Source organism: Mauremys mutica, unplaced genomic scaffold (assembly GCF_020497125.1).
Source record: "Mauremys mutica isolate MM-2020 ecotype Southern unplaced genomic scaffold, ASM2049712v1 Super-Scaffold_100095, whole genome shotgun sequence".
Classification (NCBI taxonomy): domain Eukaryota; kingdom Metazoa; phylum Chordata; order Testudines; family Geoemydidae; genus Mauremys; species Mauremys mutica.
In genome coordinates this window covers 1461922-1602461 of record NW_025423264.1, presented here as the reverse complement: position 1 = coordinate 1602461, position 140540 = coordinate 1461922, and the positions used below count along the sequence as shown (strand labels likewise).

At 51.4% G+C, this 140540-nt stretch overlaps 2 protein-coding genes and 13 non-coding genes across 22 annotated transcripts; 4 read left to right on the top strand and 11 right to left on the bottom strand.

Moving 5' to 3' along the window:
• Nucleotides 1-90: 90 nt before the first annotated feature.
• On the top strand, nt 91-273 carry LOC123358698. The gene has a single exon (XR_006575768.1). It is a non-coding gene; the product is annotated as a U2 spliceosomal RNA (small nuclear RNA).
• Nucleotides 274-10156: 9883 nt separating this feature from the next.
• Nucleotides 10157-10345, bottom strand: LOC123358695. The gene has a single exon (XR_006575767.1). It is a non-coding gene; the product is annotated as a U2 spliceosomal RNA (small nuclear RNA).
• Nucleotides 10346-16575: 6230 nt separating this feature from the next.
• Nucleotides 16576-16647, bottom strand: TRNAE-UUC. Its single transcript has one exon. It is a non-coding gene; the product is annotated as a tRNA-Glu (tRNA).
• An 884-nt stretch (nt 16648-17531) lies between these two features.
• TRNAL-CAA lies at nt 17532-17640 on the bottom strand. Its single transcript has 2 exons — nt 17603-17640; nt 17532-17577 (listed from the first exon to the last, which is right to left on the bottom strand). It is a non-coding gene; the product is annotated as a tRNA-Leu (tRNA).
• Nucleotides 17641-32656: 15016 nt separating this feature from the next.
• Nucleotides 32657-32738, bottom strand: TRNAS-CGA. Its single transcript has one exon. It is a non-coding gene; the product is annotated as a tRNA-Ser (tRNA).
• A 2999-nt stretch (nt 32739-35737) lies between these two features.
• Nucleotides 35738-35819, bottom strand: TRNAS-ACU. Its single transcript has one exon. It is a non-coding gene; the product is annotated as a tRNA-Ser (tRNA).
• Nucleotides 35820-39270: 3451 nt separating this feature from the next.
• Nucleotides 39271-39343, bottom strand: TRNAK-UUU. Its single transcript has one exon. It is a non-coding gene; the product is annotated as a tRNA-Lys (tRNA).
• A 3403-nt stretch (nt 39344-42746) lies between these two features.
• Nucleotides 42747-42818, bottom strand: TRNAE-UUC. Its single transcript has one exon. It is a non-coding gene; the product is annotated as a tRNA-Glu (tRNA).
• Nucleotides 42819-47613: 4795 nt separating this feature from the next.
• Nucleotides 47614-47687, bottom strand: TRNAI-AAU. Its single transcript has one exon. It is a non-coding gene; the product is annotated as a tRNA-Ile (tRNA).
• Nucleotides 47688-56959: 9272 nt separating this feature from the next.
• On the top strand, nt 56960-57041 carry TRNAS-AGA. The gene has a single exon. It is a non-coding gene; the product is annotated as a tRNA-Ser (tRNA).
• A 5023-nt stretch (nt 57042-62064) lies between these two features.
• On the bottom strand, nt 62065-62136 carry TRNAQ-CUG. The gene has a single exon. It is a non-coding gene; the product is annotated as a tRNA-Gln (tRNA).
• A 3698-nt stretch (nt 62137-65834) lies between these two features.
• LOC123358686 lies at nt 65835-72162 on the top strand. The gene is made up of 3 exons (XM_045000993.1): nt 65835-65851; nt 67714-67756; nt 70408-72162. Exon 3 carries the CDS (start codon nt 70590-70592, stop codon nt 72069-72071), a length of 1482 nt encoding a protein of 493 aa, XP_044856928.1. The 5' UTR covers nt 65835-65851; nt 67714-67756; nt 70408-70589; the 3' UTR covers nt 72072-72162.
• A 3613-nt stretch (nt 72163-75775) lies between these two features.
• Nucleotides 75776-75857, bottom strand: TRNAS-UGA. The gene has a single exon. It is a non-coding gene; the product is annotated as a tRNA-Ser (tRNA).
• Nucleotides 75858-85565: 9708 nt separating this feature from the next.
• On the bottom strand, nt 85566-134369 carry LOC123358685 (butyrophilin subfamily 1 member A1-like). Of its 8 annotated transcripts, none has more exons than XM_045000987.1 (19): nt 134171-134369; nt 127163-127279; nt 125288-125635; nt 122231-122512; nt 120588-120695; nt 117847-117879; nt 117525-117557; nt 117382-117414; nt 115193-115213; nt 110480-110500; nt 109293-109313; nt 107262-107267; nt 106944-106970; nt 100889-100921; nt 100761-100793; nt 97136-97156; nt 91184-91204; nt 91053-91079; nt 85566-86592 (listed from the first exon to the last, which is right to left on the bottom strand). In XM_045000987.1, exons 2-19 carry the CDS (start codon nt 127269-127271, stop codon nt 86027-86029), a joined length of 1743 nt encoding a protein of 580 aa, XP_044856922.1. In that variant the 5' UTR covers nt 127272-127279; nt 134171-134369; the 3' UTR covers nt 85566-86026. The 8 variants fall into 8 exon arrangements, with proteins under 8 accessions (XP_044856922.1, XP_044856919.1, XP_044856924.1 ...); XM_045000984.1 differs by lacking the exon at nt 134171-134369 and adding an exon at nt 133237-133378; XM_045000989.1 differs by lacking the exon at nt 134171-134369 and adding an exon at nt 127492-127617.
• A 4288-nt stretch (nt 134370-138657) lies between these two features.
• Nucleotides 138658-138729, top strand: TRNAQ-CUG. The gene has a single exon. It is a non-coding gene; the product is annotated as a tRNA-Gln (tRNA).
• The last annotated feature ends 1811 nt before the right edge of the window (nt 138730-140540 follow it).

Sequence of the window (140540 nt, the reverse complement as noted above, 5' to 3'; positions counted from 1 at the left end):
TGCCGTCCAATACCAAAAGGCTAATATCCCCCTACAACCTGTATGTTACCCCCAATGACACAATAACTGATGCTTCAAACACTTTGTATCATTTATTTTCAAATATTCTCTAATAAACTTTAATTCTGATCAGTTTAATCTCTGATATGTCCTTGATGTGAGGACCGTATATTAGTTTGATTTTTGAAGCGGGGGGGTTAGAACAGAAGCTTGCTTTGTCTGCCCCATGCATCGACCTGGTATTGCAGTGCTTCCAGGAACAGTGTATCTCCTTTAGGGGAGAACCTTCTGGTTAGAAAAGCAGAAAAGTGTTGAACTGTGACACTTTCTTTAAAGCAGATGTTTCTTGAAGTAGCATTAAAATCTGGGTGTTTCTTCCTTTACTGTTTCTTGGAAAAGCAGCAAAGAATCCTGTGGCACCTTATAGACTAACAGACGTTTTGCAGCATGAGCTTTCGTGGGTGAATACCCACTTCTTCGGATGCAAGTAGTGGAAATTTCCAGGGGCAAGTATATATATGCAAGCAAGAAGCAAGCTAGAGATAACAAGGTTAGTTCAATCAGGGAGGATGAGGCCCTGTTCTAGCAGTACAGGTGTGAAAACCAAGGGAGGAGAAACTGGTTCTGTAGTTGGCAAGCCATTCACAGTCTTTGTTTAATCCTGAGCTGATGGTGTCAAATTTGCAGATGAACTGAAGCTCAGCAGTTTCTCTCTGAAGTCTGATCCTGAAGTTTTTTTGCTGTAAGATGGCCACCTTAAGATCTGCTATTGTGTGGCCAGGGAGGTTGAAGTGTTCTCCTACAGGTTTTTGTATATTGCCATTCCTAATATCTGATTTGTGTCCATTTATCCTTTTCCTTAGAGACTGTCCAGTTTGGCCGATGTACATAGCAGAGGGGCATTGCTGGCATATGATGGCATATATTACATTGGTGGATGTGCAGGTGAATGAACCGGTGATGGTGTGGCTGATCTGGTTAGGAAGTGTTTCTTGGAAGTGTTTTGTGAGTCTATAGATGTGAGAGGTTCTTCTTTGTCTTGCTAGAGAATTATTTAAGAAGCTGGACTCCTTCTTTCTGCTGTGAGTCTTTTCAACAGTATGAGGGACAAATGCTTTCCAGATTCTGGGTCTGTTGGGGAGATGGGGTTTTTTTTGTTTGTTTTTTTTTTGTTTTTTTTGGGGGGGTGGGGCTGTTGGTAATATTTGAGGTCACGTGTATATCCACAACTGCATGAGTTACATAGACTTCTCCCCACCCGGCCTACATTCTATGTATCTTGGTTCGTAAGATCAAGACAATCTAGTTGAAGCAGGGTCAGTATGAAGTCTACCCTGCCATCTGTTGGTGATCTGTCGTCAAGGCCTTTTGGGGCTGATGTCATTTGCATGGTTACACCCACCCCGGATTGCATGATGGGAGTGCTTGTCCAAATGGCCATTTCAGCTGCTGTGGGATGCCCAGTCTCTTTGTTATTGGGGCAGGAGTAATCCAGTGTATTTTCCTGTTGATTTTGGATGAAGGACAGTGTAACTGTACCTGGCTTTTGAGGCCTGAGAGCGTCACCCTCGCCTTGAAAGTTTTCACCATTAAGGGGTTTGGGTTCCAAAGCCTAAAACGTGGGGTAGATAGGAATGGGTGTTTGTTTGGCTGGGTGCCTTTTTTGGGGGGCTGTTCCCGGTGTGTTAAGACAGAGACTTTTTTGATTTTCTTCAAATTGTTGTTAGTGCTGCAGTTGCTTGCCCCAAGCTTATGCCGTTAAATCTTTTTTGGTGTGTTTTGTTCCTGAGATGTAAAAGGCTGCTCTGTGTGTGGTGTTATGGAGCGAGGTAGCAAATGTTAGTTGCAGAGTGGGTGTATGTGCCACAAAAGTCATGCCTCTCCCAAGCTTCAGTCTGAGAGTCCAATCAACAAAATTTCCTTGCAGTCTGAGTGGAAAAGAGCATTTTACCCAACAATTAAGTTGCTGCAGTTTAGTGCATTATTAAATTTCATTCAACACTATATTTTTACAAACTTCACTATTTAAGTGAAATCAGAGGCTACTAGCCAGAGTATACATATAAATTTTACTTAAACATTAATGATTTTTGATGTTTATCATGAAAAAATATTTGTAAGGAAGTCATAAATAGCTCTGTTTTTAAACTGAAAAGAGAAAAAACCTATAATATCTGTAATTAAAAACTTCAAAAGAATCCCATAGCAATAAAAGAAAATATTCATTTTCACTCTCTCTTAATTCACTATGTTTTGGAACCCATGTCCCTTGTCTAATGAGATTTATAGAGGTTCGGGTGAGTCCCGAAATCATGAACTGCTAAGTACCGTTCTACTGTCCTTGGTTCATATCACCAGGATTACTACACTTTATTACTCCTGCCCTAATACGAAAGAGATTGGGGATTCCACAGCAGACGAAATGACCATTTGGACAAGCACCCCCATCATGCAATGCGGGGTGGGTGTGACCATGCACATCAGCAACAAAAAGCCTTTACAACACATCACCAACAGATGTCAGGGTAGAGTTCATTCTGACCCTGCTTACATCCTCCCCCCAGCCAAGAATTGGTGGTCCTGATAAATCACACTCCCTGTTATACCAACTCATCGGTATTGAATGCTGAAGTTATGGCTAGCAAAAGTAGCCACCCATCTCTGCCCTATAGCATCCAGCTTAGCTCTTGTTAACACATAAGTCAGTGGATTGTTCTCTGTCCATACCTGAAACTGAGCACCAGACAAGTAGTCTCGAAATTTCTCAGTGATGGCCCATTTCAAGGCCAAGAACTGCAGCTGGTGGATGGGATAGCGAGTTTCGCTATCTGACAGTCCTCAGCTGGCAAAGGCTAAAGATTTACATTTACCTTCCACTTCCTGGTATGAGAGTGCTCATAGACCCTCCAAACTGGCATCAGCATGCAGGATAAATGGTTTGTTTGGGTCAGCAAGGACTAGGACTGGCACATGAATCAGGCAAATAATGATTTCCTATAAAGCCCTGTCACATCTCTCATCCCGCCATGTCCCAAATAGAGAGGAGAGGAGAGGAGAGGGGTGCCTCCCCTGTCCCAGGCCAGGCACACTGAATGGGTTAGAGTAAGGGTATGTCTACACTACGGGATTATTCCGAATTTATATAAACCGGTTTAGCAAAACAGATTGTATAAAATCGAGTGTGCGCGGCCACACTAAACACATTAAATCGGTGGTGTGCGTCCACGGTCCGAGGCTAGCGTCGATTTCTGGAGCATTGCACTGTGGGTAGCTATTCTGTAGCTATCCCATAGTTCCTGCAGCCTCCCCCGCCCCTTGGAATTTCCGGGTTGAGATCCCAGTGCCTGATGGGGCAAAAATCATTGTCGCGGGTGGTTCTGGGTAAATGTCGTCAGTCACTCCTTCCGCTGGGAAAGCAACGGCAGACAAGCATTTCGTGCCTTTTTTCCCTGGATTGCCCTGGCAGATGCCATAGCATGGCAATCATGGAGCCTGTTTTGCCTTTTGTGACTGTCACTGTATGTGTACTAGATGCCGCTCACAGAGGCGATTCAGCAGCGCTACACAGCAGCATGCTTTTGCATGACAGCAGAGATGGTTACCAGCCATATTGCACTATCTACCATACCATAAATTGGTAATAAGATGATCATGGTTCTCAGTCCTTTTGCACTGCACCATTTGCTGCTGTCATAAGTGTCCCTGGCTGCTCTTAGCCAAGGGCACAAAAGCCAAAATTGGGAATGACTCCCTGAGTCAATTCCTTCTTTTTGGTATCTAAAAATAGAATCAGTCCTGCCTAGAATATGGGCAAGTGTACTAGAGAACCACTGTATCAGACAACCAGAGAGTACAACTGTTCTGTGTCAGATCCTGCATAGTTTATGAGCTGAATGCTATTCACAGGGGGTGCTCCTGCAACAACCCCATCTGTTCATTTCATTCTTCCCCAGCCTTCCTGGGCTACCATAACATTGTCCCCCCACTTGTGTGATGAAGTAATAAAGAATGCAGGAATAAGACACAATGACTTGTTAGTGAGAAATGAGTGGAAGGCAGCCTCCAGTTGTTATGATAGTCCACATAGGACATTAAGGAGTGTGGAGGAGAGGAGCCCAGCATCCTGCGGCTAGTCCAGGGGCAATTGAATCTTTTCTTTACACATGAAAGGTGGGGGCTGATGAAGCTCAGCCCCCTGTTGCTATGATGACAATGGTTATCAGACATATTATACCATCTACCAGGAAAAATTAGGATCAGGTGCCCTTGATTGACCTTACTGATGCTAGTCAGCATGGTTACCAGTCCTTTTGCACTGCCCCATGTGCCAATAGGCTGATGATGACGATGGGTATCAGTCTTATTGTACCATCAGCCACCCGTGGGGGGGGTGGGAGTAAGGATGTTAGTGTTGAGTGCTGCACCATCGCGTCTATCTGCAGCATTCAGTAAAGATAGGGTGACATGTAAAAGAGTCAAGAGAGGATTGTTTTCCCTTTCACTTCTGGGGGTGGGTGGGGGGCTGTGTAAATTGCCTAGCTATGCCCTGACCCAACGCGGACACTGTTTTTGACCCTAGAAGCATTTGGAGCTCAGCCAAGAATGCAAATACTTTTCGGAGACAGCAGGAACTGTGGGATACCTTGCATCCTCAGTCCCCCCTCCCTCCATGAGCGTCCATTTGATTCTTTGGCTTTCCGTTACGCTCGTCATGCAGCAGCGTGCTGAGTCTCTGCTATGCCGTCTGTCCGGAGATTTTTTAAAAATACTTTGGACCAGGCGTAACATTACAGTAATTCCCCTAATTAGATGCAGGAGTCTCCGAGCGAGATCACCCTGAGGACGGTCACTGAAGGAGATAGAGAGCGCATGCTGCGTGAAAGCCAGCACAAACCAGGGCCCTACGCAGCCGTGCTCGGGGAGGTAATGCTCCCTGAGTACCTCATGAAAGCCTCGCGCGGAAAAGTGTGCTACCACGGAGCACCCAATAAGGCAGCTCTCCCCAGGAACCTCCTGCGGAGGCTTTTAGATTACCTCCAGGAGAGCTTCGTGGAGATCTCCCAGGAGGATTTCTGTTCTATCCCCATATATAGAGAGACCTCCTTTTCACATACTTCAGATTCCTGTTATATTAAGAATAAAAGTTTCCATGGTTAAAGCACTTACTGAGTGATCCTTCCCCTGATTCAGGGTCCGGGTTAACGGCTGGGGAGGGTTGGTAGGGGATCTCCGTGACGGTGATGAAGCGATCCTGGCTGTCAGGGAAACCAGCGTTGTAAGCGCTGTCGCCTGCCTCGTCCTCCACAAACCCTTCCTCATCTTCCCCGTCCGCGAACATCGCCGAGGAACTGGCCGTCGACACTGTCCCATCGTCAGAGTCCATGGTCACTGGTGGGGCAGTGGTGGCAGGCTCCGTAGCGTCCGTTTGCCGCTTTGATTTTTTGGCAGCCTTGTCTGGGGTCCTTGATTTTCATGCGGCGCTGCGTTGCATCCCGCCTGTATCCTCTGTCTCTCATGGCTTTGGAGACCTTCTCGTAGGTTTTGGCATTCCGTTTTTTGGAGCGCAGCTTGGAAAGCACAGACTCCTCGCCCCACACACCGATCAGATCCAAGAGTTTCCGGTCAGTCTATGCTGGGTCCCTCTTTCTATTCAGAGATTACATGAACTCCTCTGCTGGAGAGCTCTGCATCGCTGCCGGTGCTGCTGAGCTCGCCCTGATGTCCAACCACGAAATGAGATTCTAACTGTCCAGACAGGAAAAGGAATTCAAATTTTCCCGGGACTTTTCCTGTGTGGCTGGTCAGAGCATCCAAGCTCGGACTGCTGTCCAGAGCGTCAACAGAGTGGTGCAGTGTGGGATAGCTCCCGGAGCTAGTAAGTTCGATTTGCATCCACACCTAGCCTTATTCAACATAGCCATGTCGAATTTAGCGCTACTCCCCTCGTCGGGGTGGAGTACCGAATTCGAACTAAAGAGCCCTCTAGGTCGAATTAAATGGCTTCCTGGTGTGGACGGGTGCACGGTTAATTCGAATTAACGCTGCTAAATTCGAATTAAAGTCCTAGTGTGGACCAGGCCTAAGAGGAGCTGACTGCCTGCTCTGCTTCTTTGCCTGCTTGTAGTTTCTTGCCCGGCCCTCCTTCTCAGGCTCTTCCGCCTTTGACGGGAGGACGGCCTGTCCAAAACGCCTGTCCCACCTGGTCCCCTCGTCCAACAGGCAGCCTCGCCCTCTGCCCTGGGGCCGCTTTGGCTTTCGCTGTCTGTTCCTGTCGCTTGGTGGCCACCCTGTCTGTGCTACGGAGACTAGGTTGTCACAACCCCGTGCTGGAGGAGGGCTTTCCGTCGCTTTAGGCCCACCCACCGCCTCCCCGAATGCCCTTAGCTATGCTGGGGGTTAGGGTAGGCGTGGCCGCGTCGCCCAGGAGCGGGTTTTCCCTTTTGCACACCTCTGACGGACGGAGCTGTTTTGACTTAACTGTTCAGCACGCACCGACCCTCGGGCCTGGTCTGCATGGGGAACGTAAATCGGAGCGGCTACGTCAGTCCACGCCTTGGTCGGAAGAATTCTTCCGTCAACCTAGCTCCCGCCTTTTGGGGAGGTGGATGGCCGGCACCAACGAGGAAAACCCTCTCCAGGACCCTTCTCCGGGAACAGTGCCCTTCCGTTTGGGGAGATTATGCTGCTTTAAAAAAGAGAAATTGTTTAACTGCCTTTCTCTGAGACAAGGTAGACTTTGTATTGCTTCCCTCGTGGCTCCTTGTAGCAGTTGTGTTCTGAAATCTTTAGGGTTTGACTTCATTTATGATGAAATCTTGCTGTAACTTTATTCTAATTTTCAATGAGTAACTAGACCTGAGCTGTTTGGTGTGTTAGTGGAGGATTGTTTAAAAACCTGGGATTCCACTTTCTGCAGCCTTTCCATTACATTTCCTCTGAAAGCCCACCGAAAGCCTCCACTTCCTACATAACTCTCTCAAACCTGCAGTCATCAGGCATACAGAAGATGCTTACAGTTTCACTCCATACGAGTCCAGTTCCTTGCTGTTTCCTGTCTAACCACTGCACACATATGGTATCCCCTCCCTACCCGGAGCTGCTTCCTGGCTTTTGCGCTCAGGACAGGAAAACGAGAATGGAGAGGTAAGCTGTGCAGGGAACTCTTCCTCAGCTCGCACTCCACCCCCCAAGGCCTTTCGAGGTCTTCTACGGACTTCAGGTTTCATTTGATTTCCAAGGTTTATGGGCTCATTAATTAGCCATCTCTCCTAATGCAGGGATCCTACGGGTCAGACCAAAGATCGATGGCCCAAAAGAGCTAAGAAACAGAAATAAAGGTGAGCGCTAGGCGTTACATTCAGATGAGCATCCAGAATCTGACTGTGCCCTGGCATGTTCAACGCTGCCGAAAAGAAGGAGCTCGTCAGGTCCCTCTGCTAGCACCCAAATCTGGTGGCTAGTCGGTCTGCTGGGAAATAAGGAAAAGGAAATGAATTAAAGGAGTCAGGCAATAACAAGGAAATGAAGAGGTTTGTCGAACGGGTTCTGTCTGATTTACCAAGACCTAGCCCAGTATCCTGTCTGCTGACAGCGTCCAATGCCAGGTGCCCCAGAGGGAATGAACAGAACAGGGAATCATCAAGTGCTCCATACCCTGTCGCCCATGCCCCGCTTCTGGCAAACAGGGATACCTAGCTAGGGATACCGCTGGCAAAGCGCCATAGATGGACTTATCCTCCATGAATTTATCTAGTGCTTTTTTGAACCCTGTTATAGTCTTGGCCTTCACGACATCCTCTGGCAAAGAGTTCCACAGGTTGACTGTGTGGTGCGTGAAGAAAGACTTCCTTTTGTTTGTTTTAAAGCTGCTGCCTATTAATTTGATTTGGTGACCCCTAGTTCGTGTGTTATGAGAAGGAGTAAATAACTCTTCCTTATTTACTTGCTCCACACCGGTCATAGTTTTATAGACCTCCCTCGTATCCCCCTTTAGTCGTCTCTTTTCCAAGATGAAAAGTCCCAATCTTATGAATCTCTTCTTAGATGGAAGCTGGTCCATATCCCCTCATCATCTTTGTTGTCCGTTTCTGAATCTTTCCCATTCCCATATATCTTTTTTGAGATTGGGGCGACCGCATCAGCATGCAGTATTCAAGATGTGGGCGTACCATGGATTGATATTGAGGCGATATGATAGTTTCTGTCTTATTACCTGTCCCTTTCTTAATGATTCCCAATGCTCCGCTGCACATTGAGTGGATGTTTTCAGAGAACTATCCACGACGACTCCCAGATCTCTTTCTCGAGTGGTAACAGCTAATTTAGACCCCATCATTTTACAGGGATAGTTGGGATTATGTTTGCCAATGTGCATTACTTTGCACTTATGAGCACCGACGTTCATCTGCCATTCGGTTGTCCCGTCACCCAGTTTTGTGAGATCTCTTTGTGGCTCTTGGCGGTCTGCCTGGGACTTAACTCTCTTGAGCAATTTTGTATCATCTGCAAATTTTGCCACCTCCCTGTTTAGCCCTTTCCCCAGATCATTTATGAATAAGTTGAACAGTACTGCTCCCAGTACAGACACCTGGGGATAAGAGAGGGCAGATCCTCTTCGGACACTGGCAGACCAGATGCCAGCTCATGCCAAGGCCCCTTGGCCTTACTGAAAAGTGACAAACGCATGGCTGGAAACTAGTCTTGCTCACCTGTTTGTTAGTGTTGTTAAAACAGGCATTAGCTTTATAAAAACGTGTTTAGAGTTTATGACAAGCTCGTGAGTTGCTGCATGCATTATTCTCACCTATAATAGCCGTAGCCCATGTTGTAAGGTGATATATAAGCGTTGGCACTAAAGCTGTAAACCCCCTTGCCGCCGCCTCGCCACCAGTCAGGAGAGAAGCATTACCAAGTGTGAAATGCCAGTTTACCAGAAGAGGCGTCATCTCCTTTCCAACAAGAGAAGGCCCTGACTGAGACATCAGACAAGCCACTGTGGATCATCCATGGACAAAAGACTTGGTTGATTGCTCCGCCTCACACACCTCCGAGGAGGCAGAGCCCTGCACAAACACTTTTCCCCATCAGCTTGAGCTCTGGGGGAATGGAATAAAAATCCCTGTCAGGAAGAAACTGTTGTTCCCCCCGCCCCGATGCTGCTTGGACTTAAGGGAGACGGCACACCTTCTAAGCATCAGCAAGGGATCCCAGCTGTTTGGCTAGGGATAGCCCTAAAGGACATACAGAGCTTGCATGTTACAGCAGCTTCTACTACACCTGGGTGGCAAGATAGAGTCAGGGTGCCCAAGGGGTCTGTCTGTGACTTCATGTTAAGGCTGTTCTAGTGTCTGAGTTCACACTTGATACTTGGTGGGTGAAATCAAAGTATGGAACACACAACCGTGAGGAGCCCCGCTGCCTGCCAGCCCCAGGCGCCGGGGGCTCCTGTTCTCTGGGGCTCTGGCCATACTAGAAAGATAAGTTTATAGCTTGCCTGGTTCACAAAACCAGAAGGGAAAGAAAGAGAACCCACATTACATTTTTTTAAAAAAGAATCCTCCTGATTTGTAAGCCACTGTCGTGATTTTGGGGATTTTCCAATAGTGAGGGTGGCAACAATAAGAAGCTAAGGGTTATTATTGAGCATTTAGATTACAGTAGGCTTGGGGGGAAAAAAATCAGGATTGGGGCCCCTGTGTGCCGGGCGCAGCACGACACCTAGTGCCTTGTCTTGATCTTACGAACCAAGATACATAGAACGTAGGCCGGGTGGGGAGAAGTCTATGTAACTCATGCAGTTGTGGATATACACGTGACCTCAAATATTTCCAACCGCCCCACCCCAAACCACCCCCCAAAAAACAAACAAAAACAAACCAAAAAACCCCATCTCCCCAACAGACCCAGAATCTGGAAAGCATTTGTCCCTCATACTGTTGAAAAGACTCACAGCAGAAAGGAGTCCAGCTTCTTAAATAATTCTCTAGCAAGACAAAGAAGAACCTCTTACATCTATAGTCTCACAAAACACTTCCAAGAAACTGTAAAGAAAGAAAAACACCCAGATTTTTCTGCTACTTCAAAAAAAATCTGCTTTAAAGAAAGTGTCACAGTTCAACTTTTTTTCTGCTTTTCTAACCAGAAGGTTCTCCCCTAAAGGAGATACACCATTCCTGGAAGCACTGCAATACCAGGTCGATGCATGGGGCAGACAAAGCAAGCTTCTGTTCTAATCCCCCCTGCTTCAAAAATTAAGCTAATATACAGCCCTCACATCAAGGACATATCAGAGATTAAACTGATAAGAACAGATTTAAAGTTTATTAGAGAATATTTGAAAATTTATTAGAGAATATTTAAAAATAAACAATACATAGTGTTTGAAGCATCAGTTATTGTGTCATTGTGGGTAACATACAGGTTGTAGGGGAATATTAGCATTTGGGTATTGGACGGCATATACATATACATAGTCTGTCATGTCCCCAATGCGGGCTATACCATGGGTGAGTTCAAGGTACAGGCAGCAAACAGTGAGGGTACATCATTCATACAAACAGGTTATAGGTAATCGTGGGCACGAATAAATGAGCGGACTGGGTAATGGCGATAAAGTGACCCTCCACTACACTTTGATCTGAGCACCAAGGAGCCAAAAAAACAATGCTCACACTCTGCCACGCATGCACACCCCTGCGCCCACCCATTTCGACCTCACCAGGACGAGCTCCCAGACACGCAACAAACACCACAACTTGGGAACTCTACCTGAGAATCACTTCCCCGAAATGACTCCAGTGGAAGACTTCGAAGCAAGAACTCTTAACACACAATTCTGTTCAAAGACAGACAAGTCTTGCAGATGCCTTCCTCTCCCTAGTTTCCCCTCTATACTCCTAATTTCCATAAACCCACCCACTGACCTGGACTACCAATCTCTCACGGTTAACTCTTACAGCAAAACAGGGCAAAGAAAGCCTATGCAGGCGCTATTCCGCAGCCCCGAGGCTCTTTTCTGCTCCTTCCCACAGAACTAGCTCAAACAGACAGTCAATTGCATCAAAGCAATTCCTCGCCATTTGGGGCATTGGTGCCCCTTAGTCCCTCTGAGGTGATCGGCTGGTTCCTTCTGGCCTGAAACGCCAGGAATCTGACTCAAAGGGCCACAACCTTCCTCTTCTTCTGCTCCTATGAACTAGCCCTCATCTGGGCAAAACGTTGACCGTTTCCTAAGTTAAAACACTGGTGTTTTCCCAACAGGAAAGGGATGGACAATTTCTCTTCTGTGGGAAGACGAGGGAAACCATGCAATCACCTTCTGGGAGGTATATTAAGGAGGGCGGTGGAAGAACCCTCACGGACTAGACTAAGAAAGCAGCTCTTGAACTGACCTTCCAACAATGACAAACTAAAATCTGCAAGAGCAGCTTTTCAACTCAGGGGCCCAATAAGAAGCCGTTACCAATAACTAACCGAAGAGTTACAAATGACTCCAAACCATACACTTTTAGGAAAAACCAAACGTTAACACAAACAACAACGCATTTCTTTGCTGCTCTTCAACCGTGATACTCTCCTCCACCGTTCCTCCCAAAAACATACAAAACCAAAGAGCCAGTAGAATGCACATCACAAAACAGTCCCCTGCTAGCTAGGAAACCATCTCACTAACATGAGAATCTTAAAGAAAAAAAACCATTTTCAGAGCTCTGAGCTTTTTTCATATACTATAGAAAAGCTTCAGCCAGTGACACCAGTTCAGGTAGCCCCCTTCTGTTTTTCTCACAGCAGGCAACAGCCTTGCCAAAGCAAAGCCTTAAAAAATTGGGTACAAACTCATAAACATTCCTCTCCACGGAAAAATGCAAAGGGAAATAGGCTGGCCAGGGGCATGAGGACAATGGCCCAGACAAATGGGGAGGGACTTGGTCCAGGGGTGGAGGAAGACAGAAAAAGGGACAGGCATGGGATTGGTTTCCTGTCTTTTTTCCTTTGCTCAGCATTTTACCTGTGACTGTAATGGGGAGACATGAGAAATACCTGTGATGCCGGCGAGGTAGGTGGCTGCCCCGAGAGCACAGAGCTGAGCATTTTCAACTGGGTTGCTGCCTACGCCCCCAGCACCTGGCCATGATCGTATAGTGATAAGTACTCTGCGCTCTAGCCGCAGCAGCCTCGGTTCGAATCTGGGTCATGGCATTGCTTTTTGGTGGGGAGGGGCTATCCTGCAGCACGCCTCGTGGCGCAGTCTGATGGCGTCCATTTGCAAAGAGAGCCATCAGCCGGTCCTTAGTTTCTGCTTGGTAAAGGCAAGTCAGTGGGGTCCATCGGTCAGAAAAAGAGTACCAGGACTTCTTGCTGGACATCAGGGTCCAAAAGCAGCGCATTCCCTCCTGGAAAGGGCTGTGTTTCGAATGTCCGTCCAGTGCGCGTTGAAGGGAAGGATCTGCGTGCCTGGGAAGCTGCGTCCCTCCAGAGGCGCTTGAGAAGCCAAAGGGGCCGTGGGTGAGTTTGTGATGAGGTGAGTCTGAAGTGTAGAAGGGGGAGGGTGTCAAGAGGAGATTTTGAGAGGAAAAAAGGTGCTGCTGAGCTGGTAGGTGAGGGCAAGGTCCCAGGCGGGTGTTGTGTGAGGAGCTGTGTAGGCCCAAAAAGGCGTCCTGCTGGGCAAGGGCAGGTGAGGAGGGCCAGGGCTTTTCCCAGGGCTGTTGCTGCGGCCAAAGCCTTTGGGAAGCAGAATAGGGCCATCTCGCTTTCAACACCTACATCACATCTGGTTTTTAGACACCATCACCCTCATCTAAAGTTTCAGGTTTCCTACAAACCTGTGCCTTCTGAGGTGTTCTAATCTCCCCCCTCACTTATTAGATGGACACTAGGACAGAGGCAGAATAGAGACACTTAGCTTAATGAGAACCTCAATCTCCTGCACGGTGGGCCACAGAGTCAAGCAGCCAGCACTCACAATCGGTACCAGCCTTGTTTGGGTTTTTTTCCCAAACTAGCTCAGCACTCAGGGTGTTGAGCCCTTCTGGAAATCTTGCAAAAGAGTTTGGAGCCTGAATGGGTGTTGAGTTCTTAAGAAAACCATGTTTTTGTTTTGTTTCCCCAAGAAAATTGGGGACAAAAGATTAATCTAGGGTGAACCTGGATGTTTATTGCTGTTTTCGTTCAGCTCCACTAGGCTGTTTCGAAAGCTGGTCCGTTCCCCATTACAGAGGGTCCAAGCAGAGAGAGTGAAGGAACCCCTGTGCTCAGCATCACAACCTGAGCCCGAGGAAAAGCACTGAAACACGCTCAAATGACGCTTTAGGTTCATCCATCAGAATCACAAGAGCAAGACAAAGACATCTCAAGAGGAAGAGTCCTCGGCTTTCATTTACCCAATCCAACCCTCTTCACTTCTTCTTCTGCCTACCTAGAGGCTCGTCCAGGAAAATCACTCAACTGATTATAATTTGGGCAGAGAAACCCAGGGAGGGCTTGTGCTCCCCCTCAATGTGAGCGGATAGCACTCTGACTTCGTCTACGGGGTCTCTCAGCTTTGGCTTCCCCAGTTTGTCAACTCGGTGCAGGCAGGAAGCAGGCTCTCCTCGGCTTTGGCAAGCCACTTTCTGTCCAAATTGGGAAACCGGTCCAGTCTCCATTCCCCTGTGAGAACAAGAGCAGAGAGTTCACCAGCTGAACCCAATCCGAGGCATTGAAAAAAATGGAATTATGCTTCCCGTTCCTCCGTCAGGATCACCAGGGAAACACACCAAAATCCCAAGAGGAACAACTCGTCTCTGTTTTATTTACCCCCAACGCAATCCTCTCCGCTTCTTCTGCCTCCCTCGAGGCTCTTCCAGGGACAAAACTCATTGAGCTGATAGGATTTGGGGGATGGAAACGGAGAGAGGGGGTTTGACACCTCCTGAGAGGATGTGGACGCGATAGAACAGCTCTCTCGGTTTTAGAAGCCTCCTAGCCTGGCTCTTTTGTTGTCAATTCTGTGCCATCAGGAAGCAGCGAAAGCAGGGTAGGTAGGGCACCCGGTGACGTTGCACTCCATACGTTTTATCAAAAGATGCTTATAAGTGTGAGTATGATGTAAGTGGAATATGCTTGATGCAAAAGGTCTCTTGTAAGGTATCATAAGAAAGGTTCTAACCTACTGAATATATGCCTCCTATTTGTATGCATGTCTCATTCTTGTCTCTGAAGCTGGAAATATGAAGTCTAACTCTGAGGTCCTATTGTAATTGTGCAAAGCGTGGGCCACTAATGGCGGTTTAAAACCTTGACGGCTCCCATTGACAATTGGTTGTAAATGGTTTATTGACCTGCAAACCTTCCTGTGTACGTGTGGGCCAACCCAGGAAGAATGGAAACTAGGGGTCTTACAGAGACCACGATAGTGGAATCCATCTTAAATCTGGTATTTTTCCGTTTAGAAGGAAGGGTGAGGACCCGGAGAGACAAAAGATTCCCGCCTTATGCCAAAGCTATAAAAGGGGGTGAAGCAGGACAAAGGGGCTGCCAGTCATGAGAAAACCTAAGATGTCTGCTGGAAGTAACAAAGACCGAAGCAGGGGAAAGGATTGGGCCCAGACTAGGCAGGAGTCTAGTCTGTGAAAGAAGCTGATTGGAACACCTCTGAGGGTGAGCTATTCCCTGGAATCAGTTTCTTAATGTATTAGGCTTAGGCTTGCGTGTTTTGTTTTAGTTTGCTTGGTGACTTCCTTTGTTCTGTCTGTTATTACTTGAAATCACTTAACTCCTACTTTTTAACCTTAATAAAAATGACTTTTGTTTATTAATAAACCCAGAGGAAGTGATTAATCCCTGGGGGAGCAAACAGCTGTGCATCTCTCTCTATCAGTGATCTAGAGGGTGAAGAATTTAGGAATTTACCCTGTTTAAGCTTTATAGAGAGTACAAGGGATTTATTTGGGGTTTTGGATCCCACTGGGAGCTGGGTGCTGGAGACAGGCGCTGAGCTGTTTTGAGTTAAAGTCTGCAGCTTTGGGGGTGTGGCCCAGAGCCTGGGTCTGTGTTGCAGCAGGCTAGGGTGTCTGGCTCAACAAGGCAGGGTTCTGGAGTCCCAAGCTGGCAGGGAAAACGGGCTCGGAAGTAATTTCAGTCCCAAGGGGATCTCTGTGACCGAACCCATCACAGTGGCGTAGTCGAGCAGGATATGTGCACAGCTGATTGCTTTGAGACACTGGTAGTGATTTTTAAGCGTGTTGCCCGGAGGACAGACAAAGTGCTTATTCGGGAAAGGGAAGATGACAACTTTGGTTGCCAAATTGGCTGGGAAAGCTCTGGATATATTCAGTAAGATGCCTATTGCTGATGCTTCAAACTATGATCTATTTAAGGAATTGGTTTTGAAACAGTTTCAGATTAGGCCCGAAACCTAGAGGGTTACATTCACAACTCTTTCAACTCCCAGAGCCCTTCTACAGCACAGATGATTTGTATACACCTTCACCGTGAGCCAAATTGGCAGGTTTCCGGGAGCCCTGTGAGTCTGATGTTGTTTTAGTCTCCCTGCTGATTTATTAGGAGAATAAAAGATGGACACCAGAACTGAGGCAGACTACGGACACCGCATTCTGAGAAAACAATGGTGAACCTCCAACTCCAGCAGTGTGGGCCACATAGACAAGTAACCAGCACCCACAATCTTTACAAGCTTTTTTCCAAAATAACTCATCTTTTGGAAAAATAGGTTGAGCCTTTTTGACAATCTGGCTAAAGATTTTAGTGCCTAACTGGGAGCCTAGTTCTTCTGCAAATCTGGCCCTAGCGGTGGGTGTGAGACCTTCTGAAAATTCTGGCCAATGTGTCTGGAAGCTCCAAGAAGCATCGCAACTTTGAGCATTTACTAGAACAGGATGAACAAAACCTTCCTTCCTTGACCTACAATCACCTTGATTCCAGGTTGAGGTTTCAAGAGAATTGATTTGATTCTTAGATGCAATGCGAAACAAACACCCTCCTGTAGACATTGGAAGAGGGAGGCTGAAATGGATCTGCCACTAAACCACGTTGCCTTTCATCAGTAACCACCTGAGCAAGAGAATAACCACTGGCCTAGAGGTGAAAGGCCCATAGCCCATGCTCAGAAGCCTTCAGCGGCTAGATCTTAGGAATGGAAAAGCTTAATGATCTTTCTCCGGGGTGTTACTTCCAAAGACTTGTATATAGCGCTGGGTGAAAGGTTTTTGGATGAATATTATATTTAGTGAAATATTTTGGTGGACCCAAAATGATTGTTTGGTTTGGTTTGGTTTCACCAAGAAAAGTGAAAAGAAAAGAAAAAGATCTTGGGTCAAAGTGCAATGTTGTTCTAATTTAGGTTAGGCTTGGTAAGAAGGAAAAACTAAATTGTTTGCACAAGTAAGCGTATTTGTGTAAAAGGGTGCAGAGGCTGGGCTTTAAGGGGCAGATAGCCATATTGTAGTAGTTGGAAGCTTTGCTTTCCCCATGGCCTCCAAAGAGTTTCCAAGCATTCTGAAGGAGGCCAGGAAGTTGCATTCTTCCGCTTGAATTCCAAGCGAGGAAGGCAAGGTAGATTTTTGTTGAAAAGGGTAACTCCCTGACCGGGAATCGAACCCGGGCCGTGGCGGTGAAAGCGCCAAATTCTAACCACTAGACCACCAGGGAGATGACATTTGGGGGGTTGGGCATAACTTTCTAGGCCTACTTTCTGTCCAACTGAGGCCATTCGTTCATCTTCAAAGGAGGTTAACACAAGCTCTGAGCTCTTCGTTTCCTTACGGTTCCCTTCCTATTTTTAGCACTGATATGAAAAAGAAACAGAAAACATATTAAAACAATTTCCAGTATTGTTATACATTGAGGCCACGTCTTTTTTTAAAAAAAAACAGTTTTATTGCTATCTTGTTTTACTCTCCATGGGCTTACAGAAATGTACGAGGGATGAATAAGATGTGGTGGAATCGTCAGCCTTAAGCAATCTCCATCCCAATGAAGAGGGCTGGTGGAGGATTTGAGAAAGAAGCAGTTATCTCAACTACTGAGCGCTGGGGAAGATATAGAAATAAGTAGAGAAGCTCTAGATGGCTGCTCAGGGGGTGGGGAGCAATCAGCTTCTGAAAGGTTATTTTTTCCCTCTCTTGCCTGGGCTAGAAGAGACTCAACTCTCTTAGGACCATGGAATTGTCAATGTGTCTTGTCTTCATGATGTACTAAAGGTCCGAGACCGCCTCAGCTGGTTGAGAGGACAAAGAGTGGATTCTGTTATGCTCTGAGACTCTAAGGGAGAGAGTGATGTCGAAGAGTGCAAGATCAAACGCCCAACGTGACATCCATACCTGCCCAAGATCAAGCAATGCCAACTTTCTGGTGGGGAATAAACTGGAATTTACCCAACTAGGTGCCTTGAGCGCATGGATTCCGAAGGTATTTACGATTCCCTCTAACTTCTCTTGCTGCTACTCTAAGAAAGCTCCTAAACAAGGGCTCTTCCAATATGTTACAAGGGCAATTGAAACCAGGCCACCTCTTGAGGTGGAATCAAGAGGTTGTGTCAGGAGTGGGATTTGAACCCACGCCTCCTGCAGGAGACCAGAAGCCCCTGTTGTGGGAAAGACAGAGCCTTGAGTCTGGCACCTTAGACCTCTCGGCCATCCTGATGCTGGGACAAAAGCAGCTCTCTCAACCCTCCTTTTCTTCAATATTGTATGAGCCGCTCAAGGAGGCCAAGACAGCATCTCCCGTTCAACACCTACATCACATCTGGTTTTTAGACACCATCACCCTCATCTAAAGTTTCAGGTTTCCTACAACCCTGTGCCTTCTGAGGTGTTCTAATCTCCCCCCTCACTTATTAGATGGACACTAGGACAGAGGCAGAATAGAGACACTTAGCTTAATGAGAACCTCAAACTCCCGCACGGTGGGCCACAGAGTCAAGCAGCCAGCACTCACAATTGTTACCGGCCTTGTTTGGTTTTTTTTCCCAAACTAGCTCAGCACTCAGGGTGTTGAGTCCTTCTGGAAATCTTGCAAAAGAGTTTGGAGCCTGAATGGGTGTTGAGTTCTTAAGAAAACCATGTTTTTGTTTTGTTTCCCCAAGAAAATTGGGGACAAAAGATTAATCTAGGGTGAACCTGGATGTTTATTGCTGTTTTCGTTCAGCTCCACTAGGCTCTTTCGAAAGCTGGTCCGTTCCCCATGTGGAAGCCAATTAATAATTAACAAGGATTTGAAGAGATCTTAATGAATGTTAGTTAGTTAGCATGAGTTAGGCTAGCTGTGATCCTAATGATGTGAGATTTGTAGAAGCAAGATAATGAGAGACAGAGTGAACTGTGTGAAAAGTCATTACGACCTTGCAATATGCAGTCTTGCTTTTTTTCTAGTAGTGAGACAAATAAGATAGCAAAGAAGCTTATGTATAAACAAATGCAAATGTTTTCTTTTTACTGTCTCCAGGATTGCTAGCTATTGTCTGTAACAAAGGTATAAATGCTTGCTGTGATTGTTTACTAATTGAGAGAGACCTGTCCGGGGCAAGGGGCAACCCTGTTTCCTAGGACACTCTCTCCCTCTATTGTAATTACTAGAGAAAGAATAAAGTATTTGATTTTGCTGCACCCAAACAGAAAGCGAGAACTGAGTTTTTCTTCGACAATTTGGGGGCTCGTCCGGGATGGCAACGCCCACGGACACACAGACGGCTGCTACGGATCGTTCCCCTTCGAACCCCATGGTGCCACAATAGAGGTAAGAGACCTTTTGAAATCTCTATTGGGGTGTCGGAGGAGGACTGTCTGTGGGGACGTCTGTCTCTGTTGGGCTCACGCCATCTGAACTTATTGACTGTGCAGCAGGATCAAATGCAGAGTGGTATTAGGGAGAGGCCCCAATAAGGTTAGTTTATAGCAGTACTGGGAACTGCTGAGTTGGCCAACAAGGAAATGCATAAGGTAATGCATAAGGTAATGCATAGGTAAATGCATTAGAATGCACCGGTGCTGAGGGGTTTTTACCGCCTCAAGAGGGGTTGTCATACCGCCTCATGGTATTGGTCCGGACCAGGTAAAGATGCATCGTGGTTAAAAAAAAAAAAAATTTTTAAAGGTTAAAAAAGGGTTAAAAAGAGAAAAAGAGGCCTTGTGTGTGTGTGTGTGTACACCAGTGTGAGTGATCGTTATCGGAAGACGCCCAGAGTACCCTGTGAAGCGGAAGCTAATGATCAGGACTGCTCTAACGCAAGCCCGGTAACTAGTGGATCTTTAGGAGATCTGACCCACGGTGGGCTGACTCAGCCTGGCATAGTCCGGCGAGGAAGCTGCCTGGGTCTAGGAGTGTGTGAACCCATCTTCCCTTCCCTTTCCCTTCTGTGTGGGCTACTGACAATCTGTTCGTCTCACTGGATGCAATTAGAGTAAGCGGCGCCGTCTCCCAGAGACTAGCCGACGCTCTTTGCTGAAGGGAGGTGTAAGAGAGTCGTAGTCTTCCTTGTGAGTCTCTCCTGTGTGAGTACCCTGTAGGGAGAGATCCTTATATTCTGATCCGCTAGCGCGGACAGGGCACCCCCTCAGTTGGTGTGACTGGAAAATGGGGGAGGGACAGTCTAAACTTTCCACCTTACCCCCTAAGGGTACCCCAGCATATTACATGTACGTACATTATGGTCCTAAAACCTGCAGGTATTTAAATGATTGGAATCTGTACACGCGTGAAAATTCATTTAAACAATGCCCATTAGAAGGTACCTTTGAATTAGATAAACTTACATACCTCTGATGCGCAGTGGGAGCAGTTTATGTATTGGTGGGAGGAAGCAACAAAGAGACTCCATGAGTCTCGGGTGCGGAGTCTGAAGGACTCCCAGGAAAAATTAAAAACTGAAGTACAGGATTTGAAACTTAAATGTAAGACATCCAAATGTCTTCCTGCTCGGGCACAGCCCTCTGCTTCTCTTTATCCCCAATTAGTTAAGGCTGAAAGTGAGGAGGAGACTGCTGAGGACATAGTGGATTTTTTTAGCAGCATTCCACAGCCGCAGCCAGTTCCTCCCACTGCTCCCCCTTCTCGGAATATGCAGGCAGTGGTAATATCGCCGCCGCAGATAGCAACTGCACAAGTTGTTCATTCTCCTTCTTCGGAAGAATTCTCTTCTTCACTACTGAATGATTCCAGTAGCCCAATTAACCCTGCTTCTACTGATAACAATGCCGGCTACTTTCTTAAAAGCACGGCACAGGCACTCCAGGCTCCTTTAAGAGACTTGCCTGGAGCTGGAGTTGTAGGGGGGTTAGTTAAGGTACATGCCCCTTGGACACCTGGAGATCTTAGAAACTTGGTGAAAGAATTTCCTAAAATCAGGAAGGAGCCAGTAAAGTTTAGAGAAGAGCTTCAGACAGTGATTCAGTGCTATAATCCATCTTGGGCAGATATTAATCAACTTTTACGAGCGTTACTGCCAGCTGAAGTTCAGCAGCGGCTTATCAAGGATGTGCGGCTCCAGGAATGTCAGAGAAGGGAAGTACTGTTTGCTTTAGGAGGTGGGTGCGGGAACCTGCAGGTCCTTAGGTCCTTCCAGCGTCCGATGAAAGCATTTGGGGGGAAGGGGCCGGGATAGACAAAGACAGGAAAGACGGGCTTGCAGCTCCTGTGCAAACACCATGTTGCCAGCGGTCCAAGAGAAGCGGGTGGGGGTTCGAGCATTTTGGCTGCTTCCTGAGGGCACGGAACTCACAACCTGGCAATGCTCAGAGCCCCGTTCCTCGGGAGTTTTCTTTGTGTTGGTCTTGTGATGCTGAGGGAGGAAGCTGAAGCATCATTTGAGTTTGTTTCAGTGCCTTCGGTTGGGCTAAGGTTGTGACCCATTCATATATATAGTATGAACTATATACACTAACTATACTACAAATGAATAAAGTTAACTACAACTATATAAATCTGAACTATATATACAAGAATTAACGAGAGAAACTACGAGTAGCTAGGGAAGTGGAGGTCAGCTAAGCCGCGCTCCACTGTTCCAACGACCGACACGGGCAGTAAGAAGGAACTGAGGGGCGGGTGGGTCAGCAGGGGTATATATCTGGCACTATAGCGGCGCCATTCCAGGGGGTGCCCAGCCGACCCACCGAGTGTTGCTAGGGTAAAAATCTTCCGACGAACGTGCACATGGCGTGCGCACACCTAACTGGAATGCATATGAGCAATCACTCGAAGAAGAACTCCTTCTTTCTTCTATATTGCAAAGAAACCTGGTGTTATTTTTCACCAAGGAAGCTGGGAGATGTTTGAACACAAAGTATTGCAGCTTGGGAACATTCCCCCAGAAATGGCATCTTCCACTCCACAAATCAGTAGCAAACAGTTAATATTAGTGTTTGTCTGACAATAGAGTGAAGGTGAGTGTTTACTCTGACACCTCAGTGAGTGAAACAGACAGAAAGAGCAAGGTTGTTCTGAAAGAAAACGGATCTGTCTGGAGGCAAACAGACCTTGAGAATGAGCAAGAGTGTGAAAAGAGGTTCAAATGTGGGTTAGGTGTTAGTTAGGTTGGTCTGACAAATTCCAAGAAAATACCAATGCTCGTAGACTGATGCAGACACGGCCTGACAACTCCCCCACTGCCAGCTCCCGATCGGTGTCAGAAGCTCTCCCTTTCCTGCTCCCCAGCCCTCAGCCCCAGGAACCACTGTCCTCTGCTTCCCCCTCTGGCCCCACCAACTTTTCCTCCCATTTCTGGGTTCCTCGACCCAGGGGCCAGACACGGGGTCCTACTCACCGCAATGCTCTCCATGAGGGCTGCTTTGGAGACCTGGGGCTCCAGAGTGTCCAGCCCCTGCTGCTGTGCCAAGAAGCACAGACGTGGGACAGCATGGAGGAAGCCGAGCTGTTGGGCCTTGTCCTCCACCAACTAGGAGTGGGGGAGAGAGAGAGAGAGATGGTTAGGTGAGGACCTCCACATGGGCGCCAACTTGTATGGGCTCCTGGGGCTTTAGCCCCAGGAATATTCACAGTCAGGGGCTCTGCTCCAACAATATTTGGAGCTAGGTTTCTCCCCTGCTTGGAGCGCCCCGCCCCCGCCTCTCACCACCCCCCCGCCGCCGCCGCCAGGGCTGGAGCTTTCCCCCCTCCACCCCGGAGCTTCCCTGCCTGAACATAAAGAGTGCACAGCGCGCGTCTCTCTCCCTTGCTGCTGCTGCTGCCGCCGCCGCCTAAGGGCTACAGCATAAGAGCAGTGCTAGCTGCTGTAGCACCTCAGGAGGGGAGGGGACCCTGCCGTTTTTGGCAGCCCTCCCCTCCCGCTACCTGGAGGAGACACGAAGGGGACTTCCGGCCAGGAGACGGACATCACTCACCTTAGCAGCTGCTGGGGCTTCTGTGAGTGTTTGCCCTGCAGACAGTCTGCTCCGAGGGAGAGGAGGCTCCCCAAAGTCCTGCCTGGCTTGGTGGGGAGCAGTTCCAGAGCAGCGCCCAGGGACTCCGTGACACCCGGTACCCACCACAGGGGAGGCGAGTGGGCTTTCTGGACCTGAGAGAGTCCCTAGGAGCATGTGCAGTGACTGTGGTGCAGAGTGAGTGTGCTGCGGGGAGCGGGGGGAGGAGGGGTCCCTCCCCTGGAGCTTGTGGCTGCCGGTAACGGGGGCGGGGCGGGAGTCCTCTCTGGCCATAGCCCTGGGGCAGCCTGTCTGCATCCCAAGTTCCTTATCCCCAGCCCTGCCCCACCCCAGTCCCTGCACCCCCAGCACCCCAGCCCTGAGCACCCTCCTGCACTGTGAACCCCACATCCACAGCCCAACCCCAGAGCCCTCACCTGAGGGGAAAAACGTGCAACTTAAATTTGGTGGTCAGTTTGGAGTATCATTTTGTTTAGCATGATACTTGACTATTTTACACCCCTTTAAAGTATATAACTAGTCGTATACAGGTGTTACAAAGTGGGAATGTTCTTCTCTGAATACTGTGTGGGTGCCTCAGTTTCCCCTGTGCATTTCTCAAGGATCTAGATGGTGGGATAAGGGGGTGTGATTGTTGCAGAGCCATAGAGGGACAGTGTGAGCTGTCTGCACAGAGAATGGCTGCAACCCTGACTCCTGGTAACTGATGGCCTGGGCCACTCTCCTGCAAGGTGCCAACTGAAGGTGTTGGAGAACAAAGAGATCAGGTGGCCTCCTAATGCCTGGAAAAGAGACAAAGGCCAGAGGAGGGAGTGTCAGTGCCTGTGTGGACTTCTGGGAAGTGCATGGGGTGGAAGGGGATGCTGGGATGCTTTGGAACAACTCCATACAAAGCCAGTCAGGACTCTGGGGGAGCCTCCTCTCTCGGAGCATACTGTCTCCAGGGCAAGAAGCTTACACCTTCCTCGGTCTGACCTCGGAGCATTCAGCCCTTCCACACCGTGCGCTTTCCACAGTGAGTCTGCCCAGGCAGGTCCTGGGGCAGCCAGAGGTCCCTGCACCCCAACTCTGCAGTCAGATGTGACTCTCAGCCAGACAGTAAAACAGAAGGTTTATTAGATGATGGGAACACAGTTTAAACAGAGCTTGTTGGTACAGAAAACAGAACCCCTCTGTCAGGTCCATCTTGGGGGGTGGGGAGCCCAGAACCAAGTTCTGGGTCTCTCCCCATTTCCCCAGCCAGCTCCAAAATGACACTCCCTTCTCTGGCCTCTGTGTCTCTTCCGGACAAGGAGGCCACCTGATCTCTTTGTCTCCAACACCTTCAGTTGGCATCTTACAGGGGAAACTGAGGCACCCACACAGTATTCAGAGAAAATATTAAGAACATTCCCACTTCATCACAACAGGTGCAACAAAATATAATACTGTATATTGAAGTAGGCAAGTGCTGCTTCTGACTTTCCACATTTAATTGACCCTTGTAATCTTGTGGCACTGACGCGTTGTAGCTTCATTTTATATCAGCGTACAGGGCGGGAGCGGGGGGCACCACCATTTTGGGCCCCACCAAAAATTATACAAACCTGCCGCCTATGGCAGGGATGGTGCCTGTAGCCTCTGTTTGCCAGAAGCTGGGAATGGGCGGCAGGGGATGGATCACTTGATGATTCCCTGCTTTGTTCATTCCCTCTGGGGCACCTGGCACTGGCCGCTGTCAGAAGACAGGAGGATACTGGGCTAGATGGACTTTGCGTCTGAGCCAGTCTGGCCGTTCTTATGTCTCCCTTGGCGCAGCAGTGACACCCAGTGGCCAATCAGGGTAACACACAGAACATGTTTCCCTTGGAGCAGCAGTGACACCTCGTGGTCATTCAGGGTAATGCACAGAAGGTGTTTCCCTTGGTACAGCAGTGACACCCAGTGGCCAGGTGGCGTAATGCACAGGGTGTGTCTGCCTTCTAGGAGCAGAGACTCCCACGGACCAGTCACGGTAAGGCACAGAGTGTGTTTCCCACCAATCTGGGTAATGCAAACAGCATATTTCCCATGGAGCACCAGTGACACCCGGTGACCACCAGGGGTGGCATCAGACTCTTCTCGTTTGGTGGGGGACTGAGGTGGGCTAGACAAAAAAAATTGGAGGGGCTGTGCCCCCCATCACCTGGCCCCACCCTTCAGGGGGGCCATGCCTCCCATGCCTCTGCTCCTTATCACTTAAAGGCCAGGCTCATCTCCTCTCCCCCCGGCCAGGGGTTAGAGCAATACAACCTTTATTAAAATAAAATAGTAAATAGGGTTTGCTGTCCAAATTTTAGTATTAAATCCAAAGTTCTTAAAGATCCCATCAATAACCAAAGCCAAAATAAAAAATTGAAACCAAAAACAATGTTTAATTTAAAACCCAAACACTAACAAAAACTTTGTTTTTAAAAATAAAAACTAACAAATACCATAAATTAATAATTTCAACATTTTATCAAAAAGGTGTGCTACAGCAGGATGATAAAATAACATAAAATAAATAAGCCTGACCACGAAAACCTCCTATAAAGGAATCGAATCCTTGAATACTGGCCAAATCTGTATAAAATATGCAGAACAATGTCAAAACTGGTGTTGTAGGTCAGCCATTCGAATCCAGCAAATGTCAATTAAATCTCCATTCCAACTTAAAAAAACAAAACAACCCAATAAACCAAAACAGTCACAGCCTGAAACAAACCTACACAGAAGCAAAATTAAACCTGTGCCAACATTGGAACAAATGATGTAAATTTCTAATTCTAACTTCTTGTTTCTCCCAGGAGGAAAGTGTTTTGCACCCCAGTAACCAGGCTGTCACTGCAGCTTTCCTTTCACTAAGTAAGATTTTTAACCAAATATAAATTGCCCTCAGATTTCTCTATGAGAAACTGAAATTGTATCTTTGTACTAATATCCCAAGTGTGCAAGTCCATCCCCTCAGAGCAGCCCCACCCTGAGCCCAGGGGAGACTCCCAACTGGTTTGTGCATTTGTAACCCTGGAGCCTGAAGCTGATGAAAGAAAGGGAAGTGAGCCATCTTGGAGCTTTCCGAAACCACCTGCTGGGAGCAGAGGGAATTGCCTGAGCGACGTCCTGACTAATTTTCACCTTGTTCTCTGCCAGCAGGCTCAAGAGTGATTTGACCATGGCAGCACCCTATGTACATTTTGGAGCCATTGGGGTGAAATATGAGTACTTTTGGGGTTGGGACCCACATGAGAAGGGATGTGGACAAACTGGAGAGAGTCCAGCAGAGGGCAATAAAAATGATTAGGGGGCTGGGGCACATGACTTAAGAGGACCTACAGGCCATATCCTGTATGTTAAGCTAAGGCAAAGTGAGCATATCTATATTGTGACCTTTTACTCAGAAAGGAAAATTGACCTTTATCTTGTTACTCAAATAGAGAAGTACCCACGCCTGTCTAAGACCTTTACCTAGACCAATCGACAATGGAGAATGGCATAAGGGGTCTTTCAGTGTTGTACCCACAGAATTAACAGGTACACCACAAGGGAACTTATGTGCATATGTACATGTCAGCAACACGCACAAACATACTAGCCTATGAAGTAAGCATACCCTAATGTTTTGTTGGTAAGGAATGAAATTTGGGCATAGCAGGAAGGATTTCCGGCGCTTGTGCCCTATAAAAGAGGTAACCCACCTCGCTCGAGCACGTCGCTCTATCATTCTGACTTACTTCCTCCACTCTCTCTCTATCTACTATCAGTAGGCTATACTTGTTCTTAAACTTTAAGTTTCAAGGGAACTAGGCTAAGCTTGGTTTCCCTAAGTTTTTATTCTTTGTTTATTAGGTTTTGATTTTAAGTTTAACATAGTCAAGTGAACCCTAAGTAAGACTAGCTTTTTCTAAACGCTGCATCTTTCACTCAAGAATTGAGAAACCTGAACTGCAAAGCTGGTCTTGTGTCTCTTACCACCAGGTTATCAAGGAAGGGTGTGAGTACATTAACCAAAACTTTGTTGCGTATAATGCCATATGTATCTTTTGAATAGCAGTAATGCAACTGTAACTTTATAACTCAATTAAATTAAATAAAATCTAAGCTAATAAATTAAATTTTCATCATATTTTCCAAATTAATATTATTAGTACACCCTAAATCAGACTGCATGGGACAGAGAGTTGGAGTGCAGGGGGATGAGAGCACTGGCTCTGGGGGTGCAGGCTTTGGGGTGGGGTTGGAATGAGAGGTTCAGGGTGCAGTAGAGGGCTCAACATTAGGGCAGAGAATTGGGCTGTGAGGGCTCTGGAACAAGGCCAGGAAAAAGAGAATTGAGCGGGGTTCCCTGCTGCAGCTCCACAGACTGGAGCCTGCCCCTCCTGTGCAGGGCCAGCTCCAGCTTTTCTGCCACCCCAAGCAGGAGCAAAAAAACAACAACAAAAAAAGACAAGCTGTGGCTCTTCGGCGGCAGCTCAACCACACTGCTGCTTCTGCGGCAGTTCAGCAGCGAGTCCTCCCCCCTTCCTCTTTGGCAGCAATTCGGCAGCAGCTCAAAGACTAAGACAGGGAATGAGGGACTGTAAACGGGCTACGCACCGCCGCGGCGCCTCCTGCTGGTTTTTCTGGGGAATTCGCTCTCTTTCAGCCCGGAGCGCCCTCTGCAGGCCGGTGATCCCCCCTTTTTCCTATCGGCCCCGGTGCCCCTTTCACTATAATTGGGTCTCCCCCTCCCAGGGGAACCCCCACACTACTATCCCCACTTTGCCTCAGTAGTGGCCACTGACAGTCATGGTCTAGCCCCACACCCTGGGGCAGACTGCAGTATCATCACAGGCAAAAGGGGTTTGGACCTGCTGCTTTGTCCTACCCCTGGGCTGCCCTCTGCAACCCCCAGTACCTTTGGCCCTTTGCTAGGCCGCAGCCTGGGGCTTTCCAGGCTGGAGCTTCCCTAGCTCCTCAGCCTGTTCCCAGCCCTGCTTCACCCAGGTACTTTACCTCTGCTCATAAGCAGCCAGACCCGTCCCTCTCTGAAGCCAGAGAGAGACTGTATGGGCTCTGGCTTCCCTGCCCTCTTATAAGCCCCAGGGCTTCAGTTTGGGGCGTGGCCCCAGCTGTGGCCACTTTGCAGAGCCACGCCTCTCAAGCCCTGGCAGGCAGCATTTCAAGCCCCTCCGGGCAGGAGCCGGGTCCACCCTGCTACAGGGACCCGCCGCCGAATTTCCGCCAAAGACCCAGACGTGCTGCCCCGATACCGGACGGGCCGCCCCTTTGAATTGGCCGCTCCAAGCACCTGCTTGCTACACTGGTGCCTGGAGCCAGCCCTGCTCCTGGGACAAGCAGGGGCTGGTGCAGAGCGTGGCAGGGCAGGGAGATGACATCTCCCCTAAGGGCGGGGCCTTTTCACAGCAAGGGCAGCACCTCCCCGCAGGAGCACAGACCCCACCTACTCCTCCTGCTTTCTCCTGACAGCAGCACCACCCTTCACAGCACCGCCTCATGGCAGCATCTGCTGCCGGACTCGCACCAGAAATGGGAAGTCTGGGCCGGGCCTGGCAGCGGCTGTCAGGAAATGGAAGCAGGAGACACGACCACTCCCATGTTGCTGTGGGGCCTGTCCTGGCTGAGGGGAGATGGAGGCAGTGGACACTACCACTCCCATGGTGCCGTAGGGTTTTCAGGTGGGGTGCCCCCCCCCCGGGTTGGGCTCCAGGGGAGGTTTGGCATCTTAAGGGACTGGGGGGGGGGTTGCTTGGAGGAGGTTTGAGGACCAACAGCGAAGGGGAAGTTGGACACTGGCCAGAATACCAGGGAGACAAGGCAGGTGAGGTGATACCAGTTACTGGACCAGCTTTGGAGCCACACAGGGTCTTCTTCATGCAGAGGAAAGGTGCTCAGAGCATCACAGTTCAATAGAAGGTGGAACGCTCTGTCCCAAACACCAGACATTCCCCTACTTCCTGGAACGGGTGGGGGGGGGCTGTCCCCATTGTCCTGTAAACAGCCCCACCATGTAACCCAGAGGTGGCTGCATCTTAGCACCAAGACACCAGTGGTCACTGCTCCAGAGGAGATGGTACATACAGGCCACTGCCCTGCGTGGCCCCCAGACGTCACAGACTGTTCACTGTCTTAGCTGGCCCCACACGTTACTGCCTCAAGAGGTGAGGTACACACAGGCTACTAGTCAAACTGGGCCCCTGGGGTCACTGCAGCAATGGTTGGGGGAGATACATGCAGGGCACTGCCGCACATGGCCACCAGGGGGCACTGCTACAATGGTGGCGGGGGGGGGTGATAAACAGGCCACTGCCTGAAATGGCCACTACCACAATAGTGTGGGGAGAGGAGGAGGGAGATACCAATAGGGCACTGCCACACCAGGGCACCACGGGGAGGTCACTGCTCCAATTAGTAGAGATACACATCGGGTAGTGCCCCACCTGGGGGCCCTACCCCAGAGAGAGGGGGCTGGGGAGAGAAGAGGAAATCAAAGGCCACTGCCTCACTTAGCCACCAGGGGTCACTACCTAAATAGGGGACACACACACACAGGGCACTGCCCCACCTGACCAGCAGGGGTCACTGCCCCAATTGGGGAATATTCAGAGGGTATTGCCCCACGGGGATGCCAGGGATCAGTGCCTGCCATACCTGGCACAGGGGTAGAGGGGATAGGGTGACCAGATGTCCCGATTTTATAGGGACAGTCCCGATATTCGGGGCTTTTTCTTATGTAGGTGCCTATTACCCTCCACCCCGTCCCGATTCTTCACACTTTCTATCTAGTCACCCTGGGTGGGGGGAAGGAGGGGGCTACACACACTGCCCCACTTGGCCACCAGTGCACATCCCTAGTGGGGGAGTGACACACACCAGGAGCAGGGCTCACTGCCACAGAGGGGTTGGAAGATACCCAGGGCACTGCCTGACACGGCCACCCAGGCACCCTGCCACCTTGGGGGAGGTGAAGAACACACCTCAGGCACTGACTCCTCTGGCTACCAGTGGTCACTGGCCCAATGCAGGGGTTGGGGGGAGAAAATACACACAGGGTACTGCCCCACCTGGGCAACACGAGTCACCGAGATGAGAGTGGGATACGCAGAGGTCACTGCCCCAATGGCTGATATACATACAGGGCCCTGCCTCACCCACCCACCAGCGCTCACAGGCACAATGGCAGTGGTGGGGTCACATAGGGAACTGCCCTCAGTGGCCACCAGGGGTCGCTGCAGCAATGCTAGGGGGATACATGCCAGGCATTGCTGCCCCTCGCCACCAGGAGTCACTGCTCCTACGAGAAGGCACCTACAGGACACTCCCGTGCCTGGCCAGCAGGGGTCACTATCACTGGGGAGGGGCTATGGGGAAGCAGAGAAAGAGCAACTAACTGCAGTGGGGAAAATCGTCATCTACCAGGGAGAAAGAACGGACTCCGCTAGGACATCGCACCAACTCCGGCCAGGCTGGAGACCAGCAATTCGGGGCTGGAGCAGCTCCAGCTAGAGGCTGGGTGGAGGCAGGTGACCTCGGTCTCTGTGCTGAGCAGGCTGCTTTGACAGCGAGGAGTGACAGGGAAGCCCCCCGGCCAGGGTCTTGCTGCCCAAGGAGGGGGAGATCTGTGGCAGGCTTTGGAGTAGCTGGTTCAGCAGCCGTGAGCCGCATGCTTGTCCCTGCCTGAGCTCTCCAGGAGCACATAACACACAGGTGCGCACTGCATGTAGGCACCTGTGTAACGACAGGGCCAGACTCTGCTGATTGCTGCCTGTGAGAGACAGGGGCAGAGTCAGACGGGCAGATGGGGGCAGGAGATGACAGGGCCAGCAGCCATGAGCTTAACCCATCACAAGTCCAGCCTGTGACGTCACCATCCGTCCCTGCAGCTCTCCATCTGTCCCACTGTCCGTCAACTCTCAACCCCCCATCTGTCCCCAGTGTATGCCACACACCCCCTCACCCATCTGCCTCACACACTCATCTATTTCCTCATGCATCCTGCTGTCCCTCTGATTGTCCCTGCAGTGCCCAGCACAAGGAGGCATAGTGGACCCTGAGCGAGGCTTTTGGGTGATGCAGTAATGGAGCTAGCGGGTGATAAGGGGGGTTCTGGGCATCTCTAATCCTGTGCCCAAAGCCATGACTGCGAGCCCACCCCTCTCAGTCTCAGCCCCCACAGCCCCAAAGACATGACTGGCCACTCACGCTGTGACCCAGTGACAGCAATGAGGTCTCCCCGAAGATAGGGGGTGGGAGGAGCAACCCCCTTATCCTGGCAGGCAGGACACATCCTTCCCAGTTTGGCAGAGACCTTGCCCGTGGGCAGATAGACCCAGCTGAGCCCTTAGGAGACTGGGGGAGGGGGAGCAGAGGAAGAGGACGCAGGCAACTGAACATGAGAGGTGTCCATGAAAGGAGAGAGAGAGAGTTTGAGTGTAAGTTGGCCAACACAGAGAGAGAAACCTCGGAGAAAGAAAGAAACTCAGAACAGGGAGTCACTCTCATGGATCCAACCTTCTGCTAGGGAGCACACACCACGCCTGGCCAGAGAGACGATCAGCCCCCACAAATGGCAATATCATCTCCCTTGAAGCCACAGCTAGTCCAGAAACCCACACCCAGGTAACAGGAAGTCCCTGCCTGGAGCCAGGAGGGCTGTGACCAGAGCCCTTCCCAAACCAGACACTTCTCTCACCGACAGAGACAGCTACTCTCATCCCAGCTGGGCAGGTCTTGCCTGGCATCAACAGGATTCACCCTGTCACTGCTCTCACTCACTTTCCATCTCACCTCGGGGCTGGACTCCGTCCCCGCAACTTCTTTTCCCTTGGTATGAAACACAACACAAGAGGAAAAGAATAAGCAATGGTGGCGAGGCTCCTCTTCTCGCTACTCCCGCACCCCAGGGCTCCGGCTTCAACCCTCCTCCCATTCTGCCATCACAGCTACAATTAGAAATCTGCAGCCTGGGCTCACACCTGGTTGTCTCCCCAATCCTTGGCCCTGTCCAGCATGTCTCCCTCCACAGAAGTCACCTGGCCTCGTCTTAGACTCCATCTTCATATTGCTCTTCTCCTTCCCAGAGCTCCTGCTCTGCTCCTCAGACCTGTCTGTGCTCAGCTCTGCAGGCAGAGGGGAAGGGGCATGATGGGAACACACATGCCCCATTGCAGACACCACATAGCATCCACAGGGCTACCAAACCACGTCACCTTTGGCCAAAACCACCCCCCACCCCGAGGGAGCAAAAACCCTTTGTGAGCTCAGCACACACAAGCCAGGAAAAGATTAACACCCACACCCAGCCCAGCCAAAGTGGGAGCTTCCCCACCTTCCCGGCCACAGGTCCACGGGGCTCATGGATGGAGGAGTTTGGGGGGCTGTGGGGGCCCCTGAAGGACTAGCTCAGCGTGTGAATGAGTGACTGGGATGTATGTGGGGGCCGGACTGTGGGTTGGGGTGTCCAGGGGACCCAAGGGAAGGGACTAGGGGGATTAGGGATAGAGGAGGGTGGGGTTACCAAGGTGCATTGTGGGAATGTGGGATTTAGAGAGCCCAGAGTGGATGGGGGTGGGCGGGTTGGAGGACCCCACAGTGGCTGAAAAGGGGAACCTGGCAGGTTGGGGGTAGCAGAGATTGGAGATGAGGAACCTCACACCCTGGGGATGGACTGGGGAAGTGGGACCCAGCCGTGGGGAAATGGGATGGAGGCAATTAGGGGCTGGGGGAAGAGGGGGGCAAAGGGAAAGGCTGGGCAGAGTGTACAGGGTGGGGGAGGGGATGCCGGGGGCTGAGAGCTCCAGGGCTTTACCACAAGCCAACACAAGGTCCCACTGAGATTTGAACTCAGATTGCAGGATTCAGAGTCCTGAGGGCTGCCTATTACACCATAGGGCCAGCTCATGCTGCTGTCTCTGTGTATCGGTGACCCTCACTGGGCCGGCTCGATTAAGGGACTGTTAACCCCTTACTAAAACTTAGTGGGGGTTTGGTTGGCTAGTTCCCAGTCCCAATAGAAGGGGGGAAGGGCCAATGGGAAATCAGGCCCCTGAGACTGACAGTCCCCAGGGGCAATGGGGGAGGCCAAGCTCCAAGTTAGCCGCACTGACAGGCCAGGTAGTGTAACGAGGGAGTCAACAGGCCAGGAGGTCCCATCCTCCATGGGAACTGGAACTGCCTGGGCCAGAGTGGGGCACAGGATTTACTTGGGGCAGGGAGAGAATTGAGAGTGTCTCAGGGGGTTGTACAGAGGTGTTGCCCCGGTGAGAGACTGGCTAAAATACAGGCCTCGCTGTGAGCAGGATTCGAACCTGCGCAGGGGAACCCTATTGGATTTCGACTCCAACACTTTAACCACTTGGCCATCACAGCTGTGAGCACAAAACTTCCCCAATGCCAGAGAAACTGGTAAAGAATCACAATGCCCAGACGTGAAGTCATCTGAACTACAGAATTCCCACAGCAAACCTGGCTCCCAAAGCACAGGGGGGATTGGGGGTTTGTTCTCTTTGCTTAGCCATGTGCACAGAGAGCGCATTTAACAGTCTCCCCTCCACAGAGCGGGAAGGGGAAATGATTCTCAACTTGAAGCCTGGTGTGAATGAGGATGTCTGGACCAAGGGGCCAGGGACTGCCTTTGCTAGAGAAACCTCTGTCAAGTTTTAGCCAATTAGGACAACTCAGCAAATAAGAACAACCTCAGGTCTCAGTAACTGCTGCAGGTAGCAAAGTCCTACAGGGAGCAGTTTCTGGCACTACACCTGCGCAGCTCTGCTCCCCGGCTCTTCTCGGGCTCCTGCTCTCTCCTTAGCTCTCTCCCAAAGGCACCCCTGGGAGTTGAACCCAGGATCTCCTGTTTACAAAACACAGGTTTTAACCAGCTAAGCCATGGTGCCTGCCGTTACTTAAAGCATCGTGTCTGCCCACACCTGACTCTCTGCCAATCCCCACTGGGCCCTGACAAGCTTTGCTCGTGTTTGGATTCTGTAAAGCAGAGGAGCAGAGGAAGTTTTACTCCCGCGGTGCGTGAGTGATTCTTTGCACAGGTCTACTCTACAAAATTAGGTCGGTGTAATTACATTACTTAGGGGTTTAAAAAATTTACATCCCCCCACCCAAGCAATGCAGTTATATCAACTCAGCCCCAGTGCAGACAGCAGCTCAGCTGTCAGAACTTTCTGGAGCTATGAAAGGGGAGGGACCCAGCCTCTCTAGCAGGAATGCAGGGCAGGTGAGTTCACGGCAGGCATTGTGGGATACTGGTGGAGGCCAGTTATGGTGATGTAATGACCAGCAGCATTTACACTGACAATTTGTCACTTTAAGTTTGCTGCAAAAAGCTCTAGGCCTCTTATCGAGGTGGTTTTATTTTGTCACCAAAACAGGGCAGTTTTGTCGCCAGACGTGGCATTGCAGTGTGTGCACCAGCTACAAGCTGCCGACCGAGGGAGCGTTGTGTGTTTTTCACATACCTGAGCAATATAATGATGCTGAAATAACTTTGTAGTGCAGACCTGGCCAAATATTCACACACACACACAGAGCTTGCAAGGAAAACCTCACCTGCTCCTCTGCTTTGCAGAATCCAAACACAAGCAAAGCTTGTCAGGCCCCAGTGGGGATGGCAGGGAGTCAGGTGTGGGCAGATATGACATCTTAGTCATAGGTAGGCACCATGGCTTAGCTGGCTAAAGCACTTGTCTTGTTGGGGCACCTGGTATTGGCTACTGTCAGAGGACAAAATATGGAGCTAGATGGACCTTTGGTCTAGCCCAGGGTGGCTGTTTTTATGGTTTAAATTACACTCACAGGCACTGATAATAGAGTTACTGAAAGTTTGGGAGTTAAGAGCTGATAGGTCAGTGGCCCAGTCCCCTCAATGCGGTTTCACCATTTCCACTCGCTAAACTCCCTCCCACCCTTCTGGGCTCCTAAAGCAGGGGACTGAGCCTGAGCCCAGACACGGACACTGCAACTTTACAGCCGAAGCCACATGACCTTGGTTAATATGACATGGGCCAGCCGTGGGTGTTTCATTCCACTGTAGTCGTATCCTAACATTAAGTTTACACTGTGATTAACACACCCAGGGCACCTGTCTCAAAGCCCGGGTCAGCTGACTCAGGCTTATGGGGCTTGGGCTGCAAGACTATAAAATTGCAATGCAGACAAACGGGCTTGAGCCCAACCTCTGAGACCCCACGAGGGGTGAGGGTTTCTGAACCCAGGCTTCAGTGTGAACACAAATATCTGCACCACAGATTTTAGCCCCTCAGCTTTACGTCCAGGAGCCCAAGTCAGATGCCCCAGGCCAGCCCTGCTGCCATCTTTATCCCAGGAGAGATGGACTCTAAGGGTACGTCTCCACTGCAATGTCAACCCAGGTGTGGCACGCTGTGCTCAAAGCAGCACCCTGGAAGCCCCATATTCACCACTCTCATATAATGATGACATGGTTTGTACAAAGTCTGCTTGGTGAGGTATCATTTCAAAAGTCTTGATCTGTTGAACATTAATATCATGTTGGATTGTGTGTGCTTGCATTGGTTGGGAAGTTATGAAGTTTTGCTCTGTGTGCGTTACTGAGATATGTTATGAGATTGGGAAATGCCCCCCACCAGCCTTTCAGGTGCGACAAGGGAGGAGCCAGACTCACTGCTGGCCCATTGAAGGGATCCACACTCCCAAGGACTAGACCAGGAACCGTGTACAATGCAGGCTTCTCTGAGATAGCACAGAGACAATGGACACTGCTTGACTCACATCATAGCAAAGGAGCTTCCTAGCAAGTTGGAAGAAACTATGAAAGAGGGAAAGAGACATCATGACTTGGCCTCTCTCCCCCACAATTCAGCAGCTGGAAACACACCTGGAGGACAAAGACTGAACTGATTCAGAAATCAGAAGAGAATAATAACAATACATTCATATCACAGTCTCCAACCAGACTAGTATTGGTGTTTCAGCAGAAAATTTTCAGTTTGGGGAATTTTGTTTTCTCAGTCAGACCTTGCCAAGGGAAGCAGGGAGAAAATGTTTGAGTTGCCTCCTTCAGAACAGCTTGTTCTAGACACTAGCTGTGGTTCACTGCTCTGGCCTTGCTCAGGTTGAGGGTATTTTAATAATTTGGGCAGGTCCCAGGGTGTTTGGGGGAGATGATGAGGATGTTCCCTTTTGAGATAAAAACTAAGAAATACAGCACTAGAGAATTTTTTTTTAAGAAATTTGGGATTTAGACATTTTATTCAAAGCAAGGGAGTTCTAAGTTTCTGAGAAGGTTTTTGTTTGCAAGAAGCAATGCTGTTTGTTCTGTCATTGTACCAAAGGGGGACATGGTTGTCTACAAAGGAGATGTGAACACTAAATGCATCTAATGAGGATGGGATTCAAACCCATGCATGGAGAGAACAATGGATTAGTAGTCCATCACCTTAACCACTCAGCCACCTCATCACAGGTGTTAGAAAAGAGACAAGAGGAGAAATCTAGGGCCAGCAGAGATAGGGACAATAAGGAGTTTCTAAACACTAAGCGGAAGCAGGGGCTGAATGAGCTCCCCCCTCACATCTAGTGAGGAGCTGGGGGAAAGACTTCAGGAACAGACCGTGTTTGCATGGACACACCTACTCTGCCTAGCTATGCAGCATGATGGAGCCGCTTCCCCAAAATGACCAGTTTCGGCTGGTGGTGGGTTACAAATCACTTTAGGAGTGAATAGAATGAAATGTTATTATCCTTCCTGCATGAGTGAAGGGCAGCAGAACATACCTAGTCCGTCCTGATGGAGGGGTGGGTGGGTGAGGAATAGTTTTTATTGGACTTCGTAGAAGTGATTGAGGATGTCATCCTAAACCAGGGGTCCCCAAACATTTCACACTGTGCCCTCTTAGCCATGGCTGTGGCCCCTTGGAAGCCGCAGTCAAGAACTGAGGCTGGGAGTGGGGCCGTTGCTTGCTGGGAAGAGGGGTGCAGACAGGGTCAAGGGGGTCGAGTCCAAGCTGGGAGCCAGAGGCCCAGGCTCAGGGTGGGGTTGGGGAAGAGCTGGGGCAGAGTGGGGCTGAGTGCTGCTCCCTCCATGGGGGCTGGCTCAGGCCCTGAGGTGCCCCCATGAATGTTCCTCTGTGTCCCCCTAGGAGTCATGCCCCACATTTTGGGAACCACTGAACCCTACTCGTTAATCAGGGGCTAGTGATGCCAAAGCCCAGGGAAAGGGAGAACAAGTGCGGGGCCCCCAGCACTGGAGCCATGAGAAGGGGCTGCAGGAGAGGGGCAATGGCTGGTGGCCCAGGGAGTTAAGGGCAAAGGGGGCACAGGAGGGGCAGGAGTTAGGGGTGAAGGAGGTGCAAGGGTTGGGAGTGCAGGAGCTAGCGGTTAAGGGGGAGTGGGGATCGTCCAGGGGCAATGGGGAAGTGCCAAAGTACAAGCTTTGCCCAGGGCACCATTTTCCCTAATGCTGGTCTGAGCAAACAATTGGAAATGACCCTTCAGTGAGACCAGAACCATCGTGTAGAAAAGCCCCTTTGTTAAGTGGATGGGTTAGAAAGCAACAGGCGTCTTTCTGTGGAGGTTTGATTCTTGCCTGCTAGTCAAGGCTGGTGTATGGTGTCTCCATGGCTGTACTTTCAGTGTCTGATCTGCCATAGTGCCACAGGCAGCCAATTCTAGACATATTCAGAGGCTCTATTGCCAGGGTTTCTCAAACTTCCTTTCACTGTAACCCCCTTCTGCCAAAAACTACTGGCTTGCTTCCTAGAACGAACGCTCCTTGAGTGGGGTGATCCACAGGGAGTAGCTCAAACCTCCAAAGTGCCTGGCCAGGGGCAGGACATTAGCACAGCAAGGGAGGGGTGTGGCAGTGACATCACAAAGGCCTTTTGCAGAACCTCAGACTATTGGTCAAAGGTGGCGGGGAGGTGGTGACCTCACAGAGAGATGCTGACATCAGCCAGGCAGGACAGGGGCGAGGGGCCAGGGAAATCTCAGAGACCCCTGTGGCTTTGCTTCAGCAAGTCTCCTTCTCCAGGTCTCTCTTTGAGAACTGAGAGAGTATTTGCGTTGGAGCTCAGTGGTTTGAGTATGGACCTATTACATTCACATGGGTTGTGAGTTCAATCCTTGAGGGGGTCAATTAGGAATCTGGGGCAAAAATTGGTCCTGCTAGTGAAGATATGGGGCTGGACTTGATGACCTTTTGAGGTCCCTTCCAGTGCTAGGAGATTGGTATATCTCCAATTATTACCTTTTTTTTATTACCTCCTAATCAGCAGGTAAGTATGCCCAGTGGTCTGTGATGGGATGTTAGATGGGTTGGGATCTGAGTTACTATAGAGAATTCTTTAATGGGTGCTGGCTGGTGAGTCTTGCCCACATGCTCAGGGTTTAACTAATCGCCATATTTGGGGTCGGGAAGGAATTTTTCTCCGGGGCAGATTGGCAGAGGCCCTGGAGGTTTTTTGCCTTCCTCTGCAGCATGGGACACAGGTCACTTGCTGGAAGATTCTCTGCAGCTTGAGGTCTTCAAACCACAATCTGAGGACTTCAATAACTCAGACATAGGTTAGGGGTTTGTTATAGAAGTGGGTGGGTGATATTCTGTGGCCTGCGTTGTGCAGGAGGTCAGACTAGATGATCATAATGGTCCCTTCTGACCTTAAAGTCTATGAGTCTATAAGTCTACTCCTCCTGCTTCTGCCACCATCAGCCATCCCATACCCGGTGCTGCATCCGGTGGGGTCAAAAAAAATACGGCCATATCGGAAGAGTCAGTTGGGTTCTTTGTGGTTGCCCCACCATTCCCCTCGGGCCTGACCTGCCTTCCAGCTCAGCCACCACTGAAAATTGAAACACAAAAAAGTAGAGCTGTGCAAAGCTTCAAAGCCCACCAGACCAAACCCCCCTTCTAATACGGCAGAAAAGCCACACTTCTCCTGACTAGGTAGGGATGTCCTATTGCCCCACAAGAAGTAGAAGTCCATCGTGTTCAGTCTCAGCAGCACTCATGGAGCAGGGGGAAATACATGGCTGAGGAAATTCCCCACAGATGGGTCTTGAGCATGAGAACCTTGTAGGTAATGACAAGGTCCACTTACGCCACCGGCTGAGCCATTCCTCACAGGCCAGCAACCATTTCTCCCAGTTCGCGTTCCCCACCTCGTCCCCAACAGAATTCTAGAAGGCCCAGCCATCAACCTGCCCACTCTTGCAGCCCTCCTCTTCCGCCCTGACTGATAGGGGGGAGTATTGATCCTCCCTCCCTTAGGCCCTTCAGCATCCCTGGGGAACACCAACGCCGCCCAAGTGACTTTGGGCCAGTAGGTCAACCAATAGGGCTGCCTGCTAGGCCAGGCTGCAGCCCAGCTTCAGGACTGAGAGGAAATGGAGCTCCCATCCCTACCTACAGGACTCCAGGCACGGCCAGGCTTCTGGATCAAACGTTCCCTCTTGTGCTCAAGTCACAACAGCTAGCGGGCGAAAGACAGGCATTCATGGCATTGGAGAGAGCAAGATCGAGCCTTGGAAGACCCAGCAGGGTTTGTGGCACAGGAATTGTCCTCAGTTCCCATCGAGACTTCAGCTCAGATTGCAGGATTCAAAGTCCCGAGTGTTGGCCCTTACACCATGGGACCAATAGGGAACCCCCAGACCTCTGCTGAGCTCTGGTGTGGATGACCCCGTGGGGGAAGCCCTGCATTTGCTCACCAAGTTGTCATGCAGCAGTTTGCTGCAGCTCCCAGAGGCCTTTCTTAATCCAGCCTGAGAGGCCAGTGGGCATGTGAGGAAGTTGCCCCTTCAGTCCCAGGCAGTACATGGCCCTTCCAAGGAAAGGCCAAGTCCTGGGGAAAAAAGGTCAAATAACACCCTGGAGAGATGCTTTCTTTCATTTTGAGGGGAAAGGTTCTTTAGTCACCTGACCAGGGATTTGAACCCTGGACCCTCAGATTAAAAGTCTGATGCTCTACCAACTGAGCTAGCCAGACTCACATGTGAAAGAAACAAATTTAGTGCAGAAGAGAAACTAGTCATGAAAATGAGGGCAGGAAACAATACAGAAAACCTGCTACTCTTGCTCTCTTAGCAGTCCTAGCCCCAGCCTGCTCCTCCATCTGGTGCCTTGAGGCCTTATTCTTTTTTTCGTTAAATATTAAATCCAGGAGAAAACACAGTTGTACAAAACAAAACGAAATCACAAACAGAAATGTCATTGGAAATACAGAAATAAAAAAGAAAAATGCAGTTCCCATCACTTTATCGTGTCTGGGCCATTCCTGTATCGAGAGCACCCGCGAAGGTCCCTGTGTGCTTACGAGAAACCTGGAGGAATTCATACCACAGCCTGAACATGAAACTCAACTGCTCCCAGGTGCCGCAGGAAAACCCTTTCCCTGCTGTGACGTTGCACTCCATAGGATTTTATGAAAATATGCTAATGAGTGTGAATATAAAGTGACTGGACTATGCTTCATGCAAAAGGTCTCTTGTAAGGTATCATTACAAAGCTTATAATCTACTGTGTGTGTTCATCCTATTTGTATGAACCGATCATTCTTGGATCTGAAATTAGAAATATGAACTATAACTCTGAGGTCCTGTTGTAATGATGCAAAGTGTGGTCCATTAATAGAGGTTTGGACTCTTGCTGGCTCCCATTGACCAGGACAATAGACTATAGATGGCTCTGTCCTGCACCATTTAATTTGGTCTTATTAAAATGTAACTAGCATGTTACACTTGTGTTTTTAAAGGTGGCTTCCCCAAGCAATCCCAAGTTGTTCTTCCCACAGCTGCACACTCTCCTCCACCCCAACCCCCTGAGTGAGCCCAGACCCTGCACCCAAACTCTCTCCCAGAGCCCAGCCCCTCTCCCTCCCTCAGCAAACTCCACCCCAGAGCCTTAGGCAGGTGTGTGTGGGGTGTGGGGCAGGACTTGGTCCCATTCTGGGCACCACCAAAAATTATACAAACCTGCCTCCCCTGTCCAGCCCAACCTTCTGCTGATGCACCTCAGCCCACACCCCTGCAGGGTTTGAAGCTTTCGTTGCTTAAACTCCAGAACACTGGGGGATTTCAGCTCCCCTTTGCCCAGAGGGAACCTTCACCCCACTCCCAGCCAGGTTCTTGTCCATGGGATCACTGTAGGGGGGCTGGGTCCCGCTGGGTCTTTTCTCTCTCTGCGACAGGCCAGGGTGCAATAACTGGGGCATCTGAGCACCCAGGACCTTCTGTGGGGCTGCCATTCCCCTTCCCCTTCTGTGGTCTCATCAGTCATTGACTCCAGCCTTTTTTCTATCCATCGTCAGCACCATCCCAAGCAAGCTGCACTCGCCTCAAAAAGACAGAGTCCTGTGGCACCTTACAGACTAACAGACGTATTGGAGCATAAGCTTTCGTGGGTGAATCCCCACTTCGTCAGATGAATGTAGTGGAAATTTCCAGGGGCAGGTATAAATATGCAGGTAAGAATCAGTCTAGAGATAAGGAGGTTAGTTCAATCAGGGAGGATGAGGCCCTCTTCTAGCAGTTGAGGTGCGAACACCAAGGGAGGAGAAACTGCTTTTGTAGTTGGCTAGCCAGGCACAGAATTCCCACTCCATTCATCTGACAAAGTGGGGATTCACCCACGAAAGCTTATGCTCCTGTACGTCTGTTAGTCTATAAGGTGCCATAGGAATCTTTGTTGCTTTTTACAGATCCAGACTAACACAGCTGCCCCTGTGATACTCAAAAAGACAGTGTCCCCTGGTGGGTGTAAATCACTGACCTCTCTCCTCTCTGAGCACTGACTGCCCCTCTGTTTCCTTGCCTCTCAGTCTGTGCAGATGGGACCTTTCCCTCCAGTGCTGGAGGATTCGCCCTTCTCATCTACCCTTGTCCCAAGCAGCACAGCGGGTGGGAATCTTACATGTACTGAGGTGACTTAGGAGCAGAAACCCCCCCCTACGTTCCATGCAATTGGCACTTGCCCCTCACTGAGCAGGATTAAAACTCCTGCAGGGAGACTGCTGGGCCACATCCCCTCTGGGCATGAGCAAAGCAGCAGGGTGAAAAAAGGAACCTGGAGATTCCAGGGATTGAACCCAGAACCTCTCACATGCAAAGCATGTGCTCTACCACTGAGCTACATCCCTAAATGGGTTATAGATTATTCTCAGAGCTGTCCTATTCCCAGAGCATCCAGTGGCCTAACAGCAGAATGGGGGACACATTTCCTGCTCTGAGGGCCAAATCTGCTGTCCTGGAGGCTGCTGGTTCTTAGGGGTCACTTTGCAGCAGGGCCAGATTCGATGTGTGGGTCAGAGAGAGTGGGTGCCCTGGACTCAGGGTGCAGCGATACACTCAGCCCTCTCCCCTGCATTGTGTGGGGGGTGCTGCCACCCCCAGCTGGAAGGTAATGGGAGGGGAGGGGCTGCTGGTGGCAGCAGTGCTGTGGGAAGCTCCAGGTATTTCTAGGATCTGCTATTGCCACCTGCCTGTGAAGTCCAGCTTTCCCCAGCACATTCACTGCGCTGCAATTGGGTCACTGTTTCCATGGCTGAGCAGCAAAGAATCACTTCCAGTTTCCCTTCTATCTGCAGCAGGATTAGCCTGTGTCAGTGGTTAATGAGGTGGATCTAGTTGTAGATTGTTATTCATTCCCCACCTTGACAATTCACACCGTCCCTTTCCCATGCAGATTCCCAGCACCTTCGTGATCCTGGTAGCAGGGGTTGGGTCCTGAGATTTTCAGGGTCCTTTTTCCCCTCCACCTGGAGTGAACTCAGCTTTTCCCCCATCCCAGACAATCCATGAAATAACAACAGGGGCATAAAGAAAGAGGGGAGGGAACATCTCACGGCCAGGGCTGGATGTGCCCAGGGCCCCCTGCTTGTCCATTGTTTCCATGGAATTTGGCCCCCTGCTTTGCACAAGGGACAGAGAAAGATGTTGCTGTTCCTGTGTCTCTGCAAGGAAAATTGTGCGTCTGTATGAAAGAGAGGCGGGAAATGGCCCCATGATGAGACAATAGCCTCAGGATTAAGACCTAAGGACTCAGGCTGAGAACTGATAGAACTGCACTCATCTGGGATTTAACAAATTGTCTTTCATGGAGCAGGGCCAGTTCCAGTGTTTTTGCCACCCCAAGCGGAAAAAAAATAAAATAAAAAAACTGCAATCAATGGCAGCTCTACCTCTGGTGGCAAGTTCCTTTCCTCTGAGAGGGCCGAATTGCCGCTGAAGCCTCCCCTTTCCATTGGCCGCCCCAGGGACCTGCTTGCTGTGCTGGTGCCTGGAGCCGGACCTGCCATAGAGACACTGGGAAGATGGGGAAATCAGGAAAATACCATGGGTTTATTTACATTGCAAGTGAAGAATAACTGAAGCTTTTTTGGTTTAAAGTCACTTTTCCCCGACTGGGAATTGAACCCAGGCCTTGGCAGTGAAAGTGCCAAATCCTAACCACTAGACCACCAGGGAGGTGATGATAGTGTTTTTCTCACTTATACTACACTTTCTTAGGCTACTTTCTATCCACTTTCTGAAACCCCTCCATTGTCATAAGAGAGGCCGTACCGGGTCAGACCAAAGGTCCATCTAGCCCAGTATCTGTCTACCGACAGTGGCCAATGCCAGGTGCCCCAGAGGGAGTGAATCTAACAGGGAATGATCAAGTGATCTCTCTCCTGCCATCCATCTCCATCCTCTGACGAACAGAGGCTAGGGACACCATTCTTACCCATTCTGGCTAATAGCCATTTATGGACTTAGCCACCATGAATTTATCCAGTCCCCTTTTAAACATTGTTATAGTCCTAGCCTTCACAACCTCCTCAGGTAAGGAGTTCCACAAGTTGACTGTGCGCTGCGTGAAGAACTTCCTTTTATTTGTTTTAAACCTGCTGCCTATTAATTTCATTTGGTGACCCCTAGTTCTTGTATTATGGGAATAAGTAAATAACTTTTCCTTATCCACTTTCTCAACATCACTCATGATTTTAGCCTGAGGGGCTAAAAGCAGAGAGTGCAGGAACCCCTGTGCTCAGGGTCACAACCTCAGCCCAACCCAAGTCACTGAAACAAACTCAAATCATGCTTCCTCCAGCAGGACCACAGAGACACACAAAAAAAAAACCCATGAGGAACAATCCTCCTCTGCCTTCATTTACCCCATCGCAACCCTCTCAGCAGCCCGCTCTTGCGGGAAGGACACTGAGCTGATAGGAGCTCTGGCACAGAGACCAAGGCAGGGGTGTTGCTCTCCCTGGGTGTGAGCTGATCACATTCTGACTCCGTGTAATGGGGCTCTGAGCTTTGCCACCTTGTGAGTTCTGTGTCCTGAACAAGCAACCACAGTGCTGACCCCTTTCCTTGTCTTCCTCAGATTCCTCGGCCCTTCTCCACAAATGGTTCTATCAGGCGCTGGAGGGATCTAAGGACCTGCAGGTTTCCCTCACCCACCTCTTAAGGCAAACAGTGATTCCCTTCTCTGACACTCCTGGGCCTGGGCTTCTTTTGAGTTTTTCCCCAGGGGGCCTGATTCCCTGTGAAAATGTATGTGTGGCGTGTGGGGAACTCAGACTCAGACTCTCCCCCACTAGATGAGTCCAACAGCACCTCCCCTTGGTGGGAGATTCCTAAATTCCACCCTCCCACCCTGGTTACTCTGACCAGCTGATGGCGGCAGCATGTAAATCAACCCCAACTCTCTGGGCTAGAAAGCAGCATTTAACCAGCCTTGTGGTTTGCTCACTGGAGACATAACAAACCAGGAAAGAAGGCAAATGTCAGACGGGGAACCTCAGCTCACAAATAAACAGCCTCAGGCTCCTTCTACACTGCGACTGGGCAGTTGACTGACTTTAAATCTAGCTAGCTCAGTTGGTAGAGCATGATGCTCTTAATCCCACCATCATAAATCCAAGCCCCATGGTGGGTGGTAGCGACAGCCCTTAGGTATCACTCTTCTGCTAATAGTCACAGACCAAAATGAAACAAACTCTCTATGCTTTTCGGCAGGTCATGTTTCTTCCTCTCTCTGAGCTTCAGTAAAACATGAAGAGAGACCAAACTGACATTTGCATCCTCTGTTAAGAGAGGAATTTCTCCTGTTCCATTCTACCCCAGGCAAGAAGAGGGGATAATAACCATTTAACAGATGTCTGCAAAGAGAAAAGTTTGGTCATTATAAATAGGACGATGATCAATTGGTCTCCATGTCCACATAGGGTATGGCTACACTTACAGTTTGCAGCACTGGTAGTTTGCAGCGCTGGTCATCCAGCTGTGTAGGAGCAGCGCTGGTAGTTTGCAGCGCTGGTCGTTCAGCTGTGTAGGGAAAGCGCTGGTGTGTGGCCACACTCACAGCTACCAGCGCTGGTGTGTGGCCACATTTGCAGCATTAGCAGCGCTGTTGGGAATGATGCATTATGGACAGCTATCCCAGCATTCAAGTGGCCACAACGTGCTTTTCAAAAGAGGGGGGTGGGGTGGGGCGTAGTGTGACAGGGAGCGGGGGGAGAGAGAGAGAGGGGATTTTTGGAGCCAACACTGTGTGTTTAGCTTCCTGCCTTGAAAAATCAGAACATGTTTCCAACCCCTTAGTCTTAACTCAATTGCAAACAGCCTGCAGCCAACACGACTCCCCGCTGTTTCATTCACTCCCTGCCTGCAATCTCATTTGATTGTTTACAGCCAGGTACAGATGATTACAGCAAACAGGAGCTCTGCTTGTTTTTTAGATAAGCAGCAGCGGCAACGGCAACGGAGCTCCGTGCGGAGCTCGTTCACAACAAAACAAAGAGAGGCTGCATAACAAAACAAAGAGAGTAATTTAGTTAAAAGCATTCTGGGATACATCCTTATACCCTGGAGGCCAATCACAGCGCTGGTGTGTGGCCACACTTGATGACCAGCGCTGCAGCAGCAGTGCTGGAATCCTTATTCCCCATGCCGAGTGAGGTGTACGGCCAGCGCTGCAGCCAGGGAGTTGCAGCGCTGGAAGTGCCCTGCAGGTGTGGCCACTTACTAATTGCAGCGCTGGTGGAGGCTTTCCAGCGCTGCAACTCGCCAGTGTAGCCATACCCTGACAGTAGGACAAGAAGTAATGGGCTTAATCTGCAGCCAGGGAGCTTCACGTTAGATGTTGGGAACAGCTTTCTAACTCTGAGTGTAGTTAAGCTCTGGAATAGGCTCCCAAAGGCGTCTGTGGAGTCTGTCCTTGGAAGTTTTTAAGAACAGGTTGAACAAACCTCTGTCAAGGATACTCTAAAGGTAAAGGTAATAATTGGAGATATACCACTCTCCTAGAACTGGAAGAGACCTTGAAAGGTCATCTAGTCCAGCCCCCTGCCTTCACTAGCAGGACCAATTTTTGCCTCAGATCCCTAAGTGGCCCTTGCAAGGATTAAACTCCAAACTGGGGATTTAGTAGGCCAAGGCTCAAACCACTGAGCTATCCCTTCCCCCAAACCATTTTTGTATTTCAGTGTGTGTGTTTTCCCATTTGGAGGCATTTGGAAATTTGGAAGGGGAGCCGAAAGAGGAGTCTTTTTCACAAGAATGGCAGCCACTGTTGTTAGTACTTGAACCTGCATGGAGACACCCGAGTGGGTGTCAAGTCCATTACCTTAACGAGGGGTAGTTGATTATTTTATAAAGATCCAAATTTCTTGGTCAAGGTCTAGTCAATGTCTAGATGCCAGAGAAAATAATACACTGATGATAATAAGAAGTATATAGAAAGATTTTGCAGTCACTATGGGCATAACTATGACGATTGTTTCATGTTTCACTCCTTATATCTGGCACCACCTTCTTTCCCTTTAGTCTTGTAGTTTACCAAGGGTAAAACTAGACATCACTTCAGATACAAGGGAGTGTTCATTCCAGTGAGCTACACAGGGGTTTGATGTTGCTGTTTCAAGCCTCCGGCTCTGCCGGGATAAGTAACATTTCAGGCTCTCACTGAACTGAGGAAGGGAGATCATTTTTTGACAGATGACGCCTCCTCTTAAAAGTGTTTGTGTGGCTGGAAGCCCTGGTTCCCAGGTCTCTCCTGAGGAAAGTAAGTTTCTGTGAAAAATACTAAAACTTTCATCAGAGAGGAGGAAAGGCAATGGCCACATGATGGGGCCAGTATGTATGACAACATGATTCTTTTATGGAGGGATACGTAATAATTGGAGGTATGCCAATCTCCTAGAGCTGGAAGGGACCTTGAAAAGTCATTGAGTCCAGCCCCCTGCCTTCACTAGCAGGACCAATTTCTGCCCCAGATCCCTAAGTGACCCCTGCAAGGATTGAACTCCCAACTGTGGATTTAGCAGGCCAAGGCTCAAACCACTGAGCTATCCCTTCACCCAAAGCATTTTGGTGTTTCAGTGTGTGTGTTTTTCCATTTGGAGGCATTTGGCAGTTTGGAAGGGGAGCCGAAAGAGGAGTCTTTTTCACAAGCAAGTTGGCTTTCTGCACAGGTAGGGCCCTTGGCCGTAAAGCTTAGCTCCGTCAGTGCGTCTGCATGGGGTTCCTCCAGTGCCTCAAGAGCCCGTGCTAAACTCTCGGTGTGGGCGTTTGGCTTGCGCCAGTCAGAGTGCGGTGCCTGCGTCTTCCCAGGGCCGTCTCCCGTGAGGCGCGCATAACTTGGGAGGAAAGGGGTAGAAGAGGAAGCAAGTTAAGCTGACTTCGAGTGGTGGTGCCCCTGGGCGGAGTGGTCCTCCTGCTCCTTCCTGTCGGAGGGGTGGGCTTGGGGGGTCTGGCTGTGGGCGGTGGGAGGATGGTGTCCAGGGAAGTCCCAAAGGTCACCCTGCGCCGGCGGAGTGTGAAGCCTCTCCCCTAGGTTGGGGTGCCGAGGATTAAGCCTTCCTCTGTGGCTTGGGCTGGGGAGCGTGATCCGGCGTTGGGTCCATTTGGGTGGAGCTGGCGGCCGGCAAGAATTCGGGCCATCAGGTCAACCCTCTGTGGACAATGGGGGCGAGCCGGCAGGCCTGCGATTTTGGCTTTGCGGGCGGGCAGCTCAAGCCTGGCCTCCTATGAGCCTGGAAGGCAGCCGGCCGGGCTCACCCGTCTCCTCCCCGGGCCCAAGTTCCTTTCAGGCAGCAGGTAGAGCGAGGAGCCCAGGGAGGGGAGCCCAAGGAGGTGTCCGGAGCCTAGTCCTGCCCGGCGCCTGCGCCCAGCAGGGCTCTTGCCCACTCCCGGCACACCTGGTTTTGGCCTCTGCCCCCCCTAGCAGTCAGCCAAAAGAGCAGAAGCCGCCCTCTCCCACCTGCACCCGGAGTGGCCAGCATGGGGCTTGAACCCATGACCTTGGCGTTATTAGCACCATGCTCTAACCACCTGAGCTAGCCGGCCTACGGGGTGCCTTCTCTTGCCTGACCCTTTTGGAAGGAGTCACTGGCTGGCGCGGGGAATGATGTGGCCTCCGTTATCGAATGAATGGATCAAGACGCCACCTGCCAAAGTAGGAGAATTAGCTCAAGTGGTAGAGCGCTCGCTTCGCATGCGAGAGGCAGCGGGATCAATGCCCGCGTTCTCCAGCGGCAAGGCAGCTGCGGGACCTTCTCTTGCCCTTCTTTTAGAAGCCATGGACAGTCAGCCGGCTCAGCTCCTCCAGTGGCCTCCATCCCTCTCCCCGCTTGGCCTCCCAAAAAGCCAGCCCTTGCGGAGCACAAAGCTCTTCCACCCCGGCCCTTCTCCCCCTTGCGCTGACTGGGAGGCTGGAGACAGCTGGGGGAAGTTAGCTCAAATGGAAGAGCATGGGAGAAGTAGTCAGACCCAGACACACATTCTCCAGCCTGCTCTGCTCTGCTTTGCTCTGCTGGGCTGGGCTCTAGTCGGGGACCTGCACCTTTCTTTCTGAGCTCTCACTGGAGCACAATCCCTTTCCTCCTCCCTCCCTGCTAGTCTACGCCAAGCTCATTGGCCGGGAGGGAGAGCCACTCAAATACAGAATTACTCACATCCCAGGGGGCCATGAAGGGAATGAGGAGATGGGCGGGGTGGCATGCGATACCAGCTCAGCTGAGACCGTGAGACCTCGCAGCCTCCTGATCTCAGGCAGCATGGCAGCCATGGAGCAGAGCAGAGCACGCAGACAGCTTGGAGACAGCCAAAGCGGGGAAGGGCTGCGTTGGTCTGGAAGAGGGAGTTGGTGGCTGTCTATCCTGGCGGAGGCAGGGTCGTTTTGCTGTATGCTGGGCCAGGGGCCAGGGAGTCTGCTAGAGTTGCTGAGCTGGGCCTGCTTCTGGCTTTGCTTGGGTTAGAGGAAAGTGGTGAAGATAAGAACGGCCCTCCTGGGTGAGACCGATGGTCCATCTAGGCCACTATCACGTCTTCTGACAGTAACCGATGCCAGGCGCTTCAGAGGCAATGGCCAGAGCAGGCAATCGTCAAGTGATCTATCCCTGCGTTGTCTTCTGAAGCTTGGTGCTTGTTTCAGGGGCTAACTCTCAGCCCAGACACACTCCAGGGAGGGAACGTTGGTGTTTGTGCCGAGGAGCGTGGCTGGGACTCAGACCCCCTTCCCCAGCTCTGGGTAGCGCCCCCCTCCCCATTTCAGGCTGTGTTCTGCTTAAGGCCACAGAGCCCTTGCCTTTTTTTGCCCGGTGCCTGAGAGTCAGGCCAGCTGCGGGGAATTAGCTCAAGCGGCAGAGCGCTCGCTTTGCATGCGAGAGGTAGTGGGGGGCGATGCCCGCATTCTCCGAGCCGGTCAACTAAGGGCGCCTGGTGGACGGGAGAGCCGGCCATCTGACTTTTGGCCTGGCTGCCCATAGCGGTCAGGCCGAAAAATCAAAAGCCATCCTCCCCAGGCCCACAGCCACCCAGGGGCTCCTCTGCACCATCTTGCCTGAGCCGGTGGAAGTGGAGCCTTGAACTTACATTTTGCGCTGAGGGTTATTTGCACTGCACGCTTCACACAGAGGTAAAAACACGGGGCACAGATCTTTGAGCACAACCCTTGTCCTGAGGAATGGGTGAGTGGGGGGGGGGCTGCATAAAGAGAGACCGGCTCTCCCTGGCGGGGCTGCAGTGGCTCTTCACAGGGGCAGTCCCACTGTCTATTGGTACCAGAGTTTTGCCGGCCTCCTTTCGTGGGCTGACCTGGCTCCTCTCTCTTTAGGGAGACTGGTGACCCCAAACTTCCCAGGAACCATCATAGCGAGGCCAACCTAAGCACAGACACCTGCTCAGCACCCCGGGGTGCAGCCCTGAACTCCGGCAATCAGCTACGCTCAGCTGCCCACCCACCAAGCGTTACACGCAGGAGCCTTCGTGCCCCGCATGTTCAGCAACCTCCTAGCGCCAGCTTCAAACTCCGCTGCTCAGTTCTAAGCTTTGGCTGCACGGGGGCAGCCTGGAGCTCAGCCAACGCCTCCCGTTGCTGGTTGCGTTTCCCGCTCCTCGTGGCAGGTTCACACCCCGCAGGCAGATCTCTGAATCGGAGCCGAACAGTTCCCCAAATCCAGCGCTTTAGCAGCAGCTTTGCTAGGAAAGCGCTGACGTCCCCAAGTAAAGTAAGAGCCAGAGCGCTGTGTCCAGGATCTTCTATTGGGCCCCTCACCGTGGTGTCTGTCAGGCACAAGGGGAAACCAGGGAAATGTTTTCATGGTGTTTTAGGGCAGAAGGGGCCATTAGCTCAGCTAGTCTGACCCCCGAATAACACAGAATTACACCATGACACATATTGATCCCACAGACCTTAGATAGATCAAAGCGTTTCAGCCCTCAGGACGGAGGCTAAACTGGGTGCCAGAGGCAGCGAACAAGGGGCCCCCAAGGCAATGGCAGGGAGCTGACGAGGTGAAATATGCCCAGATGATCCCAGCAGGCGACCCACCCCCATGCTGCAGAGGTGGGAGTCCCTGTTCCTCCTGCCCTTAAGAATCTCTGTTGGTAAGTGGGTCTCCCCAGTTCCCCAGATAAGAATCCTCCATGTGGTTTCCCTGGCTTCAACTCCAAATAAGAACATTGTGTGGAGGGATTGGGAGGAAGGTTGTCTGGCATATATGTAAAGGGGGACTGTGTCTCCCTTTCTGGCCCAGGCTCCTTGGAGGAAGTGATCTCAGTGTGTCTGGCTGTCTCCATTCCTCCCACCCATAAGAATCCCTGGTGTGTGGGTGCACCCTAGACCATTAAGGATCTCTGGTGGGTGGGTGTCTCTCTCCCCCTAGTCAGGATCTCTGGGGCATGGCTGTATAAAAAGAGACTTTGAGTCACCCAGGCTGGGCTGCCATCAGGGAACAGACCAGGTCCTTCTGTGGAGGGTTTGCGTTCCTCCAAGGACGTTATCTCAGTGTGTGTGGGTGTCCCTGTCCCTTCAACCCTTAACAATCCCTGGTGCGTGGGTGCGCTGGGCCCCATTACAATCCCCTCTGTCTCACCCCCCATGAGGGATCTGGTGGATGTGGGTGTTCTCCACGCTACTGGGGGTGTCTGGTGCCCCTGTCCCTCCTGGTTAATAGTGGAGTGTGTGGGTGTCCCCCCGCCCGTTAAGGATCCGTGTTGTACGGATGCCCCCGTTCTTCTCATTAAGAATGGTGCAATGGAGCATATGGGTGTGTTCCCCAGCCCATGAACTAGCTCCCATGTGTGGTTCCCCTGCCCCCATCCAGGCTCTGTGGTGTGTGGGTGTCGCTGTTCCCCTTTTCAAGATCCATGTCGCAGGGGGGCATCCCTCCCCCCAAGTCAGAATCCCCAGCTTGTGGGTGCTCCCATCCCCCCATCCAGGCTCTATGGGGGGTGTCTAAAAAGAGACTGTGTCTCACTGAGGCTATTCACAGGCGCAATCCCACTACTGATCAGCACAGGAGTTTTGACCTGCTCCGTTCCCGACCTGGGCCGGTTCACCCCTCCTTAGGCAACCTGGGGAGCCCAAGCTTCCCCGTGATCACCATATTGATGCTGAGCTTAGTGCGGACACCCGATCGGCACAACCCGCCATGGCTGGGAGCTCTGGGATCCACCCACAGTAGCTGAGGGTTGTGGGGTCCATCCGTGGTGGCGTGGTCCTGTGGGAGCCCCTTCTGACACTGGTGGCTGATAGCTGTGCGGCCCCCACCGGCCGACAGCTCCAGTCTTGCTGCCCCAGGGCTGCGGTGGAAAATGTCACTGAGATCTCTGAAAGTCACAGATTCTGTGACCCCCCTTTATATAATCTTAGCCTTAATAGTTGTTGACTGTCTCTCTCAATCTAGTGGTCTGCTCTAGCGCAGGTGGGACAGGGAAGACAGAAGCTCACTCCCCAGCACAGGTTTGGGCAGAAATGGCTCTTGGGCTATTTGCTGAGCATGCAGAGGACTTGTCCAGGCCGGTGGAGCAGCTCAGCCAGATGAGGAGCTGGAAGAAGGAGACTGGAGCAGCCTGGACATCCCACTTTTTCTCCACAGCCACTGCCTGTCAGCAGGATTCCTCCTCCTCCTCAGTGAGACCAAATCTAAGCACCTAGATAGCTGGTCTGTCCGCTGCACCCCAATCCCTCATGCCAGAGCCTCCCTGCCAAAGTCCTGCACCTGGCTCCAGAGAATTGTCTCACATCTCGCTGGGAACTCGACTTCTTGTGCCCAGAGAGTCTCGGCCCCACTCAGTAGAGGACCTGAGAAACACTGTGTCTGCCTTTTCCAAATAACTGCTTGGAAAGCTTTTGCTCCTGTGACCACGTGGCCTAATGGATAAGGCGTCTGACTTCGGATCAGGCATTTGAGGGTTCGAGTCCCTTCGTGCTTGTGCAATTTTACCTTTGTCCTAAAAGTCCTGCTCCCTTCAGGGCTGGAACCTCTTCTTGGCCGCTCAGGCCAATGCTCTGGCTTCAGCTAGAGCCCCGGGAAGGAGGTGGGGGTTGGGTGTCACAAAGGCTGGGGCATGAGCCCCAGGTGCTTCCAGTCTCGCCTTTGCCGTTCCTGACTTGCCAAAGAAAATGGGTGGCTGCCCGGGCTAGCGTGTGGAGCAGTTTCCCTCTTGCAAGTGTGCGCCTGTCCCTGTGCTGGAGGGTACTTGCTAAATAGCACCTTGGGAGCCTGGGTGTTTCTCTGCTTCTCGCCAGCTGGGGAAAAGCCTCTTGGGGTAAAATCTCCTGCCCCACTGCCAAAGTGAGCACGGAGAGTGGGAACGGTAAGAGGCGCCACTAGGGGGGCCTGGCCCTGTTTTCCTACCATCTTCTGATGTTGGCCACAAAGCATCAGCAGCTGGCTGTGGGTGGTTTTCAGTGCGTGTTCGGCATGCCAGGGAGCAGCCTGTCTGGGTGTCTCTGTGGCTGTCTGCTGGCCACGCATAGGCATGGTTCTCCCCTCCTGTTGCCCTGCCCTTGGTTGCTCTGTGGCTTTTAAGCCTTCCCTTGGAGCTGTCAGCACCAGCCACCTCTGTCCTAGGTGCCCAGAGGAGGAGAGGTGTGTTGGGCTCCAGCCTGGGACTCTTCCTCCCTCCTGCCTTTCCCTGACTATGAAACCTGACCCTGACACCCCTTTCTTCAAGCGCCATGTGGGCAAGAGGAAAAGTGTGGTAGAAAGCACAAGGGCCAAACTTGTGGGCATCAGAAATCCCAAACACCCAGTCAAACCATAGCCACTTCTAGACCCCATTCCAACCAAAGACCTGGCTCCAGTGGGGATGAGTCACTCAGCAAAAGGTAAACAACTCATTCTTATACAGCTGGAGATAGGAAAGCACTTGGATCTCCAGGGATTTATCATAAGGTCCCACTGAGATTTGAACTCAGATTCCAGCATGCCAACCATTACACCATGGGACCAGCTTGTGCTAGTTTCTCTGACCATTGGTGACCCTATCATAGAATACCAGGGTTGGAAGGGACCTCAGGAGGTATCTAGTCCAACCCCCTGCTCAAAGCAGGGACAATCCACAGACAGATTTTTATCCTAGATCCCTAAATGGCCCTCTCAAGGACTGAGCTCACACACCTGGGTTTAGCAGGCCAATACTCAAACCACTGAGCTCTCTCTCCCTCACAGGCCCAGGTTGTGGAAGGGACTGTTGGCCCTTTACTAAAACTGAGTGGGGTTTTTTGGTTGGCTAGTTCCCAGTCCCAATAGAAGGGGGAAGGGCCAATGGGAAATCAGGACCCTGAGACTGACAGGCCCCTGGGGCAATGGTCACCAACTGGTAGGGAACAAGTGAGAATTTGTTAATGAGTAAAATTCCTGGTGAAAATTGGCAAAGCTGTGGAGAGTTTGAAAAGTTCCAGTGAATTTACACATGAAGATACAAACAGAGAGAAAGAGAACATCACAGACTGCACAGGCCCACACAGACATAAACAAAAACCAAACCCACACAGCACACAGAGCCATATACACATAAGGGAAAGCCACACAAAACATAGAACAAATCCACACCAAAAGGTACAGCAAAAGCCCACAACAGGAAAGCACAAAAACCACATACCAAAAGAATACTTAACAAAAAACAATCTGCATGCAAAAGTCATACACACACACACACACACACACACACACACACACACACAACTATGCATGGCATCCACAAAAAATTACACAGGACCCACATGCACATCAACACGACAGACAACAAAAAACCCAACATACAGAAAGCCAGGCAGGGTTTGAGTCTCACAGCGAAGAGGGTGAGCCCAAAGGTGGTTTGGGGAGCAAAGACTGAGGGGGAGTCGGGGGCAGTGCTCTGGGCTCTGCCTGACCCCTCCTGACACAGGCGGCTGGTGGAGAGTAGAGCCTGGTAGATCTGTGGAATCTGCCCTGCTCTCTGTAAAGCAAGGGGACCTCGGTGTCTTCTGAGCTGCAATTGTATTTTCTGCAGGGCAAAATGATTGGCAGAAGCCATTTGCTTAAAGGAAACTAGTGCTGTAGGTGAGGTTTGAACTCACAACCTCAGCATGACTCCTCTCAGCACTGCTCTGTAAGTACTGGGCGCTTACCCATTGCACCCCTGGACCCTGCTTTCAGGAGCTTGCCTCTATGTTTCATGGATGGATTAGCGGAGTGGGGGGGTTGCATTAGCTAAAACAAATCCATATTAAAGGCTGCAGGATGGCAGCAGCAGAGGTGGGGTGTCTCCTTCCATGTGATAGAGCTGGTTCCCCCTTCCGTTGCTGAGGGGAAGGTTGGTGCTTTGAGCCCACCCAGTGCTGGAACGTCCCATGGGTGAGATTAATGGGACTCTTGGGAAGGGAAGGGAAGTATTTTCTATCCCTGCCTAGCTCCATTGGTCTCCTGTGGCCCTTTCGGCTCTCTGCTCCCCTGTTGGGGAGATGCAGAGACAAGCCCCCATCTGGGTGAGTCACCGAGAGGCTGTGTCCCATGGCGTGTGGGGGGGAGAGGGGGAGGGGGGGATGGGGCTCAAGGGGAGAAGGTTGTGTGTGACAGTGGGGGGGGGGGGGAGGGGGAGGGTTTGTTCCTTAGGATAGAAATGATGGAAAACACAGGGGAGGTGACAGTGAAGCCCCGTGTCTGAGTGTTATGACCCTGTGTGGTGCTGCCGTTCACCTTCCCCTCCTATGGTCTCAGCTTTCATTGAATCCAGCATTTTTTCACCTGTCCTCACCACAGAGGTGTCCCACACGCCTCAGCTACCGAGTGTCCCTCTTAGAGAGGCCGAGAACTGGAACTGATTTCAGCTGCTGGACAGCTCTGCTAGGTCTTTATTCATTTGCACAGGAAAATGCTGAGTGTTTAAATTCATTTCAAACCCCTGCCCCCCTGCTGGGGATTGGGGTGCAGGAGGGGTGCAGGCTCTGGGGGGAGTTTGGGTGCAGAAGGGGCGAGAGGCTGGTCTCTGGAAGGGAGTTTGGGTGGGGGGAGGAGGTCTGGGGTGCAGGCCCTGGGCTGGGGATTGTGGTGCAGGAGGGGTGTAGGCTCTGGGGGGAGTTTGGGTGCAGAAGGGGTGAGAGGCTGGTCTCTGGGAGGGAGTTTGGGTGGGGGAGGGGTTCTGGGGTGCAGGCTCTGGGATGGAGTTTGCAGCACCGTAACAAGGGCGAGGCGATTGAGGCACTTGCCTCGGGTGCACAGAGTGGAGGGGCGCAGCTCTACCACGATCAGCGGCGCTTCAGCGGCAGCTCTACCGCTGCTGCTTCTTTGGCAGCAATTCGGCCGCAGGTCCTTCCCTCCGACAGGGACTCAGGGACCTGCCGCCAAAGATCCTGGAGCCGGCCCTTGCCTCGGGCACAAAAATTCCTTGTTATGGCTCTGGGAGTTTGGGTGCTGGGTGCAGGCTCTGGGCTGGGCAGGGGCAGGGGGAACAGGAGGAGGGGTGGGGGTGCAGGCTCTGGGAGGGAGTTTGGGGGGTGGGTAAGGAGGGCGTGCAGACTCTGGGAGGGGCCGGCAGCCACTGGAGCGAGCAGGCAGACGCTGCTCAGCTCCGCTGCACTGCCGGGGCCCCGGGGGGGGGGGAGCGCCTGGGGGTGGCCGGTGGGGCCAAGGGAGTGACCCGGTCCCAAAACTGCTGGAGCCACACGGGCGAGACCTGGGGACCAGGACTGCCAGCCAGACAAACACCTTTAAGAGGAGGCATCCCTCTCCCTGTCAAAAACTGATCTTCCTCCTTCAGTTCAGTGACAGCCTGAATTGTTCCTTATCCCGGCAGAGCCAGAGGACTGAAAGCAGCAACATCAAACCCCTGTGTAGCTCGCAGGAATGGACATAAACACTCCCTGGTATCTGAAGAGATGTTCAGCTTTGCCCTTGGTCAACTACAAGGCTAAAGGGAAAGGAGGTGGTGCCAGGTATAAAGAGTGAAACACGACACATCATAGTTATGCCCATGGTGGCTGCAAAATTTTTTGACGTACTTCTTCCTATCAGCAATGTATTGTTTTCTCTGGAGCCTAGGCCTTGACCAAGAAATTTGTACTTTGCTAAAATAATCGACTGCCCCTGGTGAAGGCAATGGACTTGACACCCACTGGGGTATCCCAACACAGGTACAAGTACTAACAACAGTGTCTGCCTTTTAGCCATAGATTTTAATCAGGGCAATAAATTGAAACAAACCCCTGTTAAATCATTTCTCAGCCCGAGTCCTTCACCCACATTCCCTAGAGCATTGGGCCACCATGTGGACGTTTTATTTCTGACCTCAGTTTCACACAGAGACAAAATTTCCTTTGCACAGTTCCATAAACAGCAAAACCTCCCTGTGTCTCTGGTCTGAGCCAGGGCATTTGATGCCAGTGAACCTTTTTCTCCTGCAATGGCGACGGTCAGACAGAGGGGACGTGGCACCTGCATCCCTGCCAGGGAGATATTGGCTCGGCTCTTTCTTTCTGTTGCTGTTGTTAGTCCAGGAAACATCAAGGGTGGAATGCAAGGCTGAGTTCATGCACCAGCCCTCAGTGCCCCAGAGAAATCCTGCCCCCTGCTATTGGAACGATGTGCTGGAGATTTGACTAGGAAAGGGACTGTCTGAATTGTCAGAGTGCGGAATGAACAACAATCAACAGCAATGCCATTCACACAAACACACTCTCATCCTGCTCCAGCCAGAAGGGAAATGGGCAGGAATTCTCGCTGTTCAGCCCAGAACACACTTACACTGATGTGCAGCCGTGAGTGTGCTGGGGAAGCTGGTCTGAGCAAACAATTTGAAGTGACAATTCAGTGAGAACAAAATCATCATGCAGTATAATAGCTGCATGTCAAGTAGTTGTGGCTGAGTGGTTAAGGCAATGGACTAGAAATCCATTGGGGTCTCCCTGTGCAGGTTTGAATCCTGCCAACTACGCAAGCACTGCACTGTTGTTATTATTGTAGTCTTAGTACCTGAGCATCCACAGTGTGAAGTGGAGATAAATCTAGTTTCACTCTGTCTACACTTAAAATGCTGCTGTGGCACTGCTATACCACTTTGGAGTAGACAGTGACTGGAGGGATTTTCCCATCCCTGTAATAGCTGCATGGACAGAACAATTCTTCTTTTTCTTTAGCACTATCTAACCTAGGCTTAGGTCACCTTAACTCTGTGGGTTTGTGGGGGGGTCACACCCTGGGAGACATCGCTTTGCCAGTTCAGTGCCCAGCGTACACCAGCCCTTAGATCCCTCTGTGTATTTCAATGCAGGCACTGACCTGTGAGAGGAAAACATCAGCTCACAAACACAGAGACTGAATTTCCCACATTTAATCTCGCTGCACTTTCCAGAAAGTCACAAAATTCAATTCATTCTTGCTAGGACAGAGAAAAAATAAGTGATACTAAGTTTTTGGCTTGATTAAATAAAATTAAGTGTTTAATCAATATAGTAAAAATCTGTACTGATTCCTCTAACTAACACCACAGCGTGAAATAGGAACAGAGACAAATCTTGTCAGTGACGACTAATTTCACAAATGATCTTCCCATTATTAATTTCCACACTGCCCCCATTGGAGGTCTGGGCATCTCCAGTGTCATTGCTCTGTGTTCACCTTCCCCTAGAATTGTTCTCGGACATTTGACTTCCTCTGCAGCATGGGGCTCGGGTCACTTGCTGGAGGATTCCCTGAACCTTGAGGTCTTTAAGCCACAATTTGAGGACTTCAATAACTCAGACATAGGTTAGGGGTTTGTTACAGGAGTGGGTGGGTGAGATTCTGCGGCCTGTGTTGTGCAGGAGGTCAGACTAGATGATCATAATGGTCCCTTCTGACCTTAAGTCTATGAATCTATGAATCTAGTCCCAAATTTGGAAAACTGTGCAGTTCAGAATAAGAATAGTGACCCCGTCTCCTTCCTGCACCTGCTCCACAGCAGCTTCTCTGTGTGCAGTGCAGCCCAGGGTTCAGCAAGGACAGTGGGTACAGCTAACAGCCCAGTGTGCCTGGCCCTGAGGCAGCTGTAAAAAAGCAACCCACTCCCCCAGAAGTACAGAGACTGAATTCCCCAACTTTAACATCATGACCCCCAGTAGAAAGCCACACGTGTCAGTTGTATTTTCACAGGGAGATGCAAAAATCAAGTGACCAATTTTTAAGTTGAGTAAATAAAGTTGAGGAGATAGTTATTAACCTCACAAAAATATACTAAAGATCCCTCAACATAACACCTGAAGGTGAAATATGAACAGAGACAAACCTTGTCAGCAAAGGCTCATTTCCCAAACGATCCTCAAACTGTTACTAATTCCCACCAATTTCCTGGTGCAAGTGCTGGAGGAACCAACTAGGGGAAAAGCTCTTCTTGACCTGCTGCTCACAAACAGGGAAGAAATAGTAGAGGAAGCAATAGTGGATGGGAACCTGGGGGGCAGTGACCATGAGATGGTCGAGTTCAGGATCCTGACACAAGGAAAAAGGGAAAACAGTAGAACAGAGACCCTGGACTTCAGAAAAGCAGACTTTGACTCCCTCAGGGAACTGATGGGCAAGGTCCCTTGGGAGAATAACATGATGGGGAAAGGAGTCGAGGGAAGCTGGCTGTATTTCAAAGAAACCTTATTGAGGTTGCAGGAACAAACCATCCCGATGTGTAGGAAGAGAAGTAAATATGGCAGGCGACCAGCTTGGCTTAACAGTGAAATCCTTGCTCGTCTTAAACACAAAAGAACAGCTTACAAGAAGTGGAAGATTGGACAAATAACCAGGGAGGAGTATAAAAGTATTGTTCAGGCATGCAGGTGTGAAATCAGGAAGGCCAAATCACACTTGGAGTTGCAGCTAGCCAGAGATGTTAGGAGTAACAAGAAGGGTTTCTTTAGGTATGTTAGCAACAGGAAGAAAGTCAAGGAAAGTGTGGGCCCCTTGCTGAATGAGGGAGGGAACCTAGTGACAGAGGATGTGGAGAAAGCTAGTGTACTCAATGCTTTTTTTGCCTCTGTCTTCACAGACAAGGTCAGCTCCCAGACAGCTGCACTCTGCAGCACGGTATGGGGAGGAGGTGACCAGCTCTCTGTGGAGAAAGAAGTAGTTCGGGGCTATTTAGGAAAGCTAGACGAGCACAAGTCCATGGGGCCGGATGCGCTGCATCCGAGGGTGCTAAAGGAGTTGGCCGATGAGATTGCAGAGCCATTGGCCATTATCTTTGAAAAATCATGGCGATCGGGGTTGGTCCCGGATGACTGGAAAAAAGCTAATGTAGTGCCCATCTTTAAAAAAGGGAAGAAGGAAGATCCAGGGAACTACAGGCCAGTCAGTCTCACCTCAGTCCCTGGAAAAATCATGGAACAGGTCCTCAAGGAATCAATTCTGAACCACTTAAAGGAGGGGAAAGTGATCAGGAACAGTCAGCATGGATTCACCAAGGGCAAGTCATGCCTGACTAACCTAATTGCCTTCTATGACGAGATAACCGGCTCTGTGGATGAGGGGAAAGCAGTGGATGTACTATTTCTGGATTTTAGCAAAGCTTTTGATACAGTCTCCCACAGTATTCTTGCCAGCAAGTTAAAGAAGTCTGGGCTGGATGAATGGACGGTAAGGTGGATAGAAAACTGGCTAGATGGTCGGGCTCAACGGGTAGTGATCAATGGTTCCATGTCTAGATGGCAGCCGGTATCAAGTGGAGTGCCCCAAGGGTCGGTGCTGGGGCCGGTTTTGTTCAATATCTTCATTAACGATCTGGAGGATGGTGTGGACTGCACCCTTAGCAAGTTTGCAGATGACACTAAACTGGGAGGAGTGGTTGATACGCTAGAGGGTAGGGATAGGATACAGAGGGACCTAGACAAATTAGAGGATTGGGCCAAAAGAAATATGATGAGGTTCAACAAGGACAAGTGCAGAGTCCTGCACTTAGGACGGAAGAATCCCATGCACTGCTACAGACTAGGGACCGAATGGCTGGGTAGCAGTTCTGCAGAAAAGGACCTAGGGGTTACGGTGGACGAAAAGCTGAATATGAGTCAACAGTGTGCCCTTGTTGCCAAGAAGGCTAATGGCATTTTGGGTTGTATAAGTAGGGGCATTTCCAGCAGATCAAGGGATGTGATCATCCCCCTCTACTCAGCACTGGTGAGGCCTCATTTGGAGTACTGTGTCCAGTTTTGGGCCCCACACTACAAGAAGGATGTGGATAAATTGGAGAGAGTCCAGCGGAGGGCAACAAAAATGATTAGGGGGCTGGAGCACATGACTTATGAGGAGAGGCTGAGGGAACTGGGATTGTTTAGTCTGCAGAAGAGAAGAATGAGGGGGGATTTGATAGCTGCTTTCAACTACCTGAAAGGGGGTTCCAAACAGGATGGATCTAGACTGTTCTCAGTGGTAGAAGATGACAGAACAAGGAGTAATGGTCTCAAGTTGCAGAGGGGGAGGTTTAGGTTGGATATTAGGAAAAACTTTTTCACTAGTAGGGTGGTGAAGAACTGGAAGGGGTTACCTAGGGAGGTAGTGGAATCTCCTTCCTTAGAGGTTTTTAAGGTCAGGCTTGACAAAGCCCTGGCTGGGATGATTTAGTTGGGTTTGGTCCTGCTTTGAGCAGGGGGTTGGACTAGATGACCTCCTGAGGTCCCTTCCAACCCTGAGATTCTATGATTCTATGATTCTACCTCCACAGGAGCTCTGTGCAGTGTAACTGTTCTGCAGGAGGCTTCCCATTAAATGCTGTTGTGGGACATTCCCAGGCCTGGAAATGTACCAATGACAGAATTTGAAGCGCAAACCTGGCTCCTCGCACCAGGCGGGATTTGAGTGTTTTGTCCCTGTCACTTAGTCTGTGTCAATAGTACAGACGCCCTGGGCAGGACTCCAGGCTCTGCTTGAGGGATCCTGGCACAGGGGCTGGGGGGGAGAAAGGATGGTAGATTCTGACCTGAAGAAGAGGTAATAAGTGAAGGGGGCATTTTTTATTAGCCCCCTCCTGAGGGTCCCTTGGGCTGGAATTCTACATTCCACAGGCCAAATGAGGGAGTGACACCAGTTGGTTAATAAAAACCAGTGTTCCAGGTGAGGTTTGAACTCACAACCTCAGCACAGCTTCTCTCAGCACTGCCCTATAAGTACTGTGCGCTAACCAATTGTGCCACTGGAGCACCTGTCGATTAGGATTCTTTGAGACCCCTAGGTTGATACAGCCAAGGTTGATACCCCAAAACATTCTCAGTGGAGCTGACAGCAGGTAGCAACAAGTGTTGGTACTTGGTGGGGTGGATTCTTCTTAAGGGTTCCAGGCACCATTTCACCCTTTTGTTCTTCCCTGTGTAATAACAGAGCTGGTTAAGACTCAATGGAGAGTCTTGCTGCAGACCAACAGATCTGAAATCACTGATAACCAGCTCTAAGCATTAGTCCTGCTTTGGGACAGTGTCTCTCATGCAAGAAACTGCCCAGTCTGCGCTAGCAGTGAGGATCCCTCACTAACAGCTGAAATCAGGGAGAGCTGTGTGAAGTGCAGGGCCCCAGGGGTGCCTGAACAGGGGGGAACAACACCCCAGGTGCCCAGAGGAGGAGAGGTGTGTTGGGCTCCAGCCTGGGACTCTGCCTCCCTCCTGCCTAGCCCTGACTATGAAGCCTGGCCCTGGCCCTCCTTCCTTTAAATGCCATGTGAGCAAGAGGAAGAGTGTGGCAGCTGCAGGGACCAAAGTTATGGACATCAGGTGAAGCAGTGAGAAACAACCGTATGGTCCACCCACAGGAATCTCTAGCCAGACTGTTAAGTTCTAGGACCCCAATCTATAGCCACCAGCCCATTGAACCAGCCGGACCAAAGACCTATCTCCAGTGGGGATCAGTCACCCAGCAAGAGGGAAAATCCTCACTCTAGTTGACCCTGAGAGAAGGTAGCCAAACACATTGAGCTCCAGGGCTTTGTAGCAAAGCAACGTATCACCATGAGGTCCCACGGAGATTTGAACTCAGATTCCAGGATTCAGAGTCCTGAGTGCTGCCCATTACACCATGGGACCTGCTGCTATTTCATTTTCTAGACCCCTGTGACTCTTGGCTGGTTTGCACTCTGCACTTATTGCTTCCCACCATCAGCTTCCTCTCGCGGGTCTCTCTCTCCTCCTCCAGTGACTGTGGTCCTGCACTACCGGATCCGTAGGTCCTGCCCTGAGTCCCCACATCCCCCTGCTTTGTCTCCATTCCATGCAGGCTGCAAAAATGTCAGGGGAGGCCACCCCCTCCCTTCACTCGGTGCTCCCGCTCATATCGGCCAGCTGCAGCCTCATCTCCTGGAACTCGGGCAGCTGTCGCTTGATCCGATCGTACAGTCACACGCTGACTGGCTCCCCTGCCTGGATGGTCTTGTGGAAATCCCACAGGTGACAGTGCAGGACTTTGCACTGTTGGTTTCTTTAATGTTGTGGTGTTTCCCTGACCGCTGGAACAAAGCCGCCAACTCCTCCCTCACCGACTCCCACCAATCCCCCTGGTTGCCATAGGATCCTCTGATGCTTTCCCATTCTGCCAACACCTCCAGGCCTCACCCCCCTGCTCCTTTATCTTGCAAGCTCTGGATGTTCAGCTTCCAATATCCTCTACCCTGGGTCAGGGAATTGCCCACATTGAGCACACGGTGAGAGCTGCGTGATCCGAACAGTCCATTGGCTCCACCCTGCACTGGGCTGTCGACGTGCTCTCCTTCACGTAAATCCCGTCAGTGCGACTCCTGGCCTGTCCCTGCAGAAAGGTGTATCCCCTCTGCGGCTGCTGTGAGCTCAGGTCAGAGGAATAGGAGGCTATCACCCACACTCCACTGGTTCCATTATGGAGAAACACGTCCTCTAAGCCGACCTCGCTACAGACCTGCGCCAGGTAGTGCTCATCATAGAAGAGTTTCCTCTGACGGTCGGGAAAACAGGACCAGCAGTCCTCAGGCCGGTGCAACAATTGAAATCCCCCCCGACACCAAACACCGTGCGGTCTAGAAGAAGGGAGCCAGTTCCTTCATTGAACTTTCCTTTCATGCCTTAACTGGGGACCATACACACTAATATAGCAGTAACCAGTGCCATGGAGCACAAAGCCACCAGTAATGCCCTCCCTGGTCGGAGCTCCAGCCCCTTCTGTACTCGCACTGCGAATGTGAAGAACAAGACTCCAACCCCATCATTCTTCCCTGGCCTGGAGGACCAGAGGGATGGGCCCTTCCTCCAATCACCCTCTGCCCATCAAGCTACCCTAGAGCTGTTAATGTGCATTTCCTGAACACCCACCATGTCCAAGTCCAGCTGCTCCAAGGCACTGAACATCAAGTGCCTCCTCCTGGGCCCCCAACTCCCTTCCACAGGGCCACTTTCACACATGCCCCTTCCCTGGTACTGCCCTCCCTCAGCTGCACAGAAGAGTTTTCATCCTCTATACCTGCCTGTCACTGCCCAGCACCCCCTCTAGCACTCTCTTCCTGCCATATTGGGTCCACCAATAACTCACTTAGGAGAGACAGCTCCTGTCCCTCATTGTTAAATGTCAGGCCAGCCAATTAGGGGCAGAAGCCCACAATAACTTTCCCTACTGCAGAGCCCAAGCTCAGGGACTCACCTTGGGTGCAGGGACCACTGTGCTCCCAGAAAACAAGCCACCACTGTGCAAAGAGGGATGAAAGGTCCTGCCAAAGCCTGGGATTGAACTAGGGACCTTTAGAACTTCAATTTAATGCTCTCCCAACTGAGCTACTTTGGCAGCTGCATGGTAATATTTTGGCCTGTTGCTTCTCTGCTCGAGATGTTTTTGCAGCAGTTGCACACAAAAAGGACGTCATTGGGAGCGGCCCATGAAGACAGGACTCACTTTTTCCTGCCTTGCTCAGCTTGACTTGCTGCCTCACCCTGTTCCTGCCCTAGTGCCCGGGTTGACCTGGTGGTGGAAGGGGACTGGGGGCCAGTGGCGCGGGGAGGAAGTTGAGCTGGACCCTGAGCTAGACTAGACCCTGGCGGTGAGAGTCTGGCCACCACTTGCCGCCCCCCCTGTTGTCCTGGCTTCCCCCACTGGGCGTCATTTCGGGAGGGAAGTGGGGCTTCTGCCTCCCCTCCCCGATTTTCACACCGCAGAGGAGCGCGAACAGGAAAACGAACGGCTGCTCCACACCCCCACCGGAGGAACCCGGCGCCCTTAGCTGCTTCCCCTGCTCCCCCCCAGCTGTGCTACTGAGTGGAAGCGTCCTGTGCCCAGCACACAGAGGTCGATTAATCAAAACCCTCTTCTGCCAGCACCAGGCCTCCTGCTTCTTTCACTGGGCCTGCAAGCGAGGGGGCGGCTGGCACAGCACCAAGAGTCTAACCTGTGAGGCAGGAGGCGGCTGACGCCCGCAGCCTGCTGGGGAGCTCCCAGAAGTTATTAAGGGACAGAGACTCCTCAATGCCCTTAGTGACAAGGGTTTGGGGGTCACCGAGGCCAGTAAGGGGGTCACTCTGTCGGCCTTATAACCCTGGGTGTCAGGTCGCTGTGCAGCTTTGATCTAGAGCTCGGATTCCAACAACCGACCAGCAGCCCACAGCCTCCCCCGGGTCTGCCCCACCTGGTTACTCCTTACAGGCCGACCTAACCCTCCTTCCAGCCCCGGATTCGCCCCCTAATCATCCTACTGCCGCTCAGAGCCACAGCCGTGGAGGTGCTGAAGGAGGGAGGGGTGACTCTAGGGTGGGGTTCTTCTCTAACGATGGCTGGCAGAAAGGTGGTGCTCAGCTCTGTCAGCGACCTGCCCAGTTGCCTCGTTGCCAGGGGATGCAGACGTTTCTGTAAGGCCATTAAATGGGTATTTGGCTTCTGAGTGAATGTGAGGAATGTGCAATCCTGAGAGGGAATTTCCATCCTTCTTTTTCCTGCTTTTCAGGGCCCCAGTGGCCTAATGGGTAAGGCATTGGCTTCCTAAGCCAGAGATTGTGGGTTCAAGTCTCAGCTGGGGTGGAAAAACTCCTTCCTCCTTGTATATTGCAACAAAGCCTGGGTGTTATGTTCCCCAAGGAAGCTGGGAGATGTTTGAACCCAAAGTACTGGATCTTGGGAGCAATCCCCCAGAAACAGCATCTTCCACTTGACAAATCCTTTCTAGACCCATCAGTAGCAAACACTTAATACTAGTGTTTGTCTGAGAATAGAAGGAAGGGGAGTGTTTACTCCGACACCTCAGTGAATGACACAGACAGAAAGAGCAAGGCTGTCCTGAAAGAGAATGGATCTGTCTGGAGACAAAGCAGAACCTGAGAATGAGCAACAGTGTGAAAAGAAGAAATTCAAATGTGTGTTAGGTGTTAGATAGGTTGGTTGTAGTGAAAATATGCTGTGCTGGCAAACCACACACATGTTTATTACATTTACTCCTGGCTTAAGGTAAAGCAATGCTCAGGTTATTGATTAAGCACAGACTAGGCAATAGTGCACGTAGCCCCTCCAATAGCTTACGTAGTCCCTTCACCAATTATGATATATTGCACAAGGGGAGATGGCTATGGGTGAACCAATCAATATGTTACAAGTAACTGTGATCTCATGCTCTTTGTTCTAATTACTAATAAAAACCCAGCTCAAGAGAGCTCGGGACGCCTGCTTAACAAACCTCTTGACTCCGCGTCTCCTTGATCCCAACATCTGGTGACCCCGACGTGATTCACCGGATCCCGAGGACCCCTGCTCATCCGACTGGAATAGTCTAGGTGCACCCGCTGGAAACAGCCACTCGTGAGTATGGGGAGCGATTTATCAGTGCCACAAAAGGCTCATGCTAAGGAATTATTTAAGCTCATTGAGGGGAGCGGTTGCCCAGCGGTTACGCTGCGGCATGTAGAGGATTTTGTTAAGGAAATAGAATGCCAATGCCCCTGGTATCCCGAAGAGGGGTCCCTGCAGCAAGCAGATTGGCAAAAGATAGGAACACAGCTCTTTGAGAAACCTAGAGCAGCAGTACAGCACCTGCTCATGTGGCAGCGCTGTACTGAGGCAGTGGGAAAACTGGGGCCACAGGCGTCTCTCACTGCCGCCCCGCTTCTCGCGCTGACGACACCGCCTCCGTACCCGCGGGTGCTACCACCAGCGCCTGCGGTGTCGGATACGGGGCAGCGGCCCTCGGATCCCTCCGTTAATAAAGGAACTGATCAGCCTTGTTTCCGGGGGAATCGTGGGGGCTGCGTCCGGGCGGCGGTTGCGTTGGCGCGTGAGACGGGGGAATTGAGTTTGGAGGAAGAACATCAGTGGGAGGGAGAGTTGCCCATGCTAATGCCTATAGCGGCAGGAGTCGATGCACAGGGCAATGCCGCCAGAGAGTGGGCAGCGCTACCGTATACAGTACTGAGGGAGGTGAGAAAAGCTATCACAGAGACAGGCATCAGGTCTAATTTCGTGGCAGGCATCTTAGAAGGAATTGGAAATGGCTACATTATGGCTCCACAAGATTGGAAAGACTTATTTCGTATGGTGCTGACCCCCGCCCAGTATATGGTGTGGGACAGTGAGTTTAGGTTAGCTGCTGTGGGATACTCAACCCCAGCTGCCACGCCTGACCAGATTTATGGAGCAGGCCAATTTAGCACTATAGAGGGACAGTTGGAGTTAGACCCAGATACATATATTCGTACTAAACTTAGTGTTATGAGAGCTTTCAGAAGGGTTCCCGTAAGTGGGAAACCGACTAGGTCTTTCACAGCCACCCGGCAGCAGCCTACAGAGCCGTATCCGCAGTTCATAGATAGGCTCAAGGAAGCAGTACAGCGGCAGGTCGATAACGAGGAGGCACAGACAGAGCTTTTACGGCGACTGGCCTATGAGCAAGCTAATGCTGATTGCAAGAAGGTACTGCAATCTATAATACATCGCCCCTCGTACACTTTAGCGGACATGATTCAGGCTTGCGCAGATGTCGGTAGTCAAACCCATGCTATGGCTCTTTTGGCGGGGGCTATAAGACAAGGTAATAAACCCACAGGAAATTGTTTTAATTGCAAAAAACCGGGTCACTTTAAAAGCCAGTGTAGGGCACCTGGAGGGGGAGCACATAAAGGAAGAGCCCAGGAAGTGGGTAGGCCCTCCAAAAAATGTCCTAAATGCAACAAGGGGTATCATTGGGCAAATCAATGTCGATCAGGACTGGGGCAGGGAAACCAGTGATCGGGCCCTCCCCGGGCCCCGGAAAAACAATGGGGGCGGAAGAATTGACTAGAGCGCAACCGGCAACGACCGGCAGTGCTGGAATAGACTTGTATAATCAAGAAGAAAAATCCTCATTCTTACCGGGGGAAGTTCTTTTAATGCCTACTCAACTAAAAGGGCCCCTTCCTGAAGGGACGGTGGGCATTATACTCCCTCGGTCATCAGCAAGTAAACAAGGAATTATGGTAGTTCCAGGAGTGATTGATGCTGATTATCAGGGAAAAATATATGTTCAGTATTGGAGTCACCTGCCTTTTACTTTAAGACGAGGGGACTCCTGGGCACAAATGATACTGTTGCCATATGAGCTCCCTGGAGAAAAATCACAGGTAACACGTACAGGAGGCTTTGGATCCACCCGTACTGAAGGCGACAGCGACTCTTCCTTTCACCCACAGGTGGCGGCGTTGGTACACCGAATATCCCTGCACAAACCTCAACGTAAGTATAACCTCCAAGGTAAGTGGCTGACCGGTTTGTTGGACACAGGGGCGGATGTTTCTGTCATAGCTGAAAAGGATTGGGAACCTAAATGGCCCTCTGAGATAGCCCCTGCGGTATTCGGGGTAGGAGGAAGCCAAGCATCTAAAAAGAGCTCTCAATGGTTACCGGTAAAATCCCAGGAACAAGGTCCCATAATAGCATATATTCAACCCTGCATATTGCCTTTACAGTTTAACATTTGGGGAAGAGATTTGTTAGAACAGATAGGGGCGAAACTGATTTTGGAAGATGAGTAAGCCTCAGGCTCTTCCGTTACAGTGGAAAACTGATAAACCAGTCTGGGTAGAACAATGGCCATTACCTAAAGAAAAATTAGAAGCTTTGCAGCAATTAGTTGAGCAACAATTGAAAGATGAACACATTGAGCATACTACAAGCCCGTACAATACTCCTGTTTTTGTAATTAAGAAAAAATCAGGAAAATGGAGGCTCCTTCACGATTTGCGGGAAATTAATAAAATATTAGAACCAATGGGCCCCCTGCAGTGTGGCCTCCCCAATCCAAATTTAATCCCTTATGACTACCAGGTGGCAATAATTGATTTAAAGGATTGTTTCTTTACAATACCGTTACAGGAAAAGGATAGAAAGTATTTTGCATTCACAGTGCCAGTCCTGAACAACGCCCAACCCACAACACGTTATCATTGGAAAGTGTTACCCCAGGGCATGTTAAATAGCCCTACCATGTGTCAGTATTTTGTAAACACTGCTCTTCAACCTTTCAGAAATAAGTTCAAAAAGCTACTTGTATACCATTATATGGATGATATCTTAATAGCCGGTAGGCCCCTACCCACCACATGGAAAAGTGAGTTAACGGATATCTTAAGTCAATCGGGTCTGGTAGTAGCCCCGGAAAAAATACAGGAATCCGAACCTTTTCAATATTTAGGTCATAAAATGCTTGCAGCATACTCCATGCCCATACTTCCAAAACTTACCTTGCCAAACAAATTAACATATGTAGTACTACAGCAAATTCTGGGATCCATAAATTGGATAAGACCGTATTACAAGATTCCCACTTCTATGCTAACTCCACTGTTTAATGCCCTAAAATTAGGAAAGCAACCGGGAGACATAATATCACTAACAAACGAACAACGGGAGGTAGTGCATAAGGTCAACGAAGCCATGGCAGAAAGGTGGGTAGATAGAGCAGTACCTGACGTGCCCCCATCCTTAATCATTCTTGGGGACACTAAGCAATTCATGGGGGCATTACTTCAACATACAAGTGAGAGAGAATTTATCCTCGAGTGGATGTATTTACCACACACACACAAAAACACACTCGTCCCATTGTCTGGAATGTTTGCTCAATTAATCACTAAAGGACGCAATCGAGCACTAAACTTGTTTGCCATGGATTTAGTAAACATTATTATCCCCATCCCCATCGCCACCTGGGAAGTTGCATGTATGCACTCGGAGGAGGTGCAAATAGCCCTAGCCAATTATGTTGGGTCCGTAACTTACCATACTCCCAAGGATCCTCGTCTCCAAGTTGCTCAGCATATTCCACTGAAAGTATTCTACTTGGTATCTCCCGTTCCCATAACAGAAGCTCTTACCATTTTCACCGATGGTGGCCCCTCCAGAGGGGTGGTTGCTTGGAAGAAAAATGACCAGTGGAAATCCCAGTTTACCTTACCGCAACGCTCTCCTCAGCGTGCAGAGCTGGCTGCGTTAATTCTTGCCTTTAACACATTTTCTGATCAACCAGTTAACCTCATAACAGACAGTTTGTATGCTGCCAATGTTGTTAGTAATATTGCTTCTAGTTGTGTTACTGCATCTTTGGATAATAATTTGCTTGGTTTATTTCTTTCCCTACAACTGATATTACGTCACCGACGACATCTATTTTTTATCGCACATGTTAGAAGTCATCAGCCTTTCCCCGGAGAAATCTCGCAAGGCAATGCCTATGCTGATAACGCCTTAAAGGCTTTCCCCTGCTCTCCTATGGAAAGTCACTCCTTACATCACCAAAATGCCAGGGCATTGGCCAAGCAATTTTCCATACCACTATCTGATGCAAAAGCGGTTATTCAGCAGTGCCCTGAGTGTACTGGAAACCTCGCAGGCCCCGCTATCGGGGTAAATCCTCGGGGGCTAGGTGCAAACCAATTGTGGCAAATGGATGTCACTCGGTTCCCACCATTAGCTCCCTGGTCCTATTTGCATGTAGTCATAGACACTTATTCTGGCTATATATGGGCAACGCCACAAAAAGGGGAAAAAGCCAAACACGTCTGTAATCACCTCATTCGTTCCTTTGCAGTGATGGGAAAGCCATCAGCTTTAAAAACTGACAACGGCCCAGCCTATTGCTCTTCAGCGATGGCAGCGTTCTGCACGCGATGGGGAATCACGCATACCTTTGGCATCCCATACAATTCCCAAGGACAAGCCATTGTAGAACGAGCTAATCGCACATTAAAAACTGCCCTCCTGCGGCAAAAACAAAAAGGGGGAATTGTCCCCGGCAGCCTGACAGAAAAGGAAGAATGGCTGGCTCAAGTACTGTTTACACTCAATCATTTAAATCTATTACCTTTCAATTCTCAATTTTGCACCAGGGCACAACGGCATTATCAGACGACCGAAGTTCTTCCTGCTCCAAAGGTAACCTATCGTCAGCTACCTGGCCCGGAGTGGAGCGAACCTGTGCCACTAATCACCTGGGGGCGCGGTTACGCAGCTGTATCAACACCAAGCGGCCCGCTCTGGGTACCTGCACGATACGTTCGACCATACAAGGATGGCGTGGCATCAGGGACTGAGCAACCCCATCCCTGACTTCAACATACACTTATATGATGAACAAGGAAAAGTAACAACGGGCCGAAAACGAGGGGGCCAGCGAAATGCACCTGCCACATGGGGCCAAGTAAAGAACCTAGCTAATCAGGCTGAACAACTGTTGGAAAAAACAGGACAAGAGAAAACGGCAGAGAACTATATGATGGCATTAATAGCCTCCTTAAATGCCAATTCTGTACTTTTGTTAACAATAATTATTTTCAGTTTAACTACTGTCCCTACGGAAGGGGGACCGATAGTGACTGGGGGGGTTCATCTTAATATATGGGAGGTATTTGCAAAGACTTTAAACCAAAGTACCTTCTGCTTAACGGAGCAGAGGGCGGTGGGGGAGGTGCTAGGATCTTGCCTAATACCAGTATGCCATAATCCCAAAGACATCAACAATGATACATGGTTTTATAATTCTCTAGAACAAAATTCTACCCTTAGGGAATTAGGGTACCCCGGGTACCATAATTGGGGAGATCGACTAACGCACAAACCGCGTTTTGCCGTTACCCTGTTAACACCGCATGTTGCTAGTTTTAATGTTAGTTGTGCTAGAATGGTTAATTGTACCAAAAAGACTTGTATTCAATTCCCAAAAGGGAACTTCAATTGCTCAAGTATGGTTAATATATCATATATGTATGAGTACCTACAATTGCCAAGGGGCTGGTTCTGGTCCTGCCCCGGATATACCTTTAACTACATTCCAGCCAACATCAGTCATGAAACTCCATGCTGTCTTAGTAGGCTGTCTTTGGTTTTGCCTCAAAAGGAAACTAAGGGTACACCACTTACTAAAACAAAACGGAGTGTATTCCTTGATGAAAGCTGTGATAGTCACGCGGCCCTAATTAGTAAGGCCGAATACGTTGCGCTGGCCGTATCCCTGGTTGGGGTGCCCGGTCTGGCGGCACGAAACAGTAAAAACATTAACGCCTTAGCCTGCTCGGCAGTAAAAGCCTTAAATACAACTTCTAAAGCTCTAGCCTTGTTAAATGAGGAACAGGGCGAATTAAGACATGGACTTTTGCAAAACAGAGCGGCCATAGATTATCTTTTAATGCAACATCATTATGGGTGTGAAAAATTGGATGGTATGTGTTGCTTTAACCTAAGCAATAATGAAAAAGCAGTGCACAACCAAATTGTAAAGCTACATAATTTAACAAAAGAAGTTACTATGGATGTTGGTTTTTCAGGATTCTGGGACTGGCTTACTGGATGGCTGCCAGACCTATCCTGGCTAAAGCAAATGTTTGCATATGTTATTGTTATAGTTGCAGGATTAATACTTTGTTGCTGCATATTACAGTGTATTCCTTCACTTATTAGCCTATTTGTCCAAGGCTGCCCTTGGCAACGACTTAATACAAAACAGAGCATTCATTATGCCTGCAAATTGCTTAAAAACAAAAAGGGGGAGATGTAGTGAAAATATGCTGTGCTGGCAAACCACACACATGTTTATTACATTTACTCCTGGCTTAAGGTAAAGCAATGCTCAGGTTATTGATTAAGCACAGACTAGGCAATAGTGCACGTAGCCCCTCCAATAGCTTACGTAGTCCCTTCACCAATTATGATATATTGCACAAGGGGAGATGGCTATGGGTGAACCAATCAATATGTTACAAGTAACTGTGATCTCATGCTCTTTGTTCTAATTACTAATAAAAACCCAGCTCAAGAGAGCTCGGGACGCCTGCTTAACAAACCTCTTGACTCCGCGTCTCCTTGATCCCAACAGTTGGTCTGACAAATTTCAAGAAAATACCAATGCTCGTAGACTGATGCAGACACTGGCTGCCTCTGATCTTTTACTGAGAATTCATTGAGAAATATTTTCCTTAACTATGTTATGGAATATTAGGTGGGCTATGAAGGCACCATTCCTCCTGCTTTCGCCCTTCGAGACAACACGGCTACATGGCATGTGGCCAGTGCTCACCTTCCAGTCAACTGCTAGAGAAGACAACACAGACAGGGATGGCACCAGGGCAGACTGGAGCTCCGTGGAGATGGTGGGACCAGGTCTCATCAACAGGGAGGTGGCCACCCCAGCATGCACAAGGCTGAGCCAGTAAGTGCGGCGTGTGCTCCACGGTGCCCCTACTCCCTGCATGTGGTGGTGGGGGGCAGTTACTGAGTTTGGTTCGTCTGGCAAATTTAGGGCTTGGCTACACTTGCAGAGGTAGAGCGCTGGGAGTGAAACCACAGCAGGGAAACTGCTGCCGTGTGTTCACACTGACAGCTGCAAGCGCACTGGAGTGGCCACATTAGCAGCTCTGGCAGTGCCACAGAGAGCAGTGCACTGTGGTAGCTATCCCAGTGTGCAAGTGGCTGCAACGTGCTTTTCAAATGGGGGACGGGGGTGGAGTGTGACAGGGAGTGTGTTGTGTGTACGTGGGGGAGTGACAGTGTGTTTGGGGGGCTGAGAGTGTGTCAGCATGCTGTCTTGTGTGTTCGGACAGCCGCAGACCCCCACCTCCCCTCATACACACTCACAACAGCAGCAGCATTCCACACTAATGGTTGCTTTGTCCCAGAGCAGATAAGCAGCCGGCTGTCAGAAACGGAGCTTTGAAAGGGGATATCCGCAGGCCTGCAGCCGATTTCAAAACAATGACCAGAGTGGGCACTTGACTTCAGGAGATTATGGGACATTTCCTGAGGCCAAACACAGTGCAGTGATGCAACACGTCATCCACACTGATGCCCGGGTATTTCAGCAGGGCTCAGCAAGCTTTATACTTCTCATGGAGGTGGATTACCAGGAGCGCTCCAGCTGCAGAGCCCAGGCGCTCCATGTGCCTTGCGAGTGTGGACACCTCAGGAGTTAGGGCACCCGGGGCTGCTTTAATGGGCTCTAACTTGCAAGTGTAGCCAAGCCCCTAGACTATGTCACGTGTGTGACTTACTTGTGCTATTGTAATATGATAAGATGATAAGGTAAGATGATATTGTCCATACAAATGTCTAATCCTTTTCGGAATCAGCAGTGTCTGACCCAGGAAACTCAACCCCAATATCCTGAGGAGAGAGAGACACAATCAGACAGAGACTGAGGTCTCCCCCCGCCCTTTATCAACAAGTGAAACCCCCTCCCCACAGGGACATGGCCTGATTTGATTTGCCCCCATGTTAATCCAGCCCAGAGCCTGCCCCCCCCGGGGAAAGTGAGTGAGGGTGGGGGGGAGCGACAGAGGAAGGGGGATGGGGTGAGCAGGGCAGGGCCGCGGGGAAGCGGGGAGGTGGATCCTGGGCTGCTCTGCAGTTCAGACAGTGACCGGACGAGGCTGCAGCCGACAACTCACAGACTGATTCTGCCCCTGGGTCCCAGCGCACATGGGATGGGACATCGCCCGGCCCCGCGGCCCCAGGCTGCCGCGGGTGGGGCTGCTCCCAGGCAGCTCAGCCCCCTCGCCCCCCCGGCCCAGCTGGGGGGGGTGAAGCCCTTTCACTCCGCGCTGCCTCTGCCCTGTGCCCCCCCCCGCCCGGATCCCACGGGCCCGCGGCAGGGGCTGGGCCTGGCGCCTGGAACTGGGGGTCTGAGCCCCCGGCCCCCCCGTGCGGAGCCGCAACTCACCGTCCCGCGCCTCGCCCCGCCCACCGGCTGCCCCCGAGCCGCGTCCCCCACTCCCCCACCCCCGCTCCGGGACCCCCCAGCAGCGCCGGGGCGGGTCCCACTGGCCGCGAGCGGGATTCGAATCCCAACGGCCGCAGCGCGCGCCCGGGGGGCGGGGGGAGCGGAGGGCAGCGAAGCCTCCGGGCGAGGGAACCGGGGCCTCCCGCCGAGTCTCTGTCCCGCGCTCTCTCCACCAATCAGGGAGCGGGGAGGGGCGCGGCGAAGGGACGAGTTACGGCCCCTCCTCCAATAGAGGCCGCGTGTGAGAGAGAGAGAACTACGCTTCCCAGAGTGCACCGGGAGGGGGCGTTGTCTGAGCAACCGGCCCGTCACTTCCGCTCTGAGACGAGCCAGGAACTACAACTCCCAGCCTGCCACGGGGCGCCTCCGTCCTCTCCAGCCCAGGTGAGGGCGGGTCCCTGGGTCAACCCGACACCTCCCCCCCAACGCAACTCCTCATCCCCGCCCCGCCCCCCAGGGAGCCCCGGCCCCGCCCCCCTCCGGCTCCTGATGCGAACTCGCGTGTCCCGGGGTCTCGGCCCGGCCCCCCTGCTTCTCCCTTGGCCTCGTCTCTCCCCACTCGGGGGGTGGGGCTGTTGGATGGAGCCATGTGGAAATAGCGGGGAGGAGCAGGGCTGGGAGCCAGGACTCCTGGGTTCTCCCTCAGCTCTGGGAGGGGAGGGGAGGGGAGGGGGGCAGAGTGGGGGAGGGGTTGGGGGTGCCTGCTGCCCTCGCGGTGACCAGCAGAGCCCCCCCCCCCCGCAGCTTGTCACCCCAACCATGCGCTGGGTGTGCTGGTGCCTGGAGCCGCCCCTGGTTCCAGCCCCTCTGCCCAGGCAGCTCCCCCTGCCTCTCTCTCTCTCACACACACACACACTTACTTCAGGGCTGGCCCTAGAGGGGTGCAGGGCCCAGGACAAATCTCCCCATTTCTGGCCCAAGCTCTGCCCCCACTCCACCCCTTCCCCCAAGCCCCCACCCCGTCCCATCTCTTCCCATCCTGCACCTTCCTGCCCCATTCCTCTCCCGCCCCCACCTCTTCCTGTCTCTGATCCTCCCCCTCCCCGCCCAGCCCCTCCTGCACCCCACTGAACAGCTGATCACTGGCAGGTGGGAGGCGCTGAAGGGGAAGAGGAGGAGCTTGTCAGCAAGGCCTGTGGGGCGGGGGGGAGAGCTGGCTGCCAGTGGGTGCTGAGCACCTATTTTTTCTCTGTTGGTTCTGCAGCCCCGTAGCTCCCATGGAGTCGCTGACTTGGCTCCTTTTGCTCTCTAGAGAGAGGAGCAGAACCAGGGCTATGGCTGATCTATGGGGCACCAGGTGAGTGGCAGAGGCTTCAGGTGCTGAGAGTTTGCCTGACCCCTCAGGGACACAGTGTGAGGGGGTGTCCCAGGGATCTCTATGAAAGGAGCAGAACAGGATTTACTTGGGGTGGGGAGAGAATTGAGAGTGTCTCAGGGGGTTGTACAGAGGTGTTGCCCGGGTTCGAGACTGGCTAAAACACAGGCCTCGCTGTGAGCAGGATTCAAACCTGTGCAGGGGAACCCTATTGGATTTCAACTCCAACACCTTAACCACTCGGCCATCACAGCTGTGAGCACAAAACTGCCCCCATGCCAGAGAAACTGGTAAAGAATCCCAATGCCCAGGCGTGAAGTCATCTGAGCTACAGAATTCCCACCGCAAACCTGGCTCCCAAAGCACAGGGGGGATTGGGGGGTTTGTTCTCTTTGCTTAGCCATGTGCAGTCGCACAGAGAGCGCGTTTAAAAGTCTCCCCTCCCACAGAGTGGGAAGGGGAAATGATTCTCAACTTGAAGCCTGATGTAGGGTGACCAGACGTCCCGATTTTATCGGGACTGTCTCAATATTTGCTTGTTTGTCCTGCGTCCCAACCGATGTTTGGTCGGGACACTGGACTAACAAACAATTTTGCCCTCTGCTCCGGCACACAGGCAGATCCTGGAGGGACACTCACCCCCCCGACCCCGACCCCTCCTTCCCCTAATGGATCCCTCCCCAAATCCCTGCCCTGGCCCTGCCCCCAGCCCCACCCCCTCACTGCCCCATTGGATCCCTCCCCAAATCCCCGCCCTGGCCCTGCCCCCAGCCCCAAGCAGGCGGCATCCTCCTCCCTCCCAGGTTTGCACACGGGCCATGGCCATGGCCGGGAGCGCAGCACGGAGGCTGCTCCAGCCCTGGAGCCTGCGGGGCAGCGCAGTGGGGCTGGGGGCAGTGCGGAGCGGGCAGGACCCATGTGGGCAGGGGGCAGAGACACACATGGGGCAGACACGCTTCTGCCGGGAGGGCCCAGGCCCGGCTGCCTGGTTTGCCCCTTGCCCGGGAGCTGCAGGAGGGACCTGGAGCGCGGCTCCGCTGCAGAGCACGGAGCCCAGGCTGGGCCCAGGAGCGAGGGGATGGGGGAGCTGGGGGTGTATCGGGGGTCGGAGCCGAGAATTGGGCGGAGACGGGGCTGTGCCACTGCCGCCTGGCGGTGGGTGGGGGGAGCCTCCGGCTTTTTTTTTTTTTGCTCCGCCCCCCGTGTCCCGATATTTCATCTTTGACATCTGGTCACCCCAGCCTGGTGTGAATGAGGATGTCTGGACCAAGGGGCCAGGGACTGGCCTTTGCTAGAGAAACCACTGTCAAGTTTGAGCCAATTAGGACAAGTCAGCAAATAAGAACAACCTTAGGTCTCAGTAACTGCTGCAGGTAGCAAAGTCCTACAGGGAGCAGTTTCTGGCACTACACCTGCACAGCTCTGCTCCCCGGCTCTTCTCGGGCTCCTGCTCTCTCCTTAGCTCCGCCCCCCTCTGGCCCAGGCAGTTCCAGCTCCCACGGAGGATGGGACCCCCTGGCCTGGTGACTCCCTCATTACACTGCCTGGCCTGTCAGTGCGGCTAACTTGGAGCTTTGGCCTCTCCCCATTGCCCAGGGGACTGTCAGTCTCAGGGGCCTGATTTCCCATTGGCCCTTCCCCCTTCTATTGGGACGGGGAACTAGCCAACCAACCTCCCCCCCCCCGCACACTCACACACTAAGTTTTAGTAAAGGGCCAAGAGCCCCTTACACAAGCCAACCCATGAGGGTCTGCTGGGTGACTCACACCTCCTAGGGCCAGGTCTCTGGCTGGGGTGGCCACAATGGGTTGGGGCTCTAGAACTTGCTACCCTGATGGTTGGGATTCTCACTGCTTTACCTGATGCCCACAAGTTTGGCCCTCGTGCTTCCAGCCAAACTTTTCCTGGGGCCCACATGGCGCTTGAAGAAAGGAGGGTCAGGGCCGGGATTGATAGTCAGGGCTTGGCAGGAGGGAAGAAGATTCCCAGGCTGGAGGCCCACACACCTTCCCTCCTCCTCTGGGCACCTAGAGCAGAGGCGGCCCAGCTCTGTCTGCTGGATACCTCGGCAGAGTAGGTGAGTTCATGTAAATACAGTCTGGTCCCAAAGCCTCCCCCAACCCTGGCTCGTCACTGGCTGTCAGGGGAGAGTCATCCACACCTTGCTTCCAAATCATCATTTGAAATTCTGAGGTTGGCCAACATTGCCGAAGCCAATGCACCGACATTGTCAGCAAACACAACAGCTGGGTGAGGAAACCCGGCTTTGTCCAGACTTTTCAAACCTATTAAATTTTCTCAGGTACAAGTATTTTTCATATGTTGTATCTGCTTTTAAAGTGTGTGTTAACATTGCAATTTCAATTCAAATTGACAACATTGACAGCACTGACAACATTGGCAGCGCTGCATGTAACTACCTGACCAACGGGGGGAAGGGGTGTTGGAGAAATTCGGGAAAGGGCGTGCAGAGCTCCCTGGCTGGGGGGCGTATAGGGAATGCCCGGTCTCACTGAATTGAGTCTCCTACTGCAGCACCTCAGTAGGTTACATCAGAGAGGAGCTGCAGTGTCTAGGCAGTGGGATGCCTGTGCCTTTAAGAGCCCAGCCCTGGGAAGCCCATGCTGAGAGGTGCTGCCTGTGGGAGGGGAAATAGAAAAGCCCCTCTGCTCCCCCCACCCAGTTTTTGCAAACACTGGAGTCTCAGCCCCCCGGGGTAACTGTTACCCCTCTGCCCCTGCCTGTGCCGGGGTTTAACCCTCTGGCAGCGCCTCCCCCTGGGCTGAACTCTGGCTTCTGCCCCCCTCCCTGACTTTGCCCTTCAGCCCCTCTCCTAACTCTGCCTCCAGCTGCTTGACCCCCCGACCAGTCAATTTCTACCCCCTGCTCAGACCCTGGCCACCCCCCTCCTCTGATTTGCCCCCCTTTGCCCCTCTTTAATCCCTGTAAAAAGTAGCGGGGGCTGGGTCCCATTCTCGGGGGGCGGGGGGGGGCTGGGTGCCTGACCCCTGCCTGCCCGCCCAGTGCTCAAAGCGCCCCCCATGATCTTGCGGATGTTTGCCGAGTGCTGCAGGGTCACCTGCAGGGAGAGAGAGACGCGGTTAGGAGGTGATGCAGCCAAGGACGCCTCACCCAACACTGAGATGCAGCCACCTCTGGGGTGGGTTGCACAAGTCAGCAAATGAATTTGGAACAGGAAACGCACTGAAAGGACCAAGGCAGCTGCAGGAGGTGGAGAAAAAGCAGAAGCCCTGGATCCCAGCCCTGCCCCTCCCCGACTCTACCCCCAACTTCCACTCTCCTCCCAGAGTTGGGGAGGGGGAGAACCCAGGAGTCCTGGTCCCCAGCCTTGCCCACCCCATATTCCATCCAACAGCTGTCCCCCCCCCCCCAATTGCAGGGCAGTGCCATGGGGCACACCAGGGGCTGCCTGTTTGCACAGGACGGGCGACGCCAGTGCCCCAGGGTGGGGAGAGATGATGCTAAGGGAGAAGCAGGCAGCAGACACCCCCACGACAGAGAAAGAAGTGCTAGGGGGCGCCGTGCTGCAAGGAGTGAGGGGGGTTGGCAGGGAATGGGAGGATCTCCCCTCACAGCAGGTGCGTCTGTCTCCCCTGCAATTCCTCCCCAGCCCTACCCCGGCCCAGGCTAATCCCGGCCCAGCTACCAGGGTTACATTTGGCCTGGATTCCCCAGCTGCTGGGGGAGGGGCATGGGGCTGGGGAGCATGAGCCTCTACTCCCCCTTCCCCCGACACAGCTGCATGGGCACTGACCGAAGGAGGCTGCAGCACTGCTGCCTAGAGGAAACTGAGGCACCAGCCAGTGACAGACACATCATGGCTCTCCTCATCCTCATCCTCTTTTCCAGATACAACCCGGGGTGGGGGGGGGGAACTCAGGGCAGTTGCATAGTTAACCTGTGGAACTCCTTGCCAGAGGATGTTGTGAAGGCCAAGACTATAAGTGGGTTCAAAAAAAGAACTAGATAAATTAACAGAGGACAGGTCTATCAGTGGCTATTAGCCAGGGTGGGCAGGCATGGTGCCTGTAGCCTCTGTTTGCCAGAAGGTTTTCTCTGCAAATCTCAAAGGTTGATATAAAATACCCTAAACGTTTGTCCCACATCTCTCTAGTTGTCTATTTCTAATTGAATATGCCCTGAGATTTTCCCATCTCTCTAATTATAAAATGCTAACAAAGTCTCAGATTTGCACCTTTTCTCAGATTCTTGAACATAGCTTAGGGGGGCAGGGCTGGGCTGGCAGGGCCTGCGGGTCGAGAGTGAGGGGCACCGGCAGAGCTGTGGGGGGCAGGGCTGGGCTGGCAGGGCCTGCGGGTCGAGAGTGAGGGGCACCAGCAGAGATGTGGGGGGCAGGGCTGGGCTGGCAGGGCCTGCGGGTCGAGAGTGAGGGGCACCGGCAGAGCTGTGGGGGGCAGGGCTGGGCTGGCAGGGGCTGCGGGTCGGGAGTGAGGGGCACCGGCAGAGCTGTGGGGGGCAGGGCTGGACTGGCAGGGGGCTGCGGGTCGGGAGTGAGGGGCACCGGCAGAGCTTGGGTGGGGCAGGGCTGGGCTGGCAGGGACTGTGGGTCGAGAGTGAGGGGCACGGCAGAGTTGTGGGGGGCAGGGCTGGGCTGGCAGGGCCTGCGGGTCGAGAGTGAGGGGCACCAGCAGAGCTGTGGGGGGCAGGGCTGGGCTGGCAGGGGCTGCGGGTTGGGAGTGAGGGGCAGCGGCAGAGCTGTGGGGGGCAGGGGTGGGCTGGCAGGGGCTGCGGGTCGGGAGTGAGGGGCACCGGTAGAGCTGGGGGCGGGCAGGGCTGGGCTGGCAGAGGCTGTGGGTCGAGAGTGAGGGGCACCATCAAAGCTTGGGTGGGGGCAAGACTGGGTTGGTAGGGGGCTGCGGGTCCGGAGTGAGGGGCACTATCAAACCTGGGGGTGGGCAGGGCTGGACTGGCAGGGGGCTGTGGGTAGGGAGTGAGGGGCACTGGCAGAGCTTGGGTGGGGCAGGGCTGGGCTGGCAGGGGCTGCACATTGGAAGTGAGGGGCACCGGCAGAGTTGGCGGGGAGGGGGCAGGGCTGGACTGGCAGGGGCTGCAGCTCGGGAGTGAGGGGCACCGGCAGGGCTGGGGGGGAGGGGCAAGGCTGGGCTGGCAGGGGCTGCGGGTCGGGAGTGAGGGGCACCAGGAGAGCTGTGGGGGGCAGGGCTGGGCTGGCAGGGGCTGTGGGTCGAGAGTGAGGGGCACCATCAAAGCTTGGGTGGGGGCAAGACTGGGTTGGTAGGGGGCTGCAGGTCCGGAGTGAGGGGCACCATCAAACCTGGGGGTGGGCAGGGCTGGACTGGCAGGGGGCTGTGGGTCGAGAGTGAGGGGCACGGCAGAGTTGTGGGGGGCAGGGCTGGGCTGGCAGGGCCTGCGGGTCGAGAGTGAGGGGCACCGGCAGAGCTGTGGGGGGCAGGGCTGGGCTGGCAGGGGCTGCGGGTCGGGAGTGAGGGGCACCGGCAGAGCTGTGGGGGGCAGGGCTGGACTGGCAGGGGGCTGCGGGTCGGGAGTGAGGGGCACCGGCAGAGCTTGGGTGGGGCAGGTCTGGGCTGGCAGGGGCTGTGGGTCAGGAGTGAGGGGCAGCGGCAGAGCTGTGGGGGGCAGGGCTGGGCTGGCAGGGGCTGCGGGTCGGGAGTGAGGGGCACCGGTAGAGCTGGGGGCGGGCAGGGCTGGGCTGGCAGAGGCTGTGGGTCGAGAGTGAGGGGCACCATCAAAGCTTGGGTGGGGGCAAGACTGGGTTGGTAGGGGGCTGCGGGTCCGGAGTGAGGGGCACCATCAAACCTGGGGGTGGGCAGGGCTGGACTGGCAGGGGGCTGTGGGTAGGGAGTGAGGGGCACTGGCAGAGCTTGGGTGGGGCAGGGCTGGGCTGGCAGGGGCTGCACGTTGGAAGTGAGGGGCACCGGCAGAGTTGGCGGGGAGGGGGCAGGGCTGGACTGGCAGGGGCTGCAGCTCGGGAGTGAGGGGCACCGGCAGAGCGGGGGGGGGGCAGGGCTGGGCTGGCAGGGGCTGCAGCTCGGGAGTGAGGGGCACCGGCAGGGCTGGGGGGGAGGGGCAGGGCTGGGCTGGCAGGGGCTGCGGGTCGGGAGTGAGGGGCACCAGGAGAGCTGTGGGGGGCAGGGCTGGGCTAGCGGGGGCTGCGGGTCAGGGGTGAGGGGCTCTATCAGCTGGGGGGGTCAGGGCTGGGCTGGCGGGGTCTTTGGGTCGGGAGTGAGGGGCTGTGCCAGAGCAGGGACCAGGCGGATTTGACCTGGGAATGTTGCAGGAAGTTACGCTGGGGATGAGAAGACTCTCCCTGCGCTGTAACCTGAGCCAGGAGTGGGGTTTGGGGAAATTCACACCTGCCTGGTAGACTGAACAAAGGACAGGGGAGAGTGGAGGGGGCACGAGAGTTGCTGAAGGGATTTTTGGTTTGTTTGTGCTGGGGGGGTGCAGTGCAGAGAATCCCAAGCGGGGAACCAAGCTCCCTGCACCCCCAGAAGGAGTAGATTGAGAGGTCCTGGCTGTATCTCCAAGTTCTGCTGTATCCTGCGTTCCTGTGTCCAATAAACCTTCTGTTTTACTGGCTGGCTGAGAGTCACTGTGAGTCCCAGGAAGAGGGGTGCAGGGCCAGGCTCCCCCACACTCTGTGCCAAGCATATCCCACGTAATGGGCAAATCTGGTACCAGTACCCAAGTACTAAGGGTCTTCCTGGCCAAGTGCATGAATAACAATGAGCCTATTGTGGGATGCACATGAGCAATCATTTGAAGAACAACAAATTACAGTGTGTCACTGAATGAAATTTTCTGTCCAGGTGTGAGACTGGGAAGTTCCAGGAGCCAGTGGAGATTTTTTTTAATGAATTAGGAAACAGCCTCAGCAATTTTTTCCAATAAATTAGTTTATATGGATCTGTACCTATCCCATAGAACTGGAAGGGACCCTGAGTCCAGCCCCCTGTCTTCACTAGCAGGATCAATTTTTGCCCCAGATCCCTAAGTGGCCCCCTCAAGGATTGAACTCACAACCCTGGGTTTAGCAGGCCAATGCTCAAATCAGTAACTCCACACTTTGTCCCCCCATCCTGTTAACATTGTTAAGTTGCTGATTGATTCAGGAACATGCTCATTTAAAGTTGTGCGATGCTCCACTCTTACGTGGTTGGGCTGCCTGCTTTCTCCACAGCTGGCAGCCTCCCTACGCCTCAGCACCTCCCGCCTGCCGGCAGACCCCGCAGATCAGCGCCTTCCCTCTCCTCCCTCCCCGCCTGCAGCAATCCGCTGGCTGGCGGGAGCGGGGAGGAGTGAGGACTGGGCGCACAGGCTCCCCCTCCCTCCCCTGCCTCCGGCCCAGGGCAATCAGGTGGCTTGTGGCCTTTAGAAAGGTGGGGAGGGAGGAGTGAGGATGCACCGTGGGAAGTAAAGGGGGGGAGAAGAGGCAGGTCAAGGATGGGGGCTTGGGGGAAGGAGGGGAGTGGGTGGGCTGAGGGTTGAGCCCCCCACCCCTGGTGCTCGCAGAGTAGGGGAAGCTGCTGCTGCTGCGCAAGGTGCTTCTCCCAGCCTGCAGCAGCTTCAGCCTCCTCGCCCGCCTCATCTCCAGTGCCAGTGGGCTGGGCCTGTGTGGGGTAAGGCGGGGGCACCCCCCAGCTATAGCCCTGTACTGTATGTACAGGGTGTTTCTAAACACACAGCACGTGCACACTACCCCCCCCCCCAGTGTAGTATTAAATTGCTTGGTTTACATTGTGATCCGCAAAGCAGAGTCAGGTATCTGAACTCCCCCTACAATGCCTGGGCACCACAGGCACCTTCCAGTGTGAGTCACAAACGCCAGTTCACTAGGTGGGGAGCCATGTGAGCTAGTCAATGGGAGAGGCTGACAAGGGGGAGGAATATTCAACGTCATTGAAATATAGTCAGAAGTAAAATTTCATTGCTCGGTGCTGCAAAACAGTCAACATTTCCAGCAGATGGGATTTCAGCTGGCGGGGGGGGGGGGGGGGGAATTCCATTTGAAAACTTGAAAGAGGTAAAAAATAAACAGAAAACCACCCAGACATTGAATAGTAACAGTAACAAAGGACAGTCAAATAGCAAGAAACGAACAGAAAAAAATAACACAAAGAGACTAAAAAAAAATCTACAAAAGAAATCAAAGACATTGAAAAAAAATGTCACCGCAGAGCTGGGGGGGGGGGGCCGGGCTGGACTGGCAGGGGGCTGTGGGTCAGGAGTGAGGGGCTGGGAGAAGCACATTGTCCTAAGCCCTGCCCCCCCCCCCAGATAGATGCCTAAATCTGGGTTGCAGGGAGGTGTCTGTCTCTGCTTAGCACTCCACAAATGGGAACCCAGCCCCTGCCGTCAGGTGACTCAGGTGCCTAAGGCATTTCTTGCTGGACTGGAGGTAGGCAGCTGCCTCACGCCACACAAACTGGCGATAGGGGGAGAAGGAAGAGGTGGGGTTGGTCACATCAGCTGCTTTATAACGTTTAGCTCCACAGTTCACACACTCCCCTGGGCTGTGGGAGACCCGGGTTCAGTTCCCCCTGTCTGGAAGAGCTGATGAACATGAGTACCAACCTCAGGCCAAACAGCTACAAACTACTCAACCTTATATGCTGCTTCCATGATACCATGCAGGCCCATGTATCAGCAGGGGCCAACTCATCTGATCCCTTTCCTGTAGCCCACAGGGTAAGCAGAGCTGTGTGCCTGCCCCTATATTATTTACTTGGTTCCAGGCTGGAGTGCTAGAAGTTGCTGCGTGTGCTACCATACAGGTGTCCAGTGCTGGATGAAACTTCTGTGGGCCTGGCACCAAACATATGTGTGGGCCCCCATGGGGAATAATTGTAAAAGACAGGAGATCGACACAAGGCTTGTCTTTGGCACAGGTGCATAGGTTTTATTAACAATATTTGAAGTTTAAGTTGCAGATGGAGGTGGCTGCCACTAGGGTACCAGCAGTAGTAGTCCGAGGGGAAAAAAAGATACGCACACAAGTGGATATAAAATAAATTATAAAAGAAAACAGAGAAAATAAAACACAGCTAACAAAAGCCAGAGCAACCAAAATACTAGCCATGTGCTGCTCCCACAAAAAAGGCGCATTCCCACTATCTCACCATTCACATTTCTCATAGGAATCACCAGGGCTTGAATTACATTTTGATATGAAATTGGGGTGAATTTAAAACTATTTAAAATATTTTAAAAATAAAAAAAATCAAAATTTTAATACATTTTTCTGACAGTATAATTAATCATACTAGAGTTGCTTGTCCTCCCCCCAAGGCCGAGAGGCACACAGACTGGGATCAGGACCAGCTGTGCCCCCAAAAGACCAGGCCAACCCTCCAAATCAGACCAGAGCCACATCCCTCCCCCAGAACAACCCCCTGGAACTGGACCAGACCCACATCGCTCCCAAGAACAACCCCCTGGAACTGGACCACTTTGAATCAGGCTCTAAGACACCGTAAACTGTAGGGACTACCTAAGACAAAAATACCATTTCTCATTCTTTTTTTCTTTGTTTTTTGAAAAGTAAACGTAAGAACGGCCAGACTAGGTCAGACCAAAGGTCCATCTAGCCCAGTATCCTGTCTGCCGATGAAGTGGGCTGTAGCCCAGGAAAGCTTATGCTACAATAAATTTGTTAGTCTCTAAGGTGCCACAAGTCCTCCTGTTCTTTTTGCGGATACAGACTAACACGGCTGCGACTCTGAAACCTGTCTTCCAACAGTGGCCAATGCCGGGTGCCCCAGAGGGAATGAACAGAACAGGTAATGATCCAGTGATCCATCCCCTGCCGCCCATTCCCAGCTTCTGGCAAACAGAGGCTACAGGCACCATCCCGCTCATCCTGGCTAATAGCCACTGATGGACCTGTCCCCCATGCACTTATCTAGTTCTTTTTTAACCCTTTTATAGTCTTGGCCTTCACAACATCCTCTGGCAAGGGGTTCCACAGGTTAACTCTGCGTTGTGTGAAGAAATACGTCCTTTGGTTTGTTTTAAACCTGCTGCCTATTCATTTGATTTGGTGACCCCTAGTTCTTGTGTTATAAGTAGGTAGTAAACACCACTTCTGTATCTACTTTCTCTACACCAGTCATGATTTTATAGACCTCTCTCATCTCCCCCATCCTGCACGTCTTGTGATCTGGGCTTTTCCCTCCCTGCTGCTGCAGCTTCCTCCCCACCCTTGGGCACAGCACCCACACACCCCTCTGCCCCTGCAGCCTCCTTCCCACCCTCTAGGGCTGCTTGGTTGCCAATATTCCTGATGCTGGGAACTGAGAGGGGAGGGGATGGTAGGAGAAAGGCAGGTAATGCCCTTTCCCCCTAGGGGAACAGGCCTGGGGGCTGGTCAGTGCTGGGAGGGGACAGTCTCTGCTGCGGGTGTCACTGTCCGGGACAGAGACTCCCTCCAGCCTGAGCTGGGACTGGGCAGATTATCAGGGGAAACATATTTGTACCTCCTTTATTGTATTCAGGGTTGAAATAAGGGCAGAGAACCCCAGAGAAGGTGTCAGTGAAAGTGAAGAGATGGGACTTGTCAGTCACATTGTAAAAGGAGACCTCGCCCGCCTCATAGTCCAGGAAAATCCCCAATCGTCTGGGCCTGACGCTCACAGGCAGCAAGGTTGTGGGGGAGGTATTGGCCATGAATTGCCCAGCATGCTGCCATATTGTCCAGTATCCATGCCTCGGTAGAAATACAATATGCCCCTTCCTGCTCACATCTTCCCTACAGACCCCCAGAGTCCAGAGATTTTTTTCTCCAACTTCCACTTCCCAGTAACGTTTCCTGCCCGTGAATCCCTCAGCGCCCAGGACAACCGCCATAGTATCAAATCTCTCCGGATTGTCAGGCAGATCCTGGCGCTTGTCTCGGTGTGTCACACTTTTCCAATCCTCAGCCAGGATGAGGTAGGGATTTGCTGTGTTGGGATCCAGAGTCACATCCACTGGGGAGAGAGTCACAGAGTCAGTGCCGGGGGCAGGGGCTGGTCACAGGGATCAAAGGGAAATTAACTTGAGTACCCATTAATCAGAGCGTTGTGGGGTTGTTGCGCATGAAGGGGAGGCAGGGCCTCCTCTGAAGAGAGAACTTGAGGGAACTGATGGGGTGGGGTAAGTATGGGGAGGGGCTGACATGGGGGTGCAGGTGTTAGTGGGGGAAGGTTGGGGCAGAAGCATGAGGGCAGGGGCAGGCACCAGGAGAGAGCAGAGGCTGGTACTCAGGGAGCAAGTGAAAGGAGTGGGGGAGGAGAAGGGTGGGCACTGGTACCAGTAGGGGAGGGGAAAGCATTGGGGGCAGCAGAGGGAAGGAAGGGGCTGGCACCTGAGAGCCAGGGGAGGGGGGCCACAGTGTGGGAGGAGGGGAGGAGAGGGGTAAATTGGAGGCAGAGGGTGGGTGAGGAGACATTCAGTTGTAGGGGCGCAGATTGGGGTGAGGAGAGGGGCAGGTGCCAGAAGATGGGAGAAAGGGGCAGGAGCCAACCAGGAAGAAGGGGATGAGGAGAGGGGAAGATAACAGGGAGGAAAGGAGGAAGGAGAGGGTGGGAAGAGAGGGTGAGGCGCGCAGCAGGCACTTGGGGGGCAGAGCAGGGTGATGGAGGGCCCATCCCCACGAGGGCAGGGTTGAGGAGAGAGGCTGGCTCCAGGAGACAGAGGAGGGTGAGCAGAGAGGTGAGTGCTGGGGAGAGAGAAGAGGGGAGGCTGTAACAAAGTGGGAATTTTCTGTATTATTTTTGTAATTCCTATCTGTGCCTCACTTTCCCCTGTATTTTTCTTGACTACCCAGTGGGGAGTCGCTCCCCGGGCAGGCTGCGAGACATAGGAGGTATGTGTCACCTGGCTGGCTGAGCCTGACGGGGCCATTAAAAGGAACTGGCCGAGGCTGACCCCGTATCAGGGGAAAAGCAGAGAAAACAATGGAAAACCAGGAGGTTGACACCTAACACCCAAGGACCCAGAGGCAGGTGGATTTTCCCACCTCCCAGCAGGGAAGCTGAGCTGACCCCAGCTCAAGAACAAAGGCGTGAAGGGGTGAGGTGGGGGGATAAAGTGTTGGCTTCTGGAGGAAGCTGGGGGTTCTTTCACCTGGGAACTGACCGAGGAGGCCAGACGGAGACAGACACAGCCTGACCATGGGGTTCACTACAGCTTGGTGGGCTCTGGGCTGGACAGAATGGACACATGCTTCAACCTGCTCCAATGCAACTGTGTGGGTTCGTGGGGCCTGGCACACTGACGGGATCACTGCCAGGTGACTGGTTACCGTCTGGGCGTAGACCAGACCATGCGACTGTGTGACAGTTACTAAGAGCAGGTCAGAGCCCTCTCCACACATACTGGCCAGGCAGCCCTGCTCCGGGGGGCAGCTGGGACTCTCCATGCCAGTTGGCCCTACAGTCATCACCCACAGCCAGGCCTCCCCCTTGCCTGTCACTCTGGGAACTTTCCCACCCAAGGCAGTGAATTTCATCGCCAGGGTTGACAGGCTTGGGCTCATGCTATGGTGCTAAAAATCTGCATAGATGTTTGGGCTCAGGTTGGCTTTCATTTCAGATCTCACGTCACGTTCTTTGGTGAACCTCCCTCCCTGCGCTGCAATGCCTACACAGCTTATTTTACCGCCATCTCGTGAGCCCAGGTCTGTCGCCCCAGCTCTGAGACTCGCTGCCGCAGGTTGTGTAGATGAACCCTTGGTGTTTAAAACATGAGACTTTGCTCAATGCCAAACACTTGATTTTCCCCCTGCACCCAGTCAGATTGGCCTGAAATATCCAGAGTTTTCCCCCAAGGCTGGAGAGTGCTAAGGAGACATTATAGGAGGGAAGGAGTTTAATGTCACAGGCAGCGGGGGGAGGATCAGGGTTAATATGGGAAACATCTCCTGGCCTTAGCTCTGGAGTCACAACCAGACTCTGTAATAGCAACCCCCCTTGCTCCTCCCCTGGGACCTAGGTGCCCTGGCTTTGCCAGCAGAGTGTGAGAGTCCCTCCTGTGGTGCTGACATGATTCCTGGCGCCTCTTCGGGGCTCGTGCACTCCTCAAACAGCTGCTCCACACTCCTCACCGAGTTTACAGGCCCCAATCGGAAGAGGTTTCTCTGGGTCCTTGGGGCAGTGTCAGTGAGTTCAGTGCTGGGCCCTGATGACTCGTGCCTCCCCATACTAGGGGGGCACAATCTAAAAGGGAGGACGTGTGACCACCCCATGTGTCTTCTCCCCTGTGCCCAGCCCGGGGCTGCCCCGCTCCTCCTGCCCCGTGTTACCTGTGGGAGTGGGGGGAGAGCTCCGTCCTTCTCCCACTGCACCTGTGCCCCAGCACATTCAGCCGCTGGGCCTGGGCGGGGAGTGGGACAGAGCCTTTCTGATGTGGCCGAAGCCAGCTGCTCCTGGTCGCTGCCTCTGTGCAGCTGAGCCAGCCTGGCTGGGGATGGGGGCTGAGCGAGCTGGAACTGTGCTGAGGGGACTCTGGCTCACGCACTTTCTGCTCCCCATTGCCAGGGCTAGGGCCAAGTGTGCTGGGGGGCAGGCACAGTGGGAGAAGGGAACTCCCCCTTCTCCCTCTCCCTGCAGCAGGCCAATCTGGGCAGGGCCCCCCCACATAGCCTCGAGAAGTGGCACTTACACCCTGGCAGCTGGAGCTCCATGCACTGAGTGTACAAGGATGTCACAGCGGCTGTGTGAGCCCCGCACGGTGCTGCTGACATGGCTCAGCCCTGACCCCTGCTGGAACCTCTCTCCCTGCGGCCCATGCAGGTCTTGGTCTCCCTGTGGTTGCCATTAATGTGAGTTATGATGTGAGCTCCTGTCCACTAAGAACTGGCCTCGGGCTGGGCTGAGATCGGTGACAGGGAAGTGAAAGCTCCCATCACTGCCCCCTGCCAAACCAGCCCATCCAGCTTCCCCCCGCAATGCGGTAACAACAATACTCACACTTGGCAACACCCTGAGCGCCCCCAGCGGGCAGGGCGAGGGCCTGTCCAAGGAGCAATGGGCACAATCTTCAGGAAAAGCAACAAGGAGTTCAGTGGCACCTTAAAGACCAACAGATTTATTATGGCATCAGCTTTCGTGGGTAAAAAAAACCCATTTCTTCAGATGCACAGAGGATGCAGAAGTGGTTTTTTTCCCCATGAAAGCTTATGCCCTAATAAATCTGTTGGTCTTTAAGGTGCCATCGAACTCCTCGTTGTTTTTGTGGATACAGACTGACACGGCTGCCCCTCTGAATCTTCAGCAACGGAGACTGAGGCTGGAGATTAGGAAACACTTTCTCACTCTCAGGGCAGTGAAGCTCTGGACTGGCTCCAAGGGAGTCTGTGGGATCCCTGTCACTGGTGGTTTGTAAGAACAGGTTGTCAGGGATGGTCTAGGCCCTGCCCCAGTGCAGGGAGCTGGATTAGGTGACCTCGCAAAGTCCCTTCCAACCCTGCATTGCTATGAGTCTAGGTTACAGCTGTTCTGGCGCTGGGTCCAGGGCCCTGGCGGTTCTAAGCATGGTGTGTGGCACTCGGTGGAGTTAACAATGTTAGTGATCACAGCAGCTGGTAGCTCAGCGTCCCTGCCAGGGCCTGTAACCAGCTCAGCTGGGTGTTACTGGCTTGTGTGGACAGGAGCTAGGGTTGCCACCTGTCCAGGTTTTCACAGGATCAGCCCATTGTTCAGGTCGCTGTCCTGCGAAATCTGAGTCTGTGCAGGAGGTTAAAAGTCCTGGGTTTGTCAGTGGCTGTAGTGGGGGAAGCTGTGGGGTGGCAGTGACTGCTCAAAGGGAGCGCTAGCTTCAGACTGTCTTGGGACCAGCAAGCGGGAGATGAGGAGCTCAGAGCTGGTAGGGCCCAGTCACCACGGTGGAAGTACCAACCGTGACGTTTAACTGCCGGATGGTAACGGGTTGGATCTGGTGCCAGGCCCTGCTTTGTGAGGCTGGTGCCCAGGGCAGTGACAGGAACAGAAGCCTGAGAGGGCTGGTCTCCTCTCCCAGGGTGGGATGGGACACAGTGCCCGGGGTGAGGAGACAGGGGGTGTATGTGGAGCAGGCATTTTTTGCACCTCAGAGGGGGCAACCACAACAGGACCCCAACCCTGTTTGTGTAACTGACCTGAGTGCCCCCCTCCCTCGAAGCTGTGTGCGGCAGGATACCCCAGAGTACATGGAGCCATGGCCAGTGGTGCTGCAATGTGTGTGCATGTCCCTTGGGGTCTCTAATCCCTGCTGGAGCTGCCCAGACTCTCCCAGCCTTCACAAGTACATACATATGGTCAGGTAACATGCTGGGTGCAAATACACCCATACAGCTGTTTGTAGCCTATCGAATGTCATAGGAAAATGCTCTGTGTAGGGAAAGGAGCCAGGAGCTCCCACGGGGAGGTGGGTATCCCCATGGATAAAATATCAGCGACATGTACAGTACCTGCGTAGAGCTGCGCGCTTCTCCACCCTGTAACCAAACACAGACAGAGGGGTGAGAACGCCCGTGAACACTGACACTCTGAACAGGAAACAATGTCACACAAGGGTGATAATGGGGGCAATGGAACTTACTGATCTCAGCCAGGAGTTTGGCTAAAAACAAAACACAGAGAAACGAGTCAGGATCACGTCATGTTGCAGAAGGAAAGCGAGTCAAAAAGACTTTAAAGAAGAGAAGTTAAAATCCTTAGACTCAGCCAGGAGGCTACATCAGCAACCAGAGCCTGGCAGCTCCTGGGCAACAAAGGAATCAGCAAGGGGAGAAACACAGTAACCCCGTCCGGCCAGCTGCAAGAGGTTGTAAGAGCCAAAGAGGGATCCTTCAGCAAATGGAAAATATTAAAATATTAACCCTGTGAAGTCAGTAAAAGGAGAAAAGTGCATCGGGTAAAGAGTATGATGGGAATGAATAGGCCAAAGTTTTAACTAGAAGAGTGAATGGCCAGAGATATAAAACAAATACCAGGGATTTATTTCAGCCTATCAGAATCAGGAAGCCTGTGAGAGAATCAGTGGGTCCCCTGGATCAGCAGGGATAAAGGGAGAAATTCAGGAGGGTGAGGACAATGGTGAGAGAATAACCAATTTCTTTATATTGATTATCACCATAGAAGGTGTTGGGGAGAGACATACTGTGGTAGAACACACCCCTGTACTCACACTCTATGCACTATTGTAATAATCTTTGTACAAAGTATGCCTTGAAAGGTATTGTTTGAAAACTCATCATTTGCTGATTAGTACTTCCCTGATAAAATATGTGTGACAAATTTGTCTGTGATGTTTTAAGATTCCCCTGTACAGTGTTATTAACCCAAGTTCCAAGCCCCACAGCTGAGCCCAAACAGAAGTTGGCAAACAGGTCTGGCCTAAACAAAGGAATGTGGGCTCTGCTTAATTTCGTTAATCAAGCAGGAAGGGAAAACAAAGGAAGAAAAATACTAGCAGGAAACATCCTCCTACATAGATTCTGTGTCTCAGCTGGAAATGTTTTTTCAAGGTGTGTGTGTTGTGGGGGAAGAACTGAAACTATAAAAAGGAGGGAAACCACCCCAAGTCCCCCCGTTTTCTCTGTCCCTGCACATCACATTCACTGCACCTGAAGAGAAAAAGGAAGCCCTCGTTGGACTCTGGGGAAGGGGACCTGACCTGAGAGTTTGGTCAGTAACCTGCTGGAGCATGTGATAAGAAACTGCTTAAATTTAATATAGTTTGTTAAGTTAAAAGAACAGGAGTACTTGTGGCACCTTAGAGACTAACAAATTTGTTAGTCTCTAAGGTGCCACAAGTACTTCTGTTCTTTTTGCGGATACAGACTAACACGGCTGCTACTCTGAAATTTGTTAAGTTAGGCTTCAGTAAACATCTTATCTTTATTTTTCTTGTAACCATTTCTAACTGTTATGCCTCATCACCTGTACTCACTTAAAATCTCTCTCTTTGTAGTTAATATATTTGTTTTACTGTTTTAACTAAACCAGTGTGTTGAAATAGAAATATATGAATAATTATGTGAGATAATAACATGGCATATTATTCCCTTAAAAGAATAACATCTTAAAATATTTTGTACTGTCCAGGAGAGGGCTGGGCAGTGCAGGACACACATTTCTGGGGGGAAATCTTCGACTGGGGGTGTGCTCAGGTCACCCTGCATTATAACCGAGGCAGAGGTTGCAGAGAAGGTTGAAAGATTTCTTCACCGTATAGCCACCGAATCAACAAGAGGTGATGCTATTTTAGATTTAGTATTGGTGAGTAGTGAGGATCTCATAGAAGAACTGGTTGGAGAGGAGAGCCTTGATTTGAGTGATCATGAGCTAACTCAGTTTAAACTAAATGGAATGATAAACAAAAATATGGCTGCAACTAGGATCCTTGATTTAAAAAAAATAAGGGAATTAGTTAGAGAAGTGGACTGGACTAAAGAACTCCAGTATCCAAGGATCTGAATATGGAGGAAGCTTGGAATTACTTTAAGTCAAAGTTGCAGAAGCAATCAGAAGCTTGCGTCCCACGCAAGGGGAAACAAATTTTTAGGGAAGGGTTGCAAACCAAACTGGATGAGTAAGCATATGAAACAGGTATTAAGAGAAAGCAGAAAGCCTACAAGGAATGGAAGATGGGATTGATCAGCAAGGAAAACTCCCTCTTGGAGGTCAGAAAGTGTAGGGAAAAAGTGAGAATTGCTAAAAGCCAAGCAGCGCTGGACCTTATGAAGGGAATTAAAACCAATAAGAAAAAGGTTTTATAGCCACATAAATAAGAAGAAAACAAGAAAAGAAGAAGTGGGACCATTAAACACTGAAGATGAGGTGGCGATTAAAGATAATCTAGGCATGGCCCAACACCTAAATGAATACTTTCCTTCAGTTTTTAATAAGGGTAACGAGGAGCTTAGGGGTAGTGGCAGGGTGGCTAATGGGAACGAGGATATGGAAATAGAAACGACCACATCCAAGGTGAAAGTCAAACTCAAACAGCATAATGAGATCAAATTGGGGGCCAGATAATCTCCATCCAAGAATATTAAAGGAACTGGCACATGAAATCACAAGCACAATAGCAAGGTTTTTAATGAATCTGTAAACTCAGGGGTTGTACCCTATGATTGGAGAATTGCTAATATCGTTTCTATTTTTAAGAAAGGGGAAAAAACTGATCCAGTTTGACCTCAATTGTATGCAAGGTCTTGGAACAAATGTTGAAGGAGAAAGTAGTTAAGGACATAGAAGTAAATGGTAATTGGGATAAAATACAACATGGGTTTACAAAAGGTAGCTCATGCCAGAGCAACCTGATCTCCTTCTTTGAGAAGGTAACTGATTTTTTAGACAAAGGAGATGTAGTAGATCTAACCTACCTGGGCTTCAGTAAGGCATTTGATACATTTCTACATGGGAAATTGTTAATTAAATTGGAGAAGCTGGAGACAAATATGACAACTGAAAGGTGGTTAAGGAACTATTTAAATGGGAGATGACAACAGGTCATACTGACAGGTGAATTGTCAGGCTGGAAGGAGGTTACTAGTGTAATTCCTCGAAGATCAGTCTTGGGACCAATCTTATTTAACATTTTCATTAAAGACCTTAGCACACTCCCACTTTTTGTGCCAATACAATTTTCAGATGACACAATGTCAGGAGGTATTGCCAATATGGAGGAGGACTGGAATATCATACAAGATCTGAACAACCTTGAAAACAGGAGTAATAGAAATGGGATGAAATTTAACAGTGCAAAGTGCAGGGTCATGCACTTTGGGACTAACAACAATAACTTTTGGTATAAGGTGGGGAAGTTTAAGTTGAAAGTGACAGAAGAGCAGAAAGACCTGGGTATATTGGTTGATCACAGGATGTCTATGAGCTACCAATGTGATCTGGCCGTGAAAAATCTTCATGCAATCCTAGGAGTTATTTCTAGTAGAGATAGGGCAGAAATGGTTACTCTCCCTGTGCAGTACCGCAAGAAATCATTACAGCTATTCACACAGGTTATTGCGCCTGCGTCCTGGCCCCCGGGAGAGCACCCACCAAAATGTCACCGAATTTCAGCGGCATTTCGGCGGGGATGCCTCTCGATGACGCCACTTGCCGTCGACAAGTGACGTCATCAAGAGGCGTCGCTCCCGAATTTCGGCAGGGACGCCTCTCGATAACGTCGCTTGTCGACGGCAAGCGGTGTCATCAAGAGGTGTCACCGCTGAAATGCCGCCAAAATTCGACAGCATTTCAGTGGGTGCTCCACTGCCGCAGTGGTCCTTCGTCTGGCGCCTGCCAGACGAAAAGGTTGGGGACCATTGGGTTCTATATACTCAGGAAACAAGACCTGTGCATCTCTGTGGACACCTCTATGAAGATCTCTGCTGAATATGTAGCAGTGATTTAAAGAAGGAAGTGTTAGGATGCACACAAAACAGGACAGAAAAACATACTGTGTGCAATACTGGTCACCCCATCTCAGAAAGGGTCTTTCAGGCGGAGCAATTAGAATAATTACAGCTCTGAAGACAAGGTCATATAAAGACTGATTGAAAGAGGTGCTCTTATCTATCTTCTTTCCTAATACAAGAAGAGGAAACTCAAATACACTGAAAGGCAGCAATTCTCAAACTATAAGAGGAAATGGTATTTTATATGAGGCATAATTAGCCTGTGAAACTCCTTACCACAAGAAAAACAAAAGGATATTGACGTGGCTAAAGGGAACATGAAGATTTACACTGGGTAGGACTGAAAACAAAACAGACAAGCAAAGGAAAAAAAACCAACCCAAATGGACAAAGGATTCAAAGAGGCCCAGGCACTGATATGGAAATGCAAATAATCAGAGTTATGACCGTTCTCAAAAACACAAGCATTTTGTAAGGGAGAGAAACCCCCTCCTGCTTCAGGGCACAAGGCAAACATTAACTGATGGGGGTCAGGAAGGAACTTTCCCTGGGGGCAGGTTAGTCTGTCATCGGGCATTAGGGGGTTTCTCGCACCTTCTCCTGAAGCAGCAAGTGCTGGTCACTGTAAGAAGCAGGATCCCAGACTAGCTTAGCCTGAATCTGATTTGCTCTGGCAACAACTCGTGTGTTCTGAAAAGCTTCTGTTTTAGAGCCTGATTCAGCAAAACACGTATGCACATGCTGAATCGGGATGGACCGACTCATGGCTTAAAGTGCAGCATGTGCTCAGCTACCCTGCTGAATGGGGGCACTAGTGAAAATGCATTTAAAGGCCTGTCTAGATAATGATCCCCAAATAAAAGCAACTGCTTTAAAGCTCCTATGAAAATAAACAATGATTATTGGCTGAAGGAAGTGAAGCCCCACACTCAAATCAATGATGTTTCTGTTTATCTGTCTGTAACGTAATAACCTCTGAAAGTTAAAACACATCCCATCAGCGCCAATGCTTCAGGGTGTGCTCTAGGCATCAGTGGGCAGAAACCTCCTGATTTTGGTAAAAATTGGAAAACCGTCAAAACCTGATTTCCACTAAAATCACCATTTGATCCCTCAGGATACAGATACATACTAGAACAGGGGTCCTCAACCTACGGCACGTGTGCCAAAGGTGGCACGCAAGATGATTTTTTTTTAATGGCAGGCTGTGGGTCCCGGACACCGCTCAGCCCTCTGCCGGCCTGGGGTTCCACCTGCCAGCTCCTGCCTGCCGAGGTCTTGGCCGCCGGCCCATTCAGCCCACTGTCAGCCCCGCTCAGCCCGCTGCCAGCTGAGTGAACGGAACCCCAGGCCGGCAGCGGGCTCAGGCTCAGCAGTGGCCAGGACCCACAGCCTGCCATTTAAAAAAAAATCGGCTCATGTTCCACCTTTGGCATGTGTGCCATAGGTAGAGGACCCCTGTTCTAGTGTATACTATGTGCTCTGTACTTTATGGTAATTTTCACTGTACGTGATGTTCCCCTTACGCGCTAACTTTAGAACCTAACCCCTGCATAAGATGGGACTCCACTGTATCCATTTTTGAAAGTTTATAATAATAAAATAATAATAATAGGAGATATACCAATCTCCTAGAACTGGAAGGGACCTTGAAAGGTCATCAAGTCCAGCCCCCTGCCTTCACTAGCAGGACCAATTTTTGCCCCAGATCCCTAAGGATTCAGCTCCCAACCCTGGGTTTAGCAGGCCAATGCTCAAATCACTGAGCTATCCCTCCCCTAATAATAAGCAATGCTCTGAGGGGAGGAGAAGAGGGGAACGCAAGGTGGAAGTTTCGCCTAGAGTGCAAAATATCCTTGCACTGGCCCTGAGCATGGGCATAGTGCTGGCTACGTGGACAGCAGAGTGAACCCAACCCTGCTCCTTCCCCGGCAGTGTGGGCGTCATAGATCCCCTGTGAGGTCCGAGAGTGGGGACCATGTTCATTCCATGTCTTGACTGTGAGGGACAAGGGGCAGAGCTGCTCTGCATGCAGCACAAACTAAACTGACTTTCTAGTTCCACTGGAGGGCTATAAAACTTGATGCAAAGTCTGAGCTTCCCCCCAACGAAGAAAGGGACCGTACCTTTCTCTGCAAGGTGTGCCTCTGAAAGCAAACAACAAGGGAGATGTATTACACGGCAGAACATTTCACTTCAGTTATTGCAAACTCATAGGAATAATTTTTCTACTGGTAGAAAGTGGAAACCACACGGGGGTGCTCCGTGTAAGGGGACTGCTGGACCCTTACTGAAACTTAACAGGGGCTTTTGGTTGGCCCTCTCCCAGTACCCAAAAAAGGGAGAAATCAAGATCCTGCGACTGACAGTCCCCAGGGCCAATGGGAAGGGGCCGAAGTGACAGATCAGCCTGATTGATAGGGCAGGCAGGCCAATGAAGGAGTCAGAAGCCGAGGGTCCCATCCTCCATGTGAACTGGAGCTGCCTGGGCTAGAGTTGGGGCCAAGCTCAGGAGAGAGCAGGAGCCCAAGTATAGCTGGGGAGCAGAGACGCGCTGACCAGAGCCAGAGGGGCCGGAAAAGCAGCCCCGGGAGCTGCACTGGAGGCAGAGCAGCAGCGCTGAGGCAGGCTGGAGCTGGAGCTGAGGCAGGGTGGAGCCGGAGCTGGAGCAGTCCGGAGCCGGTGCAGTGAGCAGCTGGGGAGAGCGAGGGGGACCCTGGGCCATGGGCCCAGCGCAGGGAGACACCCCCAGCCAAGAGGCCTTGCAGGGTGGGGGCGATGCTGGGAAGAAGGGTCCTGCCTCCGCCAGAGCATGTGTTGACCCGCAGCATCCCTGCAGCACAGCCAGGGCCTGGGCAGGAGGCCTGGGATGTGTGAGGGACAGACTGTGAACTGCCCTTGCAATCCAGAGATGCTGGTTGCGGTGTCCCCGTGCCACAGAGCAGGGTGATGGGTTTTCCCTTCACCTTTCCCATTTTTTCCTTATTTGTTTATTATTAGTTGCTGTTTAATAAATTGTATTTGCTTGAACTGTATGGAAGCGTCCAGAGCAGAGAGAGCCCCCCGGCGTGGGGACACCTTAGCTCCTGTTCTAAGTGACTACGACAAGGTTGGGGGTCGAGCCCCCAGGGATCCTGGGCCCAGCCTTGTTGGGGTTACAAGGACTCTGCCACCCAGGAGAGTGGAAGGGGAGCCCTCGAGGTCGGGCAGGGCTCTGGGTAAGGAAGTGGGAGCGAGGACTCAGACCCTTTCGCTAGCCAGTTCCACCGGGGTCGTGTATAAGCCAGGAAAGTTCTCCATAATGGCGAGACCCTTCCCCTGCTTACATAAGCCTGGCTATTCCCACTGCCAGCATGATACTGGGGACTCAGTGAGTAGGGCAGTTATAATGCTGAGTAAACGGCTGTCTCTTCTCCCTTTTGGCTGAGTGAAGCAAGGCCCCACACCGAACTCAACGGCATTTCTGTCTGTGATAGAATAACTTTTGAAAACCACATCCCATTGTCTCCAGCATTTCAGGCCATGTTCTAGGCATCAGTCGGCAGAATCTTATTGGTTTTGGTGAAAACTGGAAATCTGTAGAAGCCTGATTTCCACTAAAATCACAGTTTGTTTGATCCCCCAAGATACAGGGTGAGGCAGTGACCTCAGGGTTAAGGTTAGGGTTTAAGGTGAAGGTGACATTAGAGTTAGGGTTAGCAGGCCCGTCATCCCCACTTCAGCCAGCCCCTGCCAGCTGGGCTCATCACCTCCCCACTCTGGTCAGTACCCTATTGATTTATTTGGGTGAAAAATCAGAAAAGCCTGATTTCAATGGAAATTAGTTTTTTTTTCCAGTTTTCTGCTTTTCTCCAAAATCAGTAGGGTTCTGGCCAGAGTTGGGGGCAGAGGGAGAGGGACCCAGTTGAAGTTGGGGGTTGAGGAGCCGAGCCGGATAAACCACTGAGTCTATGTAAGCAATGAAGTCTGCGACCCTCTAGTTAAAGAATTGCCACATAATTGGTTTAAACTCTTGGGGTGAGATTCTGCATTTGGAACCTGCAGCCCAGGGGCATGTGAGGGCAAAGGTGACTAAGTCACCACATCCACATCTCCTGATCCTGGGTGCTCTGGATGCCAAAGCAGCCCCCAGTTTAACTTAAGGCTTCTCTGCAGGGGAAGGTTACACCAGTGTAAGGTAAGGTGGGAATTTGAACCACTCTTCTTTTATGGGTACAGCGCCCCGTGTCAGCACTTTTGTTCGGTATTTTTATGGCTTAATGGACGCCTTTAGTTATGGCAGCCTTTCCCCGGGTACCTACGGGCAGCAGCGCAGCCCAGAATCTCTGCAGCACTCTGTGCTGTGGCCCTCGCCCCGAATACCCCACCTGTTCCCAGTCGCATCTCCCATACACCCGCACAATAGGGCTTTCGAGTGGGTCCTCAAAGGGGCTGTTTTCTGCAGTGCCTGCACAGGAGGAACCCTCCCTCAGTTGGATCCTAGCCTTCTGGAGCCCTTTTACACTGCTCTGGCCTTTTTACTGAACATAAAGGATTGAAGTGGGGGTGAAAATCTCACCCTCCATGTATTAATAAGTGTGCGGCCTTTCTGGGTCTGAAGGTAGCATTCTGCAAGTGACCTGGGTGTAAGCAGTGCACCAGCCCAGGGAGATCTGCAAGCAAGTGTGGTTTGCTGCTCACACCCATCACACTGGGGTTGGGATGCTGACACTAAAGTGATTTTTATTATCTCAGTGCTGATCGTTTTAGCAGAAACGTCCAGGCCATGTGCTTCTCTGTCATAGCTGGATGCACGGGCAGATACTGGGGCGGGGGACACTGGGGCAATGGCAGATATTGGGGGGAGGCAGTGAAGCCGCTACCTGAAATTAAAGGTTGCTAGGGTGAGGAACAGTAAATTCAATTCCCTCACACCTCTATCCAAATATTGAGTAACCTCTGTTCATGCTAAAACGGAAAAGAGAGAGAGGAGATGCATTCTCTCGTCCCACCCCCCCATAACAAAATGCCTCCTGAATTCCAAAAAAACCAAACACAGCCCATGGTCACAGAGGGTGGAATCCTGCCCCTTCCCTCTTTACATGGTCGTGGACGGGCCAGAACACAGGAGGGATCCCATGTGAGGGATCCTGCTAAACACTGGACAAGTCTCACAGTCCCCAGCAATGACTCAGGCTCAGGGTGTTGTTTCTATAATTTCCATGGGGTTTATTAGGACAATTGGCCCCTTCCCCTTCAGAACCCGTCTGAGATGGGGTGACCAGTACTGCTCACTGCTTGGGCTCTGGTGCTCCCATCACTCATTCAAATACTAGCAGGTTATTTGTAGTTGTTCCAGCCCATGTGTGTTTTGCACTTTCTCCAGAACACATGTGTAGCCCCCTCCCACCCCATCAGCCCTGTCTCTGTGCAAATACCTCCCCCCCACAATGCCTACTGAAATGAGAGTTGGCTGATTTCCCACCAATCACTGCTCCCCATTGCTCTGCCATGTCCCCACTGCAGTCCACACAGCTCCATAGCCATAGCCTGAGCCATCACCTCCCATGGGACCTCCAGGCCCAGCCATGTCCCAAGGGTGAATGAGGGAATCTCTGTCCTGTGAAGATCTATACACTGAGCCACAGCCTCCTTTTGGTTTCATTCCAAATGTCTCCCCTGCCTGGCAATCTCTAGTTTACTGATCCTTCACATTTTTGGGAAACAGTCACATATAACCTTTAACCCACGCCACTGGTCCCACACACTGACCTTTCTGTCTCTCCAGTTCAGATTCCAGGGTCTCTAGAGGAAGAAAAGGGAAAGAGGTGAGATTTCACACTGTTGTATTTATGAGAATAACCCTAATGTCAGTTAATGTAACTGATCCAGACACTTACCTTTCTCTCTCCCCAGTTCAGATTGCAGGGTCTCTAGGGGGGGAGAAAAGGGGGAGAGGTGAGATTTCATTCCATCACATTGATGATGAAGTTCCTATTATTGTTTAATGCAGCTGTGCTGTAGTTATGAAATAGAGAAACAAGAACACATAGCCAGACACATGTTGTCACACAGATCTGTCGGTCTGTGGAGGTCCCTGAACTCAGCGTCCCTGCTGCCTGAGACTGAACTGCAGTAGTGGATGATTCAACTTGTCCCCTATGCTATGTACTCCTTGGGTCATAGCAGCCATCCCTGCTTCTTGAGCCCCAAGACATCAAAACTGGCTGTCATGAGAGGGGAGGAGAAAAGGTCTCTGTTTATCCAGTTCCCTTTCTGCTGCCCTCTGAGCCTATTTCCTGAATGGCCCTGTAGCAGGGTGGACCTCTGTTCCTGTCCTGAAGGGTTAAAAACAGACCTGGGAAGGGGCTGTGGCTGGAGAAAGCAGCCTTTAGGCTGGGGCAAGAAGCCTGGGATGATTGGGGAAAGCAGGCTCAGCTGTGGCCATGCCCCAATCAGGCCCAGCTGCCCCTATGGGAGGCTGTGAGCTAGAAGCCCAGGCAGTCAATCTCTCTCTGTTTGTAGAGGGAGAAGGGCCTGGCTGCAGGGAGCTGGACACAGAGTACCTGAGTGGAGCAGGGCTGGGGAAAGGCAGAGGAGCTGGGGAGCTCCAGCCTGGAAAGCCCCAGGCTGCGGCCTAGCAGAAGGCAATAGGTACTGGGGGGTTGCAGAGGGCAGCCCAGCGGTAGGCAAAGGCAGCAGGTCCAAACCCTCCTTGCCAGTGATGAGGGGCTGATACTGCAGCCTGCCCCAGGGTGTGGGGCTAGACGATGACTGGCCTTATACTGAGCCGAGGTGGGGAGAGAGGGTGGGAGTTCCCCGAGGAGAGGAGGGATAGAGGGTAGGGGTTCCCCTGAGAGAAAGGGGTTACTGCCAGGGGGCAGCACCCCCATGTAAAAGGGCACTGGGTCCAGGGAGGGACACAAGGGCCAGAGGACAGGCGGATCACCAGCCTGCAGAGGGTGCTCCAGCGCTGGAATGAGCTAATTCCCAGGAGTCACCAGCAGGAGGTGCCGCAGGGGTGAGTCGGCCCATTTACAGGCCCCAGATCCTGACTTTGGGGAGGGGGGACCTTTGAGGAGCAGTGGGCACTGTCTGGGATTCTCTGCTTGGTGTCCCCCTCTGCATCCCTGATTTTGAACCTATGACCCTCACTACTGTCCCTGTTTAATTATTGGGAGGGAAGAGAGTGATGCGGATGGGGCATTGACCTGGGCTGGGTCAGAGGCAGAGTCTGGTTGGCTTCGTCGTAGGCCAATTCCTGATTTTGAGAGTAGTGCCTGCCTCTGATCCTTATGATACCTAATGCTGGGAATGAAGGCATATTTAGACCTGATAGAAGCCTGCTGTGAATATTAAGAGTCTGCCCAGCCAGAACCAGACACACCGCCGCACTGCTCGGCAGGAGCGCGCAACCCCACCACCCAAAGTGCTGCCAGTGCGGCAGCGTGGCTGTGGGGGAGGGGGAACAGCAGGGGAGGGGCTGGGAGCTCAAGGGCTGGCCAGGACGGTCCTGCGGGCCGTAGTTTGCCCACCTCCGAGTTAGAGTGAGAGCCAGTGGCTGGAGCGCAGAGACGGAAGAGATTTTATTTTCTGGTTTATTTTGACTCGTACCAAGTAGAACCCACAAGGGCACTTTTGTGTCTCACCTTTTGGGGTGTGTGGAGTAACTTAAGGAGTGCTGAAGGGGGTAAACTGAGGCAGGGTATTTGCCAGGCCACCCTGAGCCAGCTGGGGGGTCAAGGGTACCACCATATGAGCAGTCTGTAAAACTGGCACCCATTTAACAGAACTGCTGCCTATTCCCCATGCAGAGAGAGCCTCGCTCTCCCCAGCCTGCCTGCGTGGGCCCCTCACCGCAGGGTCTGACCCCAGTGGTGCCTGTGCCATGGGTGAGCACCAGGAGCAAATGAACCCTGAGAAGTTGGCAGATGGTGTTGGGCCTCCTGGCCCCATATCCACCCACCCCAGCTCCCAGGCAGCTCCTGCTCCTCCACAGGCTCCAGCTCCACCTGAGCCTGCTTTCCCCTGACATCAGGCTGCTCCCTGGGCCTGTCTGGCTGGGTCACACCGAGTATCGTAGTGACTATAAGTGGGTCGTAGTGACCCACCTCCCCACAGCCCAGCACAAAGCCAGCAGGGTCACTACGATACTCTGTGTGACCCAGCCAGACAGGCCCAGGGAGCGGCTGGTTCAATACTGGGACTCTCATTCCCCTTTCAGGGCCAGCAGCCCTTTGTTCTGTCTCAAGCCCGTGTCTGGCAACTCGGGGGTCCCTGGGATCAGAGCATGGGAGTCAAGTGGCACTGAGCGGTCAGGGAAGGGTTAATCCTAGCGCGGTGGCACTTTGCTGCCCAGCCCTGGCTGGTCTTTGCCCTCTGGGTGCAGCACAGGGTGTGTGTCTCTGAGCAGATTCCTGCCCCCTCGCCCAGCCATTTGTCCCAGACACAGAATCCAGGTGCCAAGGGAAGGAGCAGCCCCAGCAGCGCGGCTTTGGCCCTGGCACGAGCTGAGCTTGCGAGCGCAGCAGCAGAGAGAGGGGGCTCAGCCATTCAGAGCAGCAGCATTCCCCCCTGCAGGGGAAGGGTCAGCGCTGGACAACAGGCTGGGCTGGGTCAGGGGCTGAGAGCACTGGCAGCAAGTGGGGCACCAGCATCAATAGTCCTGCTGGAGACCCTGAGCTGGGCCAGCCTGGAGCAGCCAGCAAGTCTCTCAGGGCCTGAGGCCATGCCTAGGGAGACGCTGCTGTGTCTTCCTTCCACCAGCACTCCCTACACCTGCTGCTAAGCATCAAGCAACCTCCATCTTCCTTTCTCAAAAATCCATTGCTCTCAGTTGGTTTCCCAGCACCAACTGCCCCCCACCCACTACTCCTGCGCTAACATGGTGCATATGTGCAAGGACCTATGTCCAATCGTCAAACTTACGTGACCGTCCCCTGGCATTATGAGACTCAGCTTCCCAGGCCCTCTCCCTGTCACTGCCCCTCTACATCCACTCCAGCCCAGTGTCCTTCTGGTTATTGGAATAGTGAACAGATTCTCTGGTGGTTAGAGCACTGACCTAGAAATCAGCAGATGTAGGTCCAGTTTGCAGCTCTGTCACAAATTCTCCCTATGACCTTGGATAAGTCACCAAATCTTTCTGTGTTTCAGTTTCCCATCTGTGAAATGGGAGGAATCGTCCATCCTCTCCCTCGCCCTGTGTCCGCCTGGCAGGGGTGGCTCTAGACATTTCGCCGCCCCAAGCACGACAGCACGCTGCGGGGAGTGCTCTGCCGGTCGCTGGTTCCGTGGCTTCAGTGGACCCTCCACAGGCATGCCTGCGGGAGGTCCACTGGAGCCCTGCCTGCCACCCTCCCAGCGACCGGCAGAGCGCCCCCGACGGCATGCCACCCCAAGCACGGGCTTGGCGTGCTGGGGCCTGGAGCCGCCCCTGCCGCCTGGTCTATTTAGATTGGTAGCTCTTTGGGGAAGGGATGGTCTTCTCTTTTGTGTCTTTACAGCTCCCAGCACTGGGAACCTGAGCCTAGCTGAAAACTCTAGGCAGAACTCCACTGCTAATAAGTGTATTAGGACCAGATTCTGCCACACCTTTACTGAGCAGTCTCACACCTCGAGTCCCATTGCTCAAGGATAGCAGAATCTGGCTTTTTATGTTGTATGAAATTCAATTCATTTTATGTATCAGAGGGGTAGCCGTGTTAGTCTGGATCTGTAAAAGCAGTAAAGAATCCTGTGGCACCTTATAGACTAACAGACGTTTTGCAGCATGAGCTTTCGTGGGTGAATACCCACTTCGTCGGATGCAAGTAGTGGAAATTTCCAGGGGCAGGTATATATATGCAAGCAAGAAGCAAGCTAGAGATAACGAGGTTAGATCAATCAGGGAGGATGAGGCCCTCTTCTAGCAGTTGAGGTGTGAAAACCAAGGGAGGAGAAACTGGTTTTGTAGTGGGCAAGCCATTCACAGTCTGGTCCTGCAGCAAAAAAACTTCAGGACCAGACTTCGGAGAGAAACTGTTGAGCTTCAGTTCATCTGCAAATTTGACACCATCAGCTCAGGATTAAACAAAGACTGTGCCTGGCTTGCCAACTACAGAACCAGTTTCTCCTCCCTTGGTGTTCACACCTCAACTGCTAGAACAGGGCCTCATCCTCCCTGATTGAACTAACCTCGTTATCTCTAGCTTGCTTCTTGCTTGCATATATATATCTGCCCCTGGAAATTTCCACTACTTGCATCCGACGAAGTAGGTATTCACCCACGAAAGCTCATGCTGCAAAACGTCTGTTAGTCTATAAGGTGCCACAGAATTCATTTTATGCTACTCTAAGACTTCCCAGGTGCTGCAGATGTTCATGTGGCAGTCTGCACCTGCAATGAAGAGCTGCCATGGGGGAGTTTGAGCCCAGACAGCCAAGCAGGGGGTAGTCCAGGGCTTGTGGTCCAAAATATCTCCAATTATTTGGGGGGTGGGAGACGGATAGCTCAGTGGTTTGAGCATTGGCCTACTAAACCCAGGGTTGTGAGTTCAATCCTTGAGGGGGGGGGACATTTGGGGAACTGGGGTAAAAATCTGGGGACTGGTCCTGCTTTGAGCAGGGGGTTGGACTAGATGACCTCCTGAGGTCCCTTCTAACCCTATGATTCTAGGATGGGATTCTTCTCCTTGGAACTAACTTTAGGCTTTTCCCCATGTAGATAAGCCCTTAACATAGCTAGTGTGGCACAGCTATTCAGCACTAGCTGTCTGTGTGGACACTCTCACTGCATACTAAGAATGCACTTGTTTGGTTTAGGTTAATCTACTTTGGAAGAACAGAAGTTTGGAATGAGTGTCCACAAGGGGAATTAATACAGAGTAGCTGTTGTGCTTTAAATCCAAACCCTAGTTATTTCACACAAACTTCCCTGTGAATTCTCCATGTCAACAAGCCCTAAATTTGGTGGGAGGAGGTTTGATTTCCTTGTTTTTGTATTTGTATATGTAGAGGCTGGTAGAGGCAGCATGCTGGGAGAGAAGCTGAACCCTGATTAGGGGGCGGGGCTTCTCTGGCTAGGGGTCCTATAAAGTTGGCCAGCCAGTTGTGCAGCAGCATAGGAGCCAGCAAACAGGGGAATTTGAGTTCTGTTGGAAGAGTTTGGGGGTGGGGAAGACCAAGAGGCAGGCAGAGATCTGAGTTACTACAGAGAATTCTTTCCTGGGTGCTGGCTGGTGAGTCTTGCCCACATGCTCAGGGTTTAGCTGATCACCATATTTGAGGTCGGGAAGGAATTTTCCTCTGGGGCAGATTGGCAGAGACCTTGGGGGTTTTTTTGCCTTCCTCTGCAGCATGGGGCACGGGTCACTTGCTGGAGGATTCTCTGCAGCCTGAGGTCTTCAAACTGCAATTTGAGGACTTCAATAACTCAGACATGGGTTAGGGGTTTGTTACAGGAGTGGGTGGGTGAGATTCTGTGGCCTGCATTGTGCAGGAGGTCAGACTAGATTATCATAATGGTCCCTTCTGACCTTAAAGTCTATGAATTTTCCATGTCAACAAGCCTTAAATTTGGTGGGATGAGGTTTGATTTCTTTGTTCCTCACCCCAGCAACCCTTTTAGAGCCACCAGCTGCCCTTTCCCTCTTCATCCAGTATCTGCCATCACATTCAGCAGGGTTGGATAAGTTCATTAGCTGGATGTTCTGCCAGAAATGGTTCACAGTAAAATAAACAATTCATTAACTAGATGCTACAAAATAGAAACAGAGAGCAGTTAAAGAATTGTCACTGACAGTCCTCCCTCCCCCTCCTCACCAGAGCGGGTACCCTGGAGGGTGTAGCTCAATAGTCAAGCTCCTCACACTTTCACACTGACTGTGACATTTTGTCCCTATAAGGTGACCAGATGAGGAGAGAATACCCCTTGGGAAACAGGGCTGAGCATCGCTTAGTATCAGCTTTGCTTACCTGTGAATCTTTGGGTTATGTCACGTGCTGAAAGAAACAGAAATGGGAATTTACACAAATTACAGACTCAACAAGACAAAAACTGGGGGGAGGGATAGCTCAGTGGTTTGAGCATTGACCTGCTAAACCCAGGGTTGTGAGTTCAATCCTTGAGGGAGCCATTTAGGGATCTGGGGCAAAAAAAAATTGGTCCTGCTAGTGAAGGCAGGGGGCTGGACTCAATGACCTTTCAAGGTCCCTTCCAGTTCTAGGAGATTGGTATATCGCCAATTATCTTATCTAAAAAATTAAGCTACACAAACTAAAACCAGAGCTTACTTTGTTCTGCCGGAGGGGTCCATGAGAATGAAAAGGGAGAAAAAAGAATAAAACAACAATAAACCATTAGTAGAGATGATCAGTGATAAAACCACCCCATTCTAAACCCAAATTACATTGGCTTCCATGTGAATTCTGCCTGAGTAAGGACATCAGGATTGGGCCTCTAATTATTAATTACAGCTTCTGCTTTAGTGCACTCAATCTTGCATAACCTCCATCCTAGAAATCAATGGGACTGCACCTGTGAGGATCACTCATGTGAGTCAGGGTGGCATAATTGGGCCTTTAGTGAAAAAGGGGCCAGGTTCCCTCCCCTGCTCTGGTCACTTCATGCAAGGATGGTGCAGATTAGCTGAATTGGGCCCTAACAGGACATCAGAGAATTCCTCCAGCATAGGGACTGCTCAGCTGGGGGAAAGCAGCATAGCCCACCCCTGTGCCAACTGCCCCCACCGTGCCAGCATGGTGTAGGGGCATGTCAGGAGTCATAGGGTTTAGACAGAGGGGCAGAACTGGATCACACAGCCAATGCTTGGGGACCACAGACAGCTGGAGTAAACAGGGGCTGCAGTGATTGATGCTGGGGCATCTTGAGAATTCAGGAGCCATAACCAACTCCCTACTGCCCCCCTCCCCAGTACAATACTCCAAGCAGATCTTGGCACAGGAGAGATTCTGGTCTCCAGTTCAAAGACCTCTTCTTTTGAGTTTCCATAATCTGGTCATGCAGGGATGATCCCAGGCATGCTGAGCCTGCTCCTGGCCTCAGTGAGAGCGGAGGGTGCTCAGCTCTGCGCAGGATTAGGCACATGTTCCTTCTCCTACAAGTGCTCTGTGGAAGCCAGCAGGGGTCAGAGGGCCCAATCCTGCCCCAAGCAAGGCAATGGGTGCAGGAGTGTGGTTGTGGTGAGCTTAGAGAGTTGGGCCTTTTTTGTCAGAGATAATTATTGTTAAGATCGGCCATCCTGGGTCAGGCCAAAGGTCCACCTAGCCCAGCGTCCTGTCTGCCGACAGTGGCCAGTGCCAGGTGCCCCACAAGGAATGAACAGAACAGGGAATCAAGTGACCCATCCCCTATCACCCATTCCCAGCTTCTGGCAAACAGAGGCTACAGGCACCATCCCTGCCCACCCTGGCTAATAGCCACTGATGGACCTGTCCTCTGTTCATTTATCTAGTTCTTTTTTGAACCCTGTTAGTGTCTTGGCCTTCACAACATCCTCTGGCAAGGGGTTCCACAGGTTGACTGTGTGGTGTGTGAAGAAATACTTCCTTTTGTTTGTTTCAAACTTGCTGTCTCTTCATTTCACTGGGTGACCCCTAGTTCTTGTGTTATGAGAAGAGATAAATAGCATTTACTTTCTCTATACCATTTATATGTCTCTATCACATCCCCCCACTTAGTTATGTTTTCCAAGATGAACAGTCCGTTTTTCATCTCTCCTCGTACAGAAGCTGTTCCATACCCTTTAGTCATTTTTGTTGCCCTTTTCTGAACCTTTTCCATTTCTAACGTATCTTTTTTGAAATAGGGTGACTAGAGCTATCTACAGTTGGGTTTATGTTTTCCAATGTGCATCACTTTACGTTTATCAACATTGAATTTCATCTGTCATTTTGTTGCCCAGTCACACAGTTTTGTGAGATCCCTTTTTAACACAGTCAGCTTTGTACTTAACTCTCGAGTAGTTCTGTATCCTCCGCAAATTTTGCCACCTCACTATTTGCCTCTGCTTACTATTACAAGATCTCTCTGAAGACAGAAAGTGAAGTTTGTTTGCAATTTTTTTTTCAAGGGTTAATGTGAAAAATAAAACTTAATATTCATATTTCAGTGCCACAAATTTTCCATTTATTATTTCTAGCTAAAATCTCTATATTTGTATGTTATCAGTCCTAGGCCTGGATTTCCCCTTGTATTGTGTGTCACTGTAACAAGTACCACACATCAGTTTACTTTATACACAGCATTTTCAGTGTTCACTTTCCAAGATTGAGCTTGATGAAACCTAGTAAAACCACACTTACCTGCCATTGCCTCATATTCCGCTGGAAAGTAAGACAATGTGAATTAATCCTGAGTCACAAGTAATATCCCCCTCACTGGTGTTATGACTGTTTTGAGAGTTTTTTTTCCTTAAGATACTAAGCAGAGCACAGCACAGGGACTGGCTGCTTGTGGGGAAAATGACCCAACTTCTCTTGTCCCTGTTGTTACATGTAATATTTTACACACATCAGATACTGTACAGAGAAACCTGGACCAGAGATCAGGGCTTCCTGGCTCCATGAGATAGCTCTATATCCCGCCCCCCCCCTCCTTCCTGTGACAGTTGGGCAGGGGGTTACAGGTCCCCCCCATCACTGGCCACTAGGGGTTTCTCACGTCATTTGAAGCAGCTGGCAGTGCAGGTCAGAGACAGAATCCCAGGGTAGGTGGGCCCTGATCTGATTTGCACTGGCCACTTCTGTATTCTTAAGAACACATGTTTTTAGGGCTTAGTTCAGCAAAGAAATTAAGCAGATTCTTAAGTACTTTGCTTAATTGGGACATTTAGTGAATATACATTTAAGGGACTATTCATCACAGATAACTATCCCTGAATAAAAACTGTTCACTTGAAAAGCAGCAAAGAATCCTGTGGCACCTTAAAGACTAACAGACGTTTTGCAGCATGAGCTTTCGTGGGTGAATACCCACTTCTTCAGATGTTCACTTGAAGTTAAAGGTTTTTTTGAAAATTACCTATAAATTGTTATATATGGCAAATAAAGTTTTAACAAGTAAAAAGGTGTTTTTCAAACAGGAATTTGCCAGGCGTCCAGATTTCTGAGACCGCTTTTAAAATATCAGCCTCATTGTCTGAAAGGCTGGAAATTCATAACGCCATTCCCAGCATCAGCCTTCTCCCAGCCACTGTCAGTAAAATTTTCAAAACCACCTAAGTGACTGAGGCATCCAAGTTCTGCTGAAAGTCATTGGGACTTTGGCTCCTAAAACACTGCACACTTTTGAAAGTATTTACACTCTGGACATATTGAGTAAGGGGCAAAGATGGAGAACGTCTGCACAGAGATCAAACCAATCTCAATTTCAGTTCATAGTGAGATCCCTTAATAGGTGCCTGGAAGATCCAAGAAATTCATTGCAAAGTTTGAGATTTTTCCATCTCCTCCCCATTCCTCTCCCTTAAAATGTAATGAAGAAATGTTACCTTTCTCTGAAAGATGTTTTTCTATAAATAAATAACAAGAGAGACATAAAGTGACATAGTTGACTTAAGTGATGGCAAACTTACAGCAGTATTTTTTTTCCTACGGATCATTGTACACACAGACACTCTCTTCCTATCTGTTCCCCTGGTCTATATTATACTGAGGCCATAGGGTTGGATCCACAAGGGGTCTTAGACTCTGTGATGCTCACCATCACAATACCTAACTTTTAGTTGTCCAGAAAAATCATAGGGAAAACAATGAGATTCACAGAGCCTGAGTTAGGGGCCTTGGCTTGTGACAGAGACATGCCCAAGCAAGCGTATTACAAGCTCATCAAAGAGAGGGTCATGTGTGGTCTCTGCCGAAAGCAAAGATCTAGCTGATTCTCATAGTTATTGTGAGATGTCTGTACAAGGGGAAAAAATAGTTTTGTAACATGTAGAATATTATGTTCCTGTAGTGAGTCAGTGTGGCTCCCCTCCTGCCCAGCAGAGGGAGCACCCCTGCAGACACCCAAGTGGGTGGAGCCACCGCTGCCTGTTCCCGCCCCCCGGAAGTCAAGGGGCAGGACAGGAAGTATAAAGGCCGGCCGCCAGAGCTCAGTCAGGGCCCAGCTGCCGCAGGGAGCAGATGTGCTGCCGGGAGCTCGTGACTGGGAACCCTCCAGGACTTGAGGCAGTTGCCCTGACTGGCTGGAGCTTCCCTGCGCCCGCTACGAGGAGGAGCCACCGGAGGCCCCCCCCCCCCGTTACCGGGAGGAGCCGCTGGAACCCCCCCATGCCCGCTATGAGGAGGAGCCGTCGGAGCCTCCCCGTCCCTGCTGTTACCCGGAGGAGCCGCCCGAGCACGCCTGGCCGGACTTCCCCGAGGAGCTGCTGGACCTGCCACCAAGCCCTGGCCGAGAGGAGCCCATGCTGGTTGACTGGCCTGGACCTGAAGCTATGGACGAGGTAGGCTCTGAGGGGGAAACTAGAAGTAGCCCGGGGGTAGCCGACCCCAGTCAGGTTGCAGACGCCTACGAGCCTATGTCAGTGTGTTGCGGTCAGGACCCCACTGGCCTGCAGCAGTGATAGCCGCTGCTAGGGCCCCAGGCTGGGACGCAGTGGAGTGGGCGGGCCTGCATCCCCCCTGCCACCCCACTCATGGGTGGCAGTTTTCCCCCTCACCCAACACTCAGGTGTAAGTGTTGGGCCTGTATACTCTTTGCTGCTCAGCCCTGCACCATAGGGCCTGTGCTCCCTGAACTGCTGGTTGCTCAGCCCCTGCACCAGAGGGCCTGAGCCACTTTATACTGTCTATTGCTGCTCAGCCCCTGCACCAGAGGGCCTGAGCTTCCTAATACTGTTGGTTGCTGCTCAGCCCCGGCACCAGGGGGCCTGAGCCTCCTCGAGCCGTGTACTGTTGCTCAGCCCGTTCAACAGAGGATGTGTAGTGAGTCGGTGTGGCTCCCCTCCTGCCCTCAGGAGGGTCGAGCCCCGGTGCTAACGGTTACATTCCCCAAAACTACTGAAGGTAAAACAACTCACCTGAGGCTGGGTGAGTCTCAGAATTCACTCATTTAGCAGTGAGAACACTGACATCCAGGGCCGGTGCAAGGATATTTTGTGCCCTTGGCAAAACTTCCACCTTGTGCCCCCCTTGTGGCAGCTCCCCACCCTCTGCCCTGAGGCACCGCCCCCGCCCCAGCTCACCCCTGCTCCGTGCACAAGCACCCTGAGCACGCTATGGCCGCTTCACTTCTCCTGCCTCCCGGGCCTGCGGCGCCAATCAGCTTAGGCGCCACAAGCCTGGGAGGCGGGAGAAGTGAAGCGGCCATGGCGTGCTCGGGGAGGAGGTGGGGCAGGGGTGAGCTGGGGCGGGGAGTTCCCTTGTGTGCTGAAACCCCCCCCTTACTTGCTGCAGGTGGCCCTCCCCACGCTCCCCTGCCCCAGCTCCTTCCGCCTAAATGCCAGTGGCAACCAGGGGGCCGAAGATCCGGCTGCCATGGCCGCTGCCAAAGAAAATGGCGCTCCCCCAAATGCCAGTGGTCGCCTAAATGGTTGTACTGGCCCTGCTGACATCCCTGGACCGAGGCCATCCCTATGTTTACACCCTGGGGCAGATGCGGGCATGAGCATTTACAAAGACAAACAGATCCCAAGAGAAGACTCTGGGGACCATCAGAGTTGAGCTGAAGTTAATGAAACACCCTGATTATGAAAAAACAATAGTTTAGGATTGTATAAGAGGAGAAGAAAGGGCACAAGATATTCCCCATTATGGAAGAGAGACTCTGTTAGCAGGAGTGTCTCATGAAAGGTGGATCCAGACTCTTTGGATTGGATAAGTGCTGTTTGGATCGACCACTGAGTGAAACATACCTTATTGGACAGGAAAGTACTTTAAGACGTACAGGTTATAAGAGTGCATTTTATATTTTTCTTTTACCTGTAACCTTATGTTTGAAAATCATAAGAGGGGGAAGGATAGCTCAGCAGTTTGCATATTGGCCTGCTAAATCCACAACTGTGAGTTCAATCCATGAGGGGGCCATTAGGGATCTGGGGCAAAAAATCTGTTAGGGACAGTACTTTGTCCTGCTGGGAAGGCAGGGGAATAAACTCACTGACCTTTCAACATCCTTCCAGTTTTATGAGATAGGTATATCTCCATATTATAATCCTTTTACTGGCTTTTATTTGAATCTTTATCTCAAGATCTGTAAAATAAACTTGTTTGGTTTTACTCTAAGTGCCTTGTGTTAACAAGTGTTGAACTGAGGTGAAGCCAGTGAACTGGGGTGCCCTGCTTCCACGGAGGCAGTGGACTGGTGCATTGCAGGTGTCCAGAAGACAAGGGACTGGGCAATTCAGTGTATCAAATTGGGGTGTGTAAATTGCTAGTCTGCAGAGAGAGAGAGAGAGAGAGAGTGGGGCTTGCGGAGCCCAGAGCAGAGTGCCGGTGTTGCCAGAAGCTGTGGGAGCGTTTCCTCTGGTGGGCACAGACAAGGCTCCCACTGTAAGCAGGTGGTCATCATTGACCCCAGACACCTTGGGTAACCCCAAAGGTGTCACAAGGCTCCCTATACACTGAATGGTAAGAGATGGCCCATTAGAATGGGATCCACAAAAGCCAGCACACAAGGTAGGCAGCTGCCAAAGACAGCCAATGGGAGATGCCAATAAGGGGGTGTTTGCCTTTCTCAGGGGTTTGGTGCCTTGGGCTGGAGGGAGAAGCCCTCACTGCTGGTGACCCAAAGCTGGGAACCCCTCTCCTGCAGTCAGGTGGCTTAGGTGCCTACGTTGTTCCATGCAAGACAGTATGGCACATGCCTTTAGGGTTGTCTATACTTCCAGCTAAGTGCTGATTTAGTGGGTCTGGTGATGACCTGCGAAATCGATGGCAGAGTGCTCTCCCGTGAGAGGCAGAAGGTAAGTCAGCGGGGAGAGTATCTCCCGTCGACATAGCCCGGTGTAGACACCGCTGTAAGTTAACTGAAGTTACATCAACTTCAATTACAATAACTTACGTAACTGAAGTACCATAACTTAGGTTGACTTACCGCTGCTCAGTACTAAAGGTGTAACGCCACACAAAATGGTCAGGGGGAGGGAGGATTATAGTGATTCCCATTTAATAGTTAATTAAGTTTAACAACCTCAGCAAAAGGGATAGGGGGAGCCTCATGTCAGAATAGCCCATTGCCTAGTGGCTAAGGCACTCATCCGAGAGGTGGCAGATCCCTGTCCAAATCCCTTCTCATCAGGCAGAGGGGGGACTTGACTCAGACACTCACCTTTCTCACACTCCATTTCAGTTAGGAGAATCCCAAGAGCAGTGGTCTCCAAAGTGGGGTGCATGCAAGAGGATCATTGGAGGAGCTTCATCAGGCGGGAGTCCGAGTGGCTTTTTTTTTTTTTTTTTTTTGCTTTGGTGCGGCAAGGAGTACATGCTCAAAAAAAAATTACTGATAGGGATGTGCATTTTAAAAAAGTTTGGAGACCACTGCTCTATATTATGGCAGTGCCTAGACCTTAGAGGCCAGCCTAGGCCGGTTCTGGGCACTGCACAGACAGATTAGCTGCCAGTCCCTGCCCCCGAAGTACTCGCAGTCTAACCAAACAACACAGACACAGGGTGGGGAAGGGGCATATCACATAAGCAGAGTCACCACAGCGATGGCACAAATGGCACATCAGTGCCACCATTTAACAATCATACTGTGCTGTGAAGGGGTGAGCTACATGGAAAGGAAGGGGGATGGGAACAGGATGGGGGTAGGGGGTGAGGTTGGGGTGACAAGACTGGGGGGGGGGGTGGGGGAAGGGACCCAGCAGCTAATCAGCACAGGAGAGAAAACGGGCAGAGCAACACAGTAGCGAGCAACATAATGACATCATCACCCACCATGTCCCTGGCCAGCACCCACCTCCCGGTGTTACACTGGGGGTGTGAACTACTATAGCCAGCTCATAGCAAGGGCATAGTGCTGGCTACGCGGACAGCAGAGTGAACCCAACCCTGCTCCTTCCCCGGCTGTGTGGGTGTCATAGATCCCCTGTGAGGTCCGAGAGTGGGGACCATGTTCATTCCATGTCTTGACTGTGAGGGACAAGGGGCAGAGCTGCTCTGCATGCAGCACAAACTAAACTGACTTTCTAGTTCCACTGGAGGGCTATAAAACTTGATGCAAAGTCTGAGCTTCCCCCCAACGAAGAAAGGGACCGTACCTTTCTCTGCAAGGTGTGCCTCTGAAAGCAAACAACAAGGGAGATGTATTACACGGCAGAACATTTCACTTCAGTTATTGCAAACTCATAGGAATAATTTTTCTACTGGTAGAAAGTGGAAACCACACGGGGGTGCTCCGTGTAAGGGGACTGCTGGACCCTTACTGAAACTTAACAGGGGCTTTTGGTTGGCCCTCTCCCAGTACCCAAAAAAGGGAGAAATCAAGATCCTGCGACTGACAGTCCCCAGGGCCAATGGGAAGGGGCCGAAGTGACAGATCAGCCTGATTGATAGGGCAGGCAGGCCAATGAAGGAGTCAGAAGCCGAGGGTCCCATCCTCCATGTGAACTGGAGCTGCCTGGGCTAGAGTTGGGGCCAAGCTCAGGAGAGAGCAGGAGCCCAAGTATAGCTGGGGAGCAGAGACGCGCTGACCAGAGCCAGAGGGGCCGGAAAAGCAGCCCCGGGAGCTGCACTGGAGGCAGAGCAGCAGCGCTGAGGCAGGCTGGAGCTGGAGCTGAGGCAGGGTGGAGCCGGAGCTGGAGCAGTCCGGAGCCGGTGCAGTGAGCAGCTGGGGAGAGCGAGGGGGACCCTGGGCCATGGGCCCAGCGCAGGGAGACACCCCCAGCCAAGAGGCCTTGCAGGGTGGGGGCGATGCTGGGAAGAAGGATCCTGCCACCTGGGGGTGGGCAGGGTGACCACCGCCAGAGCATGTGTTGACCCGCAGCATGCCTGCAGCACAGCCAGGGCCTGGGCAGGAGGCCTGGGACGTGTGAGGGACAGACTGTGAACTGCCCTTGAATCCAGAGATGCTGGTTGCGGTGTCCCCGTGCCACAGAGCAGGGTGATGGGTTTTCCCTTCACCTTTCCCATTTTTTCCTTATTTGTTTATTATTAGTTGCTGTTTAATAAATTGTATTTGCTTGAACTGTATGGAAGCGTCCAGAGCAGAGAGAGCCCCCCGGAGTGGGGACACCTTAGCTCCTGTTCTAAGTGACTACGACAAGGTTGGGGGTCGTGCCCCCCAGGGATCCTGGGCCCAGCCTTGTCGGAGTTACGAGGACTCTGCCACCCAGGAGAGTGGAAGGGGAGCCCTCGAGGTCAGGCAGGGCTCTGGGTAAGGAAATGGGAGCGAGGACTCGGACCCTTTCGCTAGCCAGTTCCACCGGGGTCGTGTATAAGCCAGGAAAGTTCTCCATAATGGCGAGACCCTTCCCCTGCTTACATAAGCCTGGCTATTCCCACTGCCAGCATGATACTGGGGACTCAGTGAGTAGGACAGTTAAAATCCTGAGTAAATGGCTGTCTCTTCTCCCTTTTGGCTGAGTGAAGCAAGGCCCCACACCGAACTCAACGGCATTTCTGTCTGTGATAGAATAACTTCCAGCTAAGTCGGCCCTGCTGCAATCAGTGCAGCAGTGCTGATTTAGTGGGTCTGGTGATGACCTGTGAAATCGATGGCAGAGTGCTCTCCCATCTATACTCCACCTCCGTGAGAGGCAGAAGGTAAGTCAGCGGGGAGAGTATCTCCCGTCGACATAGCCCGGTGTAGACACCACTGTAAGTTAACTGAAGTTACATCAACTTCAATTACAATAACTTACGTAACTGAAGTACCGTAACTTAGGTCGACTTACCGCTGCTCAGTACTAAAGGTGTAACGCCACACAAAATGGTCAGGGGGAGGGAGGATTATAGTGATTCCCATTTAATAGTTAATTAAGTTTAACAACTTCAACAAAAGGGATAGGGGGAGCCTCTTGTCAGAATATCCCATTGCCTAGTGGCTAAGGCACTCATCCGAGAGGTGGCAGATCCCTGTCCAAATCCCTTCTCATCAGGCAGAGGGGGGACTTGACCCAAAGTCTCCCACAACCTTGGTGGGTACCCCAACTGTTGGGTTAAAGATTATAAGGGAGGTCCTCCTCTACTCCCACCACTACCATATCAGGCCCCATAGGTGAGAGAGACACTCCTCCACCCATCTTCCCCTGCTTTGCGGATCATGCTGAGATTCAGGTGGGAGGTAGGTGCTCAGATGCCTATACTGAGACAGCAGTATGCATGCCCAGAGACAGAAACTTAGACAACAGGAGAACTTTTAGAGCTCAGGTTTATGCTCTGAGTGAGTTTAGATGTCTACAGGATTAGGCGTCAGCCAAGTGGGGTTTTGTGGATCACAGACACTGACCTTTCTGTTTCGCCAGTTCAGATTGCAGTCTCTCTAGGGGGAGAAAAGGGGAGATGTGAGATTTCACCCTGCCGTATTTATGATGGTGACACTCCCCCCCCGCCCCTCCGCCCCCAGCTAATGTAACTGGCCCAGACACTCACCTTTCTCACGCTCCATTTCAGTTAGCAGAATCCCTAGAGGGATAAAAGGGCAGAGGTAATATTTAAGTTCTAAGGCCAGAAGGGACCATTGTGATCATCTACTCTGACCTCCTGCATAACACAGGCCAGAGAACGTCCCCAAAATAATTCCGACAGCCGCTCAAACATCCAGTCTTGATTTATAAACTGCCAATTATGGAGAATCCACCCCAAACAACCCTTGGTAAATCGTTCCAATACTTAGTTAATACAGGTGAGATTTCACCCTGCTCTGTCTGAGATGACCCTACTCTCAGGTAATGTAGTGGGTCCAGACACTTACCCTTCTGATTCTTCATATGAGTTTGCAGGGTCTCTAGGGGGAGGGGGAAAAAAAAAAGAGGTGAGATTTCACCTTGTTGTGTTTATGGTGCAGTTCCTGCTATTCATGTAATTTATGCAAGAGAGGCAGGCAGTCAAACAGGACCCACAGACAGATCTGTCTTGATGTTCCTTCACTCAGCATCCCTACTGCCCGGGCCCCACTGACTAGCATTTCTAGGGATTGCTCTGCGTGCCTCCCCGAGGGGCCATCCTCACTGCCCGGGCCCCGTCACACTCCTGTCAGATCTGGCTGCTGTGGGAGTGGGGTAGAGAAGGTCTCTCCGGCCCTATGTGCCCATCCCCTGAACGGCCACTGCTCCCCCGACCTCCTGACTGTGCGGCCGGGGACAGGAAGTGAGCAATGGTAATGGGGCATTGACCTGGACTGGATAAGGGATGGGATCTGGTTGGCTCCATCCAAGCCCAGCTCCTGGCCTTGTGGTTGGCGCCTGCCCCCTGGCCCTAGTGATACCTGGGAAACAGCTCCCCGTAGGGCTGGGGCAGATGGTGGGCGCCCTAGCTCAGAAAGGGGTGGAGGTGCCTTTGTCTAGCTGGCTGCTCATGTCATCTTGAGCCAATAAGTTACATGCCAATGGGCATCAGCCCCTAAGATCAGCTCTTTCCCACTCGAAGTTCACCCATTTGGGCTGTCAGCCCTCCGATCCAAACACAGCTGGAAATGAGAGAAATGTGTCAAGTGAGACATTTCCCTGTTAGCAGCTTCCCTCCTCCTCCATCTCTATTGGGTGAGGCATTCAGAGGGGACCAGTGTTGTTACTGGAGGCTCCTCGACTAAGCCCCACCCTTCAGCTCAGTCCACCACAAGAATTCTTGCAAAGCTGCAGAAACACTCCAGGAACTAGAGAGACAGCCTGGAATTCTGTTCTCTAACCCTAAGGCAATTATATGTCTACGTCTCCCTGGAGAGAAAAAAAATCAGCTTGTTCCACGCTGTGTTCCAGTCATTTACCAGACTAGCAGGGTGGGATGAATGAGAAGAGATGCTGAGAACAGAAAACAAAATTACCAGGTAAGAAATTTCTCATTGTGCTGCACAGCTTCTCTCCTCATTCATCACTAATGGGAAGTACAGAATCGCAGAAGATGGGGGTGAGGGAGTATAAAACACAAATGTAATATTATTGCACTAGAATAATTGGCAGAAATGGAATCTCTCCCCCCACCCCCAGCAAAGGCTGTTTCATTTTAAGGAATTATGTGGGAACCAATACAGTAACACCTTCCTATCAAAGGATGCTTCTGCAGAAGAACAGAAACCTGCTTTGCAAATCTTCCTCAGATGATGCTCAGTTGCTTCTTGTAATACATCTAGGGACCTTGTAGAAGGAGCCTTGATTCCTTCTGCGAATGGTTTCCCAGATGCCAACTGGTGCAAACTTTTAAACATCTTGCTGCAGGAACTTTGAGGCTGCAAGGCCCTGGGATGTTGGATGGCATGCAATGAACTATGACATGACTAAAATGAAGTGACAGGGAAACTGTGTCCAAGGAACAATGGGAGAAAAACTTCGCCTGGGCAGAAAGAGTTTTCGTCACGAAAACAGGAGTGTGGCTCTTGTACGGCTGGAGGCACTAACTACAAAAGCTGTCTTTCTGAGGTAATGGCAACTAGAAAAGCTAGCCACAGGCTTGTCTCATCTGGCCAGTATGAGGAATCTTAACACCTGATGATACTCAGCTGGGGAGTCCAATATACCTGCCTACACATCCCCCATTAAGGCTGTTACCCACTTTTCTGTGGTGCTAGGACCCCTATAATCACCCTGGAAGAACACTAGTGTAGCTGAGATTACTAGAACATTGTGGTCTTTCGTATTTGTAATGTGGCAGCATCCCGAGATGAGGTCCCATTGTACTGGGCACACTACAAAGAGACAAAACATGCCGCAGAGAGCATTCTCTTCCCCCCTCACTTCTGAAATGTGACACAATGAGATCAGTGAGTGAAATTCCCTAGTTGAGTTCTGTCTGGAGACTCCCTGCAGACGTGCACTTCTCCTCCGATGCCCATGCAGTTAACTGTAGGTCATCCAAGTCCATATGAAGATGGACTTCCTGCTCCAAGGTGCAATGGAGATTCCTTGAATGTCTATCAAGTCCAAAGGACCTTCTGAGCCAATGGAGGACTAGGAGAAAGACTTCAGCTTTTTCTTTACCCTACTGCCATTGCCTACAAGAGAATCTTTGCTCTCTGGTTATTCTGGAGTTCTTGCACCTTCCTTTTGAAGTAGCTGATACTTGCCACAGTCCCTGTGGACAGGACCCTGGCTTGGATAGACCCCTGGTCTGATTCCATATGGTCATGCCATTGTTTCTGGCCAGACACCACTGACAGAGCTAATGACATGCACTAAATGCATGTGCACGCTGAGACTTTGGCCATGTGGAATCAGACCAGAGTGGCTTCAGCATGCTGCTTGTACTTACCTTTCCGCTAGGGCCATACAAAGGTGTTCCAGGAACGCTGCCTAATTTTGCATTGGACCCAGTGTGTGGTTCCATGTCATCAGAAAGAAGTCCTGGAGACACATTTTCAGAAATCCCACTTGGGATCACACTGATGCATGCACCAGCAATCCTCGCAGCTGGAGATAATTGGTTGTGGATGACGACTGCCCAGGAATAGCTGATGCAAATCTTTCCCCTAGCGCACTGCATTCTCCCTTCTTGTTCCTTTACCTTTTGCTCTGCGCTGTGTCCAGATGCAGTAGATGGCCAGGGCAATCACAAGAGCCAGGATCACTGCCAGAGCCACCACCCAGGGAGAGACCCGTGGAAAAAAGAGATCTGCAGGAGAAATATTGATTTAGGAACAAACACATGTAGAATGAAGACAGGACATTGAGCAAATGGTGACACTGTGACTGGTTAAAAGAATCTCACAGGGAAATACAACGTGAAATGTGGCTTCTTTGAGTTTTATTATTAAGCCAATGAAATTCCGAGTGCTAATCTGGTTACCAAACATGGTTAATTAATAAGAATGGGGATATTAGTGGTAGGCACGGGGCATGGCAGAGCTCCACTACACCCATCTGCCACTGGTGTAACTTAGAGCAGCCCCTAGGCTTCTCTACCGGATGTCAGGGCTGCAACCACTGCAGACTGGCCCTCGAGATCAGAATGCTGTAACCAGTTACTGATGCTCAGGGAAGCTCAACCACACAGAGATTTTAATAACAACAAAGCCTGAGTCTGAGGGCGGGTTTACATTGCAGTGTAGATATACAGTGTGTTCCTTGCTCATTGGGGGCAGGGGTTTCCTACAGAATCTAGAATCTAGGGGGTGATTAATACAATATTCCGCAACAGTGGCTATGCAAATTCCCCAGTCCTTGACCTTCTGGGGTATAGGAGGAGGGATGGGTTTTACCTGTTTCCAGGAAATTGGGGGGACAAAGTGAGACTTTTGGAATAAAAGGCAGTTAAAACAGACTCAATGGTCAGGGCTTTCTTCCTGGGTGAGCAAATGGACAGCACCTTCTTTACACTGGTGCTGGAGCCTGAGCAGACCTGCTGGGGGAATCACAGTGAGGTGCAGAGGGGACTGCACGTCTAAGCCCCCAGTCTGGAAGGAGAGAGATGCAGGTATCTGCCTACGAGAGATGACAGCTGGGAGCTGGAAACCTTAACTGGATGCCCTCAAGAAAGACCAGGAAGGGAGTCAAAGGTGACTCTGTGAAACTGATGCACTGGGCATGCGATAGGGAAATGTTACAGCCTGTTGAGATGGAAGATGAATAGTGCTTTACAAATGCAAAATTATTATTACAGTGACAAAATATCGGTTCTATAATAATAGTTATTAGCTAGGAAATAGTACAAAAAGCCTGAACTGTTTTTCTAAAATGTTAAGCTGGATTTAGGTAACATTTTGTATTTACATGTTATAGGCTTGATTGTTTATGCCTAGCAAATCTCCCTATCAATTTCATTGTACAATGAATACAGGATCAGGCTCATGAAATGAGCCAAAAAACGCCGTATGTGCACAGGGGAGGTCCGGGTTATGCTGCCTGTGAAGTTCTGCATTTCCTGACTTTTGTGCAATTCAATACAAGTTACAGTTTGAGCCCTCAGTTCTAACTCTTTAAGGCAATGGGAGTTTTGCCAGGGTCTGAACTGCAGTAGGGGATCCATAGTGCAGCCATTTTACATGTCAGTCTGGATAGCCCACAAACGTTACATAGAACTATTTTTTAGTCACCAGATATATCCAAAGAGAGTTGAGGATGCTCAAGACCTCACTACTAGGAGACACGCCAGTAAGTGCTCCCCACTAACATCTGCAGTGTCTCAGTCTGTCCATGTGCGGCACTGACCTGCTATGTAAATTGTTGACTCTCTCTCCTGGTTGACACGCGGGTTCCTAACACAGCAGGACACTTTCTGGTTGGACTCTTCTGTTATAACAATGGCAATCTCTGTTTGAAACAGGCCATTGGCCGCTTGGGATATGTTTTCAGAGGCTGATGGTAAGAGCTGCCCCTGGAGATCTCTCCACTGAGCCTCGGGCTGTGGGTACCATCCGGATGATTGACACACCACCTTGATCCCTCCGTCCTGATGTCCCTCCACAGAGATGTCAGGGCCAGATCCCAAGCCTAGAGGGGAATGCAATGAACTGATGTTAATTCTACAATATTGTGTTAGGAGTCAAATGTTTCATGACAGTATCTTTAAGAACACCCCTTTGGGAAGGGGGAGGCATGGATTCTCGTAAACTAGGAATTTCTGGGACACCTGGAAGATGTGAACAGCACTGACTGAGGTAAGGAGGAGATGATGTAGGACAGGGGTGGCCAACCTGTGGCTCCGGAGCCCCGTGTGGCTCTTCAGAAGTTAATATGCGGCTCCTTATATAGGCACCGACACTGGGGCTGGAGCTACAGGCACCAACTTTCCAATATGCCGGGGGTGCTCACTACTCAGTCGCTGGCTCTGCCACAGGCCCTGCCCCCACTCCACCCCTCCCTTGAGCCTGCCATGCCCTCGCTCCTCCCCCTCCCTCCCAGAACCTCCTGCACGCCATGAAACAGCTGATCGGGAGGTGCAAGGAGGGAGGGGGGTGCTGATTAGTCTGGCCTCCCATGGGTGGGAGGCGCTGGGAGCAGGGGGTGGGAGCTGATGGGGGGGCTGCTGACGTATTACTGTGATTCTTTGGCAATGTACATTGGTAAATTCTGGCTCCTTCTTAGGCTCAAGTTGGGCACCCCATATGTATGGTATTGTTCTATCCACTCTCAAGGCCTGATCCAGAGCGTAAAGCCTCACATTAACAATCTGGGCTTTGGATTAGGCCTAGAAGAGCTCTGTAGTGTCAGACTAGATTGGTTATAGAGACCATTTCTTTTTGTTTTAATATGATTGATGCTCTGCATTCTCAATCCATCTTGTGTTAATGAGAGTATTTGAGTCTCAGGGCGAGTCTACTCACAGGCAGGCACCAGCAAAATGAAACCAACTTCAACTCACATCTTTGGTTCTTTCAGTGCAAGTCAGTGTGTAACACTCTTATTTTGTGTCTCATTTTTATTTCATTTAAATCAGTTGTGAAATGGGACACTGTTAATCTGAAACAACACACACGTAGAGTTGCACTGAAATCACAAAGGTGTGGATTCAAATTGATGGGTCGAGTTTGTGAATGCTGTTGGAGAAAAACTCAGTTCTCACTCTCTGGTTGGGTGCAGCAAAATCAGATACTTTATTTCTCGAGCAATTGCATAGAGGGAGGGAATGCGCTAGGACGCAGGATTTCCCCCTCCTAGGCAGGTCTCTCCACAGGTAAACAATTACAGCATTTATACCTTTTGTTACAGACAATAATAAGCACCAGCTGCATTTTGTTTATACATAGGTCATCCTGATAACTTATTTTTCTCACTTATTTTGACTCTAGTCCACATTCTATCTTATCTACATAAGGTCACAACAACTTCTCACACAGTTCTTTCCCATTCACCTCACACCATCCTCGCTTCTACAAATCTCACGTTATTAGGGTTACAGCTAGCCTGACTCTTGCTAACAGAGACTGTCATGCATTGAAATCCCCTTCAAATCCCTGTCAGTTCTTGCTCTACTTCCACAATGCCTTACACTCAACTCAGTGGCATCTCTCTGTTTTTCTGTCTGTGTTTGTAATGTGACACCTTTTTGAACGCTGTACCTAGTCGATTCCAAAAGTTCAGGGACTGTTCTAGGTCTCACTGGGCACTCGATTTAGGGGAAAATTGGAAAACCAAATAGGGGACAAATTAAGCCTCTGCCAACTGATTAGCCCAACCACAACTTCAAGCCCCTTTGCAAGTGTCCAGAGATCAAACAATTGTTTGCTCACATCATTAGCAACTTCCAGTATAACTAGTGTGTCACACACTTTGTATCTTGTGTAGGCTGAGTGCATCGCACGCATGAGGGACTCCTTGCATACCTCCATACCCCCACAAGTCACTGTCCCATCCCCCTCTATTTCAGTGACTCCCTGCAACTCCCCCTAATCTCCCCCATACCAGGGGTTCTGTGTGCACACCCCCATTCCCACTTCCCCCAATGCTGTCCCTTTCCCCCATGCCAGTGGCTCTGTTTACTGTCCTATTTCCATGTCCTCCACACTGAGGTCCCCATCATGCCATGGTTTCTGGGTGTCTCTTCTCCCCCATAGATTGGAAGGGTAGGGTAGATGGCTGGTGCCCTCTCTCCCCTGACTGGAGCAGGTGTTGAGGAAGCAGGACATTGGGAAGGAGGAAGGAAGGAATGACATCTCCACCCCCTCTGGCTGTCCCTGCTGGGTGAGTATCCACCCCATGGAGGGAGAACAATTATTTCTCTTCTGTCACTGGAGGTGTCAACATGATAAACTCTGTTGGCAGGATGAGTAGGGCTGTTATGCTTCAAGGTGTTAATAGGTGCCATCAACAGATAGCAGCTCCATATGTCCCCCATTTCCCCCCATTTTTGTTTTCTGATTGTTCCCAAGATCAACAGGATTCTGGCCTTTGATGCTGAGAAAATTCCCTAAAATGTTGGAATTGATCAGAGGTGGCATTCAGAAGTTACTGTGTTACAGACAGACCGACGGACAGAGAAACCCTATGTTCTGGAGTGTAAAGCCTGCATAAGCTCAGTCAATTTTTATTATGATAACTTTCACTTGCAAAACAAAGTTTAGAAGCAGCCTCAGCGTACAGAGCATTCCAGCAAGCCTTTCAATGTGTCCTGAGAGCAGACACTGACTCTACTGGGAAATTACGGGAAGTCAAAAGAGAATTCAGAGCATTGGCTGGCAGAGAAACCACAAGCACCGTCTCCCAAGAGCTCTCACTCTATTTATTATCCTTTCTGAAGTAAAAACAGCAGTGAAACAAGTTACTAACCTTCCACCTGCAGGAGCACTGAGGCGTCTTGAAAAAAGGTAAGTGATTGAAATAAACAAGCGTACTGGCCCTCGTCAGAAGGTCGGATATCACGTATTCTCAGGGAAACACTTCCATTGGTGATGTCATCTTTCAGCAGCTCTGTCCTTCCTTGATAGTCCAACATCTGATTTTCATACCGATCCTGCCCATCTTGGTACAGGTGCACAACTGCAGAGTGCTGGGATCGGAACCATCTCACCTCCATGCTCTGAGCGCTCATCCTGGGGGAGAGGTGGCAGGGCAGGACAGCCTCCCCACCGACAGATGCTGTGATTGGACGATCAGGTCCAGTCACTGTGAAGTGTGCTGTGAAATGTGTCAGGGATAAAAAGTCAATTAAATCAAAGAGAAGCGGAGTGGTGTGTTAATTCAGCAGTAAGGCCTGCAGTAAGAGAGATCATCGTGTATTAGAATGCATGACATGTACCCACGCAGTGCCCTACACACATGTACGAGGGCAGAGTTCGTATGTGAATTTTATGCATTACTTGTATGATCTCTGACTATGGCTCAACACTTCTCATGGACACCCTGGGGATAATGGCATGGGGGCCTGATTCTCTGATACGCCAAGGCCTTTTCCTGCTGCTGCAGCACAGGGACCACCCCAGCTGTTGTAGGGATGGTGTAAGCCAGGGGTCTCAAACTCAAATGACTACGAGGGCCACATGAGGACTAGTACATTGGCCCGAGGGCCGCATCACTGACACCTTCCCCCACACACACCACCCTTGGCCCCATCCCCACTCCACCCCTTCCATGAAGCCCCACCCCGCCTCTTCCCACCCCTTCTCTGCCCCCATTCCAACCTCTTCCCCAAAATCCCCACCCCAACTCCACCCTCTCCCTGCCCTCAGGGGGTGCAGGAGGGGTGTGGGGTGTGGCAGGGGCTCAGGGCAGGGAGTTGGGGTGTGGGGTGCAGGAGGGATGAGGGGAGCAGCAGGGGCTCAGGGCAGTGGGTTGGGGTGCAGGGTATGGCAGGAAGCTCAGGGCAGTGGGTTGGGGTGCAGGAGGGGTGTGGCAGGGGGTTGGGGCAGGGGGTTCGACTGCAGGAGGGGTTTGGGGGGGCAGGCTCTGGCCTGGCACGCACTCAGGGCAGGGCAGGCTCCCTGCCTGCTCCTGCCCTGCCCCCACTCCGGGAAGCAGCTGGAACCTGGGGGAGCAGGGGCACAGGGGAGTGTGTGTTACTGTTGCTTCAGGCACTGCCCCAGCATCTCCCATTGGCTGGGAACGGGGAACTGCGGCCAATGGGAGCTGCTGGGGGCGGTGCCTGAAGCAACATCCACACGCACCCACCTGCGCCTCTCCTCCCCCAGGTTCCATCTGCTTCCTGGAGCAGCGCGGGGGCAGGGCAGGTGCTGGAGCCGCTCTAGGTAAACGCTGGGGGAAGGCGGGGGGCCGGGAGGAGCTCGCAGGCCACAGAAAATAATCTCGCGGGCCGCGTGCATCCCGCGGGCTGCATATTTGAGACCCCCGGTGTAAGGGCTTGCAAAGTGTAAAGATATGAAAAACAGATCATCACTACACAGGTGGTCACTCCTAAGGGTAAATGTAGAGATAATGGAGAGGGAGGACGAGGCAGATCGGAAAGTGCAGGAGGCAGTTCTGTGTATTTATAGCTGCCAGAAACCAGCCAGAGGCCTGAGAAGATTGAGCAGAGGTGTAGCTACCATGGTTATTAGGGACCCAGCTGTGCCCTGCAGTGTCTCCATTTGTGTAAAGAGCATGAGACACCAGGTGGGGTGAGCAGACGTGGTTTGCAAGACAAGGCAGTGATGTTAATAACCAGCAATAGACCAGCAGCAAACCCAGCGAGGAGGCCGGAGCTCCTACCTGACACCAGCCTCTGCACCTGTAGAGCGAGGCAGAGAGCGACGTAGCCGGGCAGAGCGGAGCTCACTGTGGAGCCGGGGGAGAAGGAGGGAACCTTCCCCGTCATCATAGCTGGGTCTGGGGAACAGGAGAAATAAACCAGATGGCGAGTGAGTGTCATGCAGTGACAGTGCTATGGGGCAGCAGGGAGGAGGTAACAGGCCTTACTGCTGCCTAACATACACCCAAAGGGAAGGGATTTCCCCTACAGTCCAAGTCTGCCCCAGCTCTGAGCAGGGTTAGATGTTGCTGTGGCTAAAACCCCCGAGCTGCTGGCAGCCAGTACATACCACGCTCACACCATGGCTGGCACCTGTGAAGCTGTCTGATCTGTTTAGATTGTAAGAAACTCTCCAGGGCAGGGATGGTCTCTCACTATTGGTGTGTCCAGGGCCCAGCATGATGGGGCCTCCATCTTGGTTTGGGCATTTAGGTGTTACCGTATTCCCAGTGAATGAATAAATAAGAAGGGACATATTAAGGAAAACAAGCCAGTGCAGGCAAAGCTCCTGAGCTTAGGCCACTTATTGCTTTGGGGAAAGCAGCTCCATCTCCCAGCAACATCTGTCCCAGGTGAGGGTTCTCTGGGGATCTCACTACCTCGGGGCAGTGGGGGGGGGGGCATTCCAGTGAATAACATCACAGCCTAGCTTGCTGGACTGCCCTTCGTCTTTCTGAACAAGCTCCTTCTCTGCGTCCTGGTCACACACATCAATGTAACAACAGCTAGAGCAGAGGTTGGCAACCTTTGGCTTGCGGCCCGTCAGAGTAATCCGCTAGCGGGCCACGGGACAGTTTGTTTACATTGACCATCTGCAGGCATGGCCACCTGCAGCTCCCAGTGGCCACAGTTCACCATTCCTGGCCAATGGGAGCTGCGGGAAGCAGCGGCCAGCACACCAGGGGTCAGGCAGTTCCTTGGTGCATGTGGTTTGCCATCAGTTATTTATGTGAAATGCAAATTTTTGCTCGCACCTTCTACGTGCATGCCATCTGAGGTGTCCTCAGGAATGACATGCAGAGGCCCTTGTGTACAGTTCCTTTGTTATTCCTGAAGATCTAACCATTGGGCATTTCTCAGCCTCACAATATGTTTCAGTTACAAAGAGCAACATTTCATAACTCCATACACAATGTTGATACACACATTAGAACAGGATAATAATATGCATCAGATTAGAACTTTTCCAATTCTTTGTACAAGCTTTATCACAATTTTGTAGACGTGGTGGCCATGTTAGTGTAGATGGTCACCTTCCCCCTTAGACAGCATCACAGCACCAACACTTGATCCGAAGACAGCAAGAGATGGACACTTCACCACTCCCCTTGCCAGTTTGTTGCCATGATTAATCACCCTCACTGGTAACAATTTATTTCTAATTTGAATTTGTCCAGTTTTAATTTCCAGCCTTTGGTTCTTGTTCTGCCTGACTCCACTGCTTTAAGAGCCCTTTAGTCTGCAGCATTTTCTCCCAATGAAGGTGTGACAAATATGGGCTTTTTCTGTAATATTTTTTTAAGCTACCTGTAGAACTCTGTGCTGATCTCTTTGGTATTGCTTTTGCTTGGTAAAAAAAAAAATTCTTTTTTTCCCCATGGACATGAAATCAGACTAAGTATTTGAAACACAGAAACACTTGGACTGTCTGGGATTGAATCAATCCATATCAATGGGAAGCTTCAGGGACTGAACAACTCCTAGAGCAAGTTTCTTCCCCTCATCTCTCTGCAACAAAGTGGAGTCGGAGAGCCAGGGGGAAAGTGTCAGGTATCTGTTCTGGGCTCACGGGAACTTACTTGGGACAAAGACAAAAAAGGGACAGGGGAGACAGTGAGCAAAGCTGGACCCTCCGGCAGCATGGTTTTGGCAGAGCCCCAGTTCTTGCCAAGCTGAACCCTCGCTTAGTGTATAATTTTTTGTAATTTATTAGGGTTAGTTTTCAATTTTTTTTTAGTTAGGAATTTTTGGACTTTGGCAATTTTAGTGGAGCAAGTAGGTTTTTATTTTTTTTGTTTTGTTTTTTAAGCAATTGTGGTTTAGCATTTTACAGGGGAGAGGTTATTAGCACATCACCCTGTAATGGTTTTGCTTTTTTAAAAAAAAATTAAAGGCACAGTAGGTTTGTTAGTTGACAAGGGAGAGGTTATTAGCACTTTATTTTTTTTTATTATTATTATTATTTGCTGTTTAGAAGGCACAGTAAAGCTAGAAGGAGAAATAGGCTAATTATTAGCAGGAGAATTTTTTTTAAGGTGGAGGGTTGTTTGTTTTTTTTTGTTTTTTGTTTTTTGCAGTGAGAAGCATGGGTTTAGGCAGGCTCATGCTGCAAAACGTCTGTTAGTCTATAAGGTGCCACAGGATTCTTTGCTGCTTCTACAGAACCAGACTAACACGGCTACCCCTCTGAATCTTTATTGTGTCAGTAAATGCATGATACATTGAATGCTGTTCAGCTGGCATCAGTTTTTTTTAATTATTTGAAAGACACAAAACCAGAGGTCTACCCCTTCTGGGCAGTTAGTTATTGCTTAAAATATACAAATACCTTTGTTGATTTTAGGCAAAACAGAGGAATTACCCCATATTTTCGTGTATTTGTTTCATAGACAGCCCAGGTTTTAGTGGCTTTTACTTTATCAGTTAGATAATTTGCATTACTAGAGATGCTTTTTGGCTTGCATTTGGATTTAAAGCTATTTACAGCTTAAAGATTTTTACTTTAAAAGGGACATAATGAACTTTACCAGAATTTTGATGGCTTTTTACTTTTAATTTTTGCTTTTAAACATACAGTGATTTGAAAGAACACTTTTTATAGTGCCCTTTAGAGCCTAATAGGGTTTTAATTACATAGCACTGGATACATTTCTTTAGCTAATTTGACTAAATTGTTTATAGCCAAATAATTACAATTAAATAATTTTTGCCTGGATTTATTTACAAAAATTTTAAAGACACCAAGAACATTTTTTTTTTAGCATTTTTATAAAATTCAACTGCTGTTTTTTTTAGCAGCCACAGAGTTAACTTTCTACTTTTTTTTAAATTACTTGCTTGTTTTTTAACGGCCACTTTGATTAACTTAAAGTACCATTTTAAGTATTGTTTTGGGTCTCTCTCTTTTTTTTTTTGTTTTTTTTACTATGCTTTGAAAATGTTTAACCTGTTTTTTAAATTTTTTTATTTGTTGCCTGCCTGCTTGGGCCCGATTTTGCTTTTTTTGCTGAACTGTTTTTTTTTATGGGCACTTGTTTCACTACCAGTTTAGCTAGGAGGGTTTTTTTTACTTACAAGGCTATTTAAGGTTTTTTTCGTGAGGCTTGCCACCTGGGCAAAAACGCATGGTTTATTGGCATTTAACTATTTAATTTTTTTTTTGTGGCAAACACACTGCTGTTATGGCGTATGCTGAGCAGAAATGGTCAAATTTTGACAAGACCTTGAAGGACCGGTACTTGCTTAGCCAGGGCCTTTTTTTTTTTTTTTGCCTGGAAGTTTTGTTTTAAGGCCTGCAACTTGCCCTGGGTGTAGGTTTGAGTTGCTGCCTGGTTTATGATTTATGCTTTTAATTGCTTAATTTTAGTTATTAAGTACACTTCCCCCCCACCCCCAACTTCTCTGTTGCCCAGTTTGGCTACGACTGGGGGTAGATTTACCTGCCACCCTTTTTGATTAATCAGGGTGGTAAGAGGAACGCTAAACTCCTTTTTAGATTTTACACTTACTGTGGCTGAGAGTGGGCACCCCTTGAATTATGCAATTTTTAACATATAACGCCAACAACTGTAATGCCAGAAGGGACCATTATGATCATCTAGTCTGACCTCCTGCACAATGCAGGCCACAGAATCCTACCCATCCACTTCTATAACAAACCCCTAAGCTATGTCTGAGTTATTGAAATCCTCAAATCAGGGTGCACAGGGTATGCCTGGATCCAGTAAAGGGAAGCAGAGCACTTAGGATGAATGTACATGGGGATGGATGGAGGAGCATCGTCAGCCTCTTTGAGGAGGATGAGGATGGAGGAAGTGTGGCCAGCCAGTCTGACAGTGATCAGGGACATGAATGTCCCCTTTGGAGGTACCGGAAAGAAGAGACTGAGTGCGCAGGGCCAGGAAAGAGTGTTAGGCCTGAATGAAAATATAGCAGGCAAAACAGTTATGCCAACCTGACTAAAGTCAGGCTAAAAGAGGTTTCTGGGTAATCCCAGAGTGGAAAAGTACTGAGAAGCAGCATTGTTTTACAGAGCCCTGGAAAACGTGAGATAAGCCTGAGATAAACCAGGGATTGCATTGCTGGCATACCATTAGCTGTGCTAAGGACAGTGTTTGAAGAGCTGATAAGAAACTCTAGCATCCCACGGTTCAGATTCTAACTTTTTGGTTGAGTTATAGGTTTGTTTAAAACTCCCCTGTATTTTTAACTTTTGGGTGTTGTTAAGATATAATTAATAATCTAAAGTTGTAGACATAAAGTCTAGGCATGTGTGTATATTAAAAGTGTCTAGTTTTAAGTTGTTAAACAAAGGGGGGTGGGTTTTGCTCAAGTGAGTGATGTATGACGTAATAAAACTGTCTATATAGGCTAATACTAAGCTGTAAAGTGCCTGCTGGTTCTCACTGGAGACGAGCGGCCCTTTGTTGATGCGTGCACTTGTCAATAAAGGGCTTTTGATCGGACCTTGCTGGTGTTGCCTGTCTCTCTGTGAACAGACAACGAATTTCGCTGTCGGGGTTAAAGTCCCCAACAGAGGCCATGGTGAAATGAGCGTGTAGACACATGTCAGCATCACACACAACACTTTGGGGATAATGCCATAAGAACGGCCGTCCCGGGTCAGACCAAAGGTCCAGCTAGCCCAGTATCTGTCTACCGACAGTGGCCAACTCCAGGTGCCCCAGAGGGAGTGAACCTAACAGGCAATGATCAAGTGATCTCTCTCCTGCCATCCATCTCCATCCTCTGACGAACAGAGGCTAGGGACACCATTCTTACCCATCCTGGCTAATAGCCATTTATGGACTTAGCCACCATGAATTTATCCAGTCCCCTTTTAAACATTGTTATAGTCCTAGCCTTCACAACCTTGAAGTTCCACAAGTTGACTGTGCACTGTGTGAAGAACTTCCTTTTATTTGTTTTAAACCTGCTGCCCTTTTAATTTCATTTGGTGACCCCTAGTTCTTGTATTATGAGAATAAGTAAATAACTTTTCCTTAACAACTTATCCATGCCCACAGAATCAGCAGCAGGGGAATAGAGGAAGTGATGTAAGGAAAGCAGCCAGGGGGCTCTCTGCATTCCTCTGGGCTGTGCATTGCCCAGGGATGGGGCCAGTGAATGGAGGCATCAGTGGGCATGGTGGAAAGGGGTGGTACCATGCAGGGTCTGGGTCACTGTACTCCTAGTAACACCTTCTAATTACCTAAATAATACAACTATAAGAAGGAATGTCAAGAAGCCATCAAGTCCAGCTGCCAGGCTTCTCCCTTGGGCCTCCCTTTCTGTGTCTCTGGCCCAGCCTCAGTGTCCCTAGAGTGAGGGATGGATTCAGTCATCGGTCACCATGGACACAATGTCACAGTGGGCAGCACAGCAGCTGCAGCTGGAATGGCTTTAAGCTGCCTTAGGCCAGGACGGCTGCTGGGGCTGGCACACTTGGGAGGAGGTAGGTGAGAACAGGGCTGGTGGATGAGGCACTCACTGAGCACCCGCAATCAGTGGTGGCCACTGATAGTGCCAATGAGAGGTAAAGCCACCCCCTCCCCGCCAGAAGCACCCTGAGGGCAGCAGCTGGCTCATCTGCCCTCCCTTGGGGTCAGCTTCCTCCCATCCAGGATGCAAAAGGCATCATGGGCACAGACAGATGCAATTTACACTCAGAGGGGGAGATTTTCATAAACACTGGGGAGTTAGGATCCACAGAGCTTGTGCTCCTGAATCCAACAACACCTCAAGGGAAAATTACAACTGGCTATCAGTTCCTAGAGCTGTTGGTAAATAAAGCAGATCAGCAAACAAATCTCACCTGGCCGTGGAGAAGTGACTGGCCAGGGCTCTGAATCTGTGTGGGCATTTCTACAGCCATAGCTCATTGCCCAGTAGAAAAGTTACTTTGTCTTCCAAATCCTGGGAGTGGCTCCAGGGACAGCAAGTTTGTATAATTTTTGGTTGTGCCCAGAACAAGTCCAAGTCTCCCCCCTACCCCCACCCACCTGCCTTGTAAGCAGATATATATATTTTTTCAATAATGTAAAAATGTGAGGGCTTTGGGTTGGGGCTGCTGATGAGGGGTTTAGGGTGTGGGAGGGGCTCAAGGTTAGGGCAGAGGGTTAGGCGGGTGTGGGGGAGGTGAGGGCTCCGGCTGGGGATGCATGCTCTGGGGTGGGGCAGGGCCAGGGCTGAGGAGTTTGGGGTGCAGGCTGCCCCGGGGCTGGGGCCAGAGAGGAGAACTCCCACCAGCCCTCTCCACACCAGCAGCAAGCTCTGAGAGAAGGCCCCCCCACCACTGGACATGCTCCTAGGGCCCCTCTCAGGGCCAGTAAGCCCCCAGTCCTCCCCTATGGAGAGTATGGGGTGGGGGGGAACGGCCATCATGTGTGCAACTCCTCCCCTGCTGCTGCTCCCCACTGTAGCCTCACTGGGAGTGGGGCAGGAGCGGTGACTGCGGGCGGGCGAGTGGAGGCTGTGCTGGTGGAGGGGACCGCTGGAAAAGGGAAGGCTCAGAGGCAGAAGGGCAGGGGCAGGGGCAGCCTGACCTGGCACTGAAGGGGGCGCTAGGACCCTGCGGCGCCAGTTGATGCTGGAGCGGAACTACAGGGGAAGAGGTGGGGCCGGGGTGGCGCAAGGGGCTTTGGGAGAGACCCAGCCCCAAACATTGGGGGAGCCCAGGGGCCCATGGAACCCGCCAGGAAGGAGCCCGGGGAGCAGTTCAGCAGGCGTTGCAGTGCCCCCCCCCCTACCTGCAGCGTGCAGGGGCGCCCAGATCCGCCAGCACCCAGCGCCCTGGTCTGGCTCCGGGGGACCGCGCCCCTCTCCCGGGCTGCGAGAGCCGGGGCGGGGCTCAGGGGGCCGCAGGGCTTAGCCCCAGCCCGCGCCCAAGGGGTTCATGGTGTTCGCCAGGGAATGGAGGCGCCGTCCGCTCCTGGCGCCTCCCCCGCTGCGAAACCGAAACAACCAGAGCAAAGTCCAACTCCCTCTGACGCACCCACAGGGCTAGCGGGGGGGGGGGGGCAGCGACAGGGCCAGCAGGCTCAGCGCCCCGCTTGCCAGGCAGGGCTGCAGGCTGCTTGGCGGGGGCTGCGGGAGTGACCTCGCCCCGTGCAAAGCAAGGCACCAGCGCCTGCTCCAGCAGCCCCCTTGCCCGCCCGGCAGCACACCCCGTCCCTGCCGCTGGCACTGCACGTGCTCCTGGGGCCCCTGTGGCGCCCGCTGCTAGACTGGGGGCCATGTGTCCATCTATCCCAGTGCCCGGAAACAGCCCCAGCCCCAGCCCCAGCCCCACCCTGCAGCCACACAGAGAGCACGGCAGGGACGGGACTCATGGACACATTCACCAGCCATTCCTCTGCGGACAGGGGGTGTCGCTCTGCTCGCTAGTGTCCTAGCCCCACTCCGGGTTCCCCCTCCTCCACCCATGGCCCCGCCCACAACCCGAGCCCCGCCCCAACTCCAGGCCCCGCCCCTGCATCCTCGCCCCGCCCACTTCCTGCCCATTACGGGCATCACTCGTCCGCTTCCCACACCTGCCCACTCGGCCCCCTGCCACTGCTCGCTGGTTCCTCCTCCCCTCTCCCCCACTCAGCCATATCCGTGCTCACTTCATGTGTTGCCCCCTCCTCCCCCCCCTGCTCAGCCCCCCATGCTGCCAGCCTGTCTCCCTCCTTGTTCTGCCCTCCCTCCCTTCCCCCTGCTCAGCCCCCTTTGCTGCCAGCCTGTCCCCCCTCCCTGCTCTGTGCCCCCCTCCCTTCCCCCTGCTCAGCCCCCCATGCTGCCAGCCTGTCCCTGCTCCTCGCTGTGTGCCCCCCTCTCCTTCCCCCTGCTCAGCCCCCCATGCTGCCAGCCTGTCCCTGCTCCCCGCTCTGTGCCCCCCTCTCCTTCCCCCTGCTCAGCCCCCCATGCTGCCAGCCTGTCCCCCCTCCCCGCTCTGCATCCCCCCTCTCCTTCCCCCTGCTCAGCCCCCCATGCTGCCAGCCTGTCCCCCCTCCCCGCTCTGCATCCCCCCTCTCCTTCCCCCTGCTCAGCCCCCCATGCTGCCAGCCTGTCCCCCCTCCCTGCTCTGCACCCCCCTCTCCTTCCCCCTGCTCAGCCCCCCATGCTGCCAGCCTGTCCCCCCTCCTTGTTCTGCGCCCCCTCCCTTCCCCCTGCTCAGCCCCCCTTGCTGCCAGCCTGTCCCCCCTCCCTGCTCTGTGCCCCCCGCCCTTCCCCCTGCTCAGCCCCCTATGCTGCCAGCCTGTCCCTGCTCCCCGCTGTGCGCCCCCTCTCCTTCCCCCTGCTCAGCCCCCCATGCTGCCAGCCTGTCCCTGCTCCCCGCTGTGCGCCCCCTCTCCTTCCCCCTGCTCAGCCCCCCATGCTGCCAGCCTGTCCCTGCTCCCCGCTCTGTGCCCCCCTCTCCTTCCCCCTGCTCAGCCCCCCATGCTGCCAGCCTGTCCCCCCTCCCCGCTCTGCATCCCCCTCTCCTTCCCCCTGCTCAGCCCCCCATGCTGCCAGCCTGTCCCCCCTCCCTGCTCTGCATCCCCCTCTCCTTCCCCCTGCTCAGCCCCCCATGCTGCCAGCCTGTCCCCCCTCCCTGCTCTGCGCCCTCCTCTCCTTCCCCCTGCTCAGCCCCCCATGCTGCCAGCCTGTCCCCCCTCCCTGCTCTGCCCCCCCTCTTCTTCCCCCCCTGCTCAGCCCCCCATGCTGCCAGCCTGTCCCCCTTCCCTGCTCTGCGCCCCCTCCCTTCCCCCTGCTCAGCCCCCCATGCTGCCAGCCTGTCCCCCCTCCCTGCTCTGCGCCCCCCTCTCCGTCCCCCTGCTCAGCCCCCCATGCTGCCAGCCTGTCCCTGCTCCCCGCTCTGTGTAGGAATATTAAAGAAGGTTTATATTAAACATGGTTTATATGAGAAATTATTTATTGATTTATTGTTAATTAATACTTTATAACTTAAGGTTTATGTTAGAAGTAAATTTGTGATTCCCAGCATTTAGCCTCTAACCTGCAAGCCACCAGCTGTGTCTGTGTAAAGCCTGCTCAAAGAGATACTTAGTATAAAACTTGTTAAGCTCAAAGAAATACTTTGTATAAAACTTGCTAAACTGTAGTAACGGGAAACAGAGACAGTGTTGCAGTGAGGCGTCCCTGGATAGTCCCAGACTGCCGCTTTTATTCTCTTTCTTACAGACCGGTTACTCAGTATTACATGATTGACATCACACAGGTTACTTATTACTATATGATTGATACACCTGTTTACTTCATTCTGATTGATTAAGGCTGGTTTCCCTCACCGGGCCATTGTCTTGTGTGACTAGGCTAGCATAGCAGAAAGTGCATAATATACTGTGCTAATAACATGGTTCAGTGCAGGGACAGCGTGGTTTGCCAACATCTGTACCTACACTGTACCTACACTAAACATTAATTAACTCTAAGTAAGCCAAAACAGTAGCTGTTATAGTGTATAGATAGAGACCCCCACCCTCTGTAAATTTTCATCTCACTTTATCTTTGCTTGTTAAAAGACAGGGAGTCTCACATAAATGGGTAACACCCCAAAAAGTAAAGAGACAGTGAAATAGATGTGATTAAGATAGAGAATGTATGTGAATAAATGGTTAGGTAGTTACCAGCTTGAAGTATTCAGTGTGGGCTGAAGAAGGTGTCAAGTGGGATCAACCAGATAACCCCTGGAGGGCAAATTGGAATCCACCCACCACACCTCAAAGGAAGGAAAAACAAAACATCTAATAACATGGAGCCAGCCACCTGCTGATTGATTTAGCAACAGCAAAATGAAGCAACTCTCATGGACTGACATAGGAATAAATTCCTATAAAACTGGACTCTGAAGACTGAGGACTTTGAGTCTATGGTTCTGCTGCCAGCCTCCAGGAGCATCAGATGCATCTGACACAGACTCAGCTCCATCCTCATGACCAAGATACCTGCCCAGTTACTTGGCATGAGCAACATCTAGGCTGGTAACTATAACATCTATACAGAACCTGAATGAATGATTGTGTGAATGAATGTGTGTGTGTGTATAAGGAATAAGTAGTGATAGAAATAAGTAGTAAAACAACGTTGTTTGCTTTTGTCTTTTGATGTCTTTTGTTTTGTTATGGTATTTACAATAAATGTGGCATCTTTGCCTTATCCCTCTTAAATAAGATCCTGCTGGTTTTTATTATATTGGTATAGCACCCTCCCCAAATTCCCACCCTGGCCCTGCCTCTTCCCCAAGCACGTGGCATCCTCCTCCCTCCCAGGTCTGCACACGGGCCATGGCCATGGCTGGGAGTGCAGCAAGGAGGCTGCTCCAGCCCTGGAGCCTGTGGGGCAGAGCAGTGGGGCTGGGGGCAGTGCGGAGCAGGCAGGGCCCAGGTGGGCGGGGGATGGAGACACACGTGGGGCAGACACGCTCCTGCCGGGAGGGCCCGGGCCCAGCTGCCTGGTTCGCCCCTTGCCCGGGAGCTGCAGGAGGGACCTGGGGCGCGGCTCCGCTGCAGAGCTCGGAGCCAAGGCTAGGCCCGGGAGCGAGGGGATGGGGGAGCTGGGGGTGTATCGGGGGTCGGAGCCGAGAATTGGGTGGAGACGGGGCTGTGCCACTGCCGCCTGGTGGTGGTGGGGAGCCTCTGGCTTTTTTTTTTTGGCTCCACCCCCCGCGTCCCAATATTTCATCTTTGACATCTGGTCACCCCAGCCTGATGTGAATGAGGATGTCTGGACCAAGGGGCCAGGGACTGGCCTTTGCTAGAGAAACCACTGTCAAGTTTTAGCCAATTAGTACAAGTCAGCAAATAAAAACAACCTCAGGTCTCAGTAACTGCTGCAGCAAAGGTAGCAAAGTCCTACAGGGAGCAGTTTCTGGCACTACACCTGCGCAGCTCTGCTCCCCGGCTCTTCTCGGGCTCCTGCTCTCTCCTTAGCTCTGCCCCACTCTGGCCCAGGCAGCTCCAGCTCCCACAGAGGATGGGACCCCCTGGCCTGGTGACTCCCTCATTACACTGCCTGGCCTGTCAGTGCAGCTAACTTGGAGCTTTGGCCTCTCCCCATTGCCCCTGGGGACTGTGAGTCTCAGGGTCCTGATTTCCCATTGGCCCTTCCCCCTTCTATTGGTGCTGGGAACTAGCCAACCAAACCCCCCCCGCCCCACACACACACACACTAAGTTTTAGTAAAGGGCCAAGAGCCCCCTTACACAAGCCAGCGCCATGAGGGTCACCGATGTGCAGAGAAGGCTGCATGAGCTGGTCCCATGGTGTAATGGGCAGCACTCAGGACTCTGAATCCTGCAATCTGAGTTCAAATCTCAGTGGGACCTTGTATTGGCTTGTGGTAAAGCCCTGGAGCTCCCAGTGTTCAACTTCCCTGTGTCCAGCTGTGCAAGAGCAAATCTTTCCCCTCCTGCTGGGTGACTTACACCTTGTAAAGCCAGGTCTTTGGCTGGGAAGGCCACAAAGGGTTGGGGCTGTGGAACTTGCTACCTTGATGGTTGGGCTTCACCTGCTGCCCACAAGTTTGGCCCTTGTGCTTCCTGCCACACTTTTCCTCTGGCCCATATTGTGCTTGAAGAAAGGAGGGCCAGGGCTGGGATTGATAGTCAGGGCTTGGCAGGAGGGAGGAAGAGCTCCAGACTGGAGCCTGTCACATGGTCCCTCCTTTGGGCACTGTTCTGTATTTGGTTGTCATGGTTTTTGTTGCTATGGCAACTGAGTTAGATTATTAGGGGATCGCCCAGCCTGTTTCAGCCAGTTGGGTGAGCTGTGTGTCTGTAAATAAAATGGTAGTTTTGTTAGCTGTCTGCTGTCTGGCCTCAAGTGATTTCTTCCTAAACCGGCTGCCCCCAAGGATATAACAGTAGACATCTTGGCTCAGGCTCAATACTGGGCTCTGGGAGCCCTCAAGGTAGGGAGGGAGTTTAGCAAGCGAAAAAGGTAGAACGGCAGTGGAGTATTACCCTGGACTCAACGGCATTTCTCCATTGGTCTGTCTGCTTTGGGGCAGGGACAATAACACGTCCTGCTGCATTCGTTATTTCAAAGGGCGGTTTAGGATTTTCATTCTCAGACACGGTGCACAAAGCAGGACTCAACCCTCAGTGCAAACTAAATGAGCTGCTCACAGATTCTGCCAGCCACAAGGAGCATTTGGTGTGAGAGCCCAGACCTGCCCCTGTCCCAGAGAGAGGGGGGTCATCTGTGACAGGCTGGACCACTGACCTATCAGCTCTTAACTCCCAAACTTTCAGTAACTCTATCATCAGTGCCTGTGAGTGTAATTTAAACCATAAAAACAGCTATACTGGGCTGGACCAAAGGCCCACCCAATGCTGTGTTTCATTCTCTGACAGTAGCTAATACCAGGTACCCCAAGAGTTACTCAACAAGGCACCACTGGTAGTTGAACCCAGGATCTCCTGTTTATAAGGCAGGTGCTTTAAGCCAGCTAAGCCATGGTGCCTGCTTATAACTAAGACACAGTATCTGCCCACAGCTGACTCCCTGCCAGCCCCACTGGGGCCTGACACGCTTTGCATGTGTTTGGATACTGCAAAGCAGAGGAGCAGGTGACGTTTTCCTTGCAAGCTGTGTGTGTGTGTGAATCTTTGGCCAGGTCTGCACTAATTCTTTCAGCAGAATTATATTGCTCAGGTGTGTGAAAAACAGACAACGCACCCTCGTTCGGCAGCTTGTGGCTGGTGCACACACTGCAATGCCACGTCTGGCGACAAAACTGCCCTGTTTTGGTGACAAAATAAAAACACCTCGACGAGAGGCCTAGAGCTTTTTGCAGCAAACTTCAAGCGATAAATTGTCAGTGTAAATGCTGCTGGTCATTATATCACCAAGCCTGCTGTGAACTCGCCTGCCCTGTATTTCTACTACAGAGGCTGGGCCCCTCCCCTTTCAGTGTCCCCCTGCTCCAAGGGAAAGTTCTGACAGCTGAGCCGCTATCTGCACTGGGATTAGGTTGATAGAACTGCATTGCCAGCCTAAGTAATGTAATTACACCAACCTAATTTTGTAGTGTAGACCTGTCCAAAGAATCACACACCCACCTTGGGAGCAAAACTTCACCTGCTCCTCTGCTTTACAGAATCCAATCACGAGCAACACTTGTCAGGGCCCAGTG

Coding starts and splice junctions, on each gene's coding strand:
- LOC123358686 (XM_045000993.1), top strand. CDS start 70,590: ATGGCGTGGCATCAGGGACTGAGCAACCCCATCCCTGACTTCAACATA.
- LOC123358685 (XM_045000984.1), bottom strand. CDS start 133,303: ATGAGCTATGGCTGTAGAAATGCCCACACAGATTCAGAGCCCTGGCCA. Junction 117,880..120,587: donor GACACAGCGCAGAGCAAAAG/GTAAAGGAACAA, acceptor CCCTCCCCCTAG/AGACCCTGCAAACTCATATG. Junction 110,501..115,192: donor GGCACACCTTGCAGAGAAAG/GTACGGTCCCTT, acceptor ATTTATTTATAG/AAAAACATCTTTCAGAGAAA.